Raw genomic sequence first — 144,179 nt, 5'->3', positions numbered from 1 at the left:
CTGAGCAATGTGCCATCCCGTATTCGCTCTCAACAGCTGCCGTTCTGACTGAAATAACACCTCCTCCTTTGCACTCCTCAGAGTACCAGGGTGATGGAGACACAGAAATACGAAATAATATTAAATATCAGAGCCGAGGACCTGCTGCTCAAACACTAAGCGCCCATGTTCGCCTGCTGCTGCCGCTACATCCAGACTCAACGCATCCTGCTCCGTTTTGTGTGCAGGTTGGCGACGTACACAGCGCAGGAAATGCGCTTTCCTTCGCAATTCTAACCGATATTCCTCACATACCGTCGGCTGCACCACTTCAAGAAAACACTGATCATATTTCATACTCACGCCGATGTCTGCGAGTCGCTGCGGTGTCCGTCCTCCAAAACCGAGAAGCGAGCGGCTCGGGAGATGGAGACCAACTGAGTCGCCGGAGGCTGGACCGCACGGTCTTCATGGCTGCGGCTGGCCGTGACGTGTCTCTGGCTCCATCCATTCAGCTTCCCTCGGACGGGTTTTCCCCCTGTTTTATTATCATCCCCATTATTTCTCTCGGAGGTGGATCTCGCCGCCCCCCCTCCTGCCCGCGCCGTTCTCCGCACTCGCCATTCCTCGCGTCAGATGCAATATGAACTTAAAACATGCATGCTCTAAAAACATATACCACCACCAAGGCCCTCCCCTTTATGACACGATGCAGGTCTGTTTTTTGTCTCCACCCTCTAAAAAAAATGAAAGCATACGTGGTCATGAATAAGCATGGAAGCTCAAGTTCTCTTACGGATCAGAATCCTGGAAACTGATCATGTGAGTTCATGTTGGATGCGTAAATTTGATTTCATACTTGAGGCTAAACCATCAGGAATCTAAACATAATGGCAGCCTTCTTCATATAGCATGAAATCTGATGACCAGATTCATAATTATTTCCCTAATTACTCGTGAATTAGCACCATGCGCCTCCGTGCAGCATCCTCTCTGCTGCCTCTATTATGGGCCTATTCGTGAGTTTCACATATCAAGTGTGTCGTTTTGAGCCCCGTTTTGGCCCATGTGGGATTATAAAAAAAGTTTCGTGTAATCTTGTCTGGCTACTAGTATTCGTTTGACACAAAGCCCCCGGCGCAGACTGCGGCCTCCGCTCATGCGCCTGGATCAAGTGCGCACATCCACTATTCTCATTGTCCGCGTCTTTGATACAGAGGAGTCCAGGAATGTGACCAGGGGGTGAAGACCGTGCAAATCAGCTTTTACTGTCACCGCCGAGCCCAGAGCCCGCAGACAAGAGCCAAGAAAGGGGGTCTGGGTCACTTGATTATCATAATAATCAGATCGCGGGGATAAAAATCTCCTTTGAATAAATTACTGGTTCAATAGGAGGCGCGACTGCCAAAGAGACAACTTTGTCAGCCCCCGGTTTGTTGTCGGGGGGTTCTCTCTCACTCCTACCAATGTCCCCGGCTCCCCTTTTCTTTCTTTCCAAATTTTGGACGCTTTCCTGGAGATCAAACTCTAAATACGGCTACTGTTTCTCTCCTCCCCTCCTCTCGCCCTCGCCGATGCCTGGTTACCGAGTCCGGGCAGGCAGGCAGGCAGGCAGGTCTCGAGCTCCTCTTGGGAAAGCGGAGTGGTTGGTGGTGGCTAATGGGCTAAGGACCGGGCACAATAGGCTGGGTGCACCATCCAGCCGCCCCCTCCCCTCCTCACCCCCATCACTTCTCCTCCTCCTCCTCCTCCCCCCATCAACCCCTCTCTCTTATTCCATCGGCTGCATGGGAACCCGGGCACCGAGGTGCACCAGGGGCCGCTCAGCATTGTGGTGGCACATCCCAAGTTCATTAGCACCCATCAGGCCATTCCTGCGGGGCATGGCGGTTAAACCCCCCCCCCCCCCCCCCCACCACCACCACCACTGCCTCCTCCATCTAGTTTACTCTGCAAAGCAAAGGCCTCCGATTTTTTTATTATCAAGTTCTCATGTGTTTCTAGAGGAAACAGTTCTTGGATTGCAGCAGCATTAATCTGCATGTTTGCCATCTTAAAGCTGCAGACTGAATTCTAGTTTTAGGATTCAACCAGTACTGCAGCACCTTAAACAATTGTGGCTTTAATTTTAAATATAATAATTATTGGACTTTTTTTTTTTTTTAAGATTAATTGCAACTACAAAGTAACTAAAACGTTTAAAGGTACTATTTTCATAATTAAAACTGTAATTACAAAGCTGCTTTTGTAACCAGGAAGAGAAATCCTTTATTCAAATGAATTTAGACTGTCACTGTAAAAATCCTCTGTTACGAGTTAAAGTTCCGTATTCAGAAACTGACCTCAGTTCAAAATAATTATCAAGAAACAAACTACACAGTACAGAAGCTTTAACCTGTGAGGAGAGTTTTCACGCTGTAGCTACAATTACGTCATATATTATTAGCTAGTTTAATCTACAGCAATGCATCATAGTTCACGAGACAATATTTCAACTGTAAGGTAAGACTTCAAGGAAAACAACACACGACGGAAGCTGAGTACCTCAGATTGGAACATTTTACTTTTACAACAACTTTTACTACAGCTGTAACAGTAACTAGAGATAAAATAATTAATAAATTAATCTGGAACATTAATACCCATCTTTTATTCCATTTGTGCCATTTTCAATCATTAAAAATATATTTGATGGGTTAAACTTTTCAAAGCAAAGCATTTGCTGTTTTTCTTTGACATGCATGACAATTATCTGAATGTTTTAAAGGGCTCACATTGCTGGTCAGACATACTAACCAATTAGAAAATAATCACATTGGGCATTTTTTGCTATATTCTAAAATTTTAGACAAAAAGATCAATTAATAGATTAAGAAAATATGATGAATATACTGCAGGCATAATTATAAAAAAAAAAAAAAAAAACTATACGTATATATAAAATATAAGTCTGCACTTGTCTGGGCAATTGGCAAATTAGGTTACAGAGAGTACACAGACTCAGTGTGTTGCACTGAGGTGGGCTTAAATTTCCACTGGGATCAGAACGACCCTTCTGTTCAGATAAACTGTGAATCATTCAGCAGATTTGCAGCACTTGAAGGAACAGCTCAAGGGCGAATGGCATCTTTGCAGCCGATGAATGACAGCAAAAGGAGTCGTGACCAAATTATGCAAAAAAAAACAAAAAAAAAAACAATCTTCAGCATTTTTACTGTTTCTGACACATTCAAAGCAAATGAATTTTATATAAACAGTGGAAGACGGATGGGTGCTTACACGTCTTCCGCACACTTCTGGCAGTATTTAGATTGCAGCTTTAAATCGAGATTCCTTAATTTCACCCAAAAGATCTCTTAAATTTAAGGTGATATAATTCCTATTAATTAAGAGGGAATACTGGCATGAATCTAAAAGCTGTTTTAGATTTCTACTTGTAAAGGTATTGAGGCTTTCAAAGGATGAGTGCTGCATTCACACCTCAGCTACAGTCTCTGTACTGGGTTGCATTAGAATGGCAGGTGTTCTTGTTATTCTGTCCACCCTACAAAGGATATCTTAAATGGCCCTTCTTTAATTGATAACCTAACATATAGCAGGTGTATTCAAAGTCATATGAAATGAACCATGATCAAAATGCTTTTGTGTGTAAAGAGGAGAAACGGAGTAGAAAAGAAACACATGGAATTTGCCTCAAACAACGTTAGACACCATTGCTGAAATACTTATCTAACTATATCTCTCTCAAATTTTATAATTCTGTATCTCTTCAACATACATTAGATTTTTAGATATTTTTTGTGTGTACACTTGGATCTCAGATCTAGAGCTTAAATACTCACCAGGATGTGTTTTCAGCCCACCCTGTCTACACTATGTTGAAGAGAAACCCTCAGTGAGCCTGTTCTGCTGCTGACCAGCATGTAAAACACTCCCATGAATGAGAACCGTGAGTCAAAAGAAAAAGAAGAAGAAAAAAACTGCAACAGAAAGCAGAAAACGTTTCAGATTTCAGAACATCTTTTGTTTCTTCCCTGATGCCTCATTAAACCTCAATAAATTCAGCCAGTCACTGCAGCTCATAGATAAACCATCTGAGAAGTAAAAACGTGGTACACAAATAAATTTTTTTTATCACACCTAAACATGTTTAATAAAGTCTCTAATGGGTAGGTTAGATTTGGTAAATTATAAGAAAGGCTTTATTCCGCTGTAAAACACGCCAGATCACATGAGTCATTCCACACTATTGTTTATTCTTGTGATAAAATAGATTTTTTTCTAACTGAACTTGTAAAATGTTCTGCAAACGCTGGCTCTTAAAGAAAACAAGCTCCAGTTTACAACATCACACACACACACAGCAGCCTGAAAGGACACTATACGCTTCCTCCATGACCGAAAGATTGTGCTTGTTTAGTTCAGGATTTGACTGTAATCCATTTACCAACTGAAGACATGTTGTCCAGGGCCGACGATGAATGTAGGCTGACGTGTTCATTTTTGGGGCATATTGTTCATCTTCTAATTGGCTTTCTCTCTTAGTACATTTCAGCATTAGCCAGGGGTTAAATAATGTGAATTAAAATTGGGATTAAATCATAAAACTGCATATTTCTATGGAAAGTTGCGCAGGCGGGACAATCAACACCATCCAGGGCAGCCTGGTGTGGTTCATATGAAAGCAGCAGAGGTCAAATGCACTTTGTACATCTCATTTTGTCTATTTATATATGGCTCATTAATCATATTTCTTTTATTCACGCTTGGACGTGGAACACATGGCTGTGCAGGACAATGACGAGCTGGAGAGGAAGCATGAATGGCTGCATTCACGTTTGTGACAAAATCCTCCAGCGAAGTGAACGGACTGGATCCAAACAAAGAGACGTGTACCTCTTGTGCCTTTTGCGAGTTTTATTTTGAAATATATTCTCCTACATAGCGGGCTCTGTATTTCTAAACAAGTTCCCTCTTATGTTTTCAGGCCTGAATCCATCCTGATTACGATGGATCAAGATTTTCAAACCTGTTGTACAACAGGTGAACTGCTGCAGCTCCTGCTGCCACTGCTTCACCGTCTCCCAGTGTAACATCCCAGTCTCCCCAGTACACCAGTGTCCCAGTGTCAGAGACGTGCTCTGCAACTCAAAGCTTTGGATCTTTTGTCCCTCAAAATCTGCCCATATTGTTGCAGCTCTGTGGGGGCCAAACAGCCTCCTTGTGCCAAACCAGACAGCCCCCCCTCCTCCCTTAAACACCACCACCACACCAACACCACACACACACACACACACACACCACTGTCTTTCTTAATAGTTCATTAAGCTGGGGGCAGTGGTAAATAAAAAAGCAAGGGTGAACAGAGACAACTGGAAATGATTAGAGTTTATGAAAAACATTGATTTTTTCTTTTGTTTGTGAAGATCTGTGTCATTTTCATTTAAACATTTTTATTTTTTTTTTGTTCTAACACATTACATCCTGCAGAGTATGGTCATGGTTAATATTTCTCTGAGGTCTGTTTGGTCTTAATTTCAAAACGGACGTTCAGACCTATTTTTCAGTCTTTAGTTCTGCCTGGTAAAGAAGCTCCTCACACTGTTCCTTCCCTCATGTGCTGCCATTTTACATCATTTCCATTTTGCCTGCACACATTGCATCAGAGGAGCTACAGGCTTTGACAGGCGTCTCTGAGTTGCAGCCTCGCATTACCACACTCACCTCGAAGTTAGACTCTCCTCCAGCATCCTGTGCATCTTTAAAAACAAACGCCCGAGCAGAAGGGCTTCACTGCGGCGCTGAGCAGGAAAATTACAAAAAACAAAACAACAGAGGCTTTTGTCGATGCTACAGATAAACGCGGCCTGTTTTTTTTTTTTCTCTAAAAAAAAATTCTCCCACTCCTTCTAAATGTGACATAAAGCTCCAGCAGGATTTCTGTCGGATGAGCGGCCGGAAATAAGAGAAAGGTCCGCTTTTGTTTTTTGGAAGTGAAGAGGGGGGGAAATGCATCCTGGAAAGCATGCAGTAACAAAAAACATGGCGGATTGAAAAATCTCCCACGCCAGAGTCATTACGCCTGCAATTAGAAAGTCATTTGCATAAATGCTAATGAGTCAGAAATTCATGTCGGCACTGGAAGGAAACAAGGGGATATTTTTCTCTCGTTTTTTTCCACTGCGTGTGGACTTTGAAGAGGAAGAAGGATTTTCACAGGAATGGCTGAGGCCTGAGGAGGCTTTTATTTTCCCAAATGTCTCCAGTGTTTAGGCTGACACTGCCCACAATCACAGATTAAAGCAGGATGCATGAATGTGTGATTTGCAGGCATTATTTTTGCTTTACATGCAACACACACTGGTCCTGTTCAGGGCCTCTGAAATGACAGAGCCAGTTATCAGTTTAACACCGTAAATTACAACCAGCTAATACTTTCTAACCTTTAATGCTATTTGCATGATTTTGGAAAGCTTTCTGCATTTTTCCAGACATACCTTTAAAACATGTAAACCTGCAGAATGTAATCCCTCCTCTCTACATCCATCATTAGAGGACTATGATTATGAATCTGTGTTCTAAGTCCAGTGTCCCTTATTTCACTGATGGAACTGATGCTTTATAAGCAGAAATAGACACATTTATAATGTACTGATTGGCACATATGAATTATTTTAATTAGTCTAAGGACAAACAACAGGACAAACAATGTGCTGCTGGGAAGACTTGTTCAAATTAAGAAAACATATATTTTAAAAAGTATGTTAATATGAATGTCCATTTCTTAGTCTCCACAGGTCCTAGTTGTTTTATTGGTTGTGGAGGAGCACTGAGGGAACTTGTTTAGTTTGTCTTTTGGTAGCACTTTCAGATAAGTCATCCTGTCCAAAAGGCTTCTAATCTGTGACTAGTGGCGTTATTAAAGGTTAATAAATCATTTACTAATGCATTATGAACCAGTTGCACATCAGTTGTTAGTCATTAATATGCTAACCCCTTCCTGAGTGGTGTTTTTTTTTTTTCCTCTCTATTTGGTAATAAATGTTGGAAATGAATGAAACAAGACTTGAGGGGTTACTTTTCCTAATAAGCCATTAGTCTGCAGTTATGTGAACTGATTAAATTCATTCTTATTCTTATTCTGTTATAAAATATAACTTCTTAGAAAAGTCTGTCTTCCATTGAAGGTGGTAATTTTCCACTTGGACTGAATCTTCCCAAATACGGACTTTGGACTGCATTCAAAGTAGATTATAAGGGACCAGGCAGTGTTATACTCCAGTTAAATGTCTTTACTGTGAACAAAATCTATTTCCTTAAAAGCAGAGGGCAGGGTGCAGTACATATTCTGTGCATTGAAACTCTCCCTGCTTGTTGATGATTCCTGTTTCTGCTTTAGATGTCACCTCACCTGCAGCATCATCATCATCATCAGCATCATCATCATCATCACTTCTGCAGTCAAGTTTTTCATGTTTGCGTGCAGCTTGCACCAGGTCACAGGTTCAGGTTTGACTTTCTGTGTTGTTGTTTTTTTCTATGTTTTTGTATGTTTCCAGAATTTCTGCCAGTGATGACGATGAGATGTTGCTTAATGCGAAGTTAATACGTTTGAGTGCGGACAGACATGCGCAGTGAATCCACATCTAGAGGAAGGCCCGGCATGAACAAGACCGAAGGTGAGTGTGTGTGTGTGAGGAGGAAGTGTGCATGAGACATCGACAGAGGTAAATTTAATAATAATAATAATAATAATAATAATAATAATAATAATAATAATAATAATAATAATTAGTTAAAATGTTAGTGACGAAACAATACATTAAATGTTTACGTTATTGGTTTGGATAGCCTACACCTATTGCTGTATGGGCTTCTATAGACATGAATGCATGCATATTGCACAAGATGACTTTCTTTCTTTCTTTTTCTTTCTTTCTTTCTTTCTTTCTTTCTTTCTTTCTTTCTACCATGATGCAAAATGACGGGCGAACTGAATTGAATGACTTTCTGAACGCGTCTCACGCTGCTGGTGGCTGCATGGTCTGTGATTTATCAGTTTATCACAACCATGGAGGTGGACAGAGAGGATGTTCTTGATCTATGATAAATGAACCAAAATGCTGCTCATAACGACAAACATACAGAGTATCAACAGGTACACTGAGTGAGTCTGCAGGCTGGGAGGAGGAGGAGGAGGAGGAGGAGGAGGAGGAGGAGAGCTGGAGTAGTTGAGGCATCCTCCCAGTCATTACTAATGATCTAAACGACTGTCTTATAAGAAATGTAAAAACAGAAATATTTTTACACCACACTGGAGCACTCAAGGAACTGTACCATTTCACACCCCTGAACATAAGCCCGTTCTATACCTTTTATTTGAAGATTAATGAAGAAGAAAGAGACACAAGTCACTGAGTAGTGCCTTAGCTTTGGTAGAGGAAAAATAAAACGTTTAAAAACTTAATTAACACGCTATATTAAGACTGTAAAAGCACGTCCTAATTACTCCCTTCAGTCTGCCCTCATATTATGTATTTGCTGCCTCTGTGTTTGCATTGTGTGAGGAGATTTAAGGATTTAAGGGCCTGTTAACTGGCCAGCTGTGAGCAATGATTAATCGATTATTTGATATATTATTTAAAACACATTTTTAGGTATATCCCATGTTTAGAAGACCGGTGAAATGTATTTCATTACAGCACGTTTCAGGTCAGGAGATGTCTTATAAACACTCTGTCAGAGCAGTTTTACATCCTCACTGAAGACTGAAGGTTGAGCTCAAAATACACGGAGCTGTGTGAGAAAATATGTCTGGATTAAAACTTTGGTCCGCAGCCTCTTTGCTGATTATTGGTAAACGGAATAAAGTAATAATCCAATCACTGATGATGTGATCTGAATAGAACAGATCAAGTCGACCTGTCGAAGGAAATAATCGACGGTAGTTCTATACATGCAACACACTGGGGACACCTTTCATTCTGCAATCATGCACATATTTGTCCGCTTTAATTTTCATACATGGTTTTTGGTCTAACACTTAAAACAAACAAACAAACAAAAATAATAAAAAGAAATCTGTATTCACATTATTAAGCCCACAAAGACGTGAACGTAAAATAAATTATTTGATTAGTACATATTATATCGTTATTATTATTATTATTATTATTATTATTATTATTATTATTATTATTATTATTATTATTCCATGGTAAGGCATGAAATTAAAATAGTCCAACCAACTGACTTCATCTCACACATAAAAGGAATTAAATAGTGCAGCTCTACAGGGCAACAGGAAACGAACTAAGTTTGCAAATCTGTAAAACAAATAAATAATTAATACATAAATCCATCTTGGTTTCACTGAATAGTTGTATCTTTTTCTTTTTGCATTTTTAATCAATCTTTTTCCATTTAAGGTGCAGTTGCACCCATTTCATAGCCTTAAATAAGACTGGAGCTTTAAAAAGAAAAACAAACAAACAATCGTGGTAACGAATTGTTATTTTATATATTTATTTATTTATTATTTTAACATACAAGTAAAATAAAATAATCAATTTACTTAATAAAGATCGAAAAGTCTTTGTTGAAAAGACAAGAATGAAAACGATTTTTTTTTTTAAATTGAATCTTTCGTGCTGTAAAAATATTTTAAACCCACATTTTGTTTTACCGTGTTCATTTAATATTTCATTAAAAATTCACTTGTTTTCGTTTTGAATTAAACATAAAATTAAACGTATTTTTTTGAACGTTTTCAATTCCAAAATACCTTGCTTTCAGGTAAATCTGATGCCATTTCAATGAACCGTTAAAAGTATATCATCGTTAACAACCGGAGGAAAGAAATGTCTGTGGCGGATTATGCTGACCGAGGAAGGGGGGGAAATGACACACACATATACACTCACACGCAATTAGACACAGACACACACACAGGCACAAATGCATGGCGCATTTGCATGTTGTATCCCACGGTGGAAATTACAATGGAGAGCAATTAATATGCACATAAATTAAAAGTGAGAGGGGTTTCTGAATTCCAGGAACAGGCGGTCATCCAAAGAGGAGGAGAGAGGAGAGAAAAGAGGCTCTGTTCACACGGGACAGCAGGAGGAGGAGGAGGAGGAGGAGGAAGAGGAGAAGAGAGAGGATGGAGGGATGAGAGGGAAGGGAGGAAAAAAGAACAGAGGGAGGATGGAGAAAGAGGAGGAGAGGGAATAAGATGAGGGAAGGGAGAAAGACTTGAAGAAGGAAAGAAGAAGGGGTGAAAGAAGACAGGCGAGAGAAGGAGAAAGACAAAGTGGGTTGAGAACAAGATCAGAAATGGTGGTATTAAGAGGAGGGAAAGGTGGAGAGGGAAGATGGAGATGGAAAAGAGGGAATAAGATGGGAAAGACCACAAGAATGAAAGGCAAAGCGAAGGAAATAAGGAGGATATGTTGGAGGGAAAGAGGGAAATGGAGAAAGGGGGGAGGAGAAAGGATAGGATGAAGAAAAGGAGAGAAAGACCAAGAGAAGGAGAGGAGAGGAAGAAGTAGTGATGGGAAAAAGAAGAGAGATGGAGGAGGACAAGACAGAGGAGACAAATGAATGGAAGGGCGGAAGAGATGGAAGGAGATGGAGACAAGGGATATAATAAGGAAGAAGGGAAGAGAAGAAACTAAGGGAGGAGAAAGAGAAAATGATTTAGTATGAAGTGATGATATTTAGTGTTGATATGCTCGTGTATTTTGTTACCAATGCTCTTCAATAGTGAAATAATCCTCACTGAAGGACTTATGGTGTGTCTGGGTTATAAAATGGGAGGAGTGTTGGAGGAAGGATTCATTTAAAGGATGCAGAGTGATTTTATTTTTGGAATAATCTCATATTCAGTTCTATTGAGCATGGTACGTTAAATCACCGCTCTCATCTCCTGCACAAACCTGTCATCGCGTTTTCACATCACTAACTTTGAATGGGAGGACCAGCAATCACGCACATGCACATGCACATGCACAACAGATCACTGGTCATGCTCCAAACCAGCAGAGACAGAGTGAACACTGTGACCACGCAGAGGAGGCCACATTTATGGAAGGGGTCATTTTACTTTTCCTCTGTTTTATGTTCCCCTGTCTTATGTATGTAACAACAAGCATGGTGGACTTGCAAGGAGATATTGTGGTGTCGTTTTGAGTAATTAGTTGTGCGTTTTCCTAATTCTGTGTCTCTTACCAGCTCACACTTCTGCTGTGTTCGTACATGGGTGGTTATTAAAAAGTATGCTTGTGAAAAATAGTTTTTTTTGGAAGGAAACAATGTTTGGAGTAGACTGTATCTGCAATTCATGGCACAGAAGACAAGACAAGCCACTGCAGGTTGGGCATGAAAGAATTAAAGAGACTCTGACCCATTGGAGATCCACGGCAGGAAAACATGTATAACTAATCACTATTAACAAATCAAATATGTTTCCCTTGCACGTCTCATGCCAGGACAAGTCAGAATGTCTGCTGTGGAGAAAAGGTCTACAGGCACATGAACAATGTCACTGTTGTCACATCCAGTCATTTATTAGAAACTCAATCTAACATATTATCTTTAAAAATGCTTAAATGCTTTTTTTTTAATTATTATTATCAAACTCACATTCATTTCATACAGAACAGATATAACATCTGAGATACCCACTGAAGGATCTCATTTACTGTTTGGTGTCTTGATGAACTACTTCTTCATTTACTGTTTGTTAAGAACCCCCTGATAAAACGTTCAGGACCTCCTTGTGAACAAACACATCTCTAATAAACCCTTAAAGATACTCATAAGTCACCTGAGGAACACGCTACAATAAAAAGAGTTCAGCAAGGAGCAATGCAGCTGGAAGAGCCCAGACTCACAGTCCCAGGGGAAATCTGTTGATTTACCCTAAACAAACAAAAAAACAATACAGCCTACTCTCAATAATCTTACAGTGACACAAGCAAGCAGGAGATAAGCAGTCAGAGGATAGAGGCGCCATTAAGAGCCATCAAGAGACGTATATGTCAGATCAATATTTAATATGAATAGTTAGTATTTATCTGAAGCTGGTGCTGAAATGCAAAAATAAATAAATAAATAAATTTTAAAAAAAAATGCACACATCATGTTCTAGTATGTGGAAGACAAGTGTTTCTCCCGTGAGATGGGCCTTCAGTGAGCGTTAACAGTAGGTGTACACTGCCCCCTGCAGGACAAACGGTGCCTTTGCTAAGTCAGACCGTTTTTAGATTTATGCCTCCCTCTAGTGGCGGGTTATTTTTACTACATTATTACAGGAGGAATTATAGAGCAGCAGCAACTGAATGGTAATACTACCAACACTGCTAAAAGTACTACAAAGATGATTATTAAAATAAAAATGAGAATCATAACTACTGAAACTTCACATTCAAATAAGTCATCTAATTTCTGCTAGCAGTCCTCCTACTGCTGTGTTCTGGGGCGCCGAAAAGGGGGGGTAAAGGAGACGGATTCTAGGGGCCCATGGTTGAGGGGGGCCCAGAGAGGCCCCTAATGATGATGAAATTATAATACAGAAAAAATAATGACACTAAGTTATTAACTAACATATAATCACAAATGTTTTATTTTCAATGTCCTGGTAATAATAACTTTATTTGTTTTGGAAACATTAACGCCTGCAGGCCCGCATGGTTGAGCATGGTTCAGTCCGACTGGATCAGCTGCAGGTAGCGCACTGGCGGTTTGTCACACGGCGCCACAGGTTGCTGGTGGTGAGAGAGCGTTCAGTAAACTAAAAATGATAAAAAACTATTTGAGGTCCACAATGTCTCAGGAAAGACTTTGCAGTCTTGCCATGCTGCCAATTGAGAGTCAGTTGGCTAGAAAGCTGGACTTCAAAGACCTGATAAGTGATTTTGCACGTGAGAAGGCTCAGCATTGGGCTTTTGGTGAGAAAAGTTGAGAAAGGACCAGTGATTGAAAGGTTGCAAAAGGAAGCTTGACTCAGTCGGCAACGTTATATATTTGCCATTCTTTCATATACTAAGTTCTACTTAAATGATGAGAAATCATATATGGCCATTTTGTATTTTGATGGTGTTTTTGTTTTTGCTGAGATTTTTTTCGCTCCACTGATTATAATTGCTATTTTTTCATGGAAGAGTTTATTTCCAATTTAAGAATCAGTGTTGCAGCAAATAAATGAATCAAAATGAATTCCATTGTATTCAGAGTGCTCAGTTCTTCCCCTACTGTACATGTCAACTGTCATGTTGTTCTTCTTTCACAAATATGGTAATGATAGTCAAAAATACCATTAAAATGCATAATTGTATGTAAAATAGCATCAAAAAATTTCGCCGTTGTGTTGGGGGTCCCTGTAAAGATTCTTTTCATGGGGCCCAAAATCCCTAGCGGCGCCCCTGGCTGTGTTTCTATTATGTGTAGCGCACAGTAACAGTTCTAATGTCACTGATATTACAATAATACTATTAATTGTGTCACTGCTACCATTATGCCAGTGTGAGCATAATTATAAGTAAGTAATATTACAAGTACTACTGCTACTAAAACACTTTAGTATGATTTCTTTCCTTTTAGCACAGTAGCAGTACTTCTGTGGGGAAAAGGCCATGTGGTCACCGACTGGTTTAATTGGTTTGCACTATTCACATACATGAACAAATGCTCTGACATAATTTGGGTATTGTATACATAATACATAAAATAGTTCTGTACTAAGATGCAAAAAAGATGGAGATTGATCAACTTCCATGTATTTTAATGCAGAAAAAAAAAATGTTTTAACACATAGATCAGGATTCAATTTACACCCGCTCTGTGGCTAAACCTACTTCTTCTTATATTCTTGATTACAGAGTCTAGAAGGTGAATTTTCCATAGATTCCTCCTTCGCTCTGATCTTCTCCCTCTTTGATTGTGTCTTCAGTATCGCCTGAAGGTGTTCTCACGCAGCTGAAGAACGACAAGCGTGAACATTAACACCTGAGGGCACTCACAAGATGAACGTGTTCACACAGAGATAAAAGAAACCACAGTGTTGTTGAAAGTTGTTCTGCTTAAAGCAGTTCCTGGTCAAAAATCCTCAGACAATTTAAGTCGCGGCTTGGTATCACTAAGAACAAATTTGCCTCAAGGGGTTTTACAATATGCACAGTGAACAACAATCTCGACCTCACAACAGAAGAGGACACACAATGGATGTCTTGTGTACAGAATAGACCAAGGCAGTAAAATTATGGTATGGATAATCCAGATGACAAGATTATAGATAGACCATCAACATGACTCTGTCACCACCATGAAGAACTGGAAAAAGGACACAAAGACAGAAAAGAGGCCAAACTAAAGACCACCATTCACACATAACGGAGTAAAGAACAGAGAGAAGGACTGAGAGACAAGGGCAAAATAAACATGAAAGAAAGAGAAACGAGAGGAGAGGACCAAGATCCAGATCAAAATCATCTACAATGAGGCACCAGCAGTCAGAGCAGAGAATTCAATGCTCCCGAACAAAGAGAACATCGACAGTCACGGTTCATCCACAGCAGATTGCATTATGCTAATTCTTTTAGTATGTTCATCAGTTTTAATCTAGCCACAGGTTTTGTGGTAGAGAGGAGGTCAGGCCCTTCCTGGTTTGGCTTCTCTTGGAAGTTTCTTGATGCCCCGAGGGACCTATAGCATGTTCTTCATATATTCAGGTGCAGCTTATCATGCATGCAAGTTTTATTGTTACTTCTGTGTATCAACTGTGTGGACCTACAGTTGTCAGAAACCATGACTTATTTTGATTCTGTAAATCAGACATGATGACGTTGTCTTGTATTAATAATATACCTTCCCACCTCTGGACAGAAATAATGTTCTCAAGACCTCATACTAAACCCTTACACATCCATGATTTCAAAGCAAAAGGTGGAAGACAGAAATATGTTGATAACAACTAAAGATGCAGGCTGTTCTTACTGATTTGTATATTTGTAGAGGTGTGACTATATGAGATGTGATGTTGAATAAGTACAGAGCTCAGGCTTTTGTGCTACATGGCTGCGTACAACAGCTGTTCCATCTGTTTGTCAGTGGAAGATGCCACCTACTCTAATGCACAAACAACAGATAATGATCCCATGCTTATTAGTTGTGAAATATTCCTGAACCACAGTTCACCTCACACACCTCACTTTGAAACTGACAAACGTATTAGAACGTATTCTCACACTATCTGCAGGTGTAAACATTATATCATCACATCACTCAGTCACCTTTTTCTTTAGCCCTGCCTTTGAGAATAATGGCAATTTGGAACTGTTTCACGACTGTGACTGTCCATCCACGAGTGAATTTGGGTTTGACCCCTCTTCATTGCTCAGCGGTCTCAGATCTAAATTAGCAGTCCCTCACCAAGAAACATTAGCAGAGGCTGATGTGCAGTAAACCTGAGCGCTCGGCTCCAACCCGCACACCCAGGTTCCTCCAGGCCCTCCCTGGTAATCTGCCGTGTGACTCTTCTCTCCTGATTTCCACACTTCAGCCCTAATTGAGGGGTGCAGGCTGAAGAGGTGCGGGGGCGTTTGTTGGCTCCGTCGCCATGGACACTGAGCGTCGCTAGGCAACCGGTGGGATGCTGCGGAAGCGGAGTGCAGCAGAGCAACGGGTCACTGTGGAGAGAGGGATATGCACCCACACACCCCTCACACACAGACGGACATACAGCAGAAGGGGAGAGAGCGGCAAAATAAGAAGTGATGAGGCAGACTGAATTAAAGCTACCTTTGCCTTGAGTAACAACAACTATACTGAAATTTAAAGCTGCACCATATGAAAAAAATCAGGTCAAAACAAACTTGACCTAGACTCAGAAAATGGGACTTCACAGAGGAAGCTCTCTCCTCCTAACAGGCTGAGATGCTGAGGATGTACATAGTAAGGGAACCTGACATCTCACCCTACATACTCGGGCGGCTGTGGCTCAGTTTGGGTGGCTGTGGTTCAGTAGGTAGAGTGGGTTATCCACGAACCAGAGGGTTAGTGGTGTGTGTGTGTGCTAGTGTGAGCGAATGGATATATGTGTCAATGTCACTGTGACTGTAAAGTGCTTTGAGTACCAATAGGTAGAAAGGCACTATATAAAAACAAGACCATTTACCATACTCTACAAGTCACTGGTGGGACGTCCTCCCCCCATGCAAGTCTAGAGAAATTGTTAAAGAGAATGCATTTTGTTTTTTTATTTTCTTTGTAACACCTGAAATGAAGCAAGGTCTACAGAGGTTGATAAGAATTAGTACGCTGTGTGCATCCTCTTACTTTTAAATGGAAAAATCATTCCAAAGTTGCCGTTTTTCATTATAGTCCTGTCGGATCTTTAGCGGTTATTTAATGGTTTAGCTTACACCAACCTCCTCAGAAAAAGAATTAATTCACTTTTACTTTGTTGCTGCTACACATTTTACTGTCTTTACTAGCGACAAGACACCAAAATCATCATCTGGCAAGATAAGAGGCACAAAGTAAAGAGGGTAGGGGACTGGGCCACACAGATAAGAACGGGATCAGGAGAGGAAAAGAAAAACGTGAGAAGTGAAGCTGGCAAAAGATGAAGAAAGATACAGACTGACAGAGAGAGAGGAAAGACGGCAAGAGAAAGAAGGGGTGTGATGGTGTGGTGTCAGACTTGAGAGCAAGATACAGGAATAAAACAAGTCTAATGTTTTGTTATTTTTAATCTCAGTTGAGTTTGCACTTTTGATTTAGGAGAATCTTTAAAAGTGCACATGCTTTGGTTTGCAGTGAATAAACAGCCACGCCAACAAAGGAGTGGATGAAAATATGTAGAAACTTTTGGAGCTGACAAAACTCTTGATAAATCTTTTAAGTCACCCTCAGATCCCTGTAAAAAAATAAAGGAATCATTATCCTCTGTAACTCTGCCTCCTTAGCTGACATTTGTCTGATTCCCCTTTTTAGTTTTACTTTCTAACATGTCCATGACAACACTGCCAATGTGTAATGATCAAGGAAGAGGAAAGGTTTTCCATTTTTTCGTTTTGTTTTCAGGTGTGAATCAGCCAAATGGCCTCACAAAGTCTTCTTTAATGAACGTAAACTCAGTCTGCTGTTCTTCTCAGATATTTCATAAGAAATAGAGCCTTGATGTAATAGACTCTCTGTCTGAAAAAAGTGAGGCAAACATAAGACATATGCACAGATAAACCATAATGTAAAAAAACAACAGCAACAACAACAAAAACGACTATAATGAATCCGTTGCAGGATAAGTTCATGTCGTCTTGGCAAAGACTCTTTGCCACTTTGGTCACAACGTAGAAGCACAACGGATAACATGTCTTTACAATGCCTGGATTCAAACATTAATCTGGCAGCTGGTACGCTCACAGAATGAGTCCCGATGGTGAGGTCACAACCCTTGAGTGAACCGCCAACACAGAATCTTAGCTCACAGCTTAAATCTCTTGTTTGGGTAAATAGATGTACTTAAAAGTCTGCGATTCTGCTTTAGCACATAGCACATGTGTCATTGTGCTGATTAAGACCACTTGGAATGAGACACTGAAAAACTTTTAAAGAACACAAGAACCACATTGTTGCACTAGGGGACATTGTTCAGTGTGTGTGTGTTCAACACAGTTAACACAATGTAATGAAGTTATTTTCACAATTTTCGCAGAGCACCAAATGTGGATTATCCACCACTGAATAAAGTCACGAGTTCCTAATACTGGTCTTTTGTAGTCTAATGTAAAAATACTGAAAACTGTTTATACTGTACCTATATAAAAGAGACATTTCGAAACATTTACCTTCTTTGCCGAAGCTGTTCCTTTGACTTTTGCTGAAAAGGTGAAAGTTCTCTTCTTTTTCAGCTTTCTAGCAGACACAAGAAGAAAAGTGACTCGTACCTGGATCGATTTAATATTTTACTACCTCCCTCCTTTGCTAAAGGTACCAAATGAAGACAAGCAGCCCCAAGACATGATGCTGTGACCACCATGCTTCACCATGGGTAAGCTGGTACTCCTTTAATACTGATGCCGCCTCTTTACAGCTTTCCTGATCACCTTTTCTTTGTTTTGTATTATTCTCCGATTATTCTCCGATTCCTTACAATATAATCTCATTAATGCTTTGTGAACTTGGGTCCATGGCTGTAGAGTTTTATCTGGAGTTCATTAGAGTCCTTTTTGGTTGAGTACTATTGCACATGATCTTGTTTCAAATTAGATGACAGGTGTATTTGTTCCATTAATCATTAATGATCTTTGCTGAAGTTGTTTGCATCACTAACAGGGTTTGTTAGGGAAATTATTTTATCAGGAATGACAGAATCACTGGAGTCTCGTTTTAAAGTTTTACTTGCAGCAAGGAGTCGACACATGCACTATAGCAAGTACAGAATCAACTGCCAATAGTAAGCATAGATTTTTTTTAAATCCACCACATGTATAAAGGATATAAAGAACTGAAGAAACTAATCACCTCATTTTATGAGGTTATTCATTTTATTATAGGTGGAGCATTATAACTGTTGTTGTTGTTGTTGTTACTATTGCTGCCTGGAAACAGCTATAATTATTATTTTTCTAAACTCATTCATTCAGCATATTCCTTCAGTTTACTCACACATACATTGCAGCATGTTAATAAATGATACCGGTGAACGGGAGAAGCGGCAGGTCAGCAGGGGCTGCTCAGACAGACGCAAACAAGTCCTCCATCTGTGCAGTGATGTTTCACATTAAGAGGAGATGACTGTTGTGAAAGGGAACGTGTGAAAACTCATGGCAACAGTGTGAAGATCCATACATAAAGTTCAATCTGTACCATGTCATGCATGTTGATGTATTCACAGAGCATCTGATCTGATATTACGAAGAGCATTAAAATGTGAATAGTATATTATATTATTATACCGTTTATGAAATAGAGAAATATACCACTCCTAATCAGCACCTTCATAATTATATACTGTATGTTTATACTGATTTTATCCGTACGTCATATTTGTTTATTTTGATTATGGTGATAGCTAGATGATTAGCTCTTGACAGCTCTTGACATCTTTATTCTCACAGACTTCAGGCTGGCAAAGATGTGCGAGTGCTGTCCCCCTAGTCCAAAACTGTGCCATAGGTTGGAGAGAAGAGGGCACCCAGGGGGGTTTGTGGAGCAGTGTCGATACACTGTAGGAGCTTCATACGTGTAAGGGATTTTATGGCTGTTATTGCAAAATATGCCAAAAAGATATGTAATATGCCAAATCTAAGACATTCTCACTAGACTCAGCTGACTGCTGACTGTGACGATGAACAAATGCCATTTTAGATTTTTGTTTTCAGGTGTGAATCAAAAAAATGGTTTTAAAAAGTCTTCTTTAATTAATGTAAATGTAGTCTGCTGTTCTATTCACTGTGAGCATTAGTAAAATAGCTGAAATTAAAACCTAAAAAAGAAAAATAAGAAACCCAAGAACAGCACTGACCTAATATAGTCTCTGTGTTTTTTTCACAGTGGCCAAAACAATTGTTTGGTTTGTCTGTCCTGACTGTACGCCCCTGTTCACACTGGCCAAGTAGCTCTGCAAACAAGAACACAAGAAGAGATATGGAAAGTAAACAAACTGACAGAGTTCAAAGGGCACACAGAGGGCTGTTTTAATTTTTCATCTTCATCTAATCTGAACATTTACATATGTCAGTGTCTTCACACCGCCAAGGTATGTGCGACAGTTTGTAGTTCTTCCTAGATCCCTGGCTTCCAAGCTAACAGTAGCTCTTCCTGTATCAGGCATTTCCTTTCACGCAGGCACAGAATAATTCACCGGTGACGTCTTTGTGGTGTGTTCAAGCACAATTTTTTGTCCCAGACAAAGGCAACATGAGGTCTCATCACACGAGTTAACCTTCATTGCTCATGGTACATGGTTTGGTGTCATTTTGATGTGTCCGTACCTAAAAACATCAGGTGAAGTTTCCAGGAGGAACATAAAGATGGAGTTAGCGTAACAACAAGTTGTTTGAAATCATGAACAAAGCTAAAATCGATGGGTGGAGATGACAATGTGTGTCTGTCTTCTTCTACTGCATGGATTCTCTGTTGTCAATAAAGCTGGGAAACAACTTCTTCTTCTGTTGTATTTCTGGCAGATTCAATACTCCATAGTGAGCAGAGCCACTGTCTTCAGGTCAACTACGTTCCCACTCACATAAACGTATGTCCATGTCCATGTCCATGTCCATTTAAAAGTTACATTTGAATCTCTTATCCATATAATTTTTGTTGGGTTGAAAAAAAAAATGCCAACGTAAATGTGTCCACTCATGTTGAAATATTACACTACCAATGCTCTCAAGGCAGTAAATTTCATTCCATTCACTTTCACTGTACATGCGGTGGTGGCAAAAAGCTATGGATATCTCAAGATATCCATAGCTTTACTACTATTTTTACTAGAGTAAAAAATCAAATCTCAATGCATGTTTTTTTGTAATCTGAGTCAAGTGATCATATAAATGTCTAGCAGGTGGAATGTTTACTATCATTGTTGGTGAATGGCACTAAACACAAAGTATAGCTTAGGCAAATAGAGTCAAATATCTGGACCATGTCTTATGGCAACCCATACAATACTTGCTTTAAAATTTCAATTGCAGCCTCAGATGACATCTAAATGTAGTGCTGGAGGACACTGCAAGAAATCAACTGAGTCTGAGGTGAGGTATCTTCTTGATGTCACATATTTCAAAGAAACTTATGTGATATGTCAGTGGTTCAAATTGGTGGAATGACCTGTCCCTCCCACAAATATAAAGCCACAGCGCTAGCATGACTTACATCCTGTTTATTTGCTAACTTTTTGAACAGCATGTCATATACAGTATTATGTATATGAATGCAGCACTGTAAGAAGATGTAGAAGAACACATAGCCCTGCAAACTCTGAGGTTAACCATTTGGAGCCATTACACAAACATAGAGCAGCTCTCAGTATTCTTCACTTGAGCAATTTATTCAAACTGCATCTCCCCTTGATTGCATAACAAGGGGTAATTTTTGCAGCATTCTCCCACTACGGTGACCTCAAGCCCTCCCATGCGCATTAGCAATCTTCCAGAGCGTTGTGAGTTGAACATTCAGGCTGACGGACAATAGCGAGGTTATTGAGTTCCTGTTTATATCTGCGAACTCTCTGTTAAATATGACCAGCTGAGCCTGTTGTTTTTCCCGGAGCTGTGGTATGCACAGACATGAGCTCAAGCAATAAAAATGCTATGGATGGAGACATAATAGGCAATAAAAGGATTGTCATAACTTCAAGAGGCTTCAGATTTGCCATTATAATAGTCAATTACCCATGTGATTTTGATGGAAACATTCTGCAGATTTCTTTTTTCCCAAATTCAGTGTGCAACTTGTATTTACACCACATATGCCACATATGCCACATCCATATATATATATAAAAGGTATAAAAAGGTAAATAATTAATGGCCTGTAACTTTATTTAGGTCTCATTTGCTATTGATTTGTCACTATAACGTCACTATATTCTAGCACATTTTTATTTATCCTTGTTATGCAGGATTGTTTGCAAAAGAAAGATTTATATATATATATATATATATATATATATATATATATATATATATATATATATATATATATATATATATTACCACTTTTACATGAGGGTCACATGACAGTAACCATTTTCAAACCTCACCTGAGATTCTGTAGCTGTCTGTTGTTTGTGGTCAAAACAATAACCCATTTATACACCATGCTGAAAACGTGTTCTTGCATTAAGGGTAGATATACAATAGTTCATAGTTCACCGGAGAGCCTGACTGTGTGTCTCATATCATATATCATATCATCATCAAAAGTATGTGGACACCCCCATGTGTGATAGCTGGACGTGTAATTCCAAAGCTGTGGGCATTAATCTGCAGCTGTAACAGCCTCCACTCTTCTGGTTTCAGTCTTTCCACCAGATGTCGAACCTACCGCGGGGATTTGCTCCCATTCGCACGGCACAGCATCACTGAAACCCAGCACAGATTTCGGGTGATTTCCCTTTCTCGGAAATTAATAAAAACACTCCCAGGTCGAAAGGAGGCAAAAGTATGTGGACTGGTATCACATAACATAATGTAGCAGGTTACACTGAGCTAGCACTATGAAAAACAAAAGCTTATATTTGGTAACTTAGTCAGATCTCTGAGTATTTGTTTGACCTTATATATTTAAATATATAACATAAGAAAGAGCACATAATCAGAACATGTTGTCAGTGGGACAGTTTGTCCTCTGCTTGGAAATTTAGTTAAGAACTACTGTTAACCAAGTCGCATGAGGCGCTTTGTTTCAACAGGGGGCGCCAAACTGTAGTTGTTGATTGGGATGAAGGAGATATCTCAGTGGCTGACATTATGTTGAGCAATAAAAAATCCTGCTTGTGTCACTGCATAGGGTCTGTGCCCTACCATAATGGCTATGCTATACTTTTCAATCAATCGCTTAAATGTCAACAATACCATTAGCTTTGGTTATGGCACAATAGCGCTGCCACTGACAAGAGCCATGTTTCCTGTTTTTTTTTGTTTGTCTTATTTTTTTTAACTCCAGTCTCAAGCTGGACTGTGATTGTTTGTTGTCATTTTTCCCGTGGCATTTCCCTGACCCCAGGGCCCAGCAGCTGACCGCCGGACTACCCAGCTGTATGAGATGAGGACAGTGGGACGTCCATCTGACTGCTGCAATTCCCCTCCGAAAAACCCCTTCGTATAAGCTTCTTATGCAAAGCAGAAAACACTGTGTAATCTCTCTCTGTCACTCCCTCTCTCCGTCTCTGTGTCTGAGCTGTTGTCACTGTTACGACCGCTTCTGGTTAATTCATTACTTTGGTTCGGCCTTATTCTTCTGCTTCATTAACAAATCTCTTAAGACTTCCAATGTCATGTTTAGATACACAATAACAAGCTTTACCAAATTAAAGCAGTAAATGTAATGTTTGCCCCTCTTAATATGTCAAGTTCCTACACCAAATGGTGTGTGTAACCTCATTAATGGTCATCTGTATCTTAAAACTTGCAGCTGTGTCAGAGGAGTCAGCTGTCCACCCCCTGCTGTTTTCATGTGTTACATTACTTTGAATGCGACAGTGCAGTCCAGACTGCGTGGCACATTCCCTCCGAGTTACACATCAAATTCAGACACATACTCACACACATTTGACGTACTCAGGCTGTGTATAAACCATTGGTATAAATATGAGTATGCAGACTTTTTGCAATATGGTTTATGCTTTGTCCATTTTCCATACGTGTTTTTTTTTTTTTTTTAATTGTCTCTGTGTGTTTGTACGTATTTAATTAATGATTCATATACTGACTTTGCTTGGAAGTTTGCTTCTGAAGTTTGTATATCAATACGCCCCATAGTGTTGCCGTTCAGTTCCCTTTTAGGTTTGACCTCAAGTCATATTCTGCACAGACTTCCAAAACTGCTGAGGCTGACACTGCACATATTATCACAGAACCTGTATTTCAAACGTGTGTGGAAGTGGAGGTTTCACAGTTGGCAGTGGTGGAACGTAACTAAGTAACTTTATCCCAATGCATTTAATAAGAATAGTCGCGGGGGCGATAAAGGGTCGCGGGGGGGCTGGAGCCTATCCCAGCTGTCATCGGGTGAGAGGCGGGGTACACCCTGGACAGGTCTCCAGTCTATCACAGGGCTAACACAGAGAGACAGACAACCATTCACACTCACATGCACACCTACGGCCAATTGAGAATCACCAGTGAACTTAACTAGCATGTCTTTGGATGGTGGGAGGAAGCTGGAGTACCTGGAGAGAACTCACGCAGACACAGGGAGAACATGCAAACTCCACACAGAAAGGCCCAGTCAGCCCATGAATTCGAACCCAGGACCTTCTCGCTGTGAGGCATCAGTGCTAACCACCTTGCCGCTGTGCCGGCCTTAATAAGAATATAAGAATAAGAAAACCTTTATTTGTCCCACAATAGGGAAATTCTGCATTTTACTGGAGAGCAGGAGTTACTAGTTTGCAGATGTATGTCATTAAAATATATGATACATCTAAAGAGAAGTATCTGAGAAAAAGGGTACATGTTTTTTGTGTTAGATGTGAGTAAAGTATCAGAACTGTTCTTCTTTTTTCTGTCCTTATTAATCACCTGATATTTATATTTTGACCAAGTTGAACCTCTACAACAGTGAATGCTGTTCACACATTATTGCATCAGTAGAAACTATTTAAGGATGCCAGACTGAACCCGATATCAGTCACTTGGGGGATTTTTCTGCATAATGTGTTATGTACCTTTTGCCACCCCTTAAAACCCATGAAGGCCCTACAGTGCATCGATAAATATAATAGGAGTTGCATTCAATCTACTCTAGGACATACTTGTTAGTTTGGACTGGGAGGACAGCATATCTACATCTCTGGGGCCTCCTAGAACCTTGGATCACCTTTGCTTACACGTTAAAATACACTCACATAGTCGTATAGTCTATTAGCTAAACTACGCAAGACAAAAGGAACGCAGTCTAACACAACAGACCTGCATTTTTATTTTCCATATTTTCATTAAGGTTATAGTGTCACCATTATTATAATTTTGGAAGCTGCAGTTTGTGGCGCTGCTGACCTCTATTGCATTTTACAGGGAGATGTTTTCTGCTCCTTTCACTGATATAATTGGGATGGACAGTAACAAAAACACCTGTCATTACATAATATAATATAATCAGATAAAACTTCCAAACTGACCATGAGGCCCTATTAACGCTTCTCTCAAACTAGAAAACCCAAACATTACAACTTCTATTGCAGTTTTTTTTTCTATTAGAGAGTTGTAATAAATATATTATATCCATATATTTATATACACCAGTCAAGGATTGTCACATTAAATTAAATCACATTAAATGGAATTTTTGTCAACATTGTGGATTCATTCTGAAGGCATCAAAACTATACAAGAACATATGGAATAGTGAACAAAAAAATGTAATACAAACCAGAATATGTTTTATTTTGTAGCCACCTTTTCCTTTGATGGCAGCTTTGCACGCTCTCAGTCAGCTTCATGAGGTAGTTACCTGGAATAGTTTTCGAACAGTCTTGAAGAAGGTCCCAGAAAGTGTTGAGCACTTGTTGGCTGCTTTGCCTTCACTCTGCATGTAGAAAACATTCGATGACCTTTTCTGCCTCCCACAAAGACACAATAAAGTAGACATTTACATTATGTACTGTATGTCTTGTTCTCTTATAAATATATGATTTTAGCCATTTTGTATTTACATGTAATTGTTTTAATTCCATGAGACGTGTTCAGATAATGTAGGCATATATATATATAGTTATGTATTTCCAAATAAAAGAGAGGGTTTAAAAATAAAATTTTACTGAAGCTCTCGTTAAATCAAGTCAACTTCGAACTCTCCTGACTTCTCCATCTATTTGAGTTATGAAGTGATTTAGCGCACGAGCCTTATTACTTTAAATCTCCCAGCAAAACCATTTGCTCTGCACTGACGTAACGTGACGTAAGCACGCACAGCGGAAACTGGAAAATGAAAAAAATAATTAAAACAGAATCGGCACGTCGCTTACGTAAAGTCTTCTGAAAACTCGAGCTCGTGCGAAAGTATTTTTTGTGGAGCTGTTGCTACTCAGGCTCTCACACGCGCCTTACTTACCGCATGTGTCACTATAACGTCACTATATTCGCTCCCTACTGTAAACACCGTGTTCTTCCGCAGTGAGCACATAAAAAATAGGGCGGCGGAGACTCGGAACGTCCTCACTCCCTTGACATTGAGGGGAAGTACAACCGTGAAAACTCGATCTATAAAATATTTATTTATATTAATTATTTACAACGTATAGCATATTAGATAAAATATGTCTTGTCTAATGTTTAGGCTAGTAACTGACAGGATGCCAAACTGAGACACAGCTCTGCTGGGTAAATGTACAACTTAAATATTTACTTGAGAAATCATAGAGATTAAATTAAGTCATTAAAATGTTTATTTAGAAATTTAAATCTATATATATTCCCACAAAGTTATTCTAGAGAAAGGTGTTTATGTTTGCAAATAATAGCAACAGCAACTATACTAAACTGTGATTTGCTGTGGGTAACTATATATAAAAAGAAGCAGTGAAAGTGAAGTCGCTGCTCTCAAAACATGACAAGCGGAGGGATATAAACTCTTAACACATGATGTCGCCATCAGCCCTTCCTACTTCGCAGCTCACCTTCCACCGACTGCGCGCTGACGATCTGATTGGTCGAAGCAGCGCGGACGGCCGGCGCCTATTGGCTGTGCTCCTGTCACTCACGTAGGCAATGCCACTCAGGATAGATTAGGCACCATTTGCCATAACTAAATAGTTACATTGTACATCAAGTAGGAAGAATTATTTTAATTGGTAGCCCCATCGCGCTCGGCAGAGAGTTACGGGTCGTCTTCGTTAAAACCTTGCGTACGTTTTGAATGCAACAAAAAGTGTGACGGTTCAATCTCGCGTCTCATCAAACAGATGTGGATACACTGCTCGGGTAAGTCACTCTTCACCAGCTTGTGTCCGCATTTCCCACATTATTATTTTTTGCCTCTTCCTGTGTTTGGGTACTTCTGACAACTGCGTGTCCGGGCGCCGTGTTGTTGTTGTTGTTGTTAAGACATTTGCCCGCTGAGTTGTTAACTGGCACAGTGTTGTGGTAACTCTGAGGAGGCTGTGCATGGTGCTCGCTGTAAACCCTCGAGTCTCTGTTAGTGTTTTGCATCAAAGAAGACGGAGCCTCGTGTAGCTAGTTTAAGTTAACACCAGCGTGGCAGTTTAAATCTTTCTACATTTCAGTCCCGCAGATCTTTACTAAATAAGCCACATCTCGCAGCCGGTGTTGTTGAGCGTCGTGCGCAACAGTAATAACACTCCATCAGGAGCTGTCAGAAACGATTTACGACAAGTGTCAGCCACGTTTTGACGCGATTTCTCTTCATTTCTGCAAATGGATTTCATCTCAGAAAGAAGCACGTTCAGTTTATTGGCAACTTTTATCGCCCCATCAATTCGGTTTAAATGACAGGTTTACATTGGAGAGAAAGTGGGCTTACAGAAAGAGAAAAGAGTGGTGTTGTTTTTTTTTTTTTTTGCCTTGGGAAAACTGTGGTGAATGGTTTAATTGTGGTTCTTTATCCAGACCACGTTGGATGCGTTTTCCTCATATCCTTCAAGCTATTGTGTCTGTTGAATTATTTTATGCCTCTTTCATGAGCCCATTTCCGACGATTGTGCTCTCATTGCTGTGCGTAATTGCTTCTCTCCCGGGAGAGAGTGCCATCAAACTTCTAATTTCCTCCTCAAACCCGGAAACCATTTTGCTCGGGGAAGCGGCATGTAATGATGGCATCAATAAACCCAAATAAAGCTCCTGTCAAGTCAGCTTCCAGATTTCTTTGGAGTGAAAATGCCCCTTCTGTCAGTTTTGTTTTTACTCCTCCACCCCCTGCGTTGGGTCAGCAGCATCTCAGAAATGCAGGTGACTGGGATTAGAGGGCAGCGAGACAATGAGAATATGCCTCTGGAGAGAAGTCTCGCATGTCAGGAGGCAGGAGGAACTGTTATCTATTACATCATTATCTAGTGCAGTGGAGGGATGTGGTGCGACATGGACAGATGAGTGTTTCAGTGACGCCTGCAGGTAAAGTCCAGGTTGCCAAAAAGGTGTCACCGGATCCCAAGAGAGACAGTCCAGATAAGGGTGCTGAGCAGTGCTGGTGAGCGTCCCAGCAGGCAGAGGAGAGCAGATTAGCTGTTCTTTGTGAGTAGGACGTGTTCTTAGGGGCTCAGGATAACCAGAGACAAGTGTTTGTCGCGATAAGACAGATTCTGTGGAGATGCGGGTTTGAACTGACTGATGATGTGGACATGAAACAATGGATGTTTATCAGTTTTGAGTCTATAAGATACACTTGCATCCTGCAGATTTGCAAGTGAACCACTCAGATCAAGCAGTATCAAATCAGAGAGACTGAAACAACCCAAACTGTAAATATTCACTTAAGAATTAGTGATTAACATTGAAGATTTTCATGTTAAGATAAATCGGCCTTGCTAGGCGGAATCAAAGTGTGAAGGTGCCGCACAGGATGTAACAATTAGATCTCTGAAGTGAAAGCAGTCTGCAAAACAGAGTCAGAGCGTCATCCAGAAAACTGGACTTGCCAAGGTCAAATCTTATTCTGTAATCTCACTACTGTCTTTCAGGTAGAGTTTAAAATCTTAAAGCCGATATCTGTTATTAAGTTTGCCATATAACTTTTTAGTTCTGTTCAAATAGCAGCCAACAGATGGAGACATGCAGGGGGCCAGAGGTTTGGCCACAGCGTCCTGGTTTGGGACATGTGTTGCATGATTTCATGAAGGTATTAAATGGTCAAAGCATTCCTGAAAGACTGGAAATGGGAGGTTTATATCAGCCACCCCAGTCTCTTTCTGTTGTCTGAGCAACAAAAACACTGTGCTGTTTCTGACATTGTCAAGATGTCAGAGCTAATGGGAGTGTAACACCCCCCTCCACCCCTTATCTCTTCTTTCCATGTGAGATTGTTAGATGTGTGAGATGGCCTTGATGGCCATCGTCATCTCCTTCAGATTCCACTGTTGTTCTCCCGTGCATCTCAGAAAGATAGCAGAAAAGTTGATAGAGCACTTAGGTGTGCAACATGATAGCCCTCTTTGCATTGCATTCACAGAGTCTGTAAATCTCTGGAGGCTTCTCCCCTTCCCTCATGTACTCACACAGGAACACAATCCATAAATTGAACAAAATATTGTAACTGGACTTGTTCAGCGAAAAGGGGCTTAAGCTCCAGATGACTTATGGGCTCAGCTCTGGTAATGGGCTTTTGTGTCCCTGAGAACCGTGACTGCAGGCGAAGCTGTACTCCACTCTCATTGACAGAGAAAGCTCCATGCCAGGACAAAACTTAAGAAGACAGTTTTTCTAGTGAAAATCATCTTGGAATTAATTTTGCTGAACATCCGTCCAAATTCACAGAGTCAGACTTTGCCCACAGAGTCGAGGTTTGTGGAGAAACTGGATTGGGTTTTGGGTTTCCTTGCTTCAAGCTCAGGCATCGTGTGCTCTGCTGGCTACAGTCAAAACACAGTGGGGGGAAAAAAAAAACACCCCCGCTCTCTCCTTGCTTCTGCTAATTTGAGGAAGTACATTCATTCTCTCCTGGTGCAGCTTCCTGCTGAATTGCAAACACAGGCAGTCAGCCGCCGTGCTCTCCAGACATTACAGAGATTGTCAGTGACTGTCAGAGGCACAATGAAGTACATAGCCATGTCATTTTTGTCAGCATATAAGAGTTCTGTTTGACGTCTTTGTAACACGTCTTCTTCGACGTGTTAACACCAGTAGTAGTGCTAGTGTTGAAGCTTTTATCAGTGATTAATCTGCGGAGTGTTTTTCTTACTTCATTAATTAATCTTTTTCTCTCTAAAATGTCAGAAAATTATGAATTATGCCCGTCAGAGGCCAAGGTGACTTTGTTAAGTGTATTAAATTAATTAGTTAATTTACTTCATGACAGAGAAATGTTAGAAATCCTGTCTTTGGAGAAGCTGTAGCATGTGAATGCTTGACAGTTTTGATAAATAGCTGAAAGGCTTAATCAGATATCAGCAATTTCTCATTACAATCACACACACACACACACACACACACACACACCCTCTTCTCCACACCCATAACTCACTATTCATTACATTAACATAAGTCACACATGCACACACAACCTGTTTCTATGCATTACATTAACTCATTTGTTTGTTAACGGACAAATAATGAACGACCTATAGCACCTTTTCTATTTTCAACAGTCTTTTTATATGGTTGGTACTTCTTGACCTTGGAAACACTAGAACCCCGTGACCTTCCTCGGCAGATTGAGTTTGCCCATATTCCAAGGAGATGTGCAGTACATATTCAAATTTCGACTTTACCGTATTTGTTTCTGAGTCCCTCTTCGGCCTTGAAAGCACGCATGGGCAAAAAGTCCTTAAGGTGCTCCGAAATAAAAGCCCTTTATACAAAGAGGGAGGTGTTGTGACATTTGAAAGCGCCGCAACAGGTGCTAATGGACTTCATGGAGAAACTGGTTTGTCAAGTCCATGTGGTCATTTAGATAAATGACAACATTTAATCTATTGGGAACTGAAAATTAAAAAAAATAAAATAAAAAATATATTATTTTTTTCAAAGAAACAATCAGAAAATAAAGTGATGAGCTGAATGAGAGTGATCTACGTTCATTGAAAATAACACTAATCACTGAAGCAGCAGATTGGAATAAATGCTACCAATTCCCAGTACTACACACTTGCGCTGGTTTGATGAAAGCTGAGTGTCAAGCGTTAAAATGAAACATAAGAGCAGTGCTTTCATTCCTTGACTGATTTTCCAGAGTTCTGCATTAGTCAAGACCCTCCAGACATTCATAGTGGAACCCTGGACTCTGGCGTGCACTAACTGAGGTCTAATTTTCATTAATCAATTTGTTTGTTGGCCAGGCCGAGTATTGATGGGCTTTAATCACTGCTGAAACTGGGGCCACATTAGCTAGTGAGAGCAGAAAATTACATCAGCATGCTGTGGAACGTAAAAGGCTTGTTTTATATTCCAGCGCCAAGGAAACTAGACAGAAAGGAAAATGGAAAGCGGGTGAATAGAGGTGAGCTGTAGCTGCCATGGCGTGGAGGACGAGTCGCCTGCTGCCTCATTGATTTGGCTGTTTACTTTTTGAACTCGGCCGAAGCCTTGTACGACACAACTCCGTCCACGTTGGATTTGTTTTTTCTGTGCGTTGGTCTGCAGCTGACCCCTGCTCTTGTCCCACGACAGCAGAAAGACCTCTCTGGTAAGCCGGGTCAGACCAGCGTTCCACCTTCCCTGCTATAAAGCTGAAAGCCTCACGCCGCACGTCCCACTCCTTTTCAACTGGACGGAGCGTTTCAGTAGAAAGGAGCAATTACTACCTGCTCTGGTCGTGTTGCTTTCGTGGCCTCTTTTGTGTGCTGATTCCAGGGCAGATTTTGTCCACGGCTGTTCCCACGCTGAGTGAGGAGAACAGGAAGAACTCAGCCGCACAGCAGGCCTCTGCCTTCTGCTATTATGGCTATGATTCAATCATTGCAGGGCAACACTTTACCCCAGCACATTGAAAGAGGAAAGAAATGTCCTCACTCGCTCTCTGTTAATGGAACTTAAAGCCATAGGTGTTTTTCTACAAAGAGGAGACCATCAGCCACTTAATGTGGGAAGTAGCAGCAGCGAGCCTCACCTCACAATACACTCTCCCCATACTGTGATTTCAAAATGGCCTCCCTTCTGTGCTTGTAGCCAGAGAAGCACCACGCAGGGCGGAGGAACCAGACCAGGCGAGATTCTCTTCTCCCGGTGCTGCTGATCGCGCCTGCTGTTTGTTTTACTTTGGATAGGGCTGGAGTGAAAAAAGTTCAGTGTGTTACGCATTTTGAATAAGAGTTTTACAAATTGGATGCAAAGCAAAGTGGTGCGCGTCAAACAACGTCACACGACTCGTAGTTTGTCGTTGCTCACGTTCGACTCTGTAAAAATGCAGTCAAACCTGTTTACTGGCAACGTGGGCGCATTTAACATGCCTTCGTGTTACTTTCTGCAGCGGCTCGCGGTTAAACAATTCAAAATCTTAAGTGACAGCAAAGCGAGGTCAAATAGGAAACCTCGTGTTCCACCGGAGAGAAGAGACATGGTTAGCATAGCTTCTGTTTGAACACACTTCTCGTGGAGTGTTGTCTCTCTAGTCTCAAACTGCTGGCAATTTTAAGAAATCAGGGAAAGTCGAAATGTATGTGATTGTGGTATTTTTGGCAAGCAGCAACCCTGCTCTACTCTGCGCTCTGCTGCAATTTACCAGCTTTTATTTTCATACCAGCTGGGAACACTTGAAGGAAAAAAAAAAGAAAAAAGAATCTGAGCATCTGTCCAGTCTATGATTAGATTTCAGTCCATTTTCATTTGCTAGGCATTCAAAACATAACAACTCTAATAGCTGCTATATCCACCTCACTGTACCAGTAAATTCTTTGATTCATTATCCTCATGAAGCCCCTTTGGTTTGATGGTTGTTTCTTCTTTTTAATTCGCACTGGATCAAAGGTCATATTATCAGGGTCTCAGTGAAGTAATTTGGGGTTTGACTCACCTTCGAAAAAACGCAGAGCTGAAGGCAAAAGAAACCCAAAAAGGTTCTAGAGGCTGAATAAACATGACATTTGTTTGATACTATATTGGTATGTTCATATAAATTATTATTTTCATTTTATTTGTTAAAAAAATGCAGCAATAAAAATATTTACTCAAATCTGCAAACAATTGTATGAAAAATATTTCTACCAAACTTTATTTATCATATTTGTATCGTACAGAATATCTTTTTGACTTCACATTGCTCGTCAGGCGAGTTTTGATATTATTTAGATCATGAAATAAGCGTTAATTATTACTTTTAAGCTATCTGCAGATTAATTATTAATGAAAATAGCTATTTTTTGCACCCGTGCTCCACAAAAAGTAATTGTTTCCTCGTGTAGCCTCTCTCGACAACATGGCCTCCCTGGTTTGACCCTCAGGGCCATAGTGAAGGATTAGGGCCCAGAGAACCTATGCCTGCAGGGTCACAGACCGCCTTACAGGACTAATCCCTGTCCTCTAGCAAGCTCTTAATTGAGCCATCATCAGCTGCTGATCTATGGGTTAAACATCAATTAAGGTAATGAGCAGACAGAGAGGAGGGAAGACAAGGGGCTGGGGGAAGGGGTCTTCAGACTGGAGTGCAGGGAGGTGACGCAGGCCCACCCCGAGGAAAAGTGAAGTGTGCGTGTCTCTGTGAAGTGCTAGCTTGATGAGTGGAGTGAGTTTTGAGCCTTGGAGTGGAGTGTTGATTGTGGTTGTGCAGGATGGAGGCTGCTTCAAACAGCTTGATGGTGGTTTGTTGTTAGTTTAGCTGTGTTTGTGTTGGACAGGGTGCAGTCTGGGTGAGCTCCTCAGCTGCTGCTGGACCGTCAGGAGCCTTGTTGATGTGATTTTCTGCTAATGTTGAACCTTTACAGGGGTTATCTATGATTTATGTCATATTCCTCCTGCTTGTACGCTGTCAGAGAAATTATAAATGAGCTTGATCTGTTATATTAGCATGTAAATAAATTGTTTTAAAAATACACAGTTTCATAATTAAGTAAAATAGCATACTAATGAGTAATTGAAGAATCATTTAGTCAAGTAGTCTTCAAACGATGATGAAGATATATTTCAGTACACAAAGAAATTGCTAATAATTTTGAGTAACTTTCTCTGTTCTGAAATATATTGCAAAATATTATTTACATATTTTATTGTGCTGCTGTTCATCAAGATAAATACATCGTGAACCTGATATTTTTTATTTTTTAATAGTTTTAATTCAATCGGTTCTCTATGTGCTCCTAAATATTCACTTGCTGTGTTTTTTTCCTCTCTTTGGGAAACTTGTGTTTTATCATTCGGTTCTGATTGACGTAAAGAAGAAACGGATCTGCAGGTAGCCTGCTCTTTCCGGTTGAAAGACAAATCTCAAAAAGAGTGGCAATTACTGAAACCGTAGCTTCATCACAAACAAGTCCAACAAGGAGGAGGTAACGTTCCCACCCACACGATGTGACTGACAAGTGATCTCTGGAAGTGCAGACGCACAGCGCTGAGCCTGGCAGATTACAACTTGAAATTTTAGTTTTCATCACATCTGCCTTTGCCGAAAGCTAAGGGGAAATTAGTAATTAAATATCAAAGCACTTTGTGCAAATAAGTCCCATTTATCTGTGAGGAGGGAAGTGTTGGAGAATGTTATCCATGTCCTGAGAGTGGTTTGTCTTTATTGTGAATGCAGAAGCCACCGTTTGATAATATTAAATGGTATTAAATCCCGAGGGAAAGTTGTGAAGTTGCAGCATACTCCAGTGTGTCTTTCTGCTTGCCTTCATTTGACTGAATTCAGTGATGCTGTTGTATCCGTGTCTGAGAGGTCGGTAAAATGTCGAACATGTCTGCAAGTATCCATTTTGAACACTTTTGCCATGTTAAAATCCTCATTCAATATTTAACATACGGAGATGATTCAATCTTTAACTGTTAACCTATGACTATTTTATAAGCTGAACTCTTAAAATGACTCATAGATTTAATAGAATCTCAAAATGTGCTTCACATTTCATGTCTTTTTTTTATTGCTTCTCATCAGCTTGTTCAAACAGCAGACATATTTCCCTTTGGCTTTAAACTTTCAAGTTGTATTTGTGAATGCAAAACTGAATGCCAATCAGAAGAAATCTTGTTTTAAGTAGACAGTAAAAGAACTCTGTCTACATTAAATTTAGCAAAACTGATTCTGATTTAAAAGGGAAACCTTTGAAAAAGATTGTGCCGTATGGAAACGTCATAGAGACATTGCTTTTTAAGTCTCGCCTATCAGCATTTTCTATCATCATCGATCTAATTTGTTTGACAATCAGATGTGGGAAAGATATGCATGTTTTAGTTCTTGTATTGGTTCATGAGTCAGTTTCTGGGCTCTTCAGTTCTTGGGAGCATTAGGTCAATAAGGCCATTACATATTTCCCGTTGACCTTTGCGTTAGACCACTTTATGAACTGCAACTCTATCCCGACTTATTTGGTTGAATCAGCGAAATACGATGTGAAACATTAGGAAGTTATGTTGCTACCAAAACAACCTGATATGTTGTGGCTTTCTGGACGAGTGTCGAGTTTTGGTCTCAGATTTCAGCGTGAGTACCACACACAGCCTCCGAGCTTAAAGAGAAAATTGGATCCCAAATTCTTGTTTGCCAGAATTTGCTCTATCTGTTGACTGTTACCCCGACCTAAATTATAATCATCCCTCTGTGGTTTACCACAGACTTTCCATTCATCTCTGAGATAAACAGAGAGGGAGCAGAGAATTTCTCTTTTCTGTCCTAAGATGATGGATTCCGGGGAAGTAGGGCAGCCGGGTGGCCTGCAGTTTAAGTAGACTGTCTTGTAATCTGAAAGGTCACAAGACTTTATCTGAGTGTTTTGCCAAAGTGCCCTTCAGCTAGATGCTGCTCACTCACACTGAAAAAATATACTATTCAGATTTCAGTGGTGATTTAGTTGCGGGATAATTTCTGTGTGTTGCTGAACAACATTAGTGAGTTGACCAGGTCTGATCATCACCATGTCACCGTCACATTCATTAGATCAACATCTGTTAGGTAAAAGTACGCAAAACAAACAAACAAAAAAAACACTGGTTAATCCCTTGATTTTTCTTAAAATACCTGGTTCGGTGCACTAAATATATCCTGTCAGCCGAGGAAGAAATTGCTGGACGAAATGAAAATCTGTGTTGACCTCATTTTGACTACGTGGTGGAAACAGATGAGCAAATGAAAACACTGGATCCACGTAACATTTATTTTGATCAGGGATTGTGGAAGCTCCAGGAATCTGCAGGAATCTGCGCCTCTTATTACATTTCATTTCCGGGTGTCTGTGTGTGTTCTGTGATCTCACTCTTCTCCCTTTTGCTGGTGATGCACTTTACTCCAGCACTCTATCCAGATTAAGTTGTATTTTCCTTATTTTAATATACTCTTTGCCAACATAAGAGGTCATCTAATGCAAAGCTAGTCAAATGGACATTGTATCTGGTGTGTGGTGGGATCAAAGGCCAGTGGTCCAGGATCAAGACGCAGCCTACCGCGTCTATGTAGGTTAAATGCAACTTAAACCCAACACAATTTGCAGGATTAACCTTTAATAACAGGAGCTTGAGCGGCGAGTCACAGCACTCTCAGGGTTGCGGCGCTACACACAACCAAGCCTGGCTTGACCTTGACAGGGCCGGAGTGTAAAAATCCACTTACTCTCAATTTGAATCCATTTAGTTCAGCTTCTGACAGCCTTCAGCAATACAGTCTTTTGTTTAAAATGTTCTCAATAGTTTTTGAGAGCTTAAAAGAAAAGTGAAAAGTAGGAAATTGATAAACCAAATGAACAGTAAAGAAAAAACCCTGTACCCCACGATACACTGTATATCATTGCCTGCATATATATAACCTGTACCATATGAAGGTCATGGGTCAAGGTCATCTAAATCTTTGCTATGGAACCATAACCTTGATGTTAGCAGAGTATTGTGTCTTGCTCCAAGTCAGTCAATCAGAGCAAATCCATGTCAGTGTGGGACTCGAATACCATATTTAAGGCTAAATCTTTCATACTCACTTCATTGTTAAAAACAGCCTAAGTGACAGCCTTGTATTCATCTTCGATTAATGCGTCTAATGCGTCTGCGCTGCAGTCTCTGCTGAAGGTTCACAGGAGGTCTATGTGGTCTTGTTGCCAGAAAGCTCAGAGAACAACGCCTTGCAAAAGATAAAAAAGCAAGAAGTGAGCGGGAAAAAGACGAAGCTGGGAAACGAATCAAGGAGTGCTGCACACCTACACGACCGGAGGAAGCTACAAGAGAAAAGAGATGTATAAGACAAGTTTTTTTTCTTCAAAAGGCCATGTGTCTGTTTTGGGAAAGTGTGCTGCCTCGGATGCATCATTCTGTATTCAGAAAACACAAATCATTCTGCCTCCAGAAGCAGAAATGTTTCATAATCACAAGTCGTTTGCTGACTCAAAACCTGGATGTTAACTGATACTGTAAGTTGCTTTTGCCAGAATTGTTTCGTATGAACGGATTCCAAAATTTTCACCCCTCTTTTTCGGACAGAAAGAGCAAAATGCGAATCCTACTGGCACCGCTGAGATTCACGGCGAGATCAAATAGGTTCATTTATGATACGGAGTAAACCTGTATTCCTTCCGTTATGCCGAGAAACACATGCACAGACATGCACAAGTACGTCACCTCTCTGTTTGCACCCATTCTCCTGCCTAAATTCCAACATATTTGGATTTTGGCTGCACCACATTCCTTCAGATTTTGTCTGACTCAAGGCGTCTCCCTCATTACAAACCGATTCCCTTTTTGGCTTTCATTCCTGACTTGTTTCTTTTCGTTAATGTTGGCTCAGAGAGGCTGCCACGTTGCCAAAAGTTATGACGATCATTGCAGATGAATGACGTGAAATTAACTCGGTCACTGTGTTGCTTTTTGAGGTTCCCAGGTCTCATTAGGGCTGCAGCACTTGAGTGTCTTGATTGGTGCCATAGATCTGTGTGGTCTAGATTGTAATTGGAAGGAAACTGTGATTTCAGTCAGCGTTTTGTGCCAGTCACACAAAGGAGGAGAAAATCAGATCTTTGTGAGCAGGGGAAATAAGAATTGGGAGACTTTGAGTTGTCAGTTGTGAACGCAGCCCAAGTGCTGTGCCACCATACTGACGGGGTTATGATGGCGTGAGAGCAGAGGCTGCTGGCCAGCACTCCGGCACAGCTGAAATAGCAAGGAGCAGAGCCAGGAGCTGAAATGCTACACCCAGGCTTCTCACACTCCCCCCTTCTCCCACTAAACCTCCATCTCCCCTTCTCCCTCTCCTTTTGCCTTCTCACCTTTCACCCCCTGCTTTTCTTTGATCTGAAATCCTGGCGTTTTCTTGCTCCTCGTCATTATCGTCCTCCGTCCATCCTCCCCACTCCCTCCACTCCCGCCCCCCGCCCCCATCGAATTTCTCCCACACCTCTCATCCACTACCGGTAAAGCGCGGCCAGAGGTTACGGCCTCATTTGAATATCTGAATGTTTATCAACCTCCTCCTCGCTGGGGCGTGGCATCATTTTACAGTCGCGCAGCTGTGGCAGTGTTATGGGACCATCTGCGCGGGGCCTCATTAAGATAGCCACAAGCTAATGTGGAGAAATATCGAGATGAAGGGGGGGGGGGGGGGGGGAGTGGAGGTGCAAACGGGCGGCTGCTTCTTCATTCTTGCTGTAGAATAGACATAACTAGAGTTGGGAATGGTTCCAGGGAGAGAAGAAGAAGTAGAGAGGGAGGAGGAGCTAGAAAAATCCCCTTTCCAGCCTTCCAAAGTTGCACACTTCCTTATGCTTGTGTATTTGCGTGTGATGTCACCATGACTCCAGGCGCGTGTTTGTGTGCTCACGCATGAACACACACACTCTATCTGTTCATGTGTGAGAGCACAATCGAGATGTACACAATGCGTATTTCTACTCAAATTGTGTAGATTCATGTTTGTCGAAGGGTGATCTTTAAGATTATTTTACTACAGAAATGCAAAAATGAATCGACTGAAACAAGGCTACAATTCTTGGTTTTCCAAATGACACCCAGACCAATGTTTGGTCAGTACCTTACATTTAAAGAATATTTTTAAAAAGCCAAATAACCGTGTTTACCAAAATGTAAAGCTCTTCCTCAAAATAGAGTCCTTGATAGATTTAGTTGACACGACTAAAACCCAGATGTGATTGCTTCAGATGCAAACATGATTTGAATTGAGACTAGCGTGTTCACCTTAGAACAGCAGGGAGTTGTAATGTAGTGTGTGTAGTGCAATGGATTTAAATAACTGACCAGGGCATGTATTATTAAAATCATCGTTCTGTGCCATAGAGAAATAAATCTCATCCAAATGGGACTCTGACGTTTAATGCCATATTTAGATATTGAAAGTTCTCTCCAATACACGAACGCTCACTAGATTAATATACAAAAGCATGGCTATGGTTGCCAATCAGAAAATATGTTGCTACCCCAGCTACTGGCTTTGTGGAAACTTTTAGTCAGCAGAGGCTGGGGTGGGCCGTTCGCTGAAGACAGTCTGCTAATGAAGAACATGAGATGCGGTTGAAGGCTCCAGAATATTAAACTACCTTAATTAGTTGTGGACTGTTGAGGTTTAGAAATGAATGCTTGCTATATAATATAAATTAATTTTTTTTGTTCCATCTTAATGTTAAATTGTTAAAATTCAGTTCAATAAAAGTCTTTACAGCTTGTGGTGCTGTTAGTGCACTTGAAGGGATGATTACTGTTTTTCATTCTCTAGTATCTTTTCCTCAGACCTTTTAGTCAGGGAAATAGTATTTTCCTTTCTTTCGGAGCCATTAAAAAGGTGGTAGAAGTCACCGAATTTGTTCTAAGAAAGTGTCTAGATACCCTGATGGCTCTTTAAAGTGCAGCTGAAATCCATTTCTCTCCTCTGATGTACAAACTAAGCTCACAGCGTCAGCGAGGAGTGTTTTCGCGGGCAAAAGCACAGCCGTGCTTTCGGTCGATAGAGAGTGTTCTTGTTTTCTGGCGGGCCGTGTCAGTGCAGGCATTAGATAACATTTTATTTGATGGTGTTCAATGGCTGACTCGTCCTCACCTCTCGCCCAGGCCTCTCTTGCTCTCCAGCCCACACGCGCTCCCATGTAAAACCAAGAGCACACAGACATCTACCCACTGACTCACATACACACTCACACACTCAGAAACACACACCCCCGCTCTCTCTGCATCCTTCCTCTGGAGGATTCTGGCAGTTGTTTATGTTATTGAACTGGTTATCACATTACAGCTGGAACACCACCAGGCTCAGAGAGAAAGAGTCCTCCTGCTTTCTCAAGAAAGGAAAGAAAGGCAGTGAGAGGGCAAGGGAAAAAAAAGAGCAGAGGGAAGACTAGATAAAAATATGCTAAAATGTTTTTGCACTGCTCTCATTAGCATCACCAAGCTTCTTATTACTACTTACTGGTATTAAAGACCGTGACCTTTACAGAGCACTCTCTGGCGACCCTATTTACACAAAGAAATAGTTTATTAAGTCTCGGAAAAACTATATGAAAGTTACTTTGATGATTCATTGGACTTTTCCATCACTATATTTGAAGCATGCTTAAAAGAAGCAAATGATAACAGACTAAGGGCCTGTTCAGACCTCGCGTTAAGATCTGATCTGGGTGATCCGATCACATAAAAGACAGGTGTGAACACCCCCAGGACTCATTGAGGTCACATTGGAGAGATCCGATCTCTGATCATATGTGGGGGTGGTCTGGTCATATATGTCCACATGTGTCTCTGCATTCCTTTGGTGGTGTGGACACAATGCGTCCTGAGGCGCATTAACGACCTCCTATGCTCAACATTTCTGTGTCAGCAGAGTTTTGCCTCATTCATCCAGAAAAAGATACACTACTGCCGTTATAAATGATCACCTGAAAAGGAAAAAGCAGTGTCATTAGTAATGAGAGCCTTTTAAAATATTCTGTTCTTTCTGCTGTTAACTAACTAAATAATAAATAAATCTTAATAAAAGTTTACAAATGAAAGTGTTTAATATGAGTACACAAGTGTGGTACTGTGTTAATTATTGGTGTGGTCATGTTGTGTGGTTAAGTATTTCCTCAGTCACTGATGTCTTTATTTACCTTTACTACCAGAGATTATGGTAGGTATGGAAACTCCCAGGGTGGGAGTTATAATCTGAGTTTTGTGAACGTTTAACTAACGTCAGGGTGGAGATTAGACTAAATAATAACTTAACGTGTGTGTCAAAGTCATGACGCACACGGATAAAACAGGACTGTTCTCAGTTGTGGAGCAGTGGTAGTGATCCATTACAGACAGATGCTGTTAAAATATTCTGCTGCCTCCCAGATGATGTCAGGGTTTATTTGCATATAAATCACAAAAAACTGAGATCGGATCTGGAAAATGGATTGGCTGGAGACGCGTGCTAATGCCAAGTCTGAACACGCATACCTAAAGCTGGTCACTTGTGATCGGATAGCCCAGATCAGATCTTAATGCAAGCTCTGAACATTCCAGTCACAGACTTTGATTAACCGTCACCCACCCAACCTCATCCCAGAAAACAATTCTAGAATGTACAACTAATGCCACAGTTTTTCACAGGTGTCTGTTTTTTTTTTTTGTTTTTTTTTTAAAAAGACATTCTAGGTGGAAGTTTTCTTCACATAATACCCTAAGCAATAATGAATCCATCTGTGACATGAAAATGACTTTCGTTGAGGTTTCCAATGGATAATGACATAATGCAACAAGTACGAACTAATCAATGGACAACAGGTGACAGAACAAACAGAACCAAACAAATATGAGCTAAATACTGAGATCAGACTTCTTTTTAATGAGACTGTTTGCTCCTTACAGAGTACAAACTGGATTAGCCCAATTGTGTTTGCAATGTGTTCCCAAATACACCCAAACTTTACCTTTAACCCAATTGTAATGTTGTTGAAAAGCAAAGAAGTTATTGTGCCATCCTGCTGGTTTCCTGCCAAGAGTGACATCGGATCAGAACATGTCTGTAACTGCCCATAGTTACTTGTTATCTATCTTTCTGGAGGGCAGTAACAGATGACACATATTGATATTTTATATAGAGGGCTTGTTGCAGCTTCTGTTTCTCACAGAGTTGAATCAAAAGCTCTCCCACACACTCTTAATCCTCCGGTTCACTAAGATTGAATTTATTTTAAAGCCTTGGTTGCATTGTTTTCCACAGGTTTTTTATATCCACCTGTGTGTAGACACTCACGATTGATGCCTTTTAGTAGCCCCTTTGGTTCTACATTATATGAAGTCTAGAGTCATCATCATAAAAGCAAGAACACTCACACAGTCACAGTAGGTTTGAGGTACCACGAGAATGACAAGAAAGGAGAACAAAAACAGATTTGGTGGTTAAAAAGTCTGCTCTAGAAGTTATGGAAACTTCTTTTTGCTCTGTTTTGCACACCCAGCAAGAATACATAATCCAAAGATGTATTTTTTTTTTTTCCCTCCCATTCACCCCATGGTTTTCTCATCCAATCCAAAGAAGTGCTGTGCTTTCAAATCCCCTCTCTTCTTCCTAGCTTTGCTCCTTTTTACAAACAGATACTCGTCGCCCTAAATATCCCGCCCGCGTTTCACCACAATTCACTTTTGCAGGGAACTTTGCCTGACAAAAGCGTGTGGAGAATGTTCATGAGGGATAGTGTCTCCGGATTCCTGAATAAGACTTCTGTGTCGGAGCCTTTCTGTCTCCATCAAAGGAGGAATCTCATTGTGCGACAGCAGAATCTGAACGCCCTGAAAAGTTTCGCTCTTGACAACCGAGGGAGCGCTAGCACCCTGCGATAATAAAAAGAAGTCGACTCGGAGGTTGCTTACTTCTGGACTTAAACAAGACCTTAGGATTATAAGATCCACATATGGTCAACCTGTCGTTATGATTACACATAGCGGTGATTGAAGTGAAAACCTGGGTGTTGCAGGTTAAAATGATTATGGATTAACATGACGGCATGGTTTTCTCCTCGCTGTAATGCCGGCACCAGCTCCACTGAAGCAAAGCAAAGGAGCTTAGTGCTTTTAGCCTGTAGTTCTGGTCTATGGTAGCATCTGTTGTTACAGCCGGACACAGCATACACATACTCGAGCCACTCAAACACATGCTGCAGGGTCATAAAGCCCTGTTTCAGTGCACTGAGAGGGGAGACAGAGAGAGAGTGTGTGTGTGTGCGCGAGTAGGTGGGTGTTACAGTATGAAGGAAGGCTTTCCGCAGAGGACAATTCCTCTGGAGTCACAACAGGTGTGTGTGTGTGTGTGCGGATTGCAGAGGGGAATTATGAGCCGTCCACTAAAAGGAGGAGGGGGGGGGGTTGGAGGGCTTATGAAGGGTCCCCTCTGCCCCACCTGTAGCCTGTCAGCTGTTGTAAGCCTGTTAAAACGTCAGCTGTTTCTGAGGAGAAGTGTGTGTGCGCGTGTGTCTGTGCGTTAGTCAAAGTCAGGGAGCTCGTGGAGGTTTGGAGGGTGGTGGCGGGGAGCGGGGAGCGGGGGCTGGCTCCGTGTGGCCCTCACCGCCCCATTGCACATCAAACGCCTTGTCGCCTTTGGGGATTTGTTTGCGCACAACACAGCGCCTCGTGCCTGCTTCGGGCTCTGTGTTGGTCTGGTCTTGCCATGCCTCTTTCCTGCTTGTTGTAGCCTTAGTCAACAAGCACTTCTCTTTGAAAACCCTCCAGAATAAAAGATAGAAATAAAAAAAAAAAATAGACAGAACCTCAAAAAATGTCACTAACCTCAAAAGCAGCACAGTTAATATAGTACATGTGTGGAGAAGGCTGTTTCAGTGGAAACGTCAGTCTCTGTGCCTGTGAGGAATATAAACCTGCTATTCTATTTTTCTAATTGAACCCAAAGCCAAAATTTGCAATTGCAACAGTGTTTTGAAAGTTTTTAATCACACAAAGCAGCTGTACTAAATTTACCAAAATAGAGCAGTCTTAAAAATGTTCAAAATCAGACAATATCTGATCATAGCAAATTAAACTGCAAGGGAAGTGTTCTTCCTTTGACCACCCTGAATAAGCTGAGAAGGCTGTGCTTCAATATAAGATATGTTGAACACTTTGATCCGGTGATCTGGTTTAACAGCTGTTTGTTCTGACCTCTATCCGTCATCAGGTAAACTTCTAAACATCAGCTAATAATCCTAACCCATTATTCTGATATTTTATACAACGTTAATGGAAAATACTCTATTTTTTTAAGCTTGTGGTGTCTCTTTAAACTATGTGAGACGATGGTTCCCAGTCTCTTTGACTGAAGGCCAGTGCTAGTGATAATGGCCTTCTCGAACCGTGAACAACCAAGGAGCTGTTTTTACATCAAAGATTGCTTTGTTTAAAAAAGATTTCGAAGGATGAAGAGAATCCCATTTAACAACAAAGATATGTATATATCTCTTCGATCGATCTTTGCTTCATTTCTTCCGTGAGGCATTCTGTTAATGTTAGCCAACTTGGTTGTTGTGTGGTGAGAAACCTCCATCCTTATCGCTAAAAAACAAAGCTGAAACAGGAGCAACTGGACTTGTAGAGTCTCTTAAAGACATTTTGCCACTCATCCAAGTAGCTTTTTCAGACCCTAGTCATTCAAGTTTCTGATGGGCAACACCTACAAATATTCCTATTTAAACAGGGAGTGCAGAAGTAAGTTGAGCTTAAATTCCCAAGTCATTAACATCGACAATAACCAATAGTATTAGATTATGGGTGGTTAGAGTTCAGAAGATTTGAAAACAGGTGTAGTATAGGTCTCATGTTATATAGAATTAAGTTTAAGACAAAGATTTCTCCTTCAAAACCACTTGATCTAGACAACTCTTTTATGAACGTTAGATTCCATGCGTCTGCTCTTAATTTTCTGGCTGTAAGCTAAACGTCTGCTGTCTCCAGTCGCTCATGCTGGCGTGGGAGTCACAGGTGTTGAGTGATTTATGGCTTTAATTTTACTTGATAGATTAAAATATAATATAGCAACAAGCACTGAGCATTAATTAGGATAACACAGCGTGCTTCTGTTTTTACTTTAAGTCACTTGGCAGCGAGACAGAAAAAGCTCACTACTTCACTTAACAGATTGTAAAGGCACGCTCTGCACAGGAAAGCACGTTTTTGGTCTAAAGAGTATGTTGTTCTTCATAAATGCTTCTTCATTCATGTGTGCGTTGATTGACTTTCGTCATTAAAACAAATTCTAAAGAACAGGAATCGTAGAGCATCTTAAATAGCTATTGTGAGCTGAAAAGAGGCTTTGAAATGCAGTTACAGTGCACCTTGACGTTAATAATCTGTCCCTGAAACGCTTCCTTTATCTGAGCGGACAGTCTGGAAAAGCAGAGGACTTGAAGCTGTAGAAACAGGCTTTTGGGAGGTGGGGGGTTGGAGCCTTTGTGGTGCCAACTGAGTGAGGCAGACAGTTGAAGGGAACAGGTTGCTGCGTCTGTTAAGGCTCGTCTTGCTGCTCTTGACCTTTAACCTTTAGCTGTGACAGCTCCCGGGGCTGGGCGATACCACATTTCCTCAGATTGGGAGAGCGACGGCTAGATAAGCCACAGACGAGACAAAACACACCACAAGGGTATGGTAGTGCAGTCCCATGCTGTTTTGAGCATGTTTTATTGTGTTATATTATGTGTAAGAATGTTATAAGATTTTCTGACTTTGTTGAATTTAGTCTTGTAACTAGAGCTGTAAACTTGGTGGATTGATCTAGTCATTGACAAGAATGCCAAACATCCTTTCCCAGCTTCTACAATTGGACTATTAAATGCTTTTCTGTGCAATACATAGTAAACTGAACATATTTTTGGTTTGTACTGTCAGTCAGGTAAAAAAAAGACAGGCATCACAGACAAAACAATAGTTCAACTATTTGAGAAAATAGGTTGCAGGTAATAAAGATAACCAGTTGCTGCAGCTTTGGTTAATAGTACCATTGGTCTATTATGGGAACATTGATCGACCTCTGTGGAAAAACACATTTGTCTTCTCACCTGCGATCTGAAAATGAGGTGGCGGCAAATAAAAGCAACCCCTTTTTCACTCCTGGACGGACACTTTTCTACCCAGAAAATAGGACGATGAATGGAAACTCAAAGCTTGACGCATTCATTCTGACGCATAAGCAGCGTTTACAGAATTTTACCCTGTGTTGCCAACATGCAAAATTGCCTTTTGCTCCTTCATTAGTGGCGTACGCACTTCCATGGTCCAATTGTGGATTAAATGTGAATTAAATGTCAATTAAAAAGCAACATCAAGTAAAGTTCAGTCTCTCATCGCGTGTATTTTTAAGCCAAACCATGTCTTTGCTGCGGGAATTACAACCTGTTAAGAGCGCCCCAGTATGCTGAAGGAAAACACAAAACTATCATCCTCATGAGGAAATCAATCATAGAATTACGATTTATATATATATATATATATTTGTGGTTTGAAGAGAGTGTTGGAAACCCCATGTTCATTGTGATGTTTTTGATGGTTCAGACATAAAGTTAAAAAAAAGAAAGAAAGAAATAGTGTGTGAAAATGGACTGGAATTGGTTTCAGTTTGAGACACGTTTGTTTTCATAGAGAAATGAGCATGTGCCAATTTGAAATTGCCATTTCTAACATGAAGTGCAAGGAAAAACGAAGATTTGCTTTGGATGGTTGCACTGATAATGTGTTAGACAGCCTCATTGTGTGGATGTGTATTTTTCTCCTGGAAATGTTGGTCTTTTGAGCTTTATTATACCGTGAGGTTTGTCAAGAGGGTTACGAAAAAAAGTGGAGGATTCCTCAACAATGTAGGTCACACACAAGAGAAAAGCTTACAGTGGTGCCACACCAGAGAATAGCTTTGTCATTTTTTTTAATTTACCCCATCCTCTGGGAGGCAGATTTGCATAATCAGGGTATTCACTGTCAAAGCCTTGAAAGCATATCATGTTTATTCACAAACCTATTAGTCATTTGGTACAAAGACAAAGTACCAAATAAGCTTGTCTTCAACAAAACCACTTGAGTTTGTCTTCGTTGTGGCGCATCACTCAGGTGGTGCACCTTTTGCATGGAACACCACACGAGAACACATGTTTTTGCCTTTCCTACAGTTGTTCCCCAGGATTTGCAGCTACATGGATGGTTGTTTATCATAGCAAGAGCTGTAGCTTATACGCTTTTGTGTTTCCTTTCAACATAAATACACTTTGCCTCTGGGCGAAAGAGCTGATTCCTCTCACCGCTCTCTTAAAGACTAGAGAATAGATATCCTTTTTCTCAGTGTTTGTGCCTCCCCCACCTTCCCTCAGTGCCGGATCCCCACCACATGTAGCCAGCACCACACAGTCTTGGCCGAGGCTTGCGTTTGTGTCAGGAAGAGCGGAGGTAGGCTTATAGATCCCCATTTTAGGCTCCAGGCCAACACCGTGTGTTGAACATGGAGGGCCCCCAGGCAGTCATGCACACTGATGACAAATGTGGATGGTGAGCGGGGGAAAAACCTGGAGAAAGGGCAGAGCGATAAGGCCATCTGAGCACTCGTGTTTGTTGTGGAAGTAATTGTGTCCTCAGTGCTCTGACATTAGGATTGTTGTGTTTAGTGGTGGTGTATATTTTTCCCATCCACCGGCAGATTTCCTGCTCCAGATAGACGAAGAATGAGCTTTTTTTTCTTCTGCTTTCCCCTCATGGATTTATCCATATAAGTTACTGCTTCAAGATGAAATTAGCCTTTGGAATTTTTGCCCCTTGTTTAACCCTTTGAGCTCTGAGCACATACGTGCTTCACCCATACATACATTCTCAGTGTTGTGTGGAAACTCAATGACACAACTGTTTAGCAGACTCCTGGCCTCCCATTTCCCACACCCTCGGGGCCCCATTGGAGATTTCAAGGTCAGGAAAGGGCATGGGCTGAGATGCATTTCTTGGGAAGCAGATCCACTGTTGTAAACGGTCACAGAGACTGAATCTCTCTTTTTACAGTCCTTTACCCAGTCATCTATGTGTATCTCATCCAGTTCAGATCTGTACGGATTACTTTTGATTTCCACAACTTTGGACGTGGCGTCAGATCACAGCCGTCATCGGCGGTCTTCATTGAAGTCGACAGCGAGGTGGAAATGTGGCGGTGTAGCCACTGAAGTTTGACAGCAAAGAAATCGTTTTAAAATGGTAAAGGGTCTGACTGAGTGGCACGAGACATTACCAGTGTGTTGAACCCTCCGACAGCTGAGCATGCAAGTATAGATGTGTGTGGCGATGGTGTGTGTGTGTGTGTGTGTGTGTGTGTGTGTGTGTGTATAGATTTTAGGGGTAGGGTGGGGGGCCTTAAAGGGTCCGGTGGAACAAAAGGTATGTAAGCAGCTGCCATCCCGCTGCCAGCAGCTCATGATCCAAATGGAAGATGTACACACACAAGTGGGACAGATTGGTGAGCGACGAGATTCTGACACACACAGCTAGGCAGCTAGTGGCTCCTTCACTCACATTCCACACACGCATGCATAACTTCTGCAAAGATCCTGTTTCCGTCCAGCCACTAAACCCAGAGATGTTCAGTTTAGGATCTAAAACTGTTAAATCCAGTAAATGGCTTTGATTTGTTAAGCCATAGAGTGTATTTTTTAATACATAAATTACTTATTTCAGTCAATTGTCAAAGTTCCTGCTAGTAAATGACCACTACAAAGGGTTGACATTCAAGTTTGCGTTAATTTTTTTGGTAATATTGTTTAGATTTTCAATAAAAGTCTATATTATATAGCCACATGACAATTCCACACTTTATTGTAATAATTGTAAGAAACATTATTTAATGCCATGTCCACTTTGGCTCCTTTTTATACAGACAAACATTTTAGGTATTGACATATTTATAAAATAATGGGAAATATCATTAGTTGCTATCCTGAAGTTGAAGTAATAGGTTAATAAACACTGGATGAGTCCTTTAAAGAGCCCACCAGCAACTACATCATTTGCCAGCATGGACACTGATGAATTGGTGGCAGTTGCTGAAGGCATATTAGGGCAAAGGGTGACCTGGGAGGGGTTTATGGGTGAGGAGGGCTGAGATGAGTGTTCGGTGTGACTGTGGTGGGGTGGCTGACAAGAGCCAGCAGCAGCAGCAGCAGCAGAGGAGGGGGGCCTTGATGTTGGTGGGGGGTGTCCTGTGAGAAGGGTAACTTGGGGCGTCCAGAGTAAGGTGTTCGACCAGCAGTTGTCACTTCAGCAGTTGGTGGGAGAGCGGCACATGTGCTGCTCTGAGTTGGGCCCTCTTTCTTTTCAGGACTCTATCCCTCGGTGATCTTGGACTATCTTGTACTTGGAGCCCTTTTTTCATATTAACTGGCCTCAATCCACAACTTTTCCCGGTTGTGTCACACACTGTCAAAACAGCTCGTGGCACCTTTGATCTTCGACGGTAAGAGTGACCGATAGAGACATTGCAGCTCTAAGCTCGTGTGTGTGTTTCCACTCATGTAATTGGTTTGAGCTGACATCGCCTAAAACCATGATCACTTCAAGAGAAAATGTCTTAATTGATGGCTGTTTTTAAGTGTTTACGTTCCCTCTCCTCGGGCTAAAACTAACATTTTTCAACTTTCTCAAGCTTGATTTAAGTTCTGAGGCGACCATTTCTGAGGTCTGTAATCGGTCCAGGATCGCGTCGCTTCTGAGGACGTTACGAGGTAGATAGCGAGGAATGGGAAGGGTCTTGCGGCGTGGCCTGTCCAGCACCAGCCGCCATGCTGACACCTTCTTCTAGCCCCAAATCTGCTGGGATAGGTCTGACAGCGGAGGGTGGCTCTTGGCTGATTTATGGTTGATAGCTTGTGTTGTTATGCCGCTCATAGCTTCACACCTGTTCTTTTCCTTTCTTGAATTGACGGCTTACGTGGCCATTAAGGTGGTGAGTGAGTATCGTGACGCTCGTGCCCTTGACACCTGTTCAAACCATGCTGTGTGCTTTTAAGTATGCACAAATGCATCCGATATTTGCGCGTACCTAGTCGTATAGATGCAGAGTTTATGATTTTCATTGACCTTGATGATTGCTCGTTTTTTATTGTCTGGGATTTTCAAAGCCTTGTCACTCAATGGGGGTAAATAGCAGGAAGTGGTTTATCCGTGTTCAGCAGCCCAGAGGTATTCCTTTAGAGTTAAGGGAATAGCAGCCTGATTTGTCTGTGTCTGTGTCTCCTAGAAAAACATATCAGAAATGTGAAGGGTCACACTCCAGCTGCTACATGTATGTAAAAGATTATCACATAAATCTTCTGTGGGCTTTAATGCTGTTGGCTGCTCCATAGAGGCCAGGCTTTCATTTCGAGATGATGACAGACAATATGTCTTATTTTTTTTTTTTTCAGCAATATAGTTCCATGCTGTTATTTCTAAGTTTCATTGGCATGCTTTGTTGTCCTGTTGCGTTTCCAACCTCTCAGAAGAAGAGCGGACGACCAGCGCGTCTCCAAGCAGCTGCTCGACACTTGTTTTGAAGGGTATCTTGACAACAAAGCCACCCTGGCTTGATCTCCTGTGGCCAGATTGAAAGATGCCTCTTAGAGCAGAGGGACCTCGGGCTTGTTAATGACCGCACGTATAAACAGTCATGAGTCGGTTTATTCTGTATCTTTGGAAAAGAAACAGTTTTCTTGTAGGAAGGTTCATCCGTTGAAAGGATTGCAGCTCACTTTTCAAAACAATGGCGTTTGTAGTCGTTGAGTGTTTATTATTATAGAGTTCCCTCTGCATACCCGCCATGCCCACATTACATAGTAAATGAACTCACACGCTATAAATATGCAGGTATTATTGTGCCTAAAACAACAGCATTCCTCCTCCCACTCACCTGCATTCATGAAAATAGTGCTTCAGATAAAGGTCTGTAAATGGCAGTTGTCTTGATCTTGCCTGTCTGGCTCTTGTGCGAGGTCTCACTGATGAGAACGTGCTCATCTGGTGATAGCAAACTTTGGCACACATGCCAGCCACGCACGCCCTCTGTCCTCAAGTGTCACACTGAAGGTATTAGTGTTTTGTCTAGAGGGCATTCTTCTCTGTCAGACCTTTTGTTGTTGCACAGATTTAAGATGATGGGAAACACTTTGAGGGAGGAAACATGTAAACCATCTTAGAAAGCTCACTTTACACATCTCAGGAGTTATATTACAAAGCACTGCACTGTTTGCCCTAATGATTACAAGAATTATAAATGATCTGACGTGTAAGACAAACAGAAGCCCAAGTAATGAGTAATACTTGAATGAATAATGACTTGAGTGTCAGAGTAACTCTGATTCTCGGATATTTATTTACCAATGGTTCAGTCTGGTCACAGAGTTTCGAGAGGAAAGTTTGAGAGGACATCTTCTAACATGATTTCAGTTTACAGAAATGCCAAAAACATCCAGATGCAAGTTGCCGTTATAGTTTTAGAAATAGTTTAGTAAATTTGTTGAGATTTGAGACAGCATCTTGACATAATCATTTGTTAGATGAAATATAGTTAAATGATCAATAACGTTTTGATTATTTAGAATAGTCAGCAGCTGTTGTGACCTCTTAATGTCCATCAAACCACAGCAAAGTAAATACTAGCAGCCTTTTAAATAAGCTTCAACATCATCTTGAGCTTCTCTGGATTAATCCTTAGTCCTGCTTTATGTTCCATTCCTCAGCTATGAGCTCTAGTGCTGAAAAGTTTGGTCACTAGAAAATTAGTAGCAATGTTTTTTTCTTATAGGTATAACGCAAATTATACAGAAGAAATACTAACCATTCTCTGCTACAATATCAGCATTAAATACCAGCATTTACTTTTACATTTTTTTTTAGTCACCGTTAATGAATAACTTTGGGTTTTTGATTGTTTCGTTAGAGTAACCAAGGAATCTTAGTTCATTGTGGGCTCCCCAGTTTTTTTTTTATCTTTTTTATCATAAAAGATATTTCTTAAACAAAGCATGTGATGGATCAAAAAAAAACAACAAAAAAAAAAAAAACAACATGACGGTTCTGGATACCAAGTGAAGCAAGTTTCAAATTAGCTGAAAAATCTGGCAGGCTGTAACAGACATCAGTCTGAAGATTAAATATTTATGCAATTTGATATGCTAAATTAATAGAGTATTTTATTATGCATAGATTATTTGATAGTGGTCTTAGTTCTAATGTGGTCCTCTGATGCATGTCCCTATTATTTTATTACAGTACCATGACTGTATTTATTTTTTTAGAAATTACCTCCAATAGATGAGAAAACAAAGAGTAAACTGTGAGAGCTCTCCCTCTCATTGTTCCATTGGCTCCCACCAGTCACACCTTTCAGGGATGGGTGTGCCTCTGAGCATGATAAGTGTGTTTACCTGTGGCCGTGATGCAACCTGACAGGTCAAACCGCACAGTCCGCGCTGAAGATGCAGTGACAGGCGCAGGAGTCAACAACAAGCTGCACTAAAAGTATTGCATGGCCTGCCAATAAGTCCTCTCTGCTCACCACGCTTTGTAAACTTCTGGACAACAGTTATCTTAGTATGTGCCCCCTGCATGGGAGCATTAAAGATACTGTAAGGGTGTTTTTTGCTGTATTAAAGCCAAACAATAAGAACAGTGACAGTTAGGCACCCTGTGTTAGGCTGGGTGTGTGGGTGTGTGGGTGTGTGTTTTCCTTTGTGTGTGCAGTTGTTTGTTTTTATGGACACGTTTGGGAGCGTGTGTACGTGCTCAGGCTCGGGTGGTATTGATAGCGGCCCGGGCAGCGCGGCCGTGATTCACGAGCCAAGAGGCGCAGATCTCTTTACCGCCCCTCCAGTCCCATCTCATCCCATCCCCCTAACCGCCCCCACCACCACCTCAGAAGTGCTGCCCTTGCAATGCATCAGCCCTCCCCGCTCTCCCCCCACCTCTCCAAAGTCTCACCCATGATTGGTTAAAAGGAGAAGGGGGAAGGGGAGATCATATTCCACTGCCAGGGTTGGCAGCGTAGATGCGCAGGCACAAACGTAATCATAAGCCAGGCTTCAGATAGAAGGCCAGCAGCCTCCCTCCTCAATCTACATCCACTCCCGTCACTCCACCTGCTGATGCTTCTACCACAAAATCAACCGTGCTGTGGGGTTTTGTTGATATCGCAAAGATGCATGCTGGTTGACCTGAAGCATGAGTACGGTGGGAGCTGTGTCCAATGGTTGCCCGGGAACATGAGGCAACAGGCTGTAAATATCACACAGCTGGTGCTGGCAGAACACCCTCAAGGTTGAGCCGCAAACTGAGCCTCGCCGGGTCAGATGAGGGCTTTTCAACAGCCCAGTTACACGCCAACCTCTCCCCAACCATTCAGCCTCGACCCCATCGGCGGTTCTATCAGTGTCTCAAAGAGGAACAAATCTTGATGGAACTTCTCCTCTTTCCCCTCCCTTACGAAACCTGCTTCATGGTTGCTGTGTGTCTCGAAGCCGGTGAGCTGTGCTTGAACCTTGGCATTAATGCCTTCTTACTGACAGGAACTCTGTGTGCAGATATTTGCAAGCGTGTTCCTGCCATTTAGTGAAGGGCTTTCATGAAGTTGTGGGGCTTGCAAGGAGAAAACTAATAGTCCAAATCAAAGGAGAAGCTTTGATATCTTCATACATCAATACATTAACTGATGAGCCAATTGTTTGTGCTCTGTCTGGAATATAAGATTAAGATGTTAAAAGTCTCAAACACATTTCAGGTGTTACATGTTGGGCATTTTAATGTGACTTAATGTGACAGTTTATTCACCCATCAGCTTATGTCTTTGACCAAAAAAGACCCCCCCCCCCCCATTTAATTTCAAGTGTAGTAGGTCAGTAGTACATACTATCTGATGACATCATTTGTCATCTTGTATTTTGTCCGTCATGTCAGACCGGTTTGAGTGAATGCTGAGTGATGAATGAGTTTCGGTGAAATATTGATCCCCTGACCCCAGAGTGAGGGATAGATCAGTCATTTTCACAGCCTGCTACGGTGCCACAGGCACACGGCCCTCATTTGGAAACCTGAGCCCCAGAAGACTTTGGCAGATCTTGAGGTGACCCCTGTGCTAATTTTCCAGAAGGACCTTCTGATGGCTGTGAATATTTTCTATAGATCTCATCCATATTTCAAGAGATAACATTATTTGTTTGTAATTATATCTGCTGCTGGTTGGAAACTTTAGCCCAGCTCACTTTAGAGTACCGTATAAGGCTCTGCATCCATTCTTGATTAAGTGAGACACTCTTGTTTCACCCTGTTTTGTCTATAAAAGCATTTTTTTGCCCCCACAAAAATAAAAAAAAAACACTGAAATGTGTGATTCAGTATGTCTTTAGATGCATGCTCTAGCATCCAGAAAATGTGCAGATGAAATATGATGCAAATTGGAGCCAGCGCAATTCGATTCAGCACAAATTCAAAGACTGAATTCAATCAGATGAAGTGCTTTTTTTTTTTAAATATACCGATTACAATTATACACGAGTGGTGAGGTTTCATTGTTTGTGTCCATAATACCTCACTTTGTGGTGCTAGCCAAGAGCCACATGCCCCCAAAAATACCGACTCCCACATCAACACTAGTAAACAATGTCTAGAGAGATTTTGGAGAATTTATTCTTCATTTAAATGGCTGTTGATTATGTACCCTGGTTCAGGGTGCTCTAACAGGACATCGACAATTTCCTTTGAACAGACAAGAAAGAATGGTCTGCTTTTTTTGGTTACTTGTTTGTTGTATAGTGGTGTTGTTTAACTGTTTTGAGAGTGTAATGATTTTTGACCTTTTCCTACGAGGTCAGGATTTGTAGTTTCTTTCTTTTAATTATTTATTTATTTGCCTCTATCGCTGACATCAATTTTCTCATATATATCTGTTAATCTTTACACATCTTCTGGGTATTGAAAGCCACTTGCTTCATCGCACAAGCACGTGCATATGTGTAGATTATGTTTTCTGACAATTCTCATGACACTGCCAGCCTTTGCATCCATTAATCTGCAGAGAACTGGATTAGGTTGGTGTAATCACAGTTTGGGCTCCTATGTACAGCAAAGTGTGTTTCTGCTGTGAAGATGGTTGCGGTCAGCTTGGGCAGATGTTGGTGCTGAGTGGGAGAAGTGATGGATTTCTCAGTAGGCCTCTGGCATCACTCCAACAGCCCAGAACCATCTTCACCACCGGCCTCCCTCCCCTCGAACACCAGCCCCCTGCCGCTGACTGTTATCTCTCTGCTTCAGGCTGCTCCACTGCCACTTAACACGCCAGGACAGTAAAGGATGGACACGTGGGAAGACACACACACACACACCTGCGAGCGCACAACAGATAACAAATGCTCAGCCCTGACCAATATATTGATGCTTCAGTGTTATATTAGAGACCTATCGTATGGGCATATGGTCTATACAATGACAGAAGCTTATTTTAGCATGCACGAGATTGGTGGTGTTTGGTGGCCTCACTATGACACACTTAGAATAGCATTCACTTTAATTTAGATTTAAAGCTATTTCAGGTTTTGTTCTGCTCCAATTATCACTCATTACTGACCTAGATATTGTACTGTATCAGCCTGCGTGCACACACACACACACACACACACCCAGCATCATCGTCACCTTATTACATCACATCTTCCCCCGTACCAGCCAACAGAATGACATATTGACGCAGATCACGTCTAACCCAAACATCCTGTTCGGCTGCTTTGTCTATGTGATTTTTTTTGTGTGTCATGACTCAGTCACGGCCCTGTGTGCCTTCACTGCAGGTCGTGACACATTCAGCCTGTAGCAGAAACACTGGTGGCGATGTATCAGTAATATAGAGGGCGGCAATCGCTTTGGGGACAGCCAGGCAGGTTGTCAGGAGGAAGGTCACTAGTTCGCCAACCTCTCCTGGCTGTGAAAATCTAGATGACGTGCCCTTTAGCAAGTCACTTAACCCCTGACTGCCCAATGGAAACTTCTTGCTGTCAAATTGTAGCAGAATATGGCTGTACTGGGACGCTTCCACCTTCAATTCTGCATAATTGTGAAGCATGTTGTCGCGTAAAAACCGCATCCCTGTCAACTTTCTGCTCACGAATAAATGCTGAAATCATAATATTGCCCTCACAGTGCGTTGCTTTCCACCCACGTCGTTGGATGAGAAGATTAAAGCTTTGAAATACTTAACGCCACAGATGTCAAGGATAATGATGCGATGTAACATTTTCTAACTGTTCTTTTATGGTCTAATCTTTGTTGCAGGCTGGCCCAAGGCTATGACCTGGTGTGCCCTCTCTAAAGCTTAGTGGACGCATTTGTACAGTAATAGTATTTTTCTTTTTTACACTGTTTGTGATGCTTGGTTAAGAAGCTTTGTTTTCATACCCAGGTTTCCTTTTTTAGGCCCTTATACTTGTATGCACCTTTTTGGTAAAACAATATATATTATACATTGCCAATTTGTCTAATATATCCTGGTATATATCCTGCTTTATGTAATGATATAGAAAATACTGTACATCCTGGACAGTAATGTTGTCAACCCAAAACCAAGCCAAGAGAATTACTTTATTTTGAAGATTTTACTTTACTGTTTTGATACAAGTGTGCGTCAAAACATTCTACATTAGAGAGGAGACATCACAGAGCTTTATCAACATCCACTTGCCCATTTTACCCACAGGGATGATTCATTCTTCATCAGATCTTAACAGCATATAATATTCTAGCATATGTACTTAAAAACTGTAGAAATGTAGTCTGTGTAACAGATGTGCTTTTAATGTTAGTGCAGTTTCCACAAAAGTTCTGACTTGATTTACCCAATATCTCAACTCCAACTGCCACAAATTGTAAAATAACTACTTCTCGATGACCTCTAGAGAAATAAAGTACCTTAATGCGTTAAGGTGTTCCCCAGGGTCCTAATCTGGGGCCATTGTAGAATCCTAATTATCAGCGTTTATCTTTTCATTGTTCAGAGCGTCTCTATCGCTCTCGTCTGTTCAGCGAGGCAGCAGACACACTCCAGGCCCTCCACTTCCCATGTGAGAGCAGAGATTCTGCCTGACATCAGACATGGGAAGCGAGCTGCAGCAGCATGAAGGGTAAAAGGTCGACTCTTGACCACCCCAGGCAGATAAAGCAGCCTTTTCATGTGTGATCAGCCCACAGCCTAAAGACAAATCCCTCAGTTCGCTGCCTTTGAACTTCACTGCAACTGGAGCGAGTCCCCCAGTCGGTCTGTGGCTAATAAAGACTGCGAGAGCGTACGAACACACACCTCATTATTATTTTGTTAAAATGTGTCACTACCACCACCCCCTTACTGCCTGTCATTTGAACTTAAATGAAACGAATGAATGTAAAACATATCGGAAATAGATTCTTTTTCCAGAAGTACACTAATGAGGTGATCCAGGTATAATTCATTTTCCTTTACTGGTCTATTAAATCTGTGCCACTCAAAAGGGAGAAGATAAAGATGAGCAGAAGCAGTTGAGTTAAAGATGGATTTTGGGAAATGATGGCGCTGAAGGGGCTGGAACAAAATACGTGAAAAATGTTGCCAATACAGTACATTCAATTCCTGCAGCTCACTGTAGAAGCTCGGGCAGCCTCCAGTTCTCCATCAAGCCTTTTTACAAAGCAATTATGACACTCATAACACCCTCTTTCTTCAGCCCCCCTCCACTCTCTCCCATCAGTGCATAATTCATAAGCATCTCATTGCCAAAGCTAAGCCAATTGCATCCCCTCTAAATGAGCATGCAGTGCAGCGCCCACAGCTTCACAAAAGAAATGTCAGTCTCATGACAGACTATTTCACTTTCTTTGTTTCATAAGAATGGATGTAAATAGAGGGTTTCTTCTGCTTCTGCTCCCCCAGGTAGAGGGAATGCAAACAATGCTGAGGAGCTGGTGTGGTGTCTGTACTCAAATCTTTCCAGATGCTTCAGCTCTGTAATGCTGCCACTTGGCTACCACTGTCTGTGTGTCTGCGCGCGCGTGTGTGTGTGTGTTTGCGCACTGTGCTGTGTGTACAGACAGTCTGAATGTATATATAGAGCGCTATTTTTAAAGCTGAACTACAAATAGTAGTAACAGGGCTTAAAACGGTGCTTGCCTCTTTTGCCGTTCCTGGGTTGCTGCCGTCTCATTCATTCATGACTTTGCATGAATTTGCAGAGGGCCTTTCTCTGTCTGTCTTTGTGAAATTTCTAATTTATAATGTACCCATAGTCTGTTTCTGATCAGGCATGGTAGCGCATTGCAGACCACCCTTATTTCATGGTTAGTTAGATAAATGGCTGAATTAGACACACATTTTCACAGTCTATATCTTTCTCTGTGTTGCGTGGAACTAGGTCAGCATTCGGGTTAGGTAATAAGGCGTAATGATATTACTGGACAGAAAACCACATTGTCAATCCTGTCTTCAAATGCTCAATGTCACGGGTGCAAAAATCAGCCCACTCCTCTTGCATTGCAGACAGGTCAGCTATCTGTCTTGAGAATGTGGAAGTCTTAATTGAAAAAAAAAAAACAGTAGAACAATAGAAAATTGCTTCTCAGTCCCAATCATCATTTGTATAGATGTTCTATGAAACATAGTATCCATCCATGTAGTGTGGTCTGCCATATTGTCTTGCTTGGTTCCATGACGTAAGTTTCCCGTGGAGAAATAATCCTAGAACAAGATAAGAGTTTTGAAAATGAAAAATATGTCAAATCCAGAGACTCGGTGGCTCCTCTCTGTTGTGCCTCCGATTTGGGAATCACATTCGGTGTGTCAGGCAGCCCAGGCTGGGCAGCCGGTTGCCGCAGGCGACCAGCAGATCAGTGATGTGGCGGTGATGCCTCTAATGAAGCTGACACAGCACAGCCTTCCTCCTCGCGGGCCCCTGAGGGCCTCTTGCTCTGCATGCAGCACCACAAACACCCCCCCACGTTTCAGCCAAATGTGCTTCTGATTTGACGGCGCCTCAAATGCATTGCTGCATCATTTATTCTCTCGTATATGTTGGGTCAAGGCAAAGGCAGCGTTTGTAGTAGCTGAATTGGGTCACAGTATACAAACAAAGTCCCTCTTTGCCCTTTTCAGAGTCTCTCCCTCTCAGTGTGATGAATGCCTCTGTGTTGTTTTCCAGGAGCTGCCCAGCTGAGGTGAAGGGGAGGGCAGAAGATCCCAGTTCAGCCTGAGTGTGGATGACCTGCCCGCAGAAACAGGACCATGATCTGAAGAGGGTGCTGCACACAGAACCCCATTCTTCCTCTCCTCCTTCTCCCTCCTTTTTTTATTTTTATTTTTTTTTTTAGTGGATAGAGCATCTCTGCCCAGGTGCTTCAAACAGAGTCCGTGTTCACAGAGAGGGTAAACTGAAAGTTTAAAGAGGAAGAAATACACCAACAGCAATCCGTGACCTCAGACCCTGCCACTCTCCCCTGCTCCTCCCATTGCAACACCACAACCATGGGGAGGAAAAAGATCCAGATTCAGAGGATCACTGATGAACGCAACAGACAGGTTAGCACCACGGAACCAACAGTATCTGTATAATAACTTCTGATTGGACAGATCTTTGATTATGTCACAAATGCAGCAACAACATAAAGGCTTAATGACAAGTATATACTTATGGCATAGGTAGGATTTCATCTGTTGATTAGTGTATGTGATGTGAATTTACCAACTGGAAGACTGGTCTAATTACTTAATCATGTTTACTTTCAACAATCTAATCAGATGGTTCGTTACATAAAAGCATCAAAGAAGTTGTCCTAGGAAACATTTTGATAAAGGGCAGGCAAGTTGAAAAATCCTTGGCAGATGACTGAATGAACTATCTGTCCATACATATACCCTGGCTTGCTTCAACCAATCAGTCGCATCTTGTTGTCATCAGACTGTTGCCAGAGTTGTCATGTTTCAGACGTCAGTTGGTCTGAACCGCTATTATTTGGAAACATGCGCATAGCTTGTAGCTTGACAATGTGGATACTTATCTAATCTCCTATTTGCACAAATCTCACGAGAATTCAGCTGCCTCTGAAGGTGAGCAGTTCCCACAAGCTTGTAGAAGCAAGTTCTAGCAAACTAAGAGGCCCATCTCTACATGGAATCTTCGTAGGTCTCACGTGGAGTTACATTTTTGTCAAAGAGCACATATCATGGCTAAACTACCACCTTTGAAGACTCTGTGACAAGTTTAGCAAAGAATTAGTTTCATTTCTGAGCTAAAACTCCAAACCTTATCTTGATTTATTCTGGAGCAGTAAAACCCCAGTAGATGTAATGTTCAAGTGTCTGGATCTCTCTGTATCAGTCGCAATAATGGTTTATTATTCATCTCTTCCGTCCTGCTCAGATCAATGAAAGAAGCAATCCTTATCATTCCTCCTCAACTGAGTTCCACCGTGCTGACAGGAGAAAAAAAAAAAAAATTATCTCATGCGATAACCAATTCCCACAGGGATCTTTTCTGTTTTCACATGTCCCATGTAGCATGAACAACACAGTAGCTGTTCTCTCAGCAGCGCCACAACAGAACAGTATAATAGCATTGTGTTTGATGAAGCTCATATGACTCTGCAGAGCCATCATGGGGTTTCTGCCTACAGTGAAAAAGAGCAGGAAAGTATGATACTCACGCTAAAAAAAAAAAATCAAAAATCAAAAAAATGCCTGAGTCCCTGTGGTTACTTCAGTGGCATTGTCAGAGAGGATGAAAGGGTAAATGATCCATCTAAAATGAGTCAACTGGTAAATGGGCTTTGCTCCATTGAGCAGATTGAGTAATGGATTTGACGTGCCCACCTTCTAAAGCAGACAGAGAAGAAAAACAAGACCGAGAGAGGCAGAGGGAGAGAAACAAGGTGGCTAGCTGAATAAGACTTGAGCAGTGTGAGAGCGAGGTGGCCGTAGGGTTTGGAAAATCATCCTCAGTTTTCTCCTCATCAATCTTAGCAGGTTGCATTTCTATAAAGGAGAGAAGAAACGGGGCCTGGAGGGGATCGCTGAAGTATGATGACTTGTTATTCATCAGTACACAATTGGACATAAAGGAAGAGGGGGTTGTAGCTATTTCTGGTTCAGCAGGCTCTGGTTAATGGACCCTGCGTTTGTATCAGGTGTCGAGCCGTTTGTCAATAAGGTGGTGCACTCTGTGGTAATACATGGTCATAATGTAAGAATCAAAGATTACTCATTGACCGCGATCAGGCGATTAACCAGCAGAAAATGGTTTCTTAATCACTTTGGCAAAAAGACAGTCAGCGAGATGACATTCGGATGCCCGCGCTCAACCACAACTGCTCACAGCATTTGCGTTTTCACCTTTTTTCTGTTTGTCTTACGTTGTTATCCCGAGCAATTTACTCAGGGAAAACAGGATTCAGTTGTTCTATCAGCAACATTTAGCGTCTGAAGTGGAACAGAGAATTAAGCTGCTAAAGGAATAAGTGGTTTTTACACGCTTGCGCTGTGTTGCTTCAGCTAATGAACAGTGCAGCCTCTGAAAGGAAATCAAATGAATTTTGGAGTACATGCAGCCCGTCACCCTCCTACATGTTGATTCAGAGATGCTGCCATAAGCTCTGCAAAATAAACAGCGTTCAGAGTGTGGGCCCCGGCTGGAAACATGACAGCATCTCAAATACCACATTTCTTATGGAGACAAAGACACACAAGAAAGAACAGAGAACGGGACTGGCAATATTGGAAGGCTTTTTTTGGATAGTGTTTGTCAAGGATAACACAGAGAGAGTTGCCTTTAGATTAACACTGTGACCTCATTTTAGCATAAAGATGCGATAGGAAGACAGATATCTCCCAAGAAATCCAAGAATAATTAATCAGTAATCCTGTTTATGTAAGGAACAGCTCTGGAGCATTTAGCACAAATGTTAGTGACACACATGTGGTTATTTGGGAGTAAATAAATTAAAGGTAAATGTCTGTAAACAAAAATAAATAGAGAGGTCAACTGTGACTCCTGGGAAACATTTCAGGATTAAATGCCCAGTCACAGAGTTTAAGATTGCCTCTGCTAACATAGTAGAAACTTGATCATGGCATTTAGTTTCAGATTTTGGGTCAGTCTTGGTCAGTCAACTTTATTTTCCCTGCCCGAGGCTTATGGGTATTGTAGTGTTTAGAGTCATCCAGAGCTGACCAAACTGGTGGGAAATGACCTGATTTAAAAAACAAACAAACAAAACTGTTCTCTGCAAAGCTGAATACTAAGATACTCACGCTTAGTCAGTGAAGCAGTCAGTAAAACATGGCAGCGATGTTGCTGAATTGAATTCATATCGACCTGTGATGTGAACATATTTAAGAGTAAAGTGTAATTTAATTTAATCAGCCGTTATAGTCACAGTCCTGACTTCTTATAGTGTTAAAGCCATTCATTTCTGTGGATGAATCAGCCAGGAGAGTTTCATACAGTCCAAGTCTAACTAACCTATGGAGGTATTCCAATTGATATTTTCTTCAAAACAAGAGGTGCCCCCACTTTGTGACTGTGTACCTGCTCAGTTCATTCAGAATGGAACCAGAATCAGAGCTTGGGGTTGTAAAATTAGGACAGCTGAGATAGGCTCCAGCCCTCCCACGACCCTATAGAGGATTAGCAGTTACGGAAAATGAATGAAGGGATGAATGAATTGTAAAATTAGGATTTGCAAAGTTTAGCATTTATTTTCCATCTGCCCCAACTTAGCACAGCAGAGTTTCCAGCTCTGTGATTGGATTCTTTCAGTCTGCATCGCACTTTTGAAGTTGCACTTACTTAACTAATTTATGTCCTTCTGTTTTTACGTCCAGAGGCCTTAAACTTTGACCCGTGTGGGTGTTTTCTAACATCGGTTGTTCATTTGTACATCGTTTCATGGCCATCCAACTCTTAGAAGTATGATTTCACTTCTGGAATCCTGGGTGCCGGCAATAAATTTTTAGATTATGTTCAAATCATCGCAGTTTAGTGTTTGGAATAAGTACACCATTCACTTTGCAACTCTAAACTCCATATAACCCCAACAGTTGCCAAATGTTAGTCATCCCACAATGCGAGTGCATGTCAGTTCTGAAAGTGTTTTTACTACTTTAAAACTGATTACCTAAAGCAGCGTGGTAATGCTCGGTTATGTGTGAGCGAGACTGTACCAAAGCAAATGAAAGAGAGGTTCTGGCTACAGGAAACAGCAAGAGGAGGTTGCGGTTGTCAGTGGTGGTTTCCTCATCCATCTGCCACACAACCACAACCTCGCCAAGACACACACACACACAGTCAAACACACACACACACACGCACAGTCAAATAAAACCACTCGCCCCCTTCCTTTCTTTCTCTCCTCGCTGAGGATGTCTTATTCTTCAGTTGCCATTGGTTACCTGGCAATTCAGCTCTTAATGTCAATTACCTTGAGCTTGTTTATCCTTTGTGGTAAACACCAGGATTGAAGCTTAGACCCAAAGTCACCACCACGCTGCCCACTTTTTCTAAGAATAGAAGAAGAAAGAAAAACAGTGGTTTCATTGCTGTGTTTGGACTAATTCTGTTTGTGTTCGGTGCTGGTCGATGGCCTTGTAATTTGTTAAGAGAACAGTTGTTGTTGATTGCAGTGGCTTGTCTCTTCATCACCAACCAGTCTTGTCATCCTGCACAGCCGTAATTTCCTCCTTTCCCAACATCGCCACATAATTTATCTGCTCATTCTGTGTGAGAGAGAGGAAGAGGAGGGAGAGAGGAGAGGGGGAGATATGTAGATAGGCAGGGAGATAAAGATGGGGCGAGGGAGGTAAGATGATGGTAGCAGTGTGTGATGAGGTGGGAAATGGGGGGCGGAGGAGGGGAGTCGGTTGCCCATGGATACGACCCCGATATAATTTGATTTGTGGCAGCAGGAAGCAATGAGTGAGCGAACGCGAGCGAACGAGCGGAGGGAGGGGGAGGGAAGACAGGAGGGAGGGAGGATGTGGAAAAAAGTGAGAGAGAAGAGAAAACGAGGGCGAGAAAGTAAGAGACGAGAAAAAGAGAGAAGAAGGCATGAGGGAGGCTTAAACATGTCGGGCGCAGAAGCAGATAGGAGAGATGGAGTGATCACCGGAGAGAGGGAGAGAAAGAGATGGAGAGATTGTGGTTCTCACATGGCTGCTTTTCTTTTGCTTTCATCTTCAGTGTTTCTATCTTATCTCCACCTCTCTATCTTTTCCTCCCTTTCTTTCCTTATTCAATTCATTTCAATTACAGTTTCAGTTCAAAAGTGCGCTGCCGGCTGAGCAGCCTGCAGCCAGAGAAGTGCAGCCTGTATCAATGCAAGTAAACGCAAGATGTAAAATAATTAAGCCATTCATTCACTGACCATATAAATCCAGTAAAGTGCAAGTGAAAGTGACCTTTCTCAACTTAACATGAAACTATTGTCTACATTTATAATAAAACTCTGAAATTCATACATATTTTCAACACCTGTGGAGAAATGTAGTTCACTATTTGCTGTTAGTTAAAAATGACACCTGACAAAGTACACTTACCTGGATTGGTATTAAGAAGCAACAACCATGCTAGCAACTCCACGATGGCCACGATTTTGACATTTACCATGTTCACCCTCTTGGTTCAGTAAGCTAACATGCTAACTTTTGCAAATCAGAACTGAGCACAAAGTTAGGCCGGGTGGATATGTCATTAGTTTTGCTTTTTTCCCACAAACCCAAGAATGGGACCAAAAATTTGACATGGTGCTGGAGCTTGATTGCCTGAAAGAAATTGACAAATTTTTTACCAGAATATTAATCTGGTAACACATTTTTGGATTTCATTATGTGGCATGTTTCAACCAATACACATTAAAAAAAAAAAAAGTACCTCTACACGCAATTGGTTAGTCCTACGACCAATCAGAGCCATTGTTGAATACAACCTCAGACTAACTTTGGGCTGGCTTCCGGTGTAGGTGCTAGATGGTAAATCAGAAGATTGCCAAAGTAAGAAGAATTTATCCTCTGGAAACCTTATTATAAATATTGGAAAAATATATCTGCTCTTATTCTATATTTTTATGTGTATAGATTGAGATTTAGTTTATTTTATCTTATTTTTATTTTTAATTTTCTTCACTTATTTAAGGTTTAAGAGAGTAAAGCTAGCGGAGTCAAATTCCCTGTATGTGCACATACTTGGTCATTAAAGCTGATTCTGATTCTGTTCAACAGTCATCAATGTCATTTCACAAAAGATCATGTCAAACTCACAGTGGTATCATGAGAAAGGTCAAGGGATCTCTAGTGTTGGTAGGATTCATCCTATTGGGACACTGAAAATTAAAAATCATTGAAATGTTTTCTCTGAACCAAAGATTTGATTCCCTTTTGCTCCTTCCCAGTGTAAAAAGCAAACCGCTTTAGTAGAACAACAAGCATCAAAGACTTCAAGAAAATAGGTTTTGGATCACATAATGTAGTGCAGATGAACTTCCAGGATGGTGCACCTCAGGCCGTGACACCAAAGATGCCACAACAGGTTTTTGGCTTTTACGTCTGATGGAAAATGTGTTTGACGTCACTCGAGGGTGTGGCCTGTAGAGCAGCATGCTTGAAACCTCTTTCACACCATCTGTGTACACATTTACTTTTACTTTCATTTCACCCGCATCAAACGGGAGACACTGTAGCAGTACCTGAAGCCGTCTCTTCTTTTTCTTCCGCTAATCCTTCTCTCCCTGTGTGTGTTTGTTTTTGTCCTATCCTGTGTGTTTAATCCAAACAAAGCCAAATCTCCCCGGATTGTAAATACCAGTTGGTTATAGCAGGGAAGCGCTTCTAAAGCCAACCAGCAGATAACAAGGGACCCTGTGCTTTAGCAACACTCCCAGTTCTGTTCTGCTTGTTCACAACCGAGGGGGCTCGTACATGAGCGTGTGTGTTATGTGTGCGTGCGTGAGGGAAAGGGAGAAATAACGTGTGACAGAAGGAGAGTGTGGAAAAGAGAGCGAGGGAGAGCGTCTGACATAGAAAGAGAGCATGGAAAAGAGCATAACAGAGTGTGAAAACGACTGGGAGAGTGAATGTGACGGGAGAAAGAGGAGTGTGTGGAGGGAAACGAAAGCCAGTGTGTGCGGCAAATACAAACCCGGGTACTTGAAAGAGAGCATGTTTAGACAGTGTCTAGAAGTCTTCTTCCTCAAAATGTCTCTGTCTTGTAACACACAGTCCATTTGCGCAGTCCGTATCTCTTTGTCCTAGAAGCCCTTGCGGGAGCCTCAGCACACACGGCTATAAAACAGTGATTAGTCTTGAAATGCAAAAAGCTTAAATTATACTTTCTGTTTAACCGAGCATAAGCTGGTTTAAACTTCTCTGGTTCGGGATGATGTGAAGTCAACCCTCGGGGGAAGAGCTTAACATTTTGGGAAATATGCTTTTTTACTTTCGTGCCAAGACTGAGATTGAGAGTCAGTGGGAGGTCAGATAACGTACTGTAAAATTGCAACTGGTCATTTTTTTCCTTTTTTTTATTTATTTATTTTTCAACTCTGCTAAATAAACGGTATAAATAAATGCTCTAGATGCCCCTATTTTTTTATCTCGGCTTCAGATTTTTTCAGTGGAATCAATTCAGCTCTCACCAAGTGAACTGTTTTTAAATGGTTGTCTTGTATCTTTTGTGCAGATTTTTTAAATTTTATTTTATTCCAATAATAATAATTTTAAACACTTTTATAAAAGGAGCAGATTTGCAACATATTTTTATGTCCTCACACATCCAAAATGTATTGTATTGCAAGACAACAAGATTATTGTAATTATTTTCAAATAGCTTATTTTTAAATGTTTGGTTAATAATTTACACTTTATGGACTTGCATAAGTATACATTATTTATGGGTAACTTTCTTTCATGTCAAAATCTAAAAATCTGCACGTATCGACTGCCCACACGGCTGCCAACATCCTTTTTGGAATATATCTGGACGTTAACTGAAGCGGATAGGGCTCGTTGCATTTGCAGGGCCTTAATTAAAATAAATTGAATTACGTATAATGAATAAACAATGAATATTATTCTTCTGTGAACATGTTGTTGATTAAAAATTTAAGATTTACCGGAATTTTATCTTCATCAAAAAATATCCATCAACTCAACTCTCTTTTTTTCCCCCTCTCCTTTCCTGCGCTCTTCTCTTTCTCCCTCCACCAGGTGACGTTCACCAAGCGGAAGTTTGGTTTGATGAAAAAGGCGTACGAGCTGAGCGTCCTCTGCGACTGCGAGATCGCCCTCATCATCTTCAACCACTCCAACAAGCTGTTCCAGTACGCCAGCACTGACATGGACAAGGTCCTGCTCAAGTACACCGAGTATAACGAGCCCCACGAGAGCCGGACTAACGCCGACATTATCGAGGTAAAGCGTGGGGACGGGAGAGAAGGGCAGTAATAGAGGGAAAGTATGTACCCTGGTTAAGTTAAGTCCTCAAGGCAAAAATTAGATTCTGGAAACAGTACTTTTTTTATTCTTTTTTTTTTTTTCTTTTTCAACATTTAAATGTTGGCATGCTGTTCGTTGTTGATGCAGTCTACCAGTACTTGGTACTCAGTTTATTCCCCAGTGGGATCATTAAGATTTAATCTTAACTAATCTAATCTAACCCTCTCCAGACTCAGATTCAGAGTTAATTAAGTCTCGTCCAGTTTATTAAGGCTAGTCCAGTCCATTGCAGTCTAGTCTTTTTTAACTGTTTCCAGCTTGGCTTGCTTAACTTTTTTTTTTAAAACACACCGATATGTTATAACTTGTTTGTTGAATCTGTACAAAAACCAAAGTGTAAAAACAAAAAGTTGTGACACTGTTGGGGTTATGCTACCTTTGGACCCAGGGCAGCTGTTTCCTCCATGCTTTCAGTTTTTACACCAACCATCTCCTGGCTATAGGAGTAAGCAAACAAATAAGGTCTTAAATTTACATTTGACCTAGCTTTCATATGACGTGGCAGTGTAGCTGGGCCCACCCTATCCTCCACATCTTACCCACTGGCATCACCCATAATGTTACCCAGAGACCTCCCCAACAACAACAGCAACAAACCAAAGGACAATACCTGGGAGCAAGTGGGAAACCACCTCGGCACAAAATGGCCACCAGAGAGCGTGTCTGTCAAGAACAGTTGATAAAAATAATGTTTCTTCATTTGCATATTGACTATAAGAGGGTTCAGAAATGAGGTTGGGGAGAAGGTGTGAGGTCAATCGCTGAGTTCCTTTTTTTAATGTTTGTGTAATATGAATTCATTTGTTTCTGAACGTCTTTCCTTCCTGTGGGAAAAGGCTTCGCTGGAGCTTTTCAGGCGAATACGGAACAGATTTACATGCCTTGCTGACCCTTTTATACATAATGGCCCTCTCATGAATTGAACACGAGATGGTTAGGTATGATTCAGCGAGCCGTGTACACTGCAGTACAGCACTTATGCGTCATATGGAGCGTTGACTTAGAGCTCCATCTTGCTTGGCTTTGAATACTTTTCGAGTTTGTTTTTTACACAGAAGCTCCTGATCGTTGAACCACAAAGAAACTGTCAACAGGAAGTCAGGAAGGAATGTTCATGCTTAAGTCATATTCCACAAAAACACACTCTTCAAGGCAGATAAGGTGGACAGCTTACGAATATATTTAAGCCACTAAGGTTGGACACTGACATGACCTAAACATTTTAAACATATCCAAACACGCTAAGCAAAGGCATGTTTGAATTTACCATGACCTGGATGTTTGAGACCCTTCACAGACAAACAATTTCAACTAAATTTCCCAATCTGAATACTGGCTTCATAATTTTTGTGTTGGCAACGACCTTAACTATGAACGAAAAAGTAATAATGGAGTGGGAGTCAATCCCCATGACAGTTTTTATCAGCTGCTTCTAAACAGCTGAATAAAAAAATATAGAGAATAGATAATAATACCACAGAAACAAATATTTTCCTCTGGTTTCTGATTCACTGCGTTTATGGCGTAACTGTCCCAGGAGTGATGCATTTTGGCAGCACATGATGAGCTTTATTGCCCCTTTTCAGGTTGTTTTATCAAATATGTTATTGGAAGAAACCCAAAGGTTGCACACATTGTTTGACTCATCTCACAAACCCCTGGGACACTCATCTGGCCTTAGAGGCTTTCTCATTTTCCAGGTTTTCTGAAGCTGCCCACAAACATCTAAATCAGTCTCTAACTGTTATGTGCTGGAGGCATTTATAATACAACTGACAGCCATTTTCCACTGCTTCACCTGTAGGAACCATTGATTAAATTTATTTCCTGGTCCTCTCACATTCAAAACTGACATTCGAAACCGACAACTTTTCTGTTGAGAAATGTCTTTGCTTCTCATCTGAATAGTTAATCAGGGTAAATGCAAGGAAACACGTTGTTTAATAAATCCCCATTATATCAAGGCTACAATATCCACAATGCGTGTGTGTAAAGAGATTCAACTAACTGAATGTTCACGGGGGACCTTTCCTAAGTGTATTCCCTTAAATCCCTGAGTTTAGTATACAGGGTCTGGTAATGTTTTGATTGAAAAGGGACTACAGGTCTTTGGAGCCAAAGCAGAATGCATCTAAGGGGATTTTATCTAATAAGGGCTGGAGTCCAGTAATTGCTAAAATCTTAGTGAAAGTGTTTGTGAAGCAGTTTTGTCTATGAGTGGGCAGAAGGTAAGACTGAGGTAGCAAAGTTTTGGGCCGTATTTTTTCCCTCCTCCTCTCTGTCTGTCTGTCACTTTCTCTCTTCCTTTTTGCTCTTCTTCCTCGCTCCCCTTCCTCCTTAATCTCCAGATTCACTCGGTCACGACAATTTTCCCCTTCTTTGCCGTCCTTCCCTTTCTGTCTGTCTCAGAGTGTCAGCAGTAAAGCCTTTCTGTAGGCTGTATCTCCAGCTGCAGATGCCTCTTAAGTGTATGCAAGTGTGTGTGTGTGTCGTGGCAGGGCGTTGGGCTGCTCCAGGCCACATCAGCTCAAGCTCCAGTGGTTCTGTTTGTGTGTGTACATGTGTTTGTGTTTTCAAGTGTGTCTCTCTGTCTCTTACTCTCTCTTTACGTGTGTTCATTAGTGTGTGTGCGTGCGTGCGTGCGTGCGTGCGTGCGTGCGTGCGTGCGTGCAGAAGTCCACCGCTCTCTCTGTTTGCACACTCCGCATTGGCCCATGAGAACGCCTCATACAATATTCAGGTTTGGTGAGCCTCTTGGTCGTGTGTCAGCCTGGGTGTGTGTCCTACACGGGAGCCTCCCTCCTATACCGACCTTTATACTGTCTTCCCACCCACCCGGCTATCTCATCCGTCCTGTCCTGCAGGCCAGAAGAAGACATGAGGCATTTAGCAACGTTCGCTAACACTTGTCCTCAGCTGTCCCCTTCGTACACCTCCTTGTTAAGCGGGTGTTAGTGTCGCCCGTCCCCGTCATTTGCCATTAGTCCTTCTTCTTTTGCAGTTGCAGCGGCGTAATGAATCATTACAATTGAAAGATACGTTTTTAAAAGTAAAATATCACTCAGAATTCTGCCAAAAATCTAATATGATGAGCTTTTGCCTAAATCTGTGAGGCAACAAATAAATGTAGCCATCACACAAATTCAGTTCAGTGAAATGGGTAATATTATGAGTGTAAAAAGTAGAAAATCCTCACAAAATGTAATTTCTAGTAAACATTACACTGGAAAATAGTACCTTAGTTAAGTGGACTATTTTCAGCAGATGAATGATCCAAATTTGGTGCTCTAGTGAGGCCTGTACTGAATGTGGGATTTAGCCTAAATAAACTACGGCACAGTGTGTCAGTGTTCACGGCAGCGGGGGAACAATGTCGCCAAATGGAACCGCGTGGCCCACTGAAATGTTATTAATACATTCTGGACAACAGCGGAGCTCCATGGCACAAAGGAATTAGAAATATCAAGCGTTCAATCCCCACCTAATTCTTGTTGTGGCTCTTTGACTTTATCGGTTTAGTTTTTCATTTCTCTGCTGTCCTCTCCATTTTTCACATTTGAAGGCTACGACTGGTCACATGTAACTAAAATGTCAGACATGAAGTGTCGGAGCTTTCAGCGGAACCCAGCAGATTAGAGTAGCCAGTGTGACCGAATGGATGAATTATACAATAATTATTAAAGCATATCTGCAGTGGCATTTGGTGTAACAGCGCTGGTCGAGGGCCGGGTTGAGACATACCAAGCGACAGAGTGAGAGAGAGGAAGAGCAGGGGATAATTGGATAGTCACAAAATGTGCCCATTTGCTGCTCTGCCTCTGTGAGTCTCTCCAAGCAAGTGCTTTTGAGTATAAATTATGAAGTGTGGATATAGTCACGCAGGCACACACACTCATACATGCACACACATACACACTCGTGTTATGCTTGGTATATGTCACACTGCATGTACTGTACATGCACGCCGCAATGTCCCTGAATGCTTAGGAGCACTTAAGTTTGCACTGAGGTGTGTGTATGTGTGTGTGTTTGTAAGCATGGAGTCTGTATTCATCACACGGTTAGACATTCCTTCACTCCAGTGCAAGCCTGAGAGGCAATACATATGCACACACAGCCTCTATTTGAGATGCACGTGCTTCTTGGAAGTGTGTGTTTGTGTGTTTGTGTGTGTGTGTGTGAGCAGCCTGCCTCTCCTGTCAGAATGTGTTAATCCGCTTGACTGCAGATCCCAATCAGGGCAAAGAAAGGAAGAGAGCGAGAGACAGAGGGAACACGAAAGAGCGAGATGCTAAAAGAGTGATGATGAATAGCCAAGGAGAGAGAGAGCAAGATGGGTGGAGAAGGGGAATGCCCTTTTTTCTTTAAGCGGCTCAAGGAAGGCAGATCTCAGCGGCGAGCTTCGCTGCAGGGGTTTAAGGACCTTGGGCACCGCCCCAATCTTCCTGGGTCGCAGCCAGGGGAGCTTCACGTATCGCATAACAGCCCTTGATAGTATTTGCCCAGTAAGCAGCTGATTCTGTTTGCTGCCATGATAGCCTCAGCACTTCAAACAAATACTGTAGGACCCCAAAATAATATAAGGGCATGCTGGGAAATTCATCCCTCTCCAGACTTGCACACCCACATCTCCCCCGACCCTCTCCCCCGACCCCTCCTCCCCTAGCACACACAGGTTGGAGTTGATTCCTTTGTTGCCACGGAGATGTTCAGATAATCCGCCTTTGCTATCCAAACTCTGAGGACTTCCGGCTAAGACCTGTCATATCCTGAAGTCCTAATCTGGACTAAAGGAGGTCACGGTGAGGCCTGTCAACACATGTCAACTGATCACTCACACTTGTTTGAATCAGTTTATCATAAAACTTCACTCGAAGGACTTAATAAACACAGGCTCTATGCGGCACATTCTTGTGATATCTCAAGAACACCTTGAGGGAATCTCTTCATTGGTAAAAGGGGACGATCACTCTACTTGTTAAATTAGAAAATGGTGTGGGTTTTGGGGGAAGACATCACTATTTCACAAACCCAACACAAATCAAAGCAAAACAAATCTTTAGAAGATCAACTTACAATGGTGCCAAGACCCCGTTAAAAAGTTGTGTTGGAAGCCCTTGATTGATGAATTGATAACTCTCAGTGTTGGCCCACTCAGTGATGTACACCTACCCCAAAAAATTGTCGTTTGTCAAACTAAATGACCTTCCCACTTTTTACTTCAGCCTTTATCGGTGTAAGCAAACATACACCAATCAGTCCCAAGATGTTATCTGTGTTGTGTGACAGACCGTCTTGTATCCAAGGAGGGATGTCATGCATTATTGGCTTCCTTTGTTACAGAGCAAATCGACCAGAGGTCTCGCAAGAATCCAGCGAGAGCAGAGTTCCATTGATGTCATGGATAAATAACTCCAGTCAGAGCTGAGGTCATGGCTGTTTGGGCAGTGGTGGGTGACAAAACCAAATCTAAAAGCTCAAACTGTGTCCAAATGGTTCTATAGAAAAAACTATTTGACTTTATTAAACTGAATTAACAATACCTTTACAAGTGAACGGCAAACAAAGAAGATTTGATATGAATTGATTGATTTCTTTCAATTGAGTGAGTCATTGATTCTGAATAGAAGAGAGCAGAAGCAAGAGGACAGACAGGAAGCTTGATTTGGCAGATACATGTATTTGGTCTTTGTATACTTATTTTTTTAGTTTAAGGAATAGTGACCAATAGTAGATTTTGGACATTTTACAGTGGAAAGTCTGTGTTTGGTCCGTGAGACTGTTTCCTCACATCTCAAAGCTTAGGAGGTTAGCGACATGAAAAACAACTGCTGATCTATAATACAGCATCCGAGGTGCCTGGCAGCCAGCGCTGTGCTGAGACTGTGGACATGTTGTCCCATAAGACCGACTGGAGGGGGCTGTGTGTCTGCCTGTGTCTGACTTGCTTCTGCTCTTCTGTATGTGACATGCCACAATGGGAAGTGGCATTACATTGACCAGAGCTAAACAGCAGGGAGTCTACCTACTACCTAAGTCAAAGTCTACATAGTCTGTAACAACACATAAACAACGCATACAATACTTTATGAAAGCTTCAAAACACTAAATGTATAGAAGTTTTAAAAGAAACAGAGAGGTCTTCTCATGTCAAAAATAAGTTCCAGTGCCTATATGAAATTTTTTACAACTAAAAGATCATGTTCAATTACGCCTCTTTTGCAAATATTGGGGGATAGAATCCATGTCAAAATATATTACAAAATTTATCTAAAGGAAACATGAAGCTTAAGTGCTCTGAGTTTGACTGATTGATTTGTTCTTCGTCGCTTACATCGGAAAACTTTTAATGGCCAGGATGAACCAGAAAATATATTACAGTAGAAAAAAAAGTCCACAATACAACCAGACTATTATGAAAAAAGATTGTTAAAATTGTTTTAATTGCAAAATGCAGTGCAAATCCATATTTTGTCTGAGCACACTATGCCATTATAGCTGCTCATTTTCTCCTTGATACACCTGCACACTGGTCTTTTATGGTGCATGGCAGGTGAGATCTTTGGAGCAACTTGAAGAACTAGCCGCAGATCTTTATGCTGTCTTTCCAGACTGGAAGAGCTGCACCATCAGATGCGTTATCCCTTGTTACCTTGATGCTGAAGACAGACAGCCCTTTATGTCGCGGGCTGTATGTTAGGATTTGTTGCCATGCTGCAGAATTAAATTTAAGATTGTTAAGAATCCTCAAGTGGCTAAAACACACATACGTAGCTACATATACTCTCAGTTAAACCTGCACATGCAAATGCACAGTGTAGATGTCCAGATACAAAAACAGGAACAAAAACAGCATAAAACAAAAGAGGCAAAGTCTGAAGTCTAGTCAAGTGCACAAGTCATGCACTGTCACACACAGATACAGCGCACGCATACATTGTTTGTAGAATAAAAAGGACAAAAAGATGACAAAAAGGAAACATGAAGAAGAGAAAGACTGACAAAAAGAGGGGAAAGGGGCTGGGTATGTTTTAAATGGATGGTGCTGAAGCCAACTCAATACAAGGAGTAATACAATAATGCTATCTAAAGTAACTACTTGTAAGACAATATTATGATGACTGGTGTGTGAATGTGTGTGCTTGTGTGAGCGAATGGGTAGATGTGTCACTGTGTGTCTATATAAAAACAAGACCATAATAATTTTCATGTCTTGGTGAAGGAATAAGAGATAAAACAGCACAGAGAGAGAGAGAGAGAGAGAGAGAGAGAGAGAGAGAGAGGACGACAGGAAATGAGCGACCAGGGAGAGTCACATATGGGGACATTACAAGGAAGGGAGAGATGTTGAGGGTAGAAAAACACATGAGGACACGGGCGAGACTTTGCACTTTTCTGCGAGACAGCGGGAGCTGCGTTAAAGGTGCTGAGCCCAGAGATGAGAGGGCGAGAGAAAGACAAAAAGAGATAGAGGAGAGAGCGGCAGCAGCATTTCATGGAGAGCTGGAAACAGAGGGCGGGCGGACAGGCGGGTGGGCGAGAGAGTGAGCCAGAGGGGAAGGAAGGGTGGGGGGGAGGGGGCGGGGCCTGCGAGCAGCCGCAGCCAGTTAGAGGCCGGCGTGGTGCTCTGCAGGGTGAATCTTACCCTGGCAACACAATAGAGCAAGAGAGAGGGAGACGGTGGACAGGTGAACAGATGGCTGACTGACTGAGAGACAAGCTGATCAGTCCACTACACAGAGAGAGAGTGTGTGTGTGTGTGTGAGAGAGAGAGAGAGAGAGAGAGAGAGAATGGGAATGTACTGTCATGTAACAGAAAATGTTCACTGTATGAGAGAGTGGGAAGAAAAACAAAGAAATGGGGGGGGGGGGCAATGTTTGCTCTGTAGTGTTCACAAAATATCAGTTGACTTTACATGAGACGAAGACAAGAGACAAGCCTGCGATTTCCAAAAAAATATCAAGTGTGTGTGAAAGCAAGTGGAGGCAGTGTGAGAAGGAAGCATACTGTGCATCTGTTAGCATCCATATGTCAGTGTTTGCATTAGGGCTGTCACTTTTTAAATGTAAGTCAAACTACGAAATGCAGGGCGAAAAAAATATATATAGATTTCAGTGGCGGCTGCTGGTCTTTCAAATAGGGGAAGCCCAGTTTTGTAAAATTGGCCAATTATTACATCATTAAATTTATCAGGGTTACTAATTAATTCTCCTTATATTGTATAGGCCTATGTTTATAGTTATTATTAGTTAATTACAGTGCATGAAAATGCACTCTACTGTTATCAAAAGTGTTCTTCGTATTATTATTATCATTCTTCTAACCAAAATTCATTTAATTAATTCAGCTTGAATCGTTTAACGTAGAAACTTCATTCAACTTTTAAGCTATCAACTTTTAAACTACAGTGGGTGCAGCTAGCTAGCTGGCTGGCTAGTTTACCCCCTACAACTGCAAATAAACGAACTTTTTAAAACTGAAATGAAAACAAGTAGCAAACTCAATAACGCTATATATTCACGATTTTATTTTGACAGATGGAAATAGTGCCATATATCGCAACAAATAATTAGCAGTAGCTTAGTATTAACCCTGTATTACTGTAACTTCACTCGCCAAATATCCGCATGGGACTGACCTAAAATCCTTCGATGCAGAAGTATAGGCTTAAAGCGCTGTCAATCACGACAAGTTCCAGCCACGTTAACAGTTCATCCAATCATCATACAGCAGCTCGGCGTCCTGGTACATCCCACTGCCCATTCACTCCCTGAGACGCCCGGCTTCCCTGGAAGTGACGATTTTGGAGCGTTTGTCCAATAAATGTCGAGCTTTTTTGCCCTGAGATCGGCCCATTCTGAAGCCCCGTTGAAAGTCCATTGAAGCCGAGCCTCAATGGGTTTTTAAACGGACCGTGGCATTACAGCAATATGAGAAAAAAAATCACGATAGACGAACGGCTAAAACTTATTAACGATTGTGTTATTATAAGAAGTAGTCGATCATGTTATAGCACATTTTAGTTTGAGTAGTAATGTAAATTCGTAGTATTTGACGAAATTGCCAGTGATATTTTAGGGGAGGCTGAGCTTCCCCTGTAGTCTTAGAGCTATCGCCTCTGATAGATTTGATCTAAAGTGATCCGTCCAAGTTTAAAATTCGTGGGTCATGCCTTGCGCTCCAGTGTGGACTGTTTATGAATACACTGATCTGTCGCATCACCTGCCTTGTGACAGAAAAATGGAGTAAACTAGCAAGCTGAATGGATACGGAGCAGACCGGCTTAGAATCCAATACTGTAGACTGAAGAAATTATAGATAAAAGTAAGGTTGTTTGCCAGCTTTGTAAATTGCTTTTGACTTACAAAGGCATCAAAGAACAGTCCCAATTTTTAAAACTTTAACCAGTTCTTTTTAATTTTTGATTGAAACCCAACAAAATTACACCAAGGTCTGAATTGATCTTCGTTATACTTTGTTTTCCCTTGGGTAAAATGTTGTTGGCTCAAAGTTTCATCTGTCCATCCCATTTTCTTGCAAAATACATCTCCCAAGATCCCAAGCGGCAATCTTAAGGGCTGAAAAACTGTGCCAACACTGTAGTGCCAAGAATACACAAATCCTCAAATGGTCACTTGTGACTAGTTCTAAAAGCGAGCCGATCCCCATAGAGTTCATTGGTAAAATGTCAAACTTTACAGCAGAAATAATGTTTACAGCTTACAAAAGAAATTAGATTTTTTTGGTTCATGACGACTCTATGTGGATGAAGCCTTAAAATGTCAAAATGGCGTCTGCTGAAGACGCCCACATTGGAATCTATGGGTGACACCATACAGGGTTCACCTGTACGCTGATCAGCCAGAACATTATGACTACTGACAGGAGAAGTACATAATGTTGACTGTCTTGTGATAATACAATGTTCTACTGGGAAACTTTTGGACCTGGCATTCATGTGGATGTTACTTAGGCATGTAGCACCCACCTAGACCAGACCAGGCACCCCCACCCCATAGCAATGACACTCCTTGATGTCAGCAGCCATCCCCAGCAGGATGCAGCCTGACACAGACACACACACAAAAATGGTTTAGGAACAACTAAAAAAAAAACATGAAGAACAGCACAAGGTGTTGACCTGGCCTCCAAATTCACTAGATCCCAAACTGATCAAGTATCTGTGGGATGATCCACAGAGGCCCCTCCCCTCAACCCATAGGACCCAAAGGCCCCCATTAACAACATTCGGTTGCCAGACACCACAGGAGGTGGTCATAATGTTTTGCCTGATCGTTGTATTTATATATAGTCACTGCACAATTCTTGGACTTACAGTAAGTTTAGAATTGATACTTTAAACTAAAATTTGTCTAACAGGATAAATTGCTAAACTAAGAGCATACATTAAGGTTTTAATCAACACAAACTATCCTTTAGGTCAGACTTATATTTAGCTTCTGGTTGGAGTTAGGCATGTAGTTGTGATAGTTTACATTAGACTTAGGAATTGCCAAGGTCTGAATTATGTCTTTGACGGTCTTCACGAGTATACAAGTAAAAATGTGTCTCATTACATGTGAACAGTGAACCAACACAGCTCCAGTGCCATCACAGTTTTCTTTGCAGGCCCTTTATCTTTTTGTATCCTGACAGTCGGGGCAGGAGGTGCACGGCTCGATCACGTCCTCCGTGCAGCCCTCTGTCGCATGTTGTCATTGTCACGCCGAAAGTGGTTCTGTTTTTATTTCTTTTATTTTTCCTGCGGTTCTTTTGTTTTCTCTGTTTTTAGGTCAGACCACACATACATACATCTGCCACCACCGAGTGCTTTCTCCGTGAACAACAAAGCATGTGGTGGTGGCTCCTGCGCGTTAAATTTGCATTAAGCTGCAGATCAGAGCACTGACTTGCTCTGCTGAGACCGAACAGCTGAATCAGGAGGCTGTCTGCATGCTGGAACAAATCTTTCTAATAACCCGTTTCTGTGGGTAGATAAAACGCAGCTTTGACACCGCAATAATAATAATGGCTTTGAGTTTTAATGAGATTCATATCAAAGAGTGCTATTGTTATTAACACTGAAAGTCTCTTTACCCTTACATCCAAATGGCATCATTACCCTCCTGCCCTCACCTGTTTTGAGGAATTAGGGCTAATTCATCCGAAATGAAAAGAATCTCTGTCTGCCTCCTCTGGGCTTAGTCTGGAGTTCTTGGAGGTAGGAGTTCCCGCCAGCTCCACTTACGACACTGAATTGCATGCGGTTGAATCATTCTCACTTAGCGTTGATTGTGCACAGTGGGGAGTCATGGAGCATGTGCTTACGTTTTAATCAGACCACCACTAGACTCGAGTCACACCTGACATAGCAGGTGGTTGTTAATTAAAGAAAATATAAGATGTGTTAAATATCTAATATATATTAGAGCTATTAGACAATACTCTGGAGAAAAAAAAAAAACTTCAATTCAAGTTTCATGTGTAGTTGAGTCTCAAAAGGACAATGCTGTACAAAATTAGATGTTTGGATATATTTCCAAATGCCGAAATATGAGTCATAAGTTTAGCAGTCCAACAGACTGAAGATGCAGTTATCTATATTTTTGTGTAAGCAATGGCTCAAATATGAGACACCAGCAGTGGTCAGAAGTGACGAACCACCATCTCTGAATTGCTACTTCTTGAGTTTTTCTAACAGAAGGCTGCTGTTTTCATCAAACAGATGCTCCATACCTTCTGTACACTGTCTACTCGGTCATCAGACATACAAAGTTAGTGTTTAATTTGTCAGAAAAGGGGAACATCAAGCAGCTAAAGAGGAGACCATATTGAAAAGGAACATTAGACCTGGACCGTATGATACCATAAGGAGGCACCTTTACCCGTTGCCTCCATGTGGACACTAAAATCAGTTATTGCTGCTTTAAGCTTCAGGAGTTTGCTGCTAGATTGTACTAGATATTTTTTATGCTGGATAATTAGAGTACTGAAACTGTACAGAATGCATTTACAATTCTTAAACATAAAATACAAAACTGACCGTCTGTGATGTACACAGGAGTTTTAGTAAACAGACATAAACATGTATGGTCATCTGTATCGCTGTCCGTTCATTTCAAACATCCAATACATCGAAATGCCTCTTTTTCTGAAAATTCTTGAAAGCAGTTGACTTCTGTTGCAGACAGAAATATACCACAATCCCCGCTGATGTTTGTTTTCACTTCTTTTAACAAAGGAGGATTTAGGATTCAATTAGAAATTGGAAAGATCTGATAAGATGATTTTTGCAGTGTGCTTAGTGTACTTAGTCATTTTTTTCTCCTTTTGATAGATTTTCTGTCCAGGGATTTCTTTCTTTTTGCGCCACTCAGGGGTAAAGCCTGTCTTTGGACCACAGAAGAGTCTCCGGCTCCAGTTTAAGATCCATTTCGCTGCGAGGATCTTTGTGCTTGGCACTGTGGTCGAGGGCCCACCAGGCAAAGCTACTTAACAGCAAATCTTGTTTAGCAGAATCCTCTCAAAATAAGAGCTTCTCTATCCGCCTCTCTCCACAGTTTGCTTCTTTCCCTTCTCGCCCTTTCCAAAGTGTGCTAACACTGACACAACCTGACTGCTGTTGGCTGCAGAGTTGACACCACCACGTGTTTCGTAGCTCACCCTTTACCCCTTTTGCTTCTCACCAATTACTAACACTGTTGATTAACCAATGCGTGCGGAGGTGTGATGCCTCACTGTAGCGTCTGTCTCAAGTTTGTAAGTATAGTATTTTATTGCCCTGTACAAGTGCCATAGGGTGCTACATCCTGTGCACTTTGTAAAGATATGAGGGGTGCTTGTGTTTTTGGCCACATTCTTTGATGCCGAGTTTTTCTCCGCTTCGAATTGGAACCACAAGTTTCTTCACCCTTTTAAACCATGACTTCCTGAGAGCACCTGCTGGGTGAGAAAGTGCAGATGCAGTGGTAATAACTGGCTTTTACGTGGGCAGCAGAAGTTATGAATGCTGACCTCTCAAATCAATCAAGGCTTCTCAGAGGTTGAGGCGTTTTCCAGAAGGCAGTCCTTTAACTCACACAAGATGCCGCTAGAAATACAACTCCCTTTATTCGATTTGACCTTGACTGCTTCATTTTTATACAGTGACATAGTGATATGAGTCACACACATGAGGAACTCAAGATGCACTGTTGTGTTTGATAAATGAAAATGGTTTCACTGTGTCCAAAAATCAAAGTGGTAATTCTAAAAAGTGCATGAAAAATGAAATGTAAATGTGCCTCCTCCTTCTTTTCCTCTACCCCTCTCTAATCGCTTCAGACGTTGCGAAAGAAAGGCTTTAATGGCTGCAACAGCCCTGAGCCAGACGGCGACGACTCCATCGACCAAAGCCCGTTAAATGACCGCAAGACTGAGGACCTGGACAGCCTCTTCAAACGCTACGGCGTGAGTACCATCATACTTTTGTCACCTTATCTAACCTACCCTTTCTTTTCTTCTTCTCTTTCTCTATCTACCTTCCTACCTCTCTCTCCCTACCTCTCTCTCTCTCTCTCTCTCTCTCTCTCTCTCTCTCTCTCTCTCTCTCTCTCTCTCTCTCTCTCTCTCTCTCTCTCTCTCTTTTTCTCACTCTCTCCCTCTTCCTCTCTCTCTTTCTCTGCCTTCTTTTTCTTTTGTTTGGGGAACCAAGGCTCTGAACAAGAAAGAGCACCGGGACTCTGAGAGCCCAGACCCCGAGGAGCCCTTCTCCCTCACCCCTCGCACTGAAGAGAAATACAAAAAAATTGACGAGGAGTTTGATAAAATGATGCAGAACTATAGGCTGTCAGTGAGTACCTCCCACCACTCTGTGTAACCCTGCCCCCTCCTCATGTTGGTACCTTGCTGCTGCCGCTGACCGGACAACCGGAGGTTTCCGGCTGCTGATGGCGGCCTGACTACTCACAGAGCACTCGCCTTTGCCATTCCCCACCCCTTTACCTTCTCTACTTCACCTCTTACCAACAGCACCTATCCCCACCCACCAAATCACCACCCACAACCACCCCACCCAAACGACGGTGTGTGTCTGAGCAAGAAACATAAGGCAGAGCAGCCAGGTTGAGGAACTCAAGGGAAAACTTTTAAAGCTAGAACTATTTGCATTGTTAATTAATCTTATTAATCTTAATCATTGCGACTATTATCAATTCATTGTTTGTTCTCACAAATATCAGAAAATGGTGAAAAAAAAAGTATCACAAGAATCCAGAATCCAAAGCTTAAAACTTCAAAACCCATGTACGCTGTAAAAATATTTTCCATAGAGAAGTGACTTAATCTGGTTTCCAGTTCAAAATTTGGGCTCGATTTTTATTGACTCAGTTTGTCTCATTTCAGGAGCATTTCCTGACAGTTTTTGAAATATCTGGTGTGCACTGGAAACCGTGTAACATAATCCTTTGATGAGGGCAAACTCCTAAAAAGACAACTGAGATGTCTTTTTTTTTTTTTTTTGTGTGGCTCTGCACATGTATAACTTTGTGGGAAAGACGGAAAGAAAACCTTAAAAAAAAGCAGCGTAGCACCAAATAGGACATGCTTTACTGTGATTGTTCATCTGAAGCTACTGTTATCACAGTGAAGAGCTTCCTTGGGAGCATTGTGGTTTTAATATACTGTTTCTGATGCTTCTGCAAGTTCACTTATGTACAAGAATAAACAAAAGAGGGAGAAGAGAGCTAACTAGGTCCCTGGTTTTCACAAAAGTTGGCATAGCAACCGATATTGCAGGGGGAAATCATGTTTTATGGTAATAATCAACACGTTTGGAGCATGCCTTTGAGCACTCGGCTTGCTTGGCTGAAAGTACCCATTGTGTAACACTTAGCAACATTAAAGAAAGATGCGTGCAATTGCAGACATTATTCAGACATCACAAGGAAAGTCAGGGTGCTGTTACTAACTGGCTGTTTTTAACTGTGTTAGTGAGGCCGGTTAGTTCCAGTGTAGTCCTTTTCCTCCGACTCTGCTCCTGACATTATCCAGGTTCTGCCTCCTGACTGGCGCTCTGCCAACCCCCTTTTACCACTCCGCTCCTTTGCCAATTTCCCTGTGATTCATTTTTTCCTCTGTGCTCAATAATGCCATTAATGTCACTTTAATGAGTTGCACTTAATTTACAGCCCCGCTTCCTGTGTGTCTGCCACTCTGATTGGTCATTTGGGATGGAACACAGTCTCACTGAAATGCTGCAGGAGAGTTGGACAGCAGTTATTCCTAAAATCACATTTGTGGTGTTATACCTTCACACAAAAGTAGTCCCTTATTATTTTACTCCAATAGAGTCTTATGTTTTCACAGTGATTGTCATCTGTCAGTCAATTCAATTATGATGGAGTTTTATTTGTTATCAGGGTGGTACAAACCCTGTGTTCAACCCTTTTTGGACAGTTGTTCTGTCTGCAGGATGAGCATTTTGCTTAACATTTATAGACTGCTTGTAATATGAAAAGCTACATGAATATGGACAGATAGTGCTAGTTTAAGAATGTTACAGTTACAATGCAAGATAGAGAATACAACTAAAATGATGGACAGATCATGTGGTGAATAATTTACCTTTCCTTTAAAAGTATAGCTAACACAGAACCGTTCAGACGTTAATGCTAGCAGTAATTTGCCAACACATCAGAGCACACTTAACAGAGAAATTGAGCCACCTCTCAGATTAATCAGTTGAGCGAATTTCTGAGTTTGACCCAGTCGCTCTGTGCTGTGTGAGCTGAAATGGCTCTTAAAAGCTTTTCTCAGAAGAGAAAGCCACAACAGAAGAAGGCTAGAATTCAATCTACCACCCCTGGAGAGCCAAAGCTCTTGGCGCACGTCGATTGATGCTAGCCGAAACGCCCCTAGTGAGCAGCGTTCCCATCACAACCTTGTCCTTCAGTGTTTCAGCCAGCCTGCCTGCCTTCCTGGTTTGCTCAGCACACCTTTCACGGGCAACCGACAAACAGAAGCATACAGCACCAACCGCCGCTCCCCACCCCAGCATCCTAATCCGTAGCGTGACAGCCAGGGGCCGGGATATACAAGCTTAATCCCACTTGTACTAAAATACCTCCTGAGGTAGGAGAGAGTGGTGAGGGAGAATGGGCAGGACACTTGGCTAGACGAGCCCCGAGCTCACTGATCTGTTGATGTTACACTGGCACTGTGGTGGCGAGGTAAAAGGCAGCGTTTTTTTTGCCAGAGGGTCCTTGGCCTGATCATTTTTCTGGCTCTAGATTCTGAGTCTGGAAATTAAATAAGAAATAGATTTCTTCCTTTTAACAACCACCTCTGTGGTGGCCTTGAGCAAGGAGCTAATTGTTATGTCTCCTGCTCAGGCTCATTCTGGATGTCAAGTAAAGCATGAGCTAATGGCACAGTCTTTCATAACTAATCTAGTTTTTAGTGGTCAGATTTTTGGCTTTTATTAATCAGTGCATTGTACTCAGATGAGTTTGTAATGCCAAATGTAAGACATCTGGTTGATCAACTTTGGCCCCTACTGTCTTGATAATAATTTAAAGTTCCTTCCACATAGTTCCCAATATTTTCTCCTGCAAAGCTGAATTATATTTAAAGATAGAAAATAGCCACTATAATTAACATGACATTATTGCCTAGTCCATGTTATCAAACCGCCTTCTGCACTGCATATACTGTATATGGATGAAAAACATTTCCTCAATAGAATATTATTGTGTCATAATGAGTACTAATAATAGACTCCTATTGGTCTTCTGTGAGGAGAATAACAACCAAGAATATCATCAATGAACATTTGTAGCCTTGAATATAATAAGAATTATTGTCTAGTTAATTTTCTTCATTTCCCACAATGAAAGCATCACAAATCTAAACATTAGTATTAACAGCTTCTGTTTGGAGCAACGAGAGTTTCAATTTAAATTCTCCTATTGGAGAAGCTTAGCAGGGAGCCCATCCTGATTAGTTTTTTTTTAATCTTTATTCAAATATTAGCAAAAGGAGCAAAAGGTGAATCAGAGGGAGGGGAAGCTAAACAAAACAGCAACTAAAATCTATTTACTGGTCAGCTGCTTATCTAAATGCAGAAACGTTCCCAGTGTTGCCTCTGCGTCACATCCAAAGCTGCTAACAAATAGGATGCGACAATCCTAAAGTTGAAATAGGAAAATAGAAAAACTTTCAAAGGCTTCCAGGACAAGAGGAAAGGAAAGGGAAACTAGGCCATGAGTTTAATTCATTCTGATTTACCCTTGCATCCAGGAAACACACCCTTGTTGAAATAGCTCCTCTGAGGGAAAATAGGTTAGCTTTCTCTCCCCTCTTTTTGTTCCCTTTGCGCAGAAGAAGCCTTGAGCTTCCTCACATGACCCTCTGGAAAAGCTCCTAGTCAGTTATTTACCTAACAGTTTTCTTGTTTGTATTTTTTTAGTATACGGTTCCTATCCTCTGTGCTAAATCCACAGGGTGAGTGGCAGTACCCAGTTAACCCTCCTCTCTTCAATTAGGAGCTTTGGTGTTAAATGGAGCTGGAGCGGGTATATGTAAATTCTCTTGTAATTTGCCGAAGGCACGGATTAATTCTCAGCGTAGCGCAAAGCAGAAGAGGTTGAGGACACATTTTAAATTCACATTTAGAGAACAAGTGAAGAGAATTTGGAGTTATGTCATCGATATACTAGAGGCCAACCAGAGGCTGGCACGGCCGTGGAGGTCTGGTGGAGAAGAGGCTTTGAACAAGTTACGGCTAAAAGCATTACAAATTGCCAATAAAGAGACTTGGAGAGGACTGTTGAGGTCGGGCTGTAGATTTGTTAAAATTAGGTGTATAACACACACACACACACAAACAAATGTCTTGTTAAGTCCAAATTTTTCATAATTTTTCAGTAGCTTATGCTGTATATCTACAGGTGTAACTCTAACCCTAACCAGCAACAATTACTGGTCAAATGAACTTAAGTAGCATAGTTAAAAGATCAGATCAAAAATTCTTTTGTTAGGTTAACAGATTTTCAATATGATTAGTCAGACAGTAGTTCGACGTGAGGGAAGACGGTCATCTAAACTAATGAATGAATTGTTCAAGCTAAATGAAAATAGCCTTCAGCAAAGGCTCAGAACCAGTCCTGTTTGTAATCTTCTTTCAATAAGAGCTAAATAGCGAAACATGATAAACTGAAATCACCCACTCACCCCCTAGTCCTGTGAGGATAAATCTTTCCTAGTACTGTATGCTCTGTGTCTACACACCTCTTCCCCTTTTGCATTAACCCCCCCCCCCCCCCCCCCCCATCCACCCTTCCATTTATCCATCCCCTCCCTTCACCTTCTGCTTGGCCAGTGTGCAGTGGTGCAGTGCTGTTAGCTGCTATCTTCACCCTCCCTGGTCACCACTTACAGCTCTCTCCTTTGCAAACTTCCTCTTTGCAGTCGGACGCGTGAACTGGAGATCTCAGACAGTTGGAATGGTTGCAAAGACACATTTATGTTGTGTCTAGCTTCCTTTTGAACAAGGGTCATTTTGTTGGATCAGATGAAGGATTTCTAATGAAAAGAAGTGCCGATTCTAGTTGGAAGAGAGTTGGAAGGAAAAATAGACTTCCTCCACTTGTACATTTTAGAAAAAAAGGAGAAGCTGGAAGAATAATCTAAATAAATAAAACGAATAGTTATTCTTTATTTGTATTTAACATGATTCAAATTTCCATTATAATTAAGACCAAACTGCTTAGTTCTTTTCTGTGAAGTTTGTTGGCTGTTAACAATTACAGAGAATTAGAGTAAAGTTTTATCAAACATAATAAAGTTTTAGTTAGACCTAGCTAGAGCTCACTCTTCTTTATTTCTTTGTCTGTTCTGTTTTCCTTCCTTGCTATCTCCCAAATCAGAGAAAAATAACAAAAGCTTGCAGAAGGAAAAGACGCAGAGATCAAGGGCAGGAAGGTGCCCTCGTCCTCCTCAGCATCAAACTGGGTCCCAGGCAGTTTTTGTACAGTACAGTGCAGCACTGGCCCATATTCTATATATAGAAGTCCTTATTTCAGATTGAGTTGGAACAGGGTGAAATGGGTCGGCTGGCTGGACAACCTCAGGTCCTTGCCCTTGATTTTTCAGCACCCTGGGCTGTCTGGTCCTTTACTTTCATCAAATCCGATGACAAGGTAGACCAGTTAAAAAGTACATCGTTGTAGTTGAGACAAGCAGTATGTCTTCAGGTATTGTGGCAGACCTGAGCAGTGTAAGGAAACGTTGAGGCTTTCTTAGTACAGCTTCTGCAGGATATAACCTTCCCAGTGATGAGCACACATCAGTGGGGGTGGTGGGATATTGCAGGAATGTGACGCGCACGCTATGAAATGTCACCAATAACCCGATGCAATAACCTGCCGCTGCGACAAGAGTTTAACCTGGCATGAGACACGAGAGTCGACACAGCTTTTTGGCCTTTCCACCGAGTCACTTTGCATGCTAAAACTGAGCTACTATGTGTATGTGTGTGTGTGTGAGAGAGAGAGAGGGGTTCATTTCCAAAGCACGAGGCGATACTCATTTTATTTAAATGAACAGTTTTCAGTTTCCAGCTACTCTTTTTGTATGTTTGATTCCATTCAATGCAAATGTGCCTGATGATAACCTTGGGTCAGTTTTCTGCCACAACAGTGAAGTCATTTGTGTTACTTTTATTGAATGAAAAGTCTAATTCACAATATAATGTAAAACAGACTGTCATTTATTTAAGGTGTCTTTATACTACAAAACCCTCTTATTAAGTTATTTTTATATTTGAGTTTCCTAAAATAATAAGTGCAGGAGAACAAAATCCAATGCAAATTAGTCTGTTTCAAGTATTTCCTAATATTTTTTTATTTTAATTTTTTTTGCAGTGACCTGATCTATATGTATTGGCAGAAATTACTCAAAAATTTCAATCATTAGTTCACCGTAGGCCTTTGAGGAAAGAAATTTCAATCCTGTGTATGTGCTGCACATGTGTCAGAACTGACAATAAAGCTTACTTTGACTTAACTTTAACACTTATTTAAATTGAACAAAAAGTTATTAAGATTCATTTCTTCTTAAATAAGCTTTAGAGGTCTGCAGTATTTTAAGTTTGAATGGATACAGCACTAGCAAAATGACTTAAACAATAATTTATGTAAAAAACAAACATTATGTTTCACAAAATCATGAGATGTAAAAGTTAGAGAGTTGCTTCTTCCAAAATTGTGTTTATCTCGTTTTGGAAAGACTCTTCTTGTGGTTGGTTGTGTTGGTGTGACTGTGTGTGTGTCACATGTGGGCTTGTTTGCGCTGCTGCTGATCACTAACTGATCACCTGTCCTTTACTGTCTATCTACTGTATGTGCGTGTGAGGGGTGTAAACATGGCCACTCACTAAGTACCACCCTCTTCCTGTCTCTCCACCAGTCCGCAGTCCCACAGCCAACCTTCTCCATGCCAGTCACCGTGCCAGTATCCAATCAGAACGCAGCGGCGGCCCTCCAGTTCAGTAACAACCCTGCCGGGGCCCTGGTCACCACCACCTCCTTTGTCACCTCCACCCTCACAGATCCCCGCCTCCTGTCGCCACAGCAACCCACTCTGCAGCGGAACACCGTGTCGCCAGGGTTACCACAGCGACCAGCCAGCGCAGGTAAGAGACCTGCTGAAACACAGCTGGAATGCTTTGGTTTCTGTGCGGCCTCGCAGCGCGTGTACTTGTTTAAATCAATGATCTGTGGCATTTTCATATAAATAAACATCCAGTTTGAACACTCACAGCTGATTGATCCAAACAGTATGTTATAGCTTTTCTATTTGCAGTTCTAAAAACAGAGCAATTGATAGAAGCTGATGAGTTTTGCATTTCTGAAAACAGCGACAGCAGTTTTAGAGCCACTGAAGAAGAAAGAAGCCGCGCTGACAAAATCTTCTTCAAAACTTCTTCAAAAGAAAACCAAAGAAAAACTGCTTTAGACTGCCACCCATGCTGTTTGACTGACAAGCGCTGGAGACTAAATGGAGACAATTTTCAGAAAATGAATGTACGCAGATTTCTGTTTAAATGAATGATCAGGTTTTCATTTGAGCCTGAGAAATATAGATATTTTACACATTTTCAGCTTTTAGACTGTAGGATTCTAGGAACAGATCAGTATAAGCCCTTCTTTCAGCTTTACATAGCCTGTAAATGTCTGTCACTTATTGTCAGTTTCATGAAATAATCCCTCAGTCTCAAACATCTGAAAGAGGTCTTGAAGTAGCTGCTCGACCACAGCTAACTCTGCTGTAAATATGGGTCGTACTGTGTTGAATGCCAATTAGCGGCATCTGTCAACACTGTATTATGTATATGGGGCTCAAATCCCGATTTAAACTCGCGAGTGCTGTTCTTCTGTCGGTACACTTTCTCTGTGTTTGGCCTACTTTTTCTGCAGTTTGCTGTCATCATTTTTGGCATCTTCTATACATGTCAAAGCCTGTAACTTAAAAGACACGAGCCACCTTTATAGACAAGGTTGTCATGGCGATGCAGCTACTTAAAGACCTTTTTCCTTTTTCATAAGGTGCACCCTCCGTTTATGTAACCGCAGCACTTTTCTAGAGAATTTTCTGAGTCAACAAGCAGCAAAATGACCAAAGAAGTCTGTTTATCGACATTCTGTCCAGCCTTCATGCTCAGTCAGTCTGGTTAACTCCTGCCTGCTCAAATAAGTGCGCACGGGGTGTAATGACAGACATCCATCATTTCTTTGACCACGGCCGGGTTCACTCCCGTGTGCGCCCCCTGCCTCTGTGTGGCAAACCAATCCTTCACCCTCTGACTAAAAGGATTTGTGCCCCATTTTTGCGTCTCAGACAAGGTTACTTATCAAGCTTTGTTCCGACCAGCGTAATCTCATTGTAAGTCAGAATTAGGTGATGTAACGCACAACAAATGCATTACAGCATCTTTCATAACATGCCGCTCTCTGAGGCAAGTGAGTTTAACGTAGTAGTAATGGACGCCCCAGCCCCCGCCCCTCCTTCCCCTCATAACCTCGGCAGTGCAAATGCTCTGCCCTGCCCTGCTATGCATCCCACATTACCAGAGATGTATTGGGTTCATCGTGTTTGCTTATTGGTGTTTTTCCGTGACTCTGTCCAGGCAGATATTTTTCAGTCAACACTAATGACCTGGAGTTTCTGGCTTTCTGAAAATCCAAAAACTGAATCTGCAGCACAGGAGGGAAAATAATTGCCATGTCGGAAAAATAATATATAAAAATAATAAAATAATAGAAAGTGAGCTTAGCATTTGCTAGAATGAAAATCAAAAGTATATGGCTGATGAATATTTGGTTTAATAAAAAAACACATAGATCTACAATGACATTTTAAAGCACAACATAGACTTCATTTTATGATGTCTATATGACATTATTATTCATATTTAACAAGATTCATTGTAAATTTGCAGAACAAGAAATGAAAAAAAAAAGATGCTAAAATATTCTCTAAAACTAGTGTAGAGTTGGTTGACAGTTCTTTATAGGTTTGACATACTGTAACTTTTTCTGCACTTAGAAATTCAAAGAGAAATGTAGTAGTATACATTATATTGCATGTATGAGAGGGAAACTCAGAATAAAGCCCTGTGTTTGCCACAATCCACTAAATCTACCATCCGATCTTCTCTGCTCATTCTTACTCTACCTTCATGCCCTCCAGATTCTTTGGAGAGCCACGCTTTTTCCACCAAATCTAACTTTTAAACCACTGTCAATAGCATACCTGGCCCTGGTTCAAACCCAGAAACACAGAGAACAGATAAGGACAGGAGAAAATATTAGTATAGCCTTAGTTTGTCTTGATGATCGTAAGTAAACATTGATATTTAACAAGTAGTATCATTGTTGACAGTTTCGCTAACTGCCCTGTACCTTTAAATGCTTCTTGATGATGATCGGCTGGCTTCATCTTTTCTCAGTTTAAAATTACATGATTTTTCCCACTCACAACATAACTCAAGGACCACTGAGGACTGATGAAATCAACGCTTTAATACTAGCTGGAAACTCACAGTTGAAACCAATTAAGATCCTTCAGAGAGTGAGATGATTGTCAGTGGAAAGTTGTTTTTTGTTTAAAGATGTACTTGATAAAATGAGATTGCTTTAAAAGTGTCATATTTTTATGATTGAGGTGTGTTTCCTGTTCTAGGTGCTCTGTTAGGAGGAGATTTGGGGAACTCAAATGGAGCATGCCCGAGCCCAGTCCGTAAGTTAATCTTTTCTTTTCTCATGCTTCACATTTGTGGAAAGAAATCATTTTGTGCTGATACAAACACACATGCTCACAATAGACTACAGTATAGTATCCACTCTGCTCTCTGTATTTTAGCCTGACTTTTTAAAAGGGAAATGATTTTTTGATTCTGACTTACTGGCAGAGCAAGGCAAAATATTTCATGTGTGGCAACAGGCTTGGCCACATGCACACAACTCACACAGCAGCTCAAACACAGTTGCGCTAAAACACCTGTTAACTGGCGACAGCTGAGGGTCACAGTACAAGCTGCTTGTAAACAGTCCAAAGAACAGAATGAGTTTCAGGTTGTGGCCGAGAAACTAAAGGAGAGCGTTTGAAAAGAGGAAAATTACTGACAGCAGTCGAAAACAACTTGTATGAAGCTCTTGTTTTGTGTGGTTGCTGTTTCTGAGTTGTGACTTGGAAACAAAATGTTGTACGCTTTGAAACTCTGGCAATATTTCTAACCTGATCTCAAATCTGACATCTCTTATATGACAAAAGCCTCTGAAAGTGAGTCTGCTGACATTCATAATCACATTTTAAGACCTCAAAAGCAGCCTTTTGTGGGCAGTTTTCATGTGAGCTGTCTTTGTAACAAAATGGGTGAATTGTCCCTTTAAGGTAAAGGAAAAGAAAACTGGGACATCCTTTTAATCAGACCGAAGTGCCATTTCATTTCACTTTGTACATTCAGCCTGACATACTAGCTGATATCTGTTTTGGAGGGTGGTTCTCTAGCTTTGTTTTGCCCTAAACAATCAGTCTCCCTAATGTTATTTTCATCAAGTTTCATCATTTTCATCAACTTGACCTGGTGCAAATGTTGTCCTGATGATTAAAAATCCATCAGAAATATGTAGAAACCAAATAAATACAGATGTCTCTCAAGTGAAATAACATTTTCTTTCATGTATGACCCCATTATTACAAAGCTACAGGCGTGCAGTACCTGTTATTATCTGTTAACTTATATTAACCAGACAGCTGTTTATGTAAGAAGACGTTCCCATTTACTGAGTATCGTTATCTCTAAGTGTACATACACAAGGCATGTGACTTTGTTTTTCTATTGCTCACTTGTATCTACATGTATTTTTAACAAACATAAATACATTGAAATATGTGCAACAATGTGCAGCAATATACAGAATCTGTACCCAACATTTGTGTAAGCTGCAGAGAAGAATACAATAATGCAAAGATTGCTACTTTCACCATTTACTGAGCAATGTAACAGGTTCCTTTATGTACATACAGTAGCTAGTTGTGTACAGTACACATGTCTATATTATTCCTGGCATACAGAGCTATGATTGACCAGTTATTTTTCCCAACAACGGAGAACAGACATCATGTGATTCACTAATTGGTAACTAGTCAGGCTTAAAGAAATGTAGTAGTCACATCTTGAACTGGAAGCTATTTAAAAGCATTGTTCAAGATCTCTCCGAACTGCATGAGCAGAGTCAGAAATCCTCTTTCCCCACGCCTTGATTTTTTGGCCCGTTATCTATAACCTCGCAAAACCAACAGTCGGACTCAGTAATGTCCCATTTTTACTGCCACAGTGGCCCCAAACAGCAGTCTGTTCAGCTCTCTTCACTTTGACTGCTTCCCGTCTTCATCTGCTCCCTCTATCCGCACCTCCCCCCTTTCATCCTGTCTCTCTCAGCTGTTCCCCCTCGTCTGCTCTCTGGAATAATCTACCGCCCCACTCGACTCACCACCTCCCTGCCCCCATATCCAACTGTCCCTTGTCTTGGCACAGGACTCTCCTCAGAGGTGACTTTGACACTGGCCAGAGCTCCCCTCTTAAATCCCATTAGCCAGGATAGATACTGCCAGCCAGCCCATAGTAATAGATATGGCGGAAAGGTGTTTTTTTTTCTTCCTTTATCCACTTGATAAACGTATTGTCTCAAGGTAAGGTGGGCCAAAAGGAATCAATATACTTGTATTAACTCCCCTGCACTGTATAAGAGGAATACACTAAAGCCAAGTTTCAATATTGATATTACTTTTTAAGGCTATTAATGAAAGAGTGTATACTCCCTCGATCAATAAATGAATGTTGTTTAAAGTCACTTGGTGTAGTTTTGACTAGTAGATGAGTTTCAAGAGCTGCTTTAATGATCATTTTGGTCTAAAGTAGTAAGATATCTCATCAACCATTGACTGTTAACTTTTAAGTAATCATTTTTAACAGTGGGTTTTTCGTGGCTGACTACTATTGGTCTTTCTTTAGTTGTTAGTTGTATGAAGAAGATTGCTGGGTAGTAGGTGGATGTCTGTGTTTCACTGTGGATGAATCAGAATTCCTGCAGCTCGCTGTAGCGTCACGACTCCTTCGTGTCTCGAAAAATGAAACCTTGTCATCCCCAGAGCTCGGCTCAGGTGACCTGATCCACTCGGATGGCTTCCTCCACATGCCCTCGTTTAATCTCTGCACCGCTTCTTCTCTCACTTTTCTATTCATCTTCTCCTTCTTTCTACTGTCCCTTCTATATATCCTTTTTCTTCCTCACACTATTCAAATTTCTTCCACTCTTTCTGCCCACATCTCTTCCTCTCATTGCTGGCTTTCCCACTCCTCTAATGTCTTTTCGTTCCCCCTCTTCTCCTCTTCTCCCTCTGTTCTTCCCTCTTTCTTCCTATCCACCCTCCTCTCTCGAATCTGTCGTTCTCAGCTGTTGTCCTGGGATTCAGGGCCCCGGGAATGTCACCATTGACGTCACCCGGCATTCCACACATTCCCACGCCCAGTCTCGCGTAATAGGAGACATCACACATACACACACGCACACATGTATCCACCAGTGATACTCATGCGTAAACGCTCACAAGAGCACATGTAAAAGACAGAAAAAAAAGTGCATGCAAACAGTCGACTTACATGCAAACAGTCAACTGACATAAATAACGCCGCAGACGCCTCACAGTGTTTCTGTGACTCACTCACACTCAGAATAGGCCTGATATTCATGTGAGCTTCCACAGTCTCAGTGTCAGCTACACACATAAACACACACTGTATTATAAAACAGTCACCTCACCATTTGTCTGCAGCTCAATCTATTTTTAACAAAGTTAGAAAAACACAACAACCTGACTTATATTCTCGTTAAGCTAAAATGTGCAGGTTTTTACTTTTATCAGCTTATTTTTTGCTACAATAGCCAAGTGAAAGTCATCAAACTTGTTTGATCTAACTTCCCAAACACCCTGAAGGTTTTGTTTTGTTTTGTTTTGTAGTGGAGCAGTTTCTTCTTCCCCAAATCACATTTTTTCCTCACCACCAGTGGTTTCTGTCACTGCAGACAATGTTTCATTTGTCCACAGATCAGTTCAGTGGAAGTGAATGAGATTCAGTTTGTTGTCTTTAAGCAGTGAAAACGGTCAGTACAAAATTGGGGTGGGTTGAGCACGGAAAACCAATATTTAATCCACCTTCACTGTGATAGGTGAAGGCAGAAAATTCACAGATGACTGTCTCTAAACTTTGGCAGGTTAAACCCAATTTCTGGATTCCACTACGACTATGGGTCTGTTGCAGTTTGGAAAGATATTATGCATCTGTGCAAGCGACAGTCATGGTGGGAGGCATTAGTGTTTACATATCTGTTAATACATAAGTACGTATGTCCACTTGGACTGAAGGAGGAATGGTTAGAATCTGGTGGTCAAAGATCAAGGATCCCTGTGACCTCTTATTCTAAGTATGACAAAATTTCTCACGACAGAGTGTAATGCCTGAAAATCAACATACCTTTTAAGGGTCAGCACTGATCTGTCAATATTGTGTTCCTCTTGTGTCTGATGATGCATTAATGTGTCGCAATATGTCTCTCCTCAGTTTGAAGTTGCACCCCAAATGTGTACACTACTTACTCTCAAACAAGAATGCATCTGGAGTCGTGTAAAAATGACTTTAGTGAACACAGTAACGCACAAAAATGCTTGTACAGTCTCTTTCTGTGAATTCCTGCCAAACCAGCACTTGTACATTATAGTAAATACACATACACACACATAAAGATAACCGCACTTCTGGCAGTTTTCTGTAAGGGGATTTTCTGTATCATTGAGGGCATCTGTAAAACATGTGAGGTTCACATGCTAAAACAGAGACTGACTCACTTTCACCCTGTGTGTGTGTGTGTCACAACTTAGATCCGCCACAAACCCACGACCTTAGTCTGTTACCCACAAACATTAACACAAGGCAGTTAGCAACAGATTCCCATCAGCGAGTGACACTGTGCACATTACGCAACACGTGCACAAACATACACATGAAGAGTCGCAGCATTTCCCAGAAGCACCTGATACACAGAAGGGTTGCTGTGCGTCAGGACACAGGTGATCATTGGTCAGATGGCTGCTGGGAAATAAATAATTTTTCTCTCGTGGCCCTCACCACCTCCACAGTGTCTTCCTACCATCCATGTCATTACCGGAATCCTTTTTTCCTTTCTAGCCTCCTCCCTCCGTCTCTTCTCCACCCTTAGGCCATGCCATACCTACTTCCCCACATTCCCTTTCATCCACATATCCATATGTGTTTTCTCCTTTTCTAATCCCCTACCTCCTAATACTTCTCTTTAATTCTACATTCCCCTTCTTTCCTTTTCTGTTAGTTTTTTTCATCCTTCTCTGCTTTTTCCTCTCACTTTTACACCTATTCTTTCCCACCTCTTTCTTCTTCCTTGCCTCCCAAGACAGAGTCCCTCTGTGCATCTCTTTCTGTCTTCTTTGTTATCCCTATTCTGTCCATTCTTTCCATTCCTAGGCGTCTTCTTTCTCCCTTCTTCTGTACTGATTCTGTTCATCCTCTTTGTTTTCATCTTCCAATTAACTACCATCTTCCTTACCAACCTGTTTTCTCCTTCTATCCCTACCTTCTCACCTTCCCAGATAGTTTCCTTTCACTCTTCCAATATCCTTCTGTCATTCCTGACATGCTCTCTTTTCCAAACTACTTTCCTTGCCTCATCTCTCCGTCCCCGTCTTTTTCTCCTTGCTTACTTCTTTTTCCTTCCCATTTGTAATTCTAATGTTTGGTTGAAGTTTTTATTTTTATCATTTTTTTTTTCCTTTTGGTACACTGTTGGATGACTTTTATTACAATTTAGGGGAAATAAAATGAATGTACTAAACAGTAAAACCCTCTGTACAGCTCTTAAACCTCCCTTCTGCTTTTATTTTTCTTTTGTTATCCGTATCCTCCCACTGAATTCTTTAGGGCCAAAATATGTTTCTGATCTGCCTCTCTGTTAGGATCCATCCAGACCTCTCAGATCACCTAGGACAGGTCTGCTTAATGTCCCAGGAGTCTAAACTAAACACGGAGAAGCAACAGTAGTTTTTGTTATGCTCCACATATTTGGAACAAACTCTCAAAACTTGACGTCTCTGTGCCATCCTCAATTCTTAGGGCAATACGAGGTTTTAGGCTTTCTCCGCTTGCTGCTACCTTTCATAAAATTCCATTTGGACAATGTAGTGATACATTTTGTATTCTCCTGTTTCATCGCTCTTGTTTTAACAGATTTTCTTTATCTTACGGTGTTACATTACTATCAAGACAAATAGGTAATGAACCTGTTTGTGTTTCTTTGTTTTCTTCTCCCCATGTACGAGTAAACAGTCCTTGCCTTGCATCACTGCACCGTCAAACACCTTCTCATGCCTCCGTTTTATCCCTGTTCCACGACTCCATTTGCTCTCACTGAGTTTTTCCCTCCTTCCCGCCGAGTCTCCCCTCATTGAGCTGATTACAGAGGCAGTGTTCGCTTGTTGTTGTTGTTGTCAGGTTTCGTTTATGGGCGCTGTGTGTGTGTGTGTTACTGAGATGAAGCAGAGTCACATGCCACTGTCGTCTGGTGGCGGCGTCATGGAGAACTGCTATCTGCTATCACACACACCCTCTCTCCCCCTGTCTAAAGGGAATACAGCATTTGTGTGTGTGTGTGTCAGTCAGCCCTGGGAAAGTCCCTGCTGTCCCTCTGTTATACACTCCATGACTTGTCTTTTAACCTCAGCAACACGGACAGGCTGCTGTCTGCTGGAGTCCAGTTGTCATGACACCCAGACAGCCCACCACCCCATAGGTTATTTTTCATTTATTTTTTATTCATTTTCAGTTTAAAAGTGTGAAAATTCTAACCATGAAAAAAGAAAGTGGTACGCTTAAGTCCTAAAATAAAAACAGGGTTGATATTAGTGTGTGCATGAACAGACTCTAATATGCAAACACACACACACAAATGTGCTGTTGTGCGACACTAATACGTCACGCGTCAGGTAATGCCGTTTCCTAGAGTAACTGCTGGCATTACTGCGTAGGAGTTTGGAATGTGACGGTTTCAAAGGAGGGCGCGTTCAACAGATTTAACTTTCTGTAATGTGGCTCGTCATGTTTCTGGAATGCACCCATCAATGATGCAGGGAGCCAGAAAGCGCGCAAAACTATTGTGCTGTGCATTATTTTTTTTTTTTTATCTACTCTTATTATTATTATAAGACTGCTAATATTCTTTCTTTTTTTAGTGTCAACAAACTCCCAAAAAAATGACTAAAACCAAGTTGTACACAAAACTATAATATATCACTCTATCATACAGTTGCACACAAACTGTAGTTTATCTTGACTCACTTGTGCCATCCGGTTGACCCAAATACTCAATACAGCACCAAATGTGGATAAATCCGCCACATAAAATAGTTCCTAACAAATGCTCCGTTTCCTCCAGTTTGAGAAACATTTCCTGGAAGCTACAGGAATCAAAATACGGCCTGTCTCAGATTTAATCATGCCAAATGTCTTGTGCAGCAACATTTTGAAGCTCCAATAATTGCTTCTATACACTATTTGAAGCACAATGTAATAATTACACTCCTTTAGATGGTTTTTACTGGGTGACTTGAAACAGTTCTTCAAGGGCTCAGTGAGAGTGTAAGACGGAAAGGGTCCAGAGACATTTGTGTGTTTTTGTTTCCACCAAGCGCCGAGACAAGTGAAACAAAGGGGGGAAAAGCGCAGACAGACAGAGAGAGATGGCAGAAATTTAATAGTTCTAGAGAGAGCATGACACACTTCTGATGTGGAGGTGCTGCAGGAACACTGAGCTGCAGAAATGATGAGGAGCATGTGGTGTGGCAGAGGAAACAGACGTGCTAATGAGAACGCACACAAAGAGCTGAATTTACACACACAGACACAAACAGACAAGTTCACAGGTAGATACACACACTTAAAACATCAAAATGGACAAAAACACACAACCTCCTCCTACTCTCCCTCTTCACTCAACCTCACCCTCTCTGTTTGTGTCTCTTCAGCTAATGGCTACATCAGTGCCAGGGCCTCCCCAGGCCTCCTCTCCGTATCCAACGGCAACAGCCTGGGGAAAGTAGTCCTGGCTAAGTCTCCACCTCCACCCAGCCCTCAGATGGTCAACAGCCGCAAGCCGGACCTGAAGGTCATCACCTCGCAGAGTGGCAAGAGCCTCATGCAGCTGGTGAGGAGAACACGACCAGTTAAACTCATAATTAGTCACTGATTAAATACAGTCTTTCAAATTAAATGGGTAATACCTACAGTGAAGCATCAGAGAGATCCAGGCTTTTTGATAGGTCAAAGGTGAGCTCCCACTAATGGCTTAAAAATGAATAATTATCCATCTCCTGGTAAGCGTTAGAAATCTTTCTTTTTTTCCATCTTCTTGTTATGATGCTTTTGTGCTTTTGTCTCTTAATACAATGGGCCTCGTGGAACTCACATGAAGAGAGTTTTTTTCCATGCTCAGATCAAGCATTGATAGTCTGAGGAAAAAAGGATTTGAATCTGTTACCTTGAAAACTACTGTAGTATAGTAGGGCTTCAGGGTCTGTGTACATGTCACCGTCCAGGGGGCAAACATCCTCTCAGCCTTCAGCAGCATGTGTCATATTATGAAAATGTGTTCACATGACTGCCGCTTCCTCTTAACCGCTTCTCATCTTAGTCATGGATCCTGTGTTTTGGAAAGATGTGTTTTGGTGTCCCACCTGCCAAACCATTTGGTCTTTATCTCTGCCACAGCATGACTCTGTGAAGTAGACTGTGCAACTGTCAAAAACTAGAGGAGATGTTTTCTGTAAAATACATCTAAATTTACGTTACTATTATTTTATTATTTTTTTAAGAAGTGTTTCGTTTTTGACAGCCATTAGTTGTTATAGAAACTTAACAGTCGTCTGTTTTTTCACTCCCCCCTCGGCCGTGCAGACAGAGGAAGAGCTGGAGTTGGTGAGTGAGGTGAATAGACTTCTAGAGTTTTAGCCTCATGGATGTCGTGTCAAATCACTGTGTGATCTCACCAAGCATGAGTGTGACACGATCAGCACCCCATCAGGGTAGACTCAGTGGCACCGGTGCTATGACAAAAGTACAAGTAAAGCTACTTGAGCAGCAGACCTTCACAACAGCAGTGGTCATACTACCTGGTTGCGTCCGTTCCTGGAAGATTTTCACTACAGGCTTGGCCCAGCAGAGCTGTGGACTTGAGTCAAGTTGCAAAATAAGGACTTCAGACTTGACTTGTACTTTGACATTTGACTCCTAAATTACCCGAACTTCAAGTTTGTATGAGAACGTCAATACAGAATAAATATGACACACAGGCCTTGTATGGCAGCATACCTTGCAATTAAACTGCCTCTGCATCGAAAGGACTCCTATATCATATTACACGCATTTGGCAGTCAGCTTGTCCAGTCTGACTTTCTGTAAGTGCATTCAGACCAAAATTGGAAGTGTATTCCTTTTAAACAGATAACTACAAGCAAGTTGTGTGCTGTAGTGCAAGTGGTGCAGAATTGTTCGCAATAACTTCATGAAGAAAAACTGTTTTACTGTAAGCATCTCTTTGGACCTAACAGACTTAACTTGAGTTTAATGAATATCCTGAGACATGACTTGGACTTGCCTTTAAAAAAAATAGGGTCACCAGGTCATTTTGTATAAAAATAGGAATCAAACCAACCCTTGTTGGGGAGCAAGGAGACTTTGTTCTCCATACCTGACAAGCTTAATCAAGTGATATTGATTTAAATATATTACATATTTAATGCACTTTAACCTCCAATTTAATTACCTGAGTACTATTACTATTTCTAAGTGTCAAATTTCAAGTGTAGGAGGACAGACAACATTTTATTCTTTTCTTAAGACAGCTCTTATGTTCTGTATTTCAAATAAATTGAATTTGAAGTAAATGTTTCTTCCCCATCTTCCTGTTTCTCATGAATATTGTCATTTTTGTGATAAAAGTGTAGAGATTTGTTTTAAATATATTTCAACCAAAATGCTTAAAAATATATACCTATTTATGGAACAGTAAAGCCCAGCCTGAAGTGACATTTGTGCAACACAAATAAGACTGTAGGGAGGAAATATTGAGGAAACAGGAGCAACCAGCTGACTCTCCGCTGTTTGTGAAAGCTGCTCAGCATGTGCATGTTTGGTTTCATCTGAGTGTCGATGCTCCGAGGATCACATTGAGGAAAGCTCCCAAAGTCTCCAACCTGGAACACAGATGGTCATGTTAGACTCAGATACGCTGACCCCTTCAGTCCGCCACACGCGCAACATGCATGCTGACATGCTCATGCGTGTTCTTTGCATAAATATACACACACACACCTCTGAACAAACACACTCCTCTCATTGTGTATTCGTTCCCCACATACCTCTCTACACACGTACTTTTTCAATACAAACAGCCGCACAAACTCATTCCCACTCATCTCTCCTCTGTCAGCCTTGTCGATGCATGCGTTCCTGTCAGCATGATTCTCCAGCACAGCGATGCCTCTCATAACACCTTCCACAGTGACGCTACATAACACAAGCGCCCGGCCCTGGCGATAGCGTTGCCGTGCCAACGCCACCTTGAGATGCGAGACATTTCTCATCTTGCATGCCGATGTTCAAGTGTCACCGAAAAGTTAAACACCTCAGAGGGAGCTGAGGTGCTTGGATTTTCTCACAGAGAGCAGAAAGGCTTCTGGCTGTGACACGATGAATAAAACATCTTCCACTGGCCTACACGGCCTAATGAAGTGGTCTAACTGTTTATTATGTCATATTTTAGTTATAAACTACTAGGATTTGTTTTGTTTTTATTTAACATGCTAATAAAACTTCAAATGGGGCGGCAAAGTTCAAGGTTAAAGGTCAACCAGAGTTGCATTTCTCCTATTTGTTTTTATTTCCTCTAGAAGTAGAACAAACTGTGTTTAGAGAGAAATATTTCACTAGTAACTGAAGGGTTTTTGCCCACTTTGCAAAGTCGTTGCATCCACTCTCCTGTACACTGGAAAGCACATGCTAACTATTATTATTATTGCTGTTGAAAATGGATGAAGTCATGAGCCATGAATTTCTACACTCAGTCCATATAAGGAGAAAAAGACACGACTTGTTGTGGAACCAGACCAGATTTTATTACAACGCTGAGCCATGACACAAGGAAGAAAGAGTTTGGTTATAAATCTCAAAAAGTTACTTTTCTGATCCTCTGTATGTAAGGAGAGGTTACTTTACATGTTGACCTCATAAAACACGTCATTTATAATTCCATCAGTGCCATATTTCTGTGGGAAAAATGTTTAAGCCTGAATTAACTGCACTGCACACAGAGGAGATGCAGACGGTTGTACCAAGAGTCAAATGTATAGTTCCCTAGATGGGATAGGTTTATTTATTTTATTTATTAGATTTTTGTCAAGTAGAGCAACTGTTGAGTAGCCGAAGACCACCTAAAACAGCAGACCCCATTTTTCGAATCACCACAGCAGTAAATGCCACCAGGGTTCTGTGTCACTATGTTCATCTTCCTCCATCTCTCTCTGTCTATCTTCCCAGAATGCTCAGCGGCTAGGTGGCTCCCAGGTGGCACAGCCGCTCACCACACCAGTGGTCTCCGTGGCAACACCCAGTCTCCTAGCACCCTTCTCCGGCATGCAGACGGCCTACAACACTGGTAAGACGTTGAAGGCAGCACTGCCCCCCGCAGCAAGACAGGACATTTTCACAGCTCAAACTGAATCTGTCTGTTCATATCAGGGAAGAAATGGAACTACTTCCATCACGACTGAAAAAAAAAAAAAGGAAAAAGGAGTGTGAATCATCATGCCAAGTAAAAGATATAGTCTATATTATTTTAGGAAAAATCGAGTGTCACAGAGAAAAACTTGAAAACCTTGCAGTGCAGTGCCACAAACCACTATGAATATTCACTTTGTTCACTGTGTGAGAGCTTCTGGAATGATTCCACTTCAAAGATCTCCATTAATATGGATTAGCCCTGATTAATATTGATGCACCAGAAAGTTGTATGATGTAAAACAATCCCCCTCACCCCTCCTCTCCACCTCCTTTCTCTTTCTTTCTCCCTCTGTTTCTCCCCCCCCCCCCCGTCCCTTAATCCCAGAGTACCAGCTGACGAGTGCAGAACTCACAGCGCTCCAGACGTTCACACCACCAGGGCTGGTGCCTGGCAACATGGCTGCCTGGCAACAGCAACAGCAACCAGCAGTCTCCCAGCAACAACAACAACAGCAGCAGCAGCAACAGCAACAGCAGCTGAGCTTGGCATCACTCAGTAACTTGGTGTAAGCTCCTTTTTCTTACTAAAACAAACTCATGAGTGATTGATTTATCGATTCCCCGACCTTTGACCTTTCCCCTTAAACCCATCTATCTTTTACAAGAACCACACATCTCATCTGATTTAGCACATGCACATAAAACACACTGACACACTTCTCACATACAACGCTGCAGTTGATTCATCTTTGAGGTGACCTAGATACCCCCCACAACCCCCCACTCAGCTCTGACTGCAGTCCCACTCAGATTTACCTCCTGGTAGGTAGCAAGGCTAAGCTGCTAGCTGAGATATTGGGTACAGCTCAGTACTTTTCTTGCTTTACAGATAGTAAATAAACTGGTGTGATATCAGTTTTACCCTCTGAGACTTTTGAAACAACTTAAACTAGTTGATTATAAAAAAAATAGTCTCTGTAGTGTTTTTAAAGCCTTAAATCACACACTGTAGTCTTTAGTTTTCAGCTGTTCCTCCTAAGAATTTTGCTAACCATGGTCAATGACGTCTCCTTGACTGAGTTCTGATACATAGCAGGCAACTTTATAATATTAACAATATAATTCCAGTTGCAAGTTTTGAAGTCCAAGTCATAGAAATGTCCGTTGCATCCTTAGTTTTTAAGGTATAATTTCAGACCGGTTCTGGACCACTTCAGTTGAGTTGCCAGGTCTTATTAAACAAACATTAAACAAATAAAGTGATGAGACTCAAATCACCTTTGCATTTTATCTATTCACTACTGTCTACTCTCTATTATTACGCATGCTGAAAAATACAATATTGCCAAATTATTTTAACACCTACTTTTATGTCTTAGAAATTCATCTAATAGCGCTTGTGTGACCAGTCTGGCTATGCTAGGCTAACCTGTGGACAGGGGAGCGGCTTATAACTGCCTTCTTGTTTTGTCCTCCCTCCCCCCTCCTTTTTCTCCACAGCATGTGGGGTGCAGAGAAACAGAATGCGGAGATGGTTAACTGCATCTCCAATTTTGCTGCTAACCTGAGGTGAATGACATGATAGCATCTAGCACTGTGCAGCTCTGCCATGCCATATTTCTGCCAAGTGTTTATACTGCTCACACACTGGTATGACTGTATAATGACGTGACAGTGTGACCAAAATAACCCCTGAAAAATTACAGAACAGATACAATTAAATGACAAACATATCAAATAATCTTTTCCTTCCATTTGTGTGTATGATGTGAAGCCTGTTGCTTTGCATTGTCTGTATTTCACCGCTCTTTCAGTTCTGTTCAAGCAAGACCACATTTTCCCCCCTCCCAGATTATCCATTCACTAGTGCGGCTCTAAGTGTTTTTATGCCACCTAAAGCTTAGATCTGAAGCTCTTTGGAAGTGTCAGAACAAAGAGGAAGGAGCTTCAGTGTGACAGCAGCAGCACCTTGCTAAGTTCTGGAATGAAAAGAGACGATGGGTGCTGCCTTCAATCCCCAGCACTGAACCAGTGCACAGCTGTGTGCCACCGACACGCTTACTGCATTAAAATTTTACTCCTCAGCCATTTAGCTGTCACTCAGCTGACAGTCAGACATGAGATTCAATTCCTCAGATACATGGAGTCCTGAAATTCCTACAGCGGCAGGACTAAAAGAGCTGTCAAAGTCAGTTATTTAGGATAAAATCGGTTTGCAGTTTGGAATTTGATGACCAGGTTTATAACCACTTTTATAACCTGCTATTATCTCATCTTTGGTATACACATTTAAAAAAAAAAACATTGAAAACATCTTTATGCTGATTAACACTGAAACTGCATCTAGTTTATTTGTGAAACTGCACACCTGCACTGAATCCCTATCACAGAAAAGATTAAAAATAACCGAAAAGTGTTTAAAAAAAGACACTCAGAATCATTCTAGCTGTCAGCGGAAAGACTGTTATTTGTTCACCTGCCTGACAAGCTGAAAATTGTCCATGAAAATATGATAATAGGGTGTTTGTTATTGTATACAGCAGCTGTGACTCCAGGGGGTTGAGTATTTTTTATTTTTTTTAAAAAAGGAGCATATAGTTAACAGTCACCACCAGCTCATACGCAGAGTGGAGCTCTTCGTATCGCCTTGTAGATGTTAACAAATGGTAGTCCAGATTGTATGAAACCCTAAAGCAAACAGATCAGTTAAACCACTCAGAGGTTCTGAATAAGCAGACAGCACTTATTTCCCTGGGTGTTCCCTGATTGTTAGCTGGATCGATCCAACAACTGTTCCTATTCTGAGCGGTGTGTGTATTTTTGAATATCAGGATTATCCTTGACACCTAGAGTAGAGCTACATTTAGAAATCATGTAATAGCACGATTGTAAAAAGCCTGCAAATAGCTTTAAAACTTACAAAGCACATCCTTCATTTTTTTAATCATATAAATTAAGATTTAAAAGCAAATTAAAATGCTCATATCCTAATATTATATAGTATTTTTCACTTCTGGCTAGTGTATTATACAGTAAACAATTCACTGAGAAAACAAGCTGTATAGTAATGCTAGAAATATTATATATGTTACTTATAAGTTATAAAAGCTTTGGTTTAGAACCTCTGTTTTAAAATAGCTATAGACTAGATTTTACTGAATAAGCAGGATTTAGCTTCTGTCCATTATCATGCAGCCCAGATGCTGATTGTGGCAGAGTTTCAGCAGCCTCAGGTTTGACACTAGAATCAGCTACAGGCAGGTTTGCTGTGTTGTGTGTGGGACCAGAATAACTGTCACTGAAAACAAGCGAGCGCCACAGAAATGTGGGAAGCCTTCCCAGCTCACCAAACTGTTCTCTCGGCACAACAGAAAATCGTGCCGTCCTAGGAAAGCATGAGCAGACGTGGGCACTTCTGCAGCCCAGACCGCTCTGCTTTGTTTTTGATTTCATCACAGCGCGGCCTCACAGCGAGCAAACAAGCCCTTCCAATCAAATGGTGATTGACGGCTTGGCTACGAGCCTCGCCTCCGCTGTCGTCCACATTTTCCCTCGCCACGGGCTCCACGCGGAAATGGTTTCTGTCATCTTACCCTTTCCCATCCCCCCCTTTAATCATCCTTCTCCCACTACTTCCGACTTTTCGCTTATTTCCTGCTCTTTGTCAGGCTCGGTTAATTTGGTGTACACCTGTTGACTCTCATCTTCCCCCTGACTCCCCAATATAAATGTTAATGTCACGGCTGCCCCCTAAACCACCTCTCTGCAGAGCCTCACTTTCAGCTAGTTTGTGTGTTATATAAAAGTGCTGTTTGGATGGATGGCGGTTGATTCAGGACGTGCTGTTATTGTTTGTTTCCCACCTGAGTCAATGTGTTATCAGCAGACAGAGCATCCATTTGGGACACTTTAGCAGGAAATGAATAGAGACACTTTTCAGGATAATGTTTGTCATTACAAAGAGTTTCTTGTCCACTTGAATCATCAGTATACTGTACATAGTGATACATCTATCAGTGGGGAGCTGACAGAATAAATTAAATGTTTCAATCAGTGCCTAACGTCTCCAGTGCCGCATAGAGGTCTCACTTTTTTCTTGTTTTCAGCACCCAAAAACACTCTCTGTCTCTCTCTGACTGCCTGTCATCTCTGTCAGCTTTCTCTGCTGTGGTTTGTGAGGAAAAACGTTTGCAGAGACTGTACACGTTGCTAAATTGCTTACAGGACACTCTGGTTGACAGCTGTGCACAATGCACACACGCTATCAGAGGCTGATCAGTAAAACCTCCCCAGCGTAATCAGTGTTTTCCCAGACTACAGATTAGAAGCCATTATCCTTCTACCTGGAAGATAAAAATTCTATTGAAGTTTTAATGAGTGCCAAGCTGTTTACTTATCTGTTACAGAGATACAAGACGGCCACAAGTTGGTTTGCTAAAATGCAAAATGACTCAACATGCAGCTGTCCAGAAATCTCTACTCTCTGCTCTTTTCTCTCTCTACTTAAAGATGGTCCCAAGTAAAAGGAGGGATCTGTAGCTATCCTATCATAAGTGTCACTGTAAATTCTTCATCCCAAATGATTCATCCCAAATTCACAAGTAAAACAAGACAAATAAGAAAGTTAAACAAGTAAAAATGGGAGCAGCAGCAGAAAATCCCATTTCAAGCTATTTCAAGCTCATAACAGTAAAAATGCATTGCATGTGGGTGACTATCAAATTCATGTCAGCTGGCTTTTAACACTTCCTCCCGTACACAACTGTGCCTCTAACAGCATCTCAGCGTGACTGAAGCAGCTGTTCGGCCTCCTGTTTTAACCATGTCCGCGCCGACCATGACTGGCCTCCGTTCCACTGTTTCCCTGCTGTTTTAGCTGTTTTAAACTTGCCTGTCTCTTTTTCCACCTCCCTCCACAGCTTGGCCTCTCAGTCCAACTTGCTCTTTGGCAGGGAGGAGGGCCTCTGCTGGTACTGTACTCTTTACACTAAAGCAACTCAGCTGCAGCACACTGCTTTCCCAAAATATCCCCTGCAGAAAGGAACCTCAGCACAGTTTTGAAACATTAACTCAGACTTGCTGTTGAAATTAAACTATTTTTATCATGTACACTATATTAAAACATTATACATGAATGATTATTTTTTATTCCAGGAAAATACATTGAAAGACAGTAGGTAGTTCATCAGTGAAGTACAACTGCATTACAGATTTAAGCAGCTAAGTAATGCTGGACATTCCTTCTCCTTTCTGTTTTAACTTTTATTTACCTACGCCACCTTCTCTTTTGAAGGAGGTCTTAAAAGGAAAGGAGAAATAGCTTGACTTATTTTTTTTTTTTAATGAATCAGTCAGTGCAAAATGGCACAATGATATTCATTTGACATTTCATAGCAGGTTACTAACAGTATTTGAATATGTGTTATCGTACAGTTAAATGAAAACAAGATAACTTCTTAAAATCTTAAGAGTTACTGGTTGAGGAACTTGAAACATTAACTCTCTGTTAAGTTGTGTAGATAGACTAGGAGTGTTAAGATGCCATGAACTATATGTTCAGATTTAAGTAGTTCATTGATTTAGTATTAAAGTTTGACTCCTCTAATACAGCACTAACTTAACTAAATGAAAGTCTTAACTGCAAGCAGTGCTAACTGTGATCTGTCGGTAAAACGGTCTGATTTGAGATTTGAAGAAATCTTTAGCAGAAAAGCAGATCATTTTGGGAAACACGGCTGCAGCTCACCGCACCGCACTGTGACCAAATGTCTGCTTGTGGCTGTGTTCGCTGTGTTGTTCGTGCTCTTGGGGGGGGGGGGGTTAGCCTGCCGCTCTCGCCTTCATCACTGTCACTGGCCCGCTGACTCGGCTGTTTTCACTCGCCATAGCGGCGGCACTCCTGTGGCACCACCATCCATCTACCTGCCCCGGCCCGAGCCACGACGCGGTTTGATGAAGTGGGTACAGGGAGAGACAGAGTGAGCCTTGCCGCCACCAAGGGATCTGTGTGTGTGTTTGTGTGTGAGAGAGAGAGAGAGAGAGAGAGAGAGAGGGGTGGGGGTACAGAAGGGGAAGAACTTGTGTATGTAAGACAGCAAGAGTGCACAACTTTAAGTGTGTGTCAGGCGGAGGAAGACATTGGGCACATTTGAGTGCTGCAGACCAAGATCGCCTGGAGGAATGCTATCTTAAATTCCCCTCTCAGACTGCCAGTAATTGAGGGAATATTAGAGATACAGTGCTGCAGATGGCTCATGATATGACATATTAGAACATACCCGAGGGGCGAAACGCAGTAATTGGGAGCTTCAAATTCAGATCTACCATGTCAGGCTGGGGGAGAAGGAGCGATAGAGCGAGCTCTAGCCGGAAAAATTATGTCGACACCGTCAAAGGAGCGAGCCACAGTGCAGCGTCAACAGCCGGTGTCAGCCCCAGTGACAGGTTCGACTCAGCCTCCAGCCAGCAGAGGAGGAGGAGGAGGTGAAGGCTGAGTCTGAGGGTGGAGGGGTTGATCAAAGGGTTGTGGCAGGTAGGAGCACAGACAGTGACACAGACGAAAGCTTTTTGGCACATGATTTTTGTCCCGAGCATCCTAGGGCGCGTGCACGAAAATGATCTGTACAGCAGCTGAGTCAAATGCTGGAGTGTGCTCTCCTCCAGGCCACAATTATACTTTCAAAACTTGTGAGTGCAACACACGAATCAGGTGTAACTGGTGGGTGTGCATCTCGCTGGAAAAGTCTTAACTATGTGGATTAAGATGGCTGCAGAGAAGATTTGGAATTCTTTTTAAGCAACTTCCTTAAAATTTAATGCAGATCAGAAATGGAAGTTGAATGCTGGGCTAGTCTAGATACTGATGGTGGACTGGTGGATTCCTCTCTGGAGGCGTAGCACGAGTAGCACATCAGCAGAGCAGCCGCAGCTTCACTGCAATGTTTGTGTCTGCAAAATACACATTCAGGCACATAATTGAGTGTAGGTCAGTTTTGTGTTTTGGCAGCTTTTTTTGTCTAAATTATAAGAATTTGGTTTAACCATGAACAGCTACAGTCTGTGGACAGACATGTTTAGATCACCTGTAAAGTAGTTACAGTCTAATGTGACAGCCACTATACATTTTTTATAAATTAAAATATCAGTGTATTTCTTGCCATGCAGCGTTCTCCCACCTGATAAGCCTTCAGACTCTTTCAGAATTGATGGAGCTTGAGAGCCTAGATTGTTCTTACCCGTATTTGTAATCACGAGCTCAGACCAGTGTCATTTCTTCATGTTGTTCTAAAAGCAATGCAAGCAACGTTTTTTTTGGAAAGAGTCCTCTTTCATCACTAACAAAGCTTTGTGATCGCAGAAACATCCTCTGTATACTGATGCCCATATTCAGATGTAAACCTTGACAGATCGGAACCGATATGCAACAGTGTTTGGGCTGCATGGCTTATGGACTGTGCTTTTATGTGGCCTCAAATGTGGTCTTATCCGTCCTGTGTGTCTTTGTCGTCATGTGCTGAAGTCCATCCAAGTTTACATCTGCCTAGTTCACAGCATTGCCTGGGTGTTTTTGGTGACAATGGCTCACGTTTCCTGTTACAAATCCAGTTCATGCTAATCTGAACATTCATTCATTTGACAGCGACCATTCTTTGAATTTCTTTACAGTAGTGGCTGAACTATGCTCCATCCTTGTCAACCTTTGTCCTATTCAGGATAACACACATACAGTAGTTGTGCAGTTGTCATAACGCTTATTGTCTTTTCTCTCCTCCTCTCTCTTCCATCTCTCCAGGCCTGTGAGCCATTTAACTCAGGGTGCCGCACTGACAGTCAACACAAACCCCAACGTCAACATCAAGTCCGAGCCCGTCTCGCCAAACCGCGACCGCAGCACTCCCAGCTCAATCAGCGGTGCCGGCGGAAGTGGAGGGGGCCAGGGTCAAGTCCAGGGACAAGGTCTGGTGTCGGTCGCCTACTCCACCCGCTCGCCCATTGACAGCCTCAGCAGCAACGGCAGCTCATACGAGGGCAGTGACCGGGACGATGGCAACCATGGTCGAGTCGGGGGTACGGACTTCCACCACCAGGCCGGCGCCGGAGCCCAGCAGCCCGCCATGGTCCTCCTGCGGCCCTCTTCGGCTGAACCCCAAGAACAGGACGGGACCAACGTCAAGAGAATGAGACTGGATACCTGGGTCACATAAAGAGGTGGATGATGGAAAGAGAAGTAAGGACAGATGGAGGATGGAGATGTGTACTTGTGGCTTGTGTACATGCCCCTACCAGCCCCAACGCCCCAAGTCTCCCCCTTGCATACACACATGCCTATTATACTATCGACCCAGTAACTACTGTCTGCAAAGGAATCACACACACACAACACAAGCATGCTAACACACTCTCATGTCACATGCGTGGACACTGGTACTCACTTGTATGGCAATGTGCATTCACATCTGAACTTTAATGTACTTTCACCAACAAACACTGAAACCCACAGTGGGTTGAGCCACCAAAACAGGGATTATTCATCCAAACAATGACCACATTGGATTTCATTCAGATGTATTTGAATAGAAGTTTCCAATCAGGACACAGTGGCAAGTAAATATAACGACATGGACTACTAAATTACACTTCCTGGCAGAGCAGACAAACAAATCAGTCTTGGTTTCCCAGCATGCTCTGCTTTAATTAGTGGCAGGTGGCAATCTTCCATCCTCATGTCCTTACTGTTTATCCACAGTAGGATTTGCTCTGACATGACAGTGCTGTATTAAAAGCAGTGCCACCATATGAGTCCACATCTTAGTACACATCCACACGTCCACTGTTGTATTGCTGTCGCTCTAGATTTTAGTCTAAGAGCCTGGGCGGTTGTGCTCTTTTTAAAGCGTGGAGTTTTGTCCTCCTGTCTTGACTGTTGACGTTTAGAGTTTGGAATCCCCTTGGTTTTGAAAATGAAGACACTAAAATAAAAACTCCCCTCCCGTCCCAGCCAAGCCGGCGGCATCGTTGAAAGGCCAGTCGGCGCGTTGGCGCTTTTCTGTACAAGAATGACGAACCCTGGGTGTTTATTTAATCAGAACCACGCAGACTAGCTGTAAAACGAGGATCGCGATTCGTTGCCGGGGTAAAAAGACTGCTTCTCTTTCAATCAGGGATGAGCTGCAACAGCTCAACGACACATGACGCAGGTTCTCCTCGTTTCACCCACATTGTGTCAACTGCAGATGCTGAGAAAGGCGTGTGAGTGTGTATACAGGTTTGTTACCTCAACTGGTCTCTCTTTTTTTTTCTTTTCTTTTCTTTTTTTGTGATTTGGACAAATGTTCATTCTCAATTTAATCCTTGAACACACATCTGCAATGCACACAGCTGAAATTATTTTTGTGAAGCAATTGATGTTTTGAATAGATAGCTGACGTTCGACGGGGAGAGTCGTGAGGTACCATGTATATAAGCAATCTGTAACCTTTGTGGCTTTTGTGTGACAGGGATAAGTATTGAAGGTTAAAAATAGATTATATACAAGTATATATTTAAATAGGAGGTCTCAAGGGCAGCTCTACATCTGGGGCATGAGATAGACGACAGGGATTGTATATATATATAAACTCTATATTCGGCAGGACATCCCTAAACAAAAGAGAAAAAAAGCAAACATTGATTCTCAGTGATCGGTCTCTTTTTTATCATTATTTATGCGTGTATATAGAGTGTAATATGTGGACGAGCCAAGAGAGGGTGCTGCAGAGGCAGAAAGGGAAGATGTAGCCATGGTGATTTGGTTTGTTTGGAGTGAGCAATTGTTAGGACTGTCACGGATGGAGCGCACTTTACCTTAACTCCCACCTCAGACACCTGCACACACCTGACCTATAGACACTTAGACACACACACACGTACACACACACACACACACACACACACACACACACACAAGGGTTAGACTGATAAACTGACAAGTTAAACGACTTTATGATCTGATAATCAGCCGATACAAAGAAAATATTGTATTTTGTTGTAGTTTGATTTAAATGATGTATTACTCTGCAGATGCTGTGTAGCCTTCTGTCGGTCTAAATAGAAACCATATATTTTAAAGCAGAAGAAAAATGAGTTGCAAGTTCATTAATTGATCATTTTAAGATAAATTTTAAGCTGTATAAGCTTAACATTTTAGTTTTTGCTGAATTTTCCAGATTCATCCTTCAAAGCCAACAGCAGTTGTTTACACTAAAAACTTCTAAAGATCACGAGGATCTTCTGTCTTCAGCTCCAGTCATATGATCAGGCTTTTCTACCTGCAAGATGTTTGCTGATCGGATGACTACTTTTGCAGCTTTGGTACAAAAAAAATCCCATTATATGCCATATCAGTCAAACTCTAGAACACACAAACACAGACAGTATATGATTAAGTGAGCCAAGGATATCCCCCTCCCCCCTTTGTGTTTGTTTTACAGTTTCCCTCTTATTAAAAGCCATGTATCTATATTGAAAGGTTCTCTCCTTCGCCTGTCACTGGTTGGCTGTAGTTTTATATTATGGAGAGTTAAAAAGCCTATGAAGGAAATAGAAATGTGAAGGATGTCATTTTCGTACTCTATAAAAGTGGCAAAGGGTGATTTAGGGTTTAGTGGGTAGATTTAAAAAAAAAAAAAAACATGTGGTGTTCAAAAGTGCATATTTGTGTATTTATTTTCCTAAAAGCACTCTCAGCCTCCGTCCATTTGCTTGTTAAAAGCACTGGAGGCAGAGTTTGGATATCATTTGTCATTAAGCCGGAGGTTTCAGAGCGAATCTTGATCTTTTAATGACTACCTCCCAAATCCAACGCAGACTTGTCAACATTGGGTTTTACCACCATCCAGCCACAGCATCCTTCTCATGGGCAGGCCCTCATCACCTCCCTCTCACCCCTGTCACTCACTCAGTTTTTTTTTTCTTCCTCTCTGGAAGCTTAATCTCAGAAGGCCACAACACATGCATACACATTTCATTACAGACAGCGGGTGTCAGCGCTGAAGTCAAATTATTTTGCGGTCATTTCCACAGATAACACAACCCCCCCCAATCCCGCTCTCGCCAGCATGCAGCTTTATCACACACACTACTCCCATCACCCTCTCCTCAATTCATCAGTTATTTCTCATTTCCTTTTATTCCATCTGTCACTCACTCACACACACTCTCATCCTCTCCGTGACAGGTGTCAATATTGCTTTTCTGTGCGTGTGACAGCGTGAACATATAAACCCCCCGAGTGTAAACACTTTGACTGTTAAGACTGTTGTGCCCTGAGCTTCGAACAAAATAAAACAGGACCCCGCGTTTAAGTCAGGGGTCATAGGTTTGTCCAAGGAATAAACTAAATGACATCCTTTATGGTAGGACTCACAGGAGTTTGGTTTGTCAGCAGGTGGGCAGAGAGCTCTTATGAAGCCCAGACATGTTCCTTAGAACAACACCAGGGGTCGTTATAATCACAAAACTGAAAGACAATCGTGCTGAGAAACACTTCCAAGAACGTGCATACCCCTCCCCTTGAGAAAGCGATACATGCTCCTGTATAATGATGTTTAGAAGTCTCACTCACTTTCCAGTGTTAATTTGTGCTGGTGACAGTCTGTTTTTAATTGTTCTCTGAGAATTGATATTAATATTATTATTATTATTATCATCATCATTACCACAGCCTTCGCTGATGGTAGCTGTCATGATGATAACCTTTTTTTTTTGTGTAGTTTTAGTCATCTTGTTTTATTTGGAATTTGATTTTATTTTATTATATAAAAATATTCTATAAATATATTTTTAGTTTTTGGGATTTGTTTTCTTTTTCTCTTCAAAAAGGGTGTTACTAACGTTGCACGATTTTTATGAATCAAACACCACAGGCGTAGTGATGTTAGTACACGCGTGGCTGTGGATGGATGGAGGCGACTGCGAGGGAACGCTTCAGTGCTGCAACTTTGAGTCCAATGTACAAACTTCTCAGTCCACAACATGGAGGGAGGGAGGGAGGGAGGGCTGTGGGAGGTGGGGGGGTGATTGGGGGTGCGTGACACGTCTAACTTATTTCTGACCAGACACAATGATGTCAATGCATGGACGATTCAAAACAAGAGAAGAGTGATATCATGTTATAGGAAGTCAAATGTAACGTTGACGCAAATACACATCACACAGGATTACATTTAAGAAAAAAAAATTGAAATTGAAGAAAAAAGTTTAAAAATAAATTATAGCTAATATATTGTGTTCGGCTAGTCTGCTTTTTTTGTTGTAAAGATAATTTTTTTGTTGTTTTTGGAGAATGATATACAATTTGTGTATATTTTCATAAATAAAGTATGCACTGATATGTTATTACAAATTCTATACTGCTTTTACAAAAAAAGTGTTTGTTATTGTACCAAAGTATCCATTGGTCCCCTCTTACCCTCCTCCCCTTTTTGCGTATGTTTTACCGTATTTTATATATTAAATAGACAAGTTGACCTACAGAAAAACATTGGTTGTGTGTCATTTATTCTTAGTTGCTGTTAGTCTGATCTGTGGAAGCACTGCCTTGTTGTTACCCCTAGAGGGCGCTGTAATACCTAGTATTGGTGGTTGAGCTGTGGCATATGCAGTTCCTCTTGCTGTTCAGGACTCAAAAAGCTCATATTTACAAAAGAATAAAAATAGTTTTTAATGCAAGCATTTCTTCATCAAAACAAATACATATGCTGTTCTCCATAAAGTGTGATCTAAAGTGAGACACTTTAGAAATGCAGCTTAAGTCACAGAGATTAGCTTTTCGTTGCAGGGATATTTGGAGTATCACAATCATATCTTTAAAAAAGACTGACTTTCTTTTTCAATTAAACACCAGCAAGATGTTTGTTGTCTAAGCATTTAAATCAAGCACTCACTGATTTAGAACTTCCACATCTGACACTGATACAGTGAGACACTTTTAGTGCAGCTCAATGAAGTCTGATCGTCAAAAGAGAAACACGTCCTGTGTCCTAATTCTCGTTCTTTCCACAAGGGAGGTCAAAGGTCATCGACAGGAACAGCTAAAGGTCCAACAATGGAGATTTTGTTAATACTGTGAAGCCCTCTGAGACAAATTTGTGTTTATTGGAGGTATACACACGGTGTGTATTAACTAATTAATTAAGTCTTTTTTCTACTTACGTACATAGGAGCTTGAAAGGCCTCAGGTGATGCTAAACTATTTTCTTTTTAGAGACACTTGAAGAAACTCATAAAGCTGAAAAGACCTTGCAGATTTTAAATGTAGGTTTCCAATAATGTAATTTCAATTTACACTGTGTGTTACCTCAGTTTCTAATGAAGTGCCCATTCCCTGGAGATAAATCACAGGAAAACTGTTTGTCCTGTTATCTCAACATAACGAAAGTTACGATGTAACTACGGTTCTATGAGTCCCGGATGACCGCCAGAGGCGGTGCTTTAAGCACTGGATAACTCCGCTCGCGCTAGCGCATGTCGAGTACGAATAACAACAACGTCACCTGTGACCCCTGCATGACCCCCGGGAGGCTATATCTTCCGGTGTCAGCAGGTGATCGGCTCCCAAAATCTTCACGTGAGCGCGCAAGGATTCTGAGTGACAGAGCGCTCTGGCGGTCATCCGGGACTCATAGAACCGTAGTTACATCGTAACTTTCGTTCTATTTCGTCCCTCCTGACCGCCAGAGGCGGTGCTTTAAGCACTGGATGACATATACCAACAGTGTCATGAAGAATCCCACAACCCACCTACTAACGAGAGGTCGAAGACCCAGGGCAAAGAACCACGCCCAGCGGGTGGGGAGCGGTCACATTAAGCCGGTAATATCGATGAAAAGTACCGGGCGAAGACCAAGAAGCTGCTGCACAGATGTCATCCAGGGGTACGCCCCTCAGGGCAGCCCAGGACGTGGAGACACCACGAGTGGAGTGGCATCTGACCCCCGCCGGCAACGCTCGACCGTTGACCCTGTAAGCACAAGAGATGGTGTCCACAATCCAATGGGAAAGGCGCTGTTTGGAGAGGGCACAACCCCTGTTATGCCCCCCATAGCAAACAAACAACTGTTCTGTCTGCCGCACATGTGCAGTGGCACTGATATAGGCAACCAGGGCCCGCACAGGACATAAAACACGCAGCCCATCATCAGCCACTGGGGGATCAAATCGCGCCAGGCGGATAGGACGGTTGACATGGTCACGGGGCAAGGTCTTCGGCAGAAACGCAACATTAGGCCACAGGGTCACCACTGACCCCTCAGGCCCCCAACGCAGGCAGGACTCGCTGACAGACAAAGCATGTAACTCCCCCACCCGTTTCGCTGAGGTGATAGCCAGAAGAAAGGCTGTCTTTAATGATAGCCACTTGAGGTCAGCCCGGGCGAGAGGTTCAAAGGGTGAAGAAGACAGAGCCTCCAGCACCAGGGAGAGGTCCCACGCTGGAACCCTGGGGGACACAGAGGGCCGCAGCCTCAATGCCCCCCTCAGAAATAGGGACACCAACCGCTGGCTCCCTACGGTAGCATTGTCTATCAGGTTATGCTGCCAAGAAATCGCTGCCACGTACACCTTCAAAGTGGAAGGTGCTCGGCCGTCGTCCAGGAGAGACTGAAGAAAGTCCAGAACGGTGGCCACTGGACAAGAAGTGGGGTCCTCCCCCCTGTCAGCGCACCAGGCAGAGAATCTCCTCCACTTGCTCTCATACTGGAGACGGGTGGACGATGCACGAGCATGCGAGATGGTTCGTCGAACAGGCTCAGTGCAAGCGCTCAGCAGCGTGTCGGGCCCTGCAACAGCCAGGCCCACAACTGGAGACGGCAGGGGTCGGGGTGCCAAACCCGGCCCTCCAGCTGTGATAGGAGATCTTTCCTCCCTGGGAGACGCCATGGCGAGCTGCAGCAAAGCTCCCGCAGCAGTGGAAACCAAAGCCTCCCTGGCCAGAACGGGGCCACCAGGAGGAGGCGGTGGCCCCGATGAAGGACCCGCTGCAGCGTCGGGAGGATCAGAGGCAGCGGTGGAAAGGCGTACAGGAACACGCTGGGCCACTCGTGTCCCAAGGCATCTTGTCCCAGAGGACTGTCCTCCTCCATCCAGGAAAACCACAGGGGACAATGGGTTGACTCCCTCGAGGCAAAAAGATCCACCTCTGCCCTGCCGAAAACGCCCCAGATCAGCTCGACCACCTCTGGGTGTAGTCTCCACTCCCCCGGCGGAAGCTTGTGTCGAGAGAGGAAATCTGCCACCTGATTCCGCTCCCCCGGAAGCCACATCGCTCGCAAACTCAACAGACGGGGCGTGGCCCATGTCAGCAGGCGCTGGGACACCTGCAACAGTTGTGCCGACTTGGTGCTCCCCTGATGGTTGATCTGGGAGACCACTGCCTTGTTGTCTGACTGAACCAGCACATGTTTCCCCTGCAGGTGCTGTAGAAAGTGCCGGAGTGCCAGGTGGACAGCCCGCAGCTCCAGCACATTGATGTGCCGTGTGCAGTCCCGACGAGACCAACGTCCCTGGGCGGATCTGCCACGCCAAACTGCACCCCATCCTATCTGGGACGCATCTGTTGCAACCGTCTCTCGGAATGAAGGAAGGACCCCCAGAGGCGCACCCCCCAGTAGGAACGCCCTGTCCTGCCATGGCTCCAGGGCGCGGACACACACCCGAGACACTCTGATGAGCTTGTGCTTGTGAAGCCTCTGGTCCAGACGGAAGCTGTTCAGCCATATTTGAAGCGGGCGGAGCAGCAACAGGCCGGAAGGTATGGCAGTCGATGCGGCCGTCAGTTTGCCCAGAAGCTGCAGGAACTGAATGTAAGGCAGCCGCCTGCCCCTCTTGAAGGAAGGAAGGAGCTGGAGGATGTCGTTCACGCGCTTCTCTGACAGGTAGGCCTTCATGGCAACTGAATCCAGAACCAGACCCAAATAGGCAGCCCGCTGAGTGGGAACCAGGCAACTTTTCGCAATGTTGACCCTGAGGCCCAGTCGGGACACATGCGACAGAAGACGGTTGGTGTCCCGAATCACCTGGGCCCGGGAAGGCGCACACACCAACCAATCGTCGAGGTAAGGCAAGATCTTCATGCCCCCCGCCTGCAGAGGTGCCAAGGCCGCTGCAACACAGCGGGTAAACACCCTTGGAGACAGGGAGAGCCCAAAGGGGAGCACCCTGAACTGGTAATGGTGACCCTGGAAGGCAAACCTCAGAAAGGCCTGATGACGAGCAGCGATTGGGACATGGAAGTATGCATCCTTCAGATCTATGGAAGTGAACCACTCGTTGGGGCTGACTACACGCTGAACAGCTGCTACAGTCAGCATGTGGAACGGCAGAACTTTTAAGTACCTGTTCAGGCCTCGCAGGTCCAGGATGGGTCGAAGTCCGCCGTCCTTCTTGCCGACCAGGAAGTACGTCGAGTAGAACCCCCCGGGATGAAGGAGGGGGTCCACCGGTACGATGGCACCCTTGTCCAGGAGGGACGACAGCTCCTGGGTTAAGGTCTGGGCCTTGGCAGGGTCGCCGATAGAGGTCATCCTCACCCGGCCAAAGGCAGGGGGCCGGTGTCGGAATTGCAATTCGTAGCCCCGGGTCAAGGTGGAAACTACCCAGGGATCTGAACAGCAGGCAGCCCAGTGGCTGAGCTGCTGCTGGGAAAAGCATCCGACGACCGGCCCCGTGGCCCTAGCGCCGCTGCCCCCGGGCCCCGAAGGAACCGGAAGAACGGCGGTCGGGCTTGGAGGCCTGCTGCTGACGAGGTGAGCGTCGCACGGTGGAGCGAAAGTCATCCGCTGGCTTCTTTGCACCCCGTCGCGACGGCTGCCGACCACCCCGGGGAGGCAGCTGTGGAGGACGTGGGGGAGCAGATGGAAAAGCCCTCGGCCCGCTGGAGGTAGGCGTTCTCCTATGCAGGCCTGCAAGCCGCCTCCTGGTCTCATCTGCCTCAGCCGTGCGGTCCAGTGCATCCAACGCTGCAGAGCCAAACAGCTCACCAGGTGTCGCCGGCACCCTGCGAAGGGCCCTACGAGTCACCTCCGTCAGGGGTGATTGGGCCAGCCAGACGTGGCGACGAGTGTGGACGAGCGTGGACATGAGTCGACCCAATTCTCTCGTCTGGCAGGCAAAAGTCTGCAGTGAGGCATCGCAGATGTCACGGACGGAGTCATCCACCTGAGCCCCCTGCAGCGAAGTCGAGAGAGCCAGAAGGAAGTGGGATAGGGTGTTCCCAAGGCGGCCGATGCGCGCTGCCGTGTTGTAAGCTTTACAGACGTAATCATCCGTAACTTTACACTGGGCAGAAGGACACCGGGGATCCGACTTCATTGCCTCATCCGGAGACACGATCAGGGCAGCAATCGCAGGCTCCACCGATGGCATGTGGAGAAGGCCTACTGCCTCAGCACCCTCCATGGCGGCTAAGGCCCGCTCGTCCGACCCCGGCCTGGTGAGGGCTGACGTGTCTCCCCAGCAGGAGTGCAGCTCCTTCAAAAAATCAGGAGAGTGTGGCACCAAAGTCTTCGCCGTTGGGGGGTTGCGCCTGTAGAAAGCGCTAGGAGCCTTTTGCTCACTCGGAGGATCAAGCTGCAGGCGCGCCAGGGCAGCTCGGATGATTGCCTCCATGGAAGAGTCCTCAGAGCCCCGCCGGGAACCCGAGGCTGAAGAATGTGAGGAGCCTGCCGCAGTCGGAGTCGCCAACTCAGCCTGGGAATCATTAAACTGGCTGGACGAAGCTGCAATGGAGATGGCATCGTCCACTGGCAGCGGTGACCCCTGAACAGCTGCACCAGCAGCATGTGGCATCCTACCAGCAGGCTGCAGGCCAAGAAGAAGTGCCTTCATCTCCTCCATATCAGCTGCCAGACGGTCAACCTTAGAGGAGAGCTGATCGTCTGTCTTCCTCCGTCGTTTTCCTGCGGGGACACTATCCACACCCCATGAGGCAGACCTCTTGTGTGCATCCCGACAAGAATCCGCCCCCCCAGACTGGAATGAAGGCAGGCAAGATAGTGGGTCCAGTTGGGCCAGCCTGGCCAGCCTTACTGATCTTGGCATGATGGCACAATTTATGCAGGCTTCATCTGTGATGGCCTCCCGCAGGTGATCCATGCCAAGACAGGACACACACCGATCATGGCCATCCTCAGGCTCCAGGGACACCATACAGTTGCTACAAGCATGCTCCATCCGGGACCGGATGGAGAGGTAGCCAAGAAAAAATCAAAAAGACACAAAAAGAGAAGACAAAGTGTCGCGTCGCCGGGACGGAAACGCCAACACCTTGAAACGCCAAGCCGAGTTGGGAGAGGGGGCGGGTGCGCAACCTTCACCAACAAGGTCAGTAATTTAACTAGTTTTTTTTTTTTTTTTTTTACACCCAACTGAGCTCGAAGAGGGGCTGAACCCTACCTCAAGAACACAGTTGAATCCTTCAATAATACTGTGAACACTAAAGAGAGAACACAAAACAAGCAGAGATTAGCACAAAACAGCATCATCCTGCTAGTAAAGTTGTATGTAATGCTGGAAGGTGAGGTGCGGAAACACCACCAAACCAGCCAGCCACCTTTACAGAGCAGGTAACATACAGCGTGCAATTTGCTGGCGACAGCCTCTGGGAGGACGAGCGTCTGCCCGTTACTCCCGCTACAGAGGCACGAGACTGCACAAGCCAGCAGCACGGCAGTGATAACCATACCAGTACAATTGAATGGCTATACTCTACTTACGTACACCTCTACGCGCGGTCACGAGAAGAATGAAGGAGCCGATCACCTGCTGACACCGGAAGATATAGCCTCCCGGGGGTCATGCAGGGGTCACAGGTGACGTTGTTGTTATTCGTACTCGACATGCGCTAGCGCGAGCGGAGTTATCCAGTGCTTAAAGCACCGCCTCTGGCGGTCAGGAGGGACGAAATAGAACAAGCCATTACTCCTTCATGTCAACATAAGAGGTTACAATCATAAGTGTCTTGAAATAGTAGGTAAACAAAGCTATGTACTTTGTGACAGCTAAGAATATATGTTTTGTGATCGCTGGAAGATGTCAACTTCAATGAGGAGAAATAACCTGCACACCCCTCCACAGTCTGTTTGTTGGGCTGTTGAGCACTTAGAGTGCTTTATTTGCTTTATTTGCCATCTTCTGCTTTTCACCTAACAATAGCATAGATACAACACGCCTGTAATATAGTAATAAACAAATATAATAACGAAATGTCAGTCATAGAAAAATGGAACAAGTTGGTTCCACCTGCTTTTATAAGAACATTGACACGTGTCATTGACCTATAATGGAATCTTTCACTCTTATGTACTATGACTTTAAGTTTATGTGCAAGCGTTTTGCTGCACAAAGGAATCATTTTATATTAACACAGATGAATGAAGTGCATGTTTACATGTGATCTGTATCTGGATTCCTTAGCATGATACTGACATCCAGTCTACGGCTCTTTGCATTTACACCAGGTGCAAATATGTTTTGTGTCTTTTTTTCTTTTTCTATTGCGGGACTAAACTTTCCACCACCATCTGTAGTTGGTGCGTAAGTGTGAAATAGATTTTTATCTTTAGAAAGTGTTCTCTACGTAATGTGAGTGTTTCTGCTCGTCTTGTGAATCTTTCTTCTCTTTTTATACTCTTCTTTCCTGCGTGCTATCAGGGACTGCCTTTGCCTTATGCTGTAACAGGTGACTGGGAGCACCTGATGCCACTTACTTGTCAATGAAAAAGAGCATGAAGAGGCAGAGAGGAGACGCAGCCATTAGCCAGTGGGCCATTCTGGCTAATGCTGCCATACTATACTGAGTTTACGCTGTTCATACAAAGGGAGAGGGTCTTGTTGTTGGTTTTTATTTCTCTAGTTTGTGGTTTTCAGTTTGGATTATTTGCAGGTTTCACAGAAGGACTGGTAAAAACTAAAACAAAGCTGAAAGGAAAGATCAGACTTTCTTGACACCCAACAGCTCCAGATGAACTCAAATGTTACTCGGTGTCTGACGTATCTTGTATTGATGATGGGAGAGTCTGACCACTGCTCAAAGCCTTCTCCAGCACATCCCAAAGATTCTCAATGGGGTTTAGGTATGAACTCTGTGGTGGCCAATCCATGTGTGTAAATGATGTCTCATGCTCCCTGAACCACTCTTTCTCAATTTGAGCCCCATGAATCCTGGTATTGTCATCTTGGAATATGCCTGTGCTATGAGAGAAGAAAAAAATCCACTGATGGAATAACCTGGTCATTCAGTATATTCAGGTAGTCAGCTGACCTCATTCTTTGGACACATAATGTTGCTGAACCTAGACCTGAGCAACTGCAGCAACCCCAGATCATAGCACTGCCCCCACAGGCTTGTACAGTCGGCACTAGGCATGATGGGTGCATCACTTCACCTGCCTCTCTTCTTACCCTGATGCGATGTTTCCCCACTATCCTTCCAGTATCTTAACCCAATTTTAGTTGTTTCTGTAATCTCCTTAGATGTTTTCTCTGCTTGATGCATGCCAATGATTTGACCCTTCTCAGACAGACTAACAACTTTCCCACGACCACAGGATGTGCCTTTAGACATGGTTGTTTAAGAAATGAGAAGCTACTCCTTGCATCAGTTGAGGTTAAGAAATTGTTGTCTGGTGAAAGAGAATCACCCATGCAGTAATTACCCAATAGAACACCCAAATTCCTATTTACTTTTCTTTCTGCCAGGCAGTGTTTGTATGAAACATTTATAAACTTTATAGCCATTTGGAAGTTAATTCAAAATTGCACTGTCTCCTGCTTGCTATACATATGAAGCTTAAAACAGTAGGTCCAGTATTAAAGAAGAACATGACTGATTACTGTGGCAATGCAGCTAAATAGGGTTGGTTGGGCCCATGTGACAAAGAAGAAATACCCATGCAATTGCTCACCCAACCTAACACAGGAGTGACCGTGCAGACCGTAGCCCGCCATCTGGTAGCGTCAGCTGGTTTGGCCACAGCAGCCGTTGCGCTCACGTCTCAGACAGAAACACTCTCCGGACTCAACAGGCCTCTAATAATAACCACACACTCTCAGCAGCCTTATCGAAAGTCATTCTAGACAATGGAGGAGTACTGTCTGCCATGCAGCCCCCCCCCCCCCCCCCCCCCGTTACTGCCGAGGGCCACCATTCTCTGTGGGCCACCCAGGCTTTCTACACTTAACGTGTAAATAAGAGTTTTCACCATGGCTCAAACATGTGGAAGTGTGAGGGTAGTATACCTTAAAAGGCCGTGCACATGTTATCTTTAGGATGTGTGGTCACTGTAAAAATGCGTGAGAAAAAGCCACCGTCTGGCTTATCTGAGGTCACCATCGTCTGTGGTTGCTCGGAAACAGAGAAGCGGAGGATCTGTTGCGACTCTGTGTCTTCCTCTTTTCTATTTTGTGTGTTGTCTGTGTTCATGGGCGTGGTCCGTGGCCTGTCTGCCAGAGCACATCTAACTTCATTTCTGCACTCTGATTAAATTACTGTGTGGGCATCTGCAGAGACAGAGACACACCAACGGAGGGAGTGAGCCACCTTTACTCTGCCTACGCCATATTTTCTCTTCAGTCATGTGCATAACTTGAAGACAGGTTTCAGCTAAATCTCAATTCAATTCCTGTTTTGGATGATGTTGATCTGTTGTTATGATAATGTTGACATTGACACTGGAGATTAGATGTTAGTTGGGGACTCATCCGGTATAGATATTATTTCTAGGGTTAATGGACTGTTTATTTGTAACATAGCTGCTGTTTCTCTCACAACAAACAAGGCCGGATATAAAGGAGTCTCCATCCTTATCCCCTTATCTAAGACAGAAAGTCAAACTGGTCAATCTCTTCATCAGGTCAAATTAAATCACAATTTCTGAAAGTGAGTGAACATCTGAATCTGTCCTGCTAACAGTATTTAATTGCACCAGATGAGTATCAGTTGGAATATCCAGGCCACGCCTCTTTCTAATATTGTTCTCGTGAGGTATTCGAGTTTTTATTCTTCGTTCATTCAGCCATTCCTAAAGTCTCACTCATCCTGGATTACTACAGAAACTTGCAGCTGTCATTAGCAGATTGCACCCCTCAGTGCAACTTGCATTCTATTTTGATACAGCCTGGTGACCGATGGTTTGATGGGTGGTGGTGTATGATACTGGAGTTTGATCCTTTATGCCCTGTCCACACACACAGACAGTCTTGTTTACTCAGGACAGATGATGAGACACAGTCATAAATGTGGTTTTAGGACCACAATAAACTTGTAAATTGCGACAGTCCATAATGCGTCAGCAGTTTGCAACAAGCAACCAGTGATGCACAAAGGGGAAGTGTACTTCTCGACTTGGGTCTCTTTTTTTATCTTGCAACAAACCCAGTCGTTATTATTACACTGTTTAAAACAGGAACTTTAAGGTGTGAGCGCTGGGATAGATACAGCATGCTTGTGATATAGTTATCAGTCTCAGTTCTATATAAGCTTCACATTTATAAAGTACAGTAGTGATGTCAGTGGACTGACTGCTGATTAGAGTCTCTGTGAGCCTTGATTGTGACAAAGGAGTGACAAAGAGAGCCACGGGCAGTTACAGCAGAGCTGCTTCCTCTCCCACTTTATTGAGGATGTCCAACACTGCAAGATGTCTCCACAATGTGTACCGTGGATATGTATTGTCCCCACAGGACAGAAGCCGTTGATTTGGGTGTTCCTTTAAACTTCTCTCTGCCACCAGCATCATGATCAGTCACAGGGTATTGAAAACTATCACAGTAGAGTATGCTTTTTTTTTTTTTGTTAGTTGTTTTGCTTAAACTACATTCATAGTTGGTTAGTTCTTATTCATGCTCTGTTTGGGTTTGTTATAGAGTGTAAATGTCTGACGTTACATTTTAAATTCAATTTGATGTCAGAATCCTCAGAGGATGAGTCCTAATGATTTTCTTCCTCACATTCTGTCCCTGTGGACAAAAATTCTGAGCAGACATGTTCATATTTATGTTCAATAATAAGTTCGCATTGGTGTTCCAGAAGGGAAGTCTTTTGATTTCGATGATGGTTTGTCTTCCAGCCTTAAATCAAGTGGAATTCAGCCTCTAGCAGCTCTTATTTTATTCTCTCCCATGTGCCGTCGTGTCTGTTCTCATATAACGGGACTAACTAAAGTGGGAAAACTCCTCCTCAATCCTGATCTGCAGCTCCACCATCATCCACACCAATACCATCAGGAGTAAATCAATGGAGATTGATGGTGGATGGCAGATGGCTATCAGAGCACACATGTGCACACACTCTAACACAAAGAGCTGAAAGAGGTTCCTGTCTCTCTTAATGGACTCGTACAAACACACCTCCCCCATGTTAATCAACAACGATCAATAGCCATTGGTCACTGCTGGACCGATGGCCACTGGTCTTAAGATCACAGATTTTATTTTTAATTTTCTTGTATGAATATTGTTCATTCTTGGAGACTTAGCAGCACGATGGTTTGGCAAAAGAGCTGAGGATGTGTCTGTGTTGCAGTTGTTAAGAAATAAGAAAATTAAAACAATTAAATCCAAGAGAATTAGACCCAATCTACTCATAGATGGACAACCAAAGATCTGAAAATGCTCTTGTCTGCTTAGTCAAATGTTTCTGCGTGTGTTGTTTTGTCTCAATGACCACAATACTTCATTAGCAGCCAGTTAGCAGCCATGCCAAAATATTTATCTTTTTTGGTAACTAGGAAACTTGTTACTGAAAACTTGGCACGCACTAAACATGTGTCGTTGACCGTTGGTTCAACGCTCAGCAACATTGGTTTGCCTATGTTAAGCTGCCAAGGAATAAAATGATTCATGCAGCTGTCAAAAATACATCCAACCTCTGAGTTGATTTAGTGGTGACCATTCATTTGTGCCATATGTCCTCAAGACTGAGGGCTGAGTCCGTGCCAGCATTACTTTAATTACGCTTGTGTATTTTAAGCATACCTGGTTCCCTTGATGCCCATGAAGCCCACATTGTTTTAAATAAAGCCATGTAAGTCACTGTCTGGCTCTTTTGATGGCTCCTTTTCCAACTAAATTTTCAACTTGTTCTTTTCTGTTCAACTAAAAGTGTAGAAGTGTAGTACAAATGTGACATTCATGTTGATAACATGCTGATACATCAGCAGTTTACCTGATTCTGAATAGGTTTTGCAATACCAGATTTTTGCCAAGAAGATGCCACAAGTCCAAATAATAGCATTTAGTAGCCAAACTCTTCTCTTCAGTGCACATCAGCTAAATATCCATATGGGAAAAATAAGTATTAATTTGTAGGTAACACTGAAACAACTTGATTTAATTTATAAAATATATGAAACATAAAACAAGTTCCTCAAGGGACTCTCGTTACTGCTCTCCTCTCAAGGCAAGAATACATTTCTTCTTATCACAATTACCAGTTGTCTTGGGTAGGACAGCTCTATTGATGGGTGGAGAATAGGAGCATGCCAGACAGCTGCCGTAATACCATTCCAACACTTCAGCCTTGTCACAGTGAATACCATCCGCGGTTTCCTTCCTTGCTGAAGCTGCCATTGGGCCGTTCTGGGCAAGGAGGAGGCACGCACACACCAAAATAGCCGTCATTGTTCAGTAAACTGACTAATGAAAGACGAGGGGGGAGCGAGGGAGTGGGGGCGTGGATGGGAAGGAGAGGAGGTGAGGTCACACATTGTTCTCTTTCCTACTTTTTCGCTCTGCTGTCTCGTGGGACGGCTGTTTGCTTGTGGAGGGCCCCGGTGCTGCTTTGTTGACTCTCCTGCTTTGAGGTCAGTGAAGCTGGGATGTTGCCAAGTCCGGGCACACACACACACACACACACACACACACACACACACACACACACACACACACACCGAGCTTCACAGCCCTCCTCAGTGCAAACCCCAAAGGAAGCAGAGATGGATGTTGCTGGTAGGCAGGGGGCAGCTGGTATCTCTCAAGGATGTAAGTGTATTCTGAGTTAAAGAAAAGGTTCATATTTTTATCACTAACTCACTAAACAAGCCCTTATAAAGTTTTAATAGCCACAGTTATCACCTCCTGCAGATTTAGTTCATGTTTGAATGTTCAGCTGACCTTAACTGAGTTCCCCTTTAACTTTTATACAATCTTCTTATCTTATCTTCTTCTGCAGGGAACATTACACACTGCAAAATCTAGTTGTTCTCCTAATGCAAAATATATTTTTTAAGGTCAGAAAATATTGTGGCTCCCTGAGGGTATTTTCTACGTATGCTCAGCAAACAGTTTATTCAATTTCCTAAAAGATACAGAGCCTGCATCTCAACTGGACAACTGTATATATTTATGACAATGTCAGTTTTATGATGAATTAAATATATGGATGAGGAACACTATGCAAGCAAACAAGATGCAAAGATCACAAAGAGACACAGAGTTGATCCTGAATCTACAGTTTATTTAGAACTGTAAGTGTACCATAGCAGAATTAAGCTTTCAGAAATAAACCTATGATCTCACAGACCGCCCAAATACAAACCTACATACCGTTTGCTTGTCTAAACTGATTTATGACCACCATCGTCTATTCTACATGTGTAAAACGTGCAAAGATGAGTAGCGAAATGAAACAAGTCGCTTGCAAAAACACTAGCTGTCTGTTTGACGCACTAATAAATGGCTTCTCTACAAGGAATCCTACCCTTCTGGTCTCATTGTTTTCCATCAGTCACAAAAATCAGATTAGGCAAAGATCAATAAACGCTTTGACTTTCAAATGACATTCTTTGTTCATGCTGTTCCCTCATGCACAATCCCCTGATCTTCTTTCATCACATGCACACTAAAAGACTGAAATTTTGAACCATTAGGAAAGACAAATGTGTCGGTTTTAGCAAGACAAGTTCTCAGTATCTTTATAGAGAGCGTTGGCACATTGGTAGTCAGCATCACCGAGGAGAGCACCAAGGCACGGATTTGGTTTTCATAGTGAATGCATTATACAGAAAACACAACATCATCCTGACTATCACTAAAAACCTGTTTAAATCTAGCTTCTCACTACATTTTATGCCTGCTCCTCCCCAGATGACCACAATTCTCCCTCAGCTTCAGACTCCTCAGAATGAACCAGTTCCCCTTGAACGTTTCTGCACAACACATGCTTCACCTCCATGTGCATTTCTTCTTGCTCTTTTTCTGCAACCGGGGCTTTCGATGAGTCAGTGTCAACCCTAGAGTTTCCGTTAACCACATTTGGGTTTTCCAAATTTTCCCAAACTAAGCTATCTGCAAATCCTAAACTCTGATTGGCTTTCTCAGCTGCCTCATTACAGGCATCGTCAAGCTGATTGGTGGCCCCACTCTCCAAGGAGGACGCCCAGAAGTCATTCCTTACGCCAGAGGAGAAGAAACCATGGAGGGCATTATCTGTTGCATCCTTCTCAAAGTAGATATCTTTTTCATCGTGCGTAGTGTCGGAGGATATCCCGAGGTACTCTTCTTGGTCTGTTGTCACACCTTCATGAGCTGATTTAGAAACATCATCACATTTTTGATCAGGTTCATTCTGGTCCCTGGTTTCAAAGTCCTCTCTTGGGTTCTCTAGGACTTCCCACTCAGATGTTTCTGGAGGTTCAGGAAACTCCTGGCAGTCAGCAGCATCCACAAGTAGATGTTCTTGAGGCTTGTTAGTTGTTGTTTCAGTAGATGCTGCCTCTTTCACCTCAGCCTCGTCCTGCAGCTTCTCTTGACCTGCATTTATCACTGACACAGAGTTTAGATCCTCTGACTTGTTGACTTCTTCCATATCAGACCTGCTGATGGCGTCACTAAAGCCATAGTGGTCCTCTGTTACATCCACATGTGTCACCAAGGACACGTTGTGTTCATCCTCTTCGTCTCTTTTCTGTGTTGTATCTACATCTTCTTCATCTATATGCTCGTCGTCCTCCTCGGCCATAGTGTCTGTTTGCGGCATGGCCAACGATGGATCAATGAAAACTAGTTTCTCAGACATCTGTTCAATACCTGTAGTGGAAGATATAAATTCTTGGTCTTCTCCAGCCTCACAGGGAGGCGTGACCTCTGGTTTTGCTCTTTGAACCCATTCTACTTGCTCCGAGATTTCTTCATCAGACTTGTCGTCAACGTCTTCACCGACCTGCTGCTGTGCAAAGTGAGCACTGTAGATGTCCGTGGACAGATTTTCCAATTCTTGTTCCACCAGTCTGTCCGTATCCAGCTCCTCATCATATCCTTCATTTGTGCTTACCATGCATTTGGTAAGTTCTTCGACTTCCTCTTCTGAATGTCCCTCACTGACTTTGTCCATTTCTTCTTCACTTTCTGTAACATTCATTAGTGTAGTGTTCTCATTTACAGTTTTACTCTGGCCCACATCCCTGTCTTTAATATGAGTATATCCTAGATCAATATCCTCATCCACTGTTTCCTCTTCAACGTCTTCGCACAGATCTTCCATTGTTCCAAATCTCTTTGACTTGCCCTCACTCCATGTTTCCGTCTCTCCGACCTTCTTTTCCTGTTCACCTTCGCTGGACTCGCTCTCGTCCATGTGTGACGCATGGGCGTTGCCATCAGTCTCATCACTTTTGTATCGAATCAGAGGACGAGTGTCAGCGAGAGTGTTATCCTGAGCGTAGCTGTCACCCTCCAGCTCTGTCCTCCATGACACGGAGACATTTTGAGAGTCCTCTTCATCGTCTTCGTCTTTCTCCGGGTATGGTGCATGCTCCTGATCTAGTGGACTTTGCGCTCTGTCGTCTACTTGTGTGACCATCAGTGAAGAGGCCACATCGTCATCTCTGACCATATCCTGTCCACTTTCTCTCTTTTCATGCTCTTTTGCTGATATGTCTTCCTCTGGTTCAGCATGCTGCCTTTTCTCATCATCATTTTCTGTTTTTTCATCTGTCTTCGGCTCAACCTTCTTTTCTATTACACTATCCCATGTATCCATCTCTTCTCCATCAGGGTATAACATCTCCTCAACATCTATGTCATGTGTTCCTACCACAGGGCAGCTTATGTCTTGTCTTACCTCAGCTGCATTTGGAATGTTTTCATGTAGGTTGTCGTCTGTCCCTTGGTTGAACACACTTTCCCCAGGCTCACATTCAGATTCAGGACTGCTTGGTCTGGATTCAGAAGTTTGTTCGAGCACCGCTTCTGTTTCAGAATCTGAGGACTCTTCTTGCTCTTGCTCTGTCTCTTTGCTAATAAACTCATCCTTTACCCATGCATGAACCAGAGCACGTGGCTGCAGCACACCATCTTTTTCAGCTCCCCCCTCATAAACCTCATCCTTATCAGATTCATCTGAGAAACCGCCAGGTTGTTCTGTCACTCTGTCATGGAGTGAGGGCTCACTGCTGAGGCCAGATTCAACCTGATAACCAATCACTGACTCAACAACTGCTTTTTCCTCAGGAGGTTTAACATCAGCATTAATACAATCCTCCTTTCCTTCTTTATCCCCTGACACTGCTTGCTCATTACTAGGCGACAAAGGTGCAGCATATGTGACTTTCTCATCAACTTCCTGTGGTCTGAAACTTTCAACAGCTCCATCATGCAGTATTTTTGGATAAGAAATTTCCGGCGTTGCTGACTTCGCGTCTACTTCAGCGGGTGTTCCTGAAATCTTCTGAGTTTCATTCAAAGTAACAGATTTTCTACCCTGCACTGGTGTTGCAGTTACCACTGCCTGTCCTGTTAAGCCGTAGACAGATGAGAGGGAATTTTTCTTGTGGCTAGCAGGCAGCTGGGTCTGGTAATTCTTTTTAACCCCCTGGGAGCGGAGCACTGCATCTGTGGAAGACAAGAGCTCATGAATTCATAATGACCTTCTGTAGTAACAATTGTACAGACATTTAAATGAAATCTTTTTGATATTCTGACAAATATTCTGTATCCTGTATATTTGTTGTCCCCATGCAACACTAAATAATGTGTGGGGATTAACAGGGCGAAACCCCCTCACCAAAGCATTATTAAAATGTATGTTCTTGATGGAGTTGGGACACTAATGGGGAGATATTGATCGTCATTTCCTTTCGCTGGGCTTTAAGTTACTGGCAAGCAAAGCCATATGGCTCAGTAACCTTTGGGGACTCTCTTGGGTGGCTTGCATTACAGGACCCAAAGTGCCTACCTCAGCCCCCTCAGCCAAGCCCCCACCACCAGTCTCCTCCAAGACTAATACGATTACAAGGTGTATCAAACATGTCCCTCACTCTGAGGGCTTTTACTTAGCCTAAGTGAAATGATTCCTTTTAGAACGAGGGAGGTACTAAAGTATGAAGGAGAGTAAACATACAGGAGTGGATTTATGTGACATCTTGTGGTTCTAAACAAGGCAGCAGTGAAGTTATTATTGTGGTGCTGATGTATGAATATTGTTTACTCTAATTACCTGTGATGGAAATGTGTCTTGGCTGATTTAAGGAAGAGGCGTCTCCCCTGAAGCTTTCACTGTCCAGCAAAGCTCTGTAGAAAGAGATAACAAGATAACGTTACAATACTGTGCAGCTTTCGCACAATTTTGTGATGTTTAGGATTTCACACAGAGCTTTTTTTTTGGGGGGGGGGGGGCAGCAAAAGGAGACTTTTTCCACTCTTGAGCAGCAGGAACAGACCAAGGTCTGTTGTTATGGTAATGGAGGAAAAGCCTGGCCATTGAGGAGCCATCTGCAGCACTCAAACCACAGCCATCAATTTCTCTCTCTCTCTCTCTCTCACACACACACAGACACTCATGAACATACAAAATGACAGCAGATATTAGGAGCAAGCCGTGCAGCACTAATACCACTGTTTCCATTCACACATGTGGACCACAGCAGTCTTCATTCCAACACAGCTGCACATGCAACATAAATAAGTTTTTAGTCTGCGTTTCCTTACGTAACACAGTTAAAATATTATTGGAGAAATAAAATACACCAGGGGAAACAAAGACTTTCATGACACTGAAATCTATCCTCTAGTCATATCCCCCCCACAGCTGCTCCCCTGCGCTGTTATTCTACACTCCCATAGCTCATAAATTGGTAAGTTCTCAGTGAAGGGTGAGGGTCAATACTTGGGGGTGGAGGAGAAAGGAGACGCCATTATAGAGCTTCATAATGGATAAGTTGCTCTGTCCAAGACGAAGGAGGCTGCTGTTTCCATGAAGTGACCTATAGTCCAGACGGCTGCTCCTGCTGTGGCCGCCCTTTGTTTGTCAGGTTCTTTCACTGATGGAATTGTGTTTGTCAAGCCTGTTACTGAGCAGCAGTTTCTAAATGCATTAAACTAACGATATAAATCACAAGTGACAAAATAATAATTCAACTGGACGCATGTAGACTCCAAAAAAGATCTGATTATCATTCTCAATCATCACAGCTCATTATTGTCTCAGTTTGTAGATTGGTTAAGCCTGGTATAGCCCTGCAATTGCATGATAAGCTTCTAAAGCCAGGGGACTATCTTCAAATTGTGTCATTCACTGAACAATATAAGCTCAGTTTATTATCACATAAGCTGTAGAAAAACCACATATCTTAACAATATCAAATGGTTAATTGATATGGAACACGCCTATGTTTATTAATGGTTATAAAATGATCCAAATCAATACTGATCAATAAACCATAATCTTATCTTGGGTCAGGCATTGCCAATACCACTATGACTCTACTGTTATGTGTTCAAAGCTGGGTTTTAATAAATCTCATCAATCAGCTGACAGTGATTGTGCTTTTCTTGACGTCTCTCAGGCTCTAATACTGTATCTGTTACACAGTTCAGAATTTTAAGAATAAATCAAATAAGAACAATAATTATGAGCTGAGCATTAAGGACGACCATGTGTGACTGTAATTGTGATTTATTTGTAGGGACAGACAATGTTGTGAAGTGAAGTGGCTTTTAAGATGCATCAAAAATGTGCAAAGCTGCACTCAATCGACACTGACTGCTACATTCAGTTGAATGCAAAAGTTGAATTCTTTTACATGACAGTGTGAAACTAGTTTCTCCTTTTTCAAAACAGTTGTGTAGATACTCCCACCCTATGACCGCAACAGCCATCACAAATCTAACTACAAAAACAGAAAACACCCTGATCAGTCTACTGTACAGTGATCGGAACAACAGTCATATTATAGTGGGGGGTTTTCATTCATTGATCACAATATCTTTATTAATGTTATGGAACAGAACATGAGCTGATGACTGATCGTAGACAGTCCCTACAGGGATAAATCAAAAAGGGAACCCTGTCAGAAGTCTCAGAAAAAGAGACAACGCTTTTTATCGTCAGTTGATGCAACTATGAGTATTTTTTCTTTTTTTTTTACAATGATTTTAAAAGGCAACACGTGGTAAAACAATTGAAAAAAATAAGACTAGATCTACTCTGCCTGCAAGGAATGCACTTGCACAGGGAAATCAGATATGAACAAATTTTTATTTCCTTAACATAAAGGGCAGCGTTGCTGCAGCGTACCTGTATGTTGCCACCTCCAGGCCCAAAGACATCTTCAGCTGCAGCAGGCCTTGGTTCTCCAAGAGGAGGTGATCAATTTCCTGGCCCAACTCCTCTTTCTCCACCTCCAGGCCCTGTAGGTGCTCCTGCCAAAACAGGAGGAGGAAAAAGAAAAAGGGTGTGGTTAAAAAAAAGGTGCAAAAAAATATTCTCATGGTGTAGCATGTTAAGTAAGAATAAATCTTCTTTATTCTGCTGTTTGTCATACACTGTTATCAAATGTTAATAGAGAAGGTTTTATTGCTGCTGCTGCTGTTACAATACAGACAGTTTCTTATTAGTTAAAAATTGCTGCAGGCCGTTCCATTTTGTTGCTACTCATTCTGGACCACAGTGGGAGAAAGTAGTGTCACCATTCAAGGTGTTTCTTTGGCATGCCTCACCCCACAGACCTCAGTGGGACAAAGAACTAATCCCAACAGCCCCAACCTATAAATATGTAGCCCTCCGTCCTTTATATACATAAATGTTTTCATTCCATTAGAATAATAATTTATCATGCTAAGGAAGCAAAACCCCAGGGGGAAGAACACACAAATGCTCCCTGATGCATCCTGAAGCGGAGAAACTTCCATTTTACAAAAGGCCTTGACCATTTGCCAGGAAATGAGACTAGATAAAAAACTCTCCTGAATAAGACTGACTTACTTTACCAGTAGTGCACTGACATATAAGAGGATGTTTCTAAACTCTAAACAACGTAGTCATGCGGCTGACGATTATCAGCTGCTCACCTTCCCTTGTGGTTTGTCACTTCAATATTTAGACCGTGTTCATTTGAGTTATGGGAAACTACGACTGAGATATCAGTCACTGTGACTGTGACTGTGCATTTAGCGACAGCTGAATAATGAAGTTGTGGTAATTGTTGTCACAAAAGTCTGAATTTTTCTCATTTGCTGAATCATTTTTACAGTACATGTGTACATATATCAGAAGTACACTGCTGTAAGATTAGCTGAGATGTATAAAATATCTCCACTGAAGGAAGTGAATGTTGTTAATAACAACCACAACATTCAAATGATTTGAAATTCAGCATTACTTTCCCTCTCCTCTTTAATAAAAATCAAGTGTTGAAAAAGAGATGCTTAACAGGTTGACACTTAAGTTATGTTCACAGAAACAATGAATGACTGCTGCATCTCGGCAGGTATGAATTATCGCACCCACCTGGAGCTGCTGGATGTCCTGGCTGTGCCTGTCTCTCTGTTGGGCTGCAGTCTTCTCCAGATGCAGTCTGACATCCTGCGCTGAATTGATCTCCTTCTCCAAGGCCTGGAGCTTCAACTGGCTCTCACGCTTCTCCTGGCCCACTTGGGTCAAGCGGCTCCTGGCTTGGTTAAGAGACTCCTCCAGCCGAGTCAACTGGCCCTGATAGGCTTCTGCTGCTTCCTGCCATGCTCTGGTGGCTTTCTGGGAGTACTCATGCTCCAACTGGCGGAGGTTTGCTGCCTGGTTGTCCCTCTGAGCCAATGTGTGAGGCATTCTGGCTGAGGAATGGGTCAATGTGGCCTCCAAATGGACCACATCCTCCTGATGGGTTTGAATAAGAAGTTGCATCTCCTGCTCCAGCTGTCTGACCTTCTCCTTCAGCCAGATCTGTGCCCTCTGTTCCTCCTCCAGCTCTTTTCTGCTTTGCTCCATCTTTGTCTTGGCCTTCACTTGGGCCTGAGCCTCCCTGTGCCTCTGCAGATCCAGGGCCTGAAGCTCCTCAGTCAACTTGCCAACTTCCAGCTCTGTCAAGACTCTGTCCCTCCACACAGCATCCACCTCAAGTCTTGCCTGCCGCAGCTCTTCCTCCAGTCCCTTCCTGCGAGTCAAGGCTCCCTGATTATTGCGTCTCATAACTTGGATCTCCTTCGCAAGCAGCGCGTTTTCCTCCTCCAGTACTTTGACTCGGCTCAGGTAAGTCTCCAGGCGTCGGTTAAGGTTAAGCATCTGTTGCTTCTCCTCACCCAAGTGGGTGGGGTGAAAGATTTTATGGGCACTGTGGAGCTCCATGTCAGTATGAGAAAACAGAGAGATTTGGCAAACCAAGGCCTCACTCCGAGGTGCACTGATTAGGATTTGGCAGCCAAATGTATCTCTGTGCCCAGGCCTGAGTCAGTGTGAGGCTCCTCCGAGGCTCTGGAAGTGTGACTGCCAGCTAGAGGCTTCCCTTTCATACTGGACTTAATGAAGGGGCCGGGCACATGGATAGAATGGGAGGAGGGATGGAAAGGGAGGAGACTCTAGGCTAGAGAGGGAGGGGAGAAGAGAAAGGATAGAAGGGGGGGCTGGGATGAAGGACAGCGAAGGAGATGGAATAGGAGGGGTGGGGTACATGGGAAAGGGCAGACAGAAAGACAGACAGACGCAGTGATGTCATTTCCAAGGTTAACTCTTTCATCACTGGAGCTTTTTCTAATTAAGTTTAAGGTGCCTCACATTGTGTCACATTTGAGTCCACTCAAAGACGTTTGTTTGTTGAGTTTGGGAATGCAATCAGACCAAGACTAACCATGTTATTAAGAAAACCAACAGTTTTTCAATAAAGGTTTCTAATAGCCTCTTGGTATCAGCCAGAAAATAAAACATCAGTGGGTAATGAATTTAACTCAACTTACTTACTGAAATGTAGGGATAAATATGCATATCAGTTAGAATACAGGTAAAAATACACCAGATATTATATTAGAATGTTTAGCTTTACATAGAAAACAATGTGTTAAAATGTTTTCTTGTAAGTATAGGAAAAGAACAAAGCCACTTTAATTATTAAAGGCTGGGTAATTAAGATTTTAGTCATGAATGTCAAGGTAGTGCATTGTGTTACGAGTTCATCCTGCATGTAGGAAAGTTAGTTAATTATTAATGCAAATAAATAAAGTGTGAGCTCTTCTGAAGAAATCCAAACCTCAGGCCTTGGCAGTCTTTGCACAACAAAGAGTATAAAAAGGAAATGGTTCTGATAGGAAAGGAAATAACAGTGTTGTTTTACATGCAATGTAAAACCATGGCAGTCTGTGGCTGCCCTGCAGTTATGGTCCAGGTCAGGCTTCCATGTCCACAAATGTGTAGCCAGGGCACATGCTAAATATGCAGTCCCCAGAGTCTCCAGTGTGGAGTTTGGAAAACTGCTTTTGGTTGAATACTTTTTGTTTTTTATGTACCATCAATGACATATACACGATACACGATACACGATGTCTCCTCCTCCTCCATCACCCTCAGCACCGGCTCCCCCCAGGGCTGTGTTCTGAGTCCCCTCCTGTTCACCCTGCTCACATACGACTGCTCAGCGATACAGCCGAGCTGTCTGATTGTGAAGTTTGCGGACGACACAGCTGTGGTTGGACGCATCGCTAACAACGACGAGTCCGACTACAGGAAGGAGGTGGAACACCTGGAGGGTTGGTGCAGAGAAAACAACCTCTGCATCAACGTGAAGAAGACCAAGGAGATGATCGTGGACTTCAGAAGGGGCAGAGGGTGGTGAAAGCTGCACAGAAGACTGTGGGACACAGTCTATCCACCACCACGGACATCTACACCTCCAGGTGCAGGAAAAGGGCCACCTGCATCAGAAAAGGCCCCACCCACCCCGCACACACACTGTTTGTCCCTCTCCCTTCAGGCAGGAGGCTACGGAGCATTAAGAGCAGGACCACCAGACTGAGGAACAGCTTCTCCCCGGAGGCTGTGAGACTGTCGAACGCTGTGTTCTCTTACTGTTGCTCTAATGTTTATTTATTTTTCTATGCAGAGAGATAAAGGCATAGAAGGAGTAGATTACTTCTCCTATTCAAACATTTCCTTTCAGTGAAGTGCTCTACCAACCCCAGTAATTGTGATTTGCTTGGCAACAAATTTCCTGGGCTGCAGAGGCAGTACTGGTACAGTGATTTTAGGGGCTCAAATGTAATTGGACAAATGAACATAATCATAAATAACATTTTATTACATTGTCAAGAATCCTTTGCAGGCATTGACTACCTCATTTGTGCTGCCTTGTCACCCTCACAGCAGCCGACTTCACTTGTTGTTTGTCCGTGCATCTTTCTGCCCATAGCTTTGTCTTTACAAGTGAAATGCATGCTCCACGAGATCAGGTGATGGACTTAGCAGTGACAGTTATGGTCATGAAAAGTCTATTTACACCGATCAGGCATAATGTTATGACCACCTTCCTAATATTTCCTTGTTCCTCCAAAACAGTTGTGACTCATCAGAGAATGGAGGGAGGTGGTCACAGCGAGACAGCGAGAAGGTCCCGGGTTTGAATACGATGCATCCGCCATAATTATTAAAAAATATCGATATCAGTATCAGCAATGCTGGCCCTGTATTTACTTGGTATCGGATCAATACCAAATCTGGCGTATCGCACACCAATAATAGAAAGTGCAAGCCAAGCACAGAAAGGCGCTGCAAGTTCAGAAATGCACTGCAAATTCACACAACGGAAATGTTTCCAGAGGACCCTAAAAAGCGATGGGACCTCGTTTGCTCCAATCCTGATCCCCACGAAGGGTTAATGACTACTTCTGAGCAGTTTTTGAGGTTTTGGTCCATTTTGATCATTTTAAATACAATAATACCTGGCTGCTTTGCTGCAACTCCCACCAGAACATCTCAGAAATGTGTCCTTCACTTTATTCGGTAAGTGAATTTCGAGAATTATTTATATGTTAAGTGTCTGTGCCCAACATAGCTAGCATGTAAGCAGGAGGTAAATAGATAATTAGCCGGCTAATGAATTAGTCTTAGGCTAGCCTTCCAGCATAGCTCCAGTGTGTTAGCGAGGCTAACGGGAGAATAATGAGAGGCCAGCAGGAACTTGGTTATCAAACCAGCACCGAAGTTAAAACGTAATATTGAAGTTTTAGACTTTAGAGTGATGATACTTAAATAAAGCGCATATGCGTGAAGTTGGAAGATATTATTCCTCCACATAAAGTAGGAAACGTTCATGTCTTGTTGACATTACTTTCCACACGATCAAAGTTACGGTAATAAGGTTAATGACAAACTTGGTTGGTTTGATATACAGTGTCGAGCTGTGTTCTGTTACAATAAAATATTTATATATAGTAAAATAATATGATGACTTTTTCCTTAAATAAATTATGCCCTGTTGCGCAATGGTAAGAGTTATTTTAAGTATGTTAACTTAGTATTGATGTTTTTCTAAATGTAAGATTATGGCTTAAATTCTTAAATTATTGCTTGAATAGCAGTAATCATTTTTGTTATTAATAAAAAAAATGTATGATTAATGATCAGTTAGTATGAGTTGCTTGTGCTTTCAGTTGACAGTGATATTTTAATGTAAAATATAACTTTTACCGTCAGCACAAAAGACCTAAGGAGTGTAAATACGAAGATTATTGAAATGTGACCTATAACTTATGACTGTAACAGAACTTAAATACAAGACATTAAACACAAAATGGTGACTGTACTTCAGACTATAAAATGTAAAAGTAAACAGGTAGTCAAACAAGGTTTGTACCAGTCTCAGTGGTCTTAAGGGTGGGGTTATAGGAATGAGGAAGAGCAGAGGTGTAAGTAGGTGCATGTCCTCCTTCATCATGGTGACTAGCACGATTTGGCTGACCTCTCTCATGTCACTGCCACCTCAGATGATGATGAGGATGTTCAGCGCAGCCCTTCCTCACAGGGAGTAGGAAAAGAAGAGGAGAAAGCTTTTATTAAAGTTCACACCAGCCAAACATCAGACACATACGTCCAGCCTGCAGAGAGGTTATGAAGGTCTCTGTTGCTCTCTGTGCACCACACTGGACAATCATGTCACCAATGATCCACATAGTAACTATGGAGGAAAACAAAAGTATAAATTATAGTAATGAAAAATATAAAGGCAATACTATTCTGCCACATCTGTGGGATAAAAGAAAACAAGACCTTAAAATATAAGTGACATTTTTCAGATATGATCAGTTGGATTGGCGGCACAGTGGCGAGGTGGTTAGCACTGATGCCTCACAGCAAGAAGGTCCTGGGTTCGAATCCATGGGTCCACTGGGCCTTTCTGTGTGGAGTTTGCATGTTCTCCCTGTGTCTGCGTGGGTTCTCTCCAGGTACTCCAGCTTCCTCCTACTGTCCAAATTGGCTGTAGGTGTGAATGGTTGTCTGTCTCTCTGTGTTAGCCATTTTTAGACATGTAATAAATGTTTTGCTGCTGTAGAGAACTAGCCAAAGCTATGCAACAGTTTAAATTGAACACAAGTTACGACAATACCTATATTTGTGTAGCATAATTTCAATCAAACAAATTATCATATAGAGTGTGGTATAGTTTAGGTTAACTTACCTCAAGTAAAGTGAGGTGGTACTAGTAGCATCATACCAGGAGCAAGTAGCGAGGCCACTGCATTTGCCGGCTGCTAGCAGATGGGTTCGTTTTGAGCAAACAGGGTCCTCTGGAAACATTTCCGTTGTGTGAGTTTTTGAGTTTGCAGCGCGTTTGTATGTTTGCGGCATGTTTCTGTATTTGCAATACGTTTCTGTATTTTCATCGCATTTCTATACTTGCAGCATGTTTCTGTATTTGCATCGTGTACTTTCAGAGCGTTTCTGCGTTTGCTGGTGTTTGCAATTTGCACATTTTACTCTTACAGTATCACTAGTGTTTTTGGAGCTGGCCCCATATAACACACTTTACATTATGAAATTGTAAAATATTTTATCGATTCAAAATGTGACGCATACATGTTTAGTTGTCTAACTTGCATGTCTTTAAAACAAAATTTATATTCAGTGTTCCATATTACTTGTGATGCTGACTTGTGTTGTTGACCTCTGAAAAAAATGTCCCTGATTCTATTTACCCATCCAGTGTCGAGTGCAAATTTCTTTCAGCCAAAAGCAGATGCATGATGACAAGCTGACCGCATCAACAGAGGATGTGGTTCACTTGCAAAGAGGGTTGAGCAAGTTCGCACAGACAAAAGTGAACTAGTCCAAGTTCATTTTTTAATTTTGAACTAAGTTCATAGATAGTCTGCGTTCATTTTTTCCGTTTTTTATTTACAATAGAATCTCTAGACTGACCTGCCCATCCATCCCCAGCTGGTCATATTTTTTACGTCAGCATCTGTGCTGCTTTTTTGAATAACCACTGGCTGTATATACTGGGAAATAACTCAACTGTTTGTGTGGATCAGCTGCTTCTGTGGTGCCAGAGGAGGCTTCTCTTTCAGCTGCACCAGCCATGCTGTATGCCGTAAACAGCACGTCAGCTGACAGCTGTCGTAAAACTTTTTTCCTGAGCTCGGGTGAATGTCGCTATTTCCTTCCAGACTGAACGAAACTCATGTCTACGCTCACAGGCACATAAACAGGCACAACGCTAATTACAAGGTTACTTCTCTAAAAATACCACGTAAAGATTTTATCCATGGCAGAGGAGGTTAATTACGCTTCAGTTGTATTCAGATCTAAGGAACAATCTGAAGGTAAGTTAAGTTTTTAAGTAACTTTAAAAATATCAGTCTTTTTGGTACGGATAAGAGTCAGCGTATTTGTTTATATGATTACCCAAGTCAGAGTCTGAATTAACCCATAACTATACGTGACAAATTTAAAATCCAGTTTTTGGTTTACTGTCCATGAAAAGAAAAGCCAAACTTGATTAAAATGTTTTCTCTTTAGAAAAGATAAATTCTCTGGAAAGGCCAGTATCAGCTTTATTTGAATGATGCTTAATTTCAAATACTTGAGGTGTGATACTGTTTCAGAATGACAAATAACTGTATCTGCTTCTTCAAACTTGTAACATATTGATGTAAAAGACATCAGCACACCCAGGGCTTTCAGCTCTGTTGCATTCACGTGCCACTTGTTTATGCCTTAAAGCTGGTCCAAATTTAAGTTTGAATGTGCAGATTCCTTTTTTTCATTCAGTTGGAACTTTATAACGCCTCAGCCAAATCTGACAACTGGGTTTTTCCTTCTATCTTTGAATATCTTACTAAATGAAAAGAATCTCTTCATTAATCAGTCTTACCTGCATTTGTGAGAAAATGTCATAATCTTGTCATATCACAAATCACACATCGTGCTTAAAAATATGTTAAGAGCTTTTTCTTATGTTGTTGAAGTTTACGAATCCTACACTGATTAACCTTTAAACCCTTCAGCTAAAAACGACGAGCAAACTGTGTACGATGAAGTCAAGGTGCAAAATAAAGCAACTGTGCAAACTCTTGACATAAAGGGTAAGTAAAGAGCTGTGGACATTTTCAGTAATACTGCAAGGATTTCTTTTACTGTTATCACTGTGAGCCTACTACCATTAACCAACAGGAACTAATTTACAGGCGAGCAGGCCGTGTGTGATGAAGTCAAAGTGGACAGTGAAGCAACCTCTGTGACAAATGGTAAGCTGCAGGGGAAACGCACACATGCAGATGGGAAAGTTTCAACTACATTCAAGCTTTACAGAGATAATGATAAAAGGGCTCTAACTGCTCTCTCCATTTACTTCCTGTTCCATGTTAGTTTTAACCTTGATGCACAAGAAAAATCTAATGTGCGGTTTATGCTTCTGCGTCAATTTGATGCTGCAGCTATGTGTTGGAAGAATGCAAAGTTAAACTGTGGAGTTAACTGAAGAGGTTCAGAGATACAAACATTTATATGACTCGTCCAAAGTTTCAGTCGCCATTGTTGAAAGTGAAGCAGGAAATGGAAAGTGAATCAGGAAGTAGAAAAAAGAAATGAACCCGACTGGCAAAAAAAGACAGCGCCAACTACCATTTAGGTGATGTTTTTACAGAGTGGCTTAGGCTATGTGTGTAGGTTATGACGTCTATGTCAGGCAGAGGTATAAACTACACTTAAATCTCATTTGTATCATGGGAATGAGAAGATCGGGGAGTTTTTGGAATTCTTTAAATCTTGTTCAAAAGTGTTGGACAAAAACTTCAACTACAAGTAATACTGCAGCAACTACTACTACTACTACTACAACTAAAAGCCTCTGACAGATTCGTCACTTTTGATGTTACTGAAATAAAAACACTTATCTGCACTATATTCTGACATTTCTATTATGAAAAAATACAAAGGGAATAAACAAAGGGCATTAAAAATAAATATTGTTCATAGTTTCCTCTGCAGTTGAAGACTTTCTGATTGTTTGAGCGGCAAATAATGTTTTATATTGTCCCTTCATAATGTCTGCTAACAAAATAGTGTAAATGGATTCTAAATATAGTTTTTAGTTGATCTGATACTCAAAGTTCTGCTTTTTGACTGTGTTGTGAGTAACCCCAGTTATTGAAATGTGTGGTTTAACAGGATTCTTGACAGACAAGAAAGCAGACAGCAGACGTCAGCACTGTCAGCAGTTGGCATGTTGTTTTGGGATTATTTGTGCCATCTTGTTGTTGGGCATCATAGTATTCTGTGTCTACCGTAAGTATGTGAAGAAAGCAATCCATACATGAACCTCCAACAGATCCTGAAGAAGTCATTTCTTCTGTAACAGAAATCTACATCAGCCTGTTGCTCGGGTTATTGGAAAGTTTCTTTTTGTAAATGAATTGACACAGTATTTAACATGGAAATGTACTTATATGTTTTATTTTCTGTACAGTGTGAGCTATTATTTTATAGTCCACATACTGTATGTCTTTTGTAAAATGCACAATGCAGTTGTTTGAAAAGTATCACGCTAAATACTTAAGCCTGCTCATAGGTTTCTCAGCACTGAAAATCAGTTTGAAAAGACAAAAATATGTCACTTGTAAGAACAGACAATAGAAACAGGAAATAACTAATGAACCAATCTGCATTATTACTTACTCTTAAAAGGGTCATTTTCATTTAGCAGTTGCTTTATTATTTCACGACAATGACTGTAGCACTTAAAAGGAAAGACAATGACTCTACCTGACTGTATTGTTACAGATATCAAAAGCCTGAATGATGAAAACCTGAACCTCAATATGCAAAACAAGGAGCTGGAAATGGAGAAGAAAAACCTAACAGAACAAATTCACAAAATGGAGACAATACTGAATGAGCCCAACATCAGCCGAGCTCAGTGGATCATTGAAACCTACTGCCTCAAAAATGAAGGTATGTTCACATCCCATCACTTGCAAAATAACTGATAATAATCTAAAACTCTGCAGTGACTGTTTATAAGTTGGTCTCTGTTGTTGCAGCAAAACAGTGTCAACCTTGTCAGCATGAGTGGCTACCCAACCAGTCCAGCTGCTATGCGATTAATAATCCTGATACTGCTGGTCAGAAAACCTGGGAAGACGCTCGAGAAGATTGCAGAGGAAAGAGTTCAGATTTGGCTGTTGTAGATAATGATGAAGAGGTAACAACAACTATTATGAGATGAAAATGTATTCTCTCCAGATCTGAACACACTTTAAATATCTCTGATAACACTTTTTCTGCTTTCTTTGTTTTTCGTTTTCCTAAGAATTATATCAATACAATCAACTGGGCCAAGGAAGGGACCAATAGATACTGGATTGGCCTGAGAGCAGTAGATGGGAAATGGAAGTGGGTCGATGGAAGTGATCTGACTGATCTGAAGTAAGAGACTCTTTTCTTCTTTTCGATCACAAAATCTGTCTGGATCTAACTGACATTTTTTCCCCTCAGCTCCTTGAACCAAAAGCCTCCAAGCGGTCAGTGTGTAATTTTTGTCATTGGCAATGGATGGAAATCAGTGAACTGTACAGATAAGAACCAATGGATCTGTGAAAAGAAGGCTTTATCTCTTTAAACTGCAGTTGAACTACAGTAGGTTACTAGGGTTAGTGGTTAGATCCCAGAATATGCCACATGCTGAAGTGTCCATGAGCAAGACACTGAACCCCCAGTTGCTCCCAGTGTGTGGCACTGGTGTGTGAATGTGTGTGAGTGAATGGGTAGATGTGTCTGTGACTGTAAAGCTCTTTGAGTACCAATAGGTAGAAAATATATAAAATAATATAAAATCAAGAATATTTACCATTTTAATATAATCACATGTAAGTAAATGAACTCAAAAGACTTCTACTGTTGTCAATGCTTGGCAAAATTAATTCAGTTAAGATGAACATTCTTCCAAAATTTCTATATCTTTTTCAATGTATCCCTCTATTTTTGCCAAAATCATATTTTAAATCTATTGATCAAGCGGTCATTTCCTTCATATGGAGTGGAAAGACTCCTAGGATTAGGAAGTCCCTCTTACAGCAGTGCTCACTTAGTGGTGGACTGTCTTTGCCAAATTTTAT

The 144,179-nt window shown here is 42.1% G+C and overlaps 3 protein-coding genes across 7 annotated transcripts; 2 read left to right on the top strand and 1 right to left on the bottom strand.

Moving 5' to 3' along the window:
• The first annotated feature begins 26,441 nt into the window (after window positions 1-26,441).
• On the top strand, window positions 26,442-113,353 carry mef2d (myocyte enhancer factor 2d). 5 transcript variants are annotated; one of them, XM_084556552.1, is made up of 12 exons: window positions 26,442-26,633; window positions 58,598-58,974; window positions 66,649-66,852; window positions 80,631-80,768; window positions 87,383-87,608; window positions 90,158-90,214; window positions 97,589-97,767; window positions 101,157-101,274; window positions 101,725-101,905; window positions 102,840-102,908; window positions 109,132-109,566; window positions 110,501-113,353. In XM_084556552.1, exons 2-11 carry the CDS (start codon window positions 58,921-58,923, stop codon window positions 109,541-109,543), a joined length of 1,638 nt encoding a protein of 545 aa, XP_084412678.1. In that variant the 5' UTR covers window positions 26,442-26,633; window positions 58,598-58,920; the 3' UTR covers window positions 109,544-109,566; window positions 110,501-113,353. The 5 variants fall into 5 exon arrangements, with proteins under 5 accessions (XP_084412678.1, XP_084412677.1, XP_084412679.1 ...); XM_084556551.1 differs by having other exon boundaries at window positions 109,132-113,353; XM_084556553.1 differs by lacking the exon at window positions 80,631-80,768 and adding an exon at window positions 80,261-80,386 and having other exon boundaries at window positions 109,132-113,353.
• Window positions 113,354-126,412: 13,059 nt separating this feature from the next.
• Window positions 126,413-134,986, bottom strand: nes (nestin). Its single transcript, XM_084557916.1, has 4 exons — window positions 134,098-134,986; window positions 132,886-133,010; window positions 130,807-130,880; window positions 126,413-130,202 (listed from the first exon to the last, which is right to left on the bottom strand). Exons 1-4 carry the CDS (start codon window positions 134,926-134,928, stop codon window positions 127,438-127,440), a joined length of 3,795 nt encoding a protein of 1,264 aa, XP_084414042.1. The 5' UTR covers window positions 134,929-134,986; the 3' UTR covers window positions 126,413-127,437.
• A 5,343-nt stretch (window positions 134,987-140,329) lies between these two features.
• Window positions 140,330-144,100, top strand: LOC311497484 (CD209 antigen-like protein C; the record flags this gene model as incomplete). The annotated part of the gene is made up of 6 exons (XM_084557805.1): window positions 140,330-140,387; window positions 141,072-141,149; window positions 142,846-143,016; window positions 143,106-143,266; window positions 143,375-143,490; window positions 143,560-144,100. The coding sequence occupies 6 exons, from the start codon at window positions 140,330-140,332 to the stop codon at window positions 143,681-143,683; spliced, it is 708 nt and encodes a 235-aa protein (XP_084413931.1). The 3' UTR covers window positions 143,684-144,100.
• Window positions 144,101-144,179: the final 79 nt, after the last annotated feature.

Source organism: Chelon labrosus (genome assembly GCF_963514085.1).
Source record: "Chelon labrosus genome assembly, chromosome: 12".
Classification (NCBI taxonomy): Eukaryota; Metazoa; Chordata; class Actinopteri; order Mugiliformes; family Mugilidae; genus Chelon; species Chelon labrosus.
The sequence above is the reverse complement of the archived record's forward strand: the minus strand, read 5'-3'. Positions and strand labels throughout refer to the sequence as shown.

What these genes read in the sequence shown, in the direction of transcription:
- mef2d (XM_084556552.1), top strand. Translation starts at nt 58,921, where the DNA reads ATGGGGAGGAAAAAGATCCAGATTCAGAGGATCACTGATGAACGCAAC. An exon ending in GCAAGAGCCTCATGCAGCTG is followed by an intron (nt 97,768 to 101,156) that starts GTGAGGAGAACA and finishes CTATCTTCCCAG; the next exon opens with AATGCTCAGCGGCTAGGTGG. An exon ending in GCAGACGGCCTACAACACTG is followed by an intron (nt 101,275 to 101,724) that starts GTAAGACGTTGA and finishes CCTTAATCCCAG; the next exon opens with AGTACCAGCTGACGAGTGCA.
- nes (XM_084557916.1), bottom strand. Translation starts at nt 134,928, where the DNA reads ATGGAGCTCCACAGTGCCCATAAAATCTTTCACCCCACCCACTTGGGT. An exon ending in CTGGAGGTGGCAACATACAG is followed by an intron (nt 130,881 to 132,885) that starts GTACGCTGCAGC and finishes CTCTTTCTACAG; the next exon opens with AGCTTTGCTGGACAGTGAAA. An exon ending in AAGACACATTTCCATCACAG is followed by an intron (nt 130,203 to 130,806) that starts GTAATTAGAGTA and finishes TGTCTTCCACAG; the next exon opens with ATGCAGTGCTCCGCTCCCAG.